The sequence below is a fragment of the Neovison vison genome, chromosome 8 (assembly GCF_020171115.1).
Source record: "Neovison vison isolate M4711 chromosome 8, ASM_NN_V1, whole genome shotgun sequence".
NCBI classification, from domain to species: Eukaryota; Metazoa; Chordata; class Mammalia; order Carnivora; family Mustelidae; genus Neogale; species Neogale vison.
In genome coordinates, this window is record NC_058098.1 from 132,023,529 (window position 1) to 132,167,707 (window position 144,179).

The 144,179-nt window shown below is 45.3% G+C and overlaps 1 protein-coding gene across 3 annotated transcripts; it reads left to right on the plus strand.

Moving 5' to 3' along the window:
- The first annotated feature begins 10,343 nt into the window (after nt 1–10,343).
- Nucleotides 10,344–115,475, plus strand: CYRIA (CYFIP related Rac1 interactor A). 3 transcript variants are annotated; one of them, XM_044262047.1, is made up of 14 exons: nt 10,344–10,391; nt 53,747–53,773; nt 55,694–55,828; nt 66,754–66,849; nt 86,005–86,084; nt 100,045–100,166; nt 101,509–101,614; nt 103,380–103,516; nt 103,987–104,064; nt 104,238–104,354; nt 104,445–104,524; nt 106,294–106,420; nt 110,024–110,094; nt 112,082–115,475. In XM_044262047.1, exons 5-14 carry the CDS (start codon nt 86,015–86,017, stop codon nt 112,143–112,145), a joined length of 972 nt encoding a protein of 323 aa, XP_044117982.1. In that variant the 5' UTR covers nt 10,344–10,391; nt 53,747–53,773; nt 55,694–55,828; nt 66,754–66,849; nt 86,005–86,014; the 3' UTR covers nt 112,146–115,475. The 3 variants fall into 3 exon arrangements, with proteins under 3 accessions (XP_044117982.1, XP_044117984.1, XP_044117983.1); XM_044262048.1 differs by lacking the exon at nt 10,344–10,391 and adding an exon at nt 17,315–17,600; XM_044262049.1 differs by lacking the exon at nt 66,754–66,849.
- Nucleotides 115,476–144,179: the final 28,704 nt, after the last annotated feature.

Below are 144,179 nucleotides of genomic sequence, written 5' to 3' on the forward strand. Positions count from 1 at the left end.
CCGTATGATGGCCTTTATGAAAATTTTCAAACTGTAATATCAGATATTAAGTTCACATCCTTATTTAGAAAATTGTTCAGAATATGTGAATGCAAATATTCCCTATGACTTCACAATAGTGGTTATCTCTAGATGGGAAAGATTGGGATTAGGGCTAGAAGATGTGTCAGTCGGTTAGATAAGACAATGCCATCAAAACAAACTCCAAATTCTCAGTCTCAGCAGCTTAAACAACAGGGTGTATCTATGTCTCACCCATATGTCCATCAGCCATGGGTGGTACAGGTGGGTGGGCTTCTCCATGTTACCCTTTCTCCAGGACGTATGATGATGAACATCGCATTTTGGAACAGGAAGGGTAAAAGTTTTTGGAGTCTCACCTTGTCAGTTGAGTGTTCCAACCCAGAAGGGACTAGTATCAGCCCACAGACCATTGGACAGAATGGGTGACAAGAAGTCAGGGAAGTATGGTCCCCCCAGCATCCAGAAAGGGAGAAAAAACAGGATTTTCTTAGCATTAGAAGTTTCTACTACCCATGGGAACATTTAATCATTAATCTTTAATATCCTATTATTAATCATTAATGTGCTAGTATAAATCATTAATATCCTATTATTTAATAGAAAAAACGAAGCACAAATAACAAGATGTTATTCTAGGTGATGGGATCATGGGTATTTGTTATACTATCCTTTGTACACATACTCCCCAGAAAGGGATAAGCACGTCTCAATCATCACTCGGTAGTGTGAATTTACGTGTGCTTGGATCAGGACTAAAGATAGAAGAAAGGAGATGGGTGCATGCTGAAATCAAACTTTCCCACACACTTTCAACAACTAGTATCAGCTTTTGAGAGTATCCAATGTGTCTCTGCAATGACCACTACCTCCGTCTCTCCTTCACGGTGATGTCTGTCCAACCAAAGCATTCATAATGTTCCAGGTACATCAGCATCGCAGTGCACTTGTGGTTATTTCTAACTTCTCCTTTTTCTTTCCTTGAATCAGTCCTTCTCGGTCTTTCACAACTTTTCCTGGCAGCTCTTCTCACAGCCTGGGTTGAACACCTGTCCCTAAATTCCTTAAATGCTTCTCATATATTTTTATGTCTGTTTCGCACCTGGGCGGTGAATTCACAAGAGCGTCCTTCCTGGTATCCCTAGCACCTGTCGGCATAGCTGGCATATAGTAAATGCTAAGTAAATTCTTAAATATGTGAGAATATAAAATGTGTCCTGTACTTCAGTGATACTTGGTAAGAGACAGATAAGGGTCAAGGAAAACCTGACCACCTGCGGGAAATTAGCATGAAATTACCATACATGACACTTTGGCAATAAACAGAGACAAAAGAGTCTGCTCTGTTTCTGCTGCCAAATGAAAAAATCATTTTTGTTGTTGGTGTTTATCTTTTCACAGTCTTTTCACATCTGTCATTTTATTTGATTCCCTCTACATTTCTCTAGGGAAGGAAGGGCAAGCAATTATTATCTATGGTGAACAAATGAAAACATTGAAGCAAGATGAGTTCACTGACCTGCCCCAAATCATAGAACAAATCCAGAAGATCTGTTCCTAGAACCCAGGATTAAGGATAACAAGCTCTTCCCACCAGATCACGATGCCTGTTGGCTTGGCAGTTTCCAGTTCTCGTCTCCAGCACTCACCTGGGTCCCTCCCTCCATAGGCTCGCCCATCTTCAGGACGACACCGAGTGCAGTCCAATAAAATAGTTTCAGGATTTACAAGAAACTATGGAGGTAACTGGATAATTCATGTGCAAAAGATTAGTGCCCTAAATATGTGACAGGCTGAAAATTTTAGGGCTCAAATCAGTAGGGGGTGTGTGAAGATTTGTTCAGCATCAAGGAGAGAAAAAAAAATACAGTGGCCTATCTGGGTTTTCCCTTTGTGGTTTTAGGACCCCTGGGTGGCTCAGGTCATTGAACATCTACCTTGGGCTCAGGTCATGATCCCAGGATCCTGGGACTGAGTTCAGCATCGAGCTCCCTGCCCAGCAGGGAGTCGGCTTTTCCCTCTGCCTGCTTGTACACACTCTCTCTCTCTCTCTCTCTGACAAATAAATAAATAAAATCTTTAAAAAAATTAACATGGAACCAGCACATCGTGTTTTAAATCTACCCCCCCCCCAAAAAAAAAAACCAGCTTCTGCCATTTACTTACCATTTGACCTTGGGATATCACCTTCCCTTTCTGGGCCTCAGTTTTTCTATCTGTCAAATGAACAAACCGAATTAGGTAATTTCCAGGACCCCTTCTGCGCTGAGATTCTTTTAAGACCTTCAAGAGTCTAAATATGTGTAATAAAAGATAATGTTCTTTTTATTTCTAAAAAAAACATATTTAATAGATTCATGGAAGTCTTGGGTATAGAGGAAATGTAGAAATCAGAAAACCAATTGCATTTATGTACAAGCACAAAAATCATCATATTTTCTAAAATCTCATGTTTCCTCCCCATTAACAGATGGGAAGCAGTTTGAGGAAGTTTATTGGATGAAGCAGCCGCCATCTGAACAGTCACGCGACATGAGTGACGTTAATGAGACAGGTGAAATATTCAAGAGTCCAGGACTCTCCCCAAGAAATCACGGCATCTCTACCAGGCCCCTGTTGGGCAGGCTCATGAACTAGTCTTCAGCTCTAAGAATAGACTCTATAAATACTATTTCTTATAATGATGACGATTATTATTTATAGCTTGCCCCAGCCTCCCAGGCAAGTGTCCCAGGAAGAACAAAAAGACGCTTAGTGTAATTAAAACAAAGAAAATGTAGAGGTGTTGGCATGTAAGGAAAGGGATCATTTCAACATCAAAAGTGGAGAACCATTGGTTGGGTTTGCTTAATAATCACTAACGTGGATTTTATTATAAGATCACACAGCTAGCAAAGCACATTGTAGAAGGGTTTTTGTTCTTTTTAATTAGGAAAAAAAAAGCACTCTAAAAAAGGATTCTTCTGTGAAAAAGATCCTGTATGGGTTCTTTCAAGCTTGGTTGTACTTTATTTTTCCAGAACTAACTTGAAAGCACAGTTTTTCCAGAATCTGGATCTGGAGGGATTCAGTTTAACGCAGAGAAACTCAGTGGATATTTGTCAAGTGGATCTTAGATGTCAAGAACTGAAAGCACAGATGTGTGTGTGTGTGTGTGTGTATGTGTGTAAAATATGTATCTAACTATACCTATCAGGTATATTTGTACTTATATGTTTATATATATGTATAAATATATAAAATATGTATATGTATGCATACATATGAGATATACATATACATACACACATGTGTATACACACACACACACATGCACACAATTTCTAAATTTCTGGGGCTCAAGAAGTGTGGCACAGAACTAAAACACTGAGATAAAGTGCATGTGAGTCGGTGGGCCCGGGCAGGCTGAAGATCAGGATTCAGAAAAGATTTTGTTACAAGATGACGTTCTCCAACCTGGAAGGATAGCTTGGAGTTTGTCCATTTCATAACAGAGAGTGGGCATTCCCGGGAGAGGAAACAGCAGGCGGAGAGAGAGGAGTGACATAATATTTTGAGTCGAGGAGTAGAAAGAAGTACACAGGAAGAACAAGCAAGGGCAGACTATAAACAGCCACGTGAGCTCTACAGAGACGTGACACCATGTCCTGGGGCTGCGCCCATCACATGGTTCTCTTCGAGGGGGCGCTGGGGCTTCCAGTAGACAGTAGTGCGGTGGATTGAATGTGAAGGCCGAGAACCCATCAGAAAGCTGTCCAGGTGACTCAAGTGAGAGCTGATAAGGGGTTGATCTGGGTAGTGGCTAAAGGGAGAATGAAAAAAAATTAAAAAACAAAAACAAAGCAGCAGGAGGTCGAAATATATCAAGCATCACTATTATAAGGTATCTTTCAAGTGATTGAAGAGTCAAAGGCAAACACAACAGGCTGAAAACCATTAACATGGCCATCTTTTTGATGTCACATACGAAACCCTCGTACATTACTAGCAGCTCTTGTAAAGAAGTTCAGTACAGTAATCATTGTGCTTGGTGAGAATTTTTACATCACCTTAGCACTGAGCTGTGTTTTCAGCTCCCCACACTGGACTCAAAGTCTGGTAGCAAGAGAGAGAATCCTAGATTGCGTCCAAATTAACTTGTCGGCTTACTCACTGATGGACTTCCTGAAAAGCAAAAAAAATAAAAATAAAAAACAAAACAACAACAACAAAAACAAAAAAAAAAACATTTTAAAGACAAGGAAGATCACGATGTCCAAGGAATTCAATGCTTGGTTCTCAACTGTGATTCATGACACCTATGTTTTATTTTCTTGGCTGCGGCTAGAACTCAACTGATTACTTGTACCCGCTACCTCAAGCCTTCATTTCCCTGGCTATAAAATGGGTAGAGCCAGAAGTGAGCCCCACTCACCTGTTTATGCTGCAGAGTAATGACTAGGCAATGCCTATAAAATGCTCCCAGGCTTTGCTCAAAGGTCCCCATATATGTGTCATTACTTTGTTGATGGTGATTTTGGAGTTGATGTGGGCTTTGTGGGTGGTGAGACAGAGTCCCCTAGAGGGACTGACTCATTTTGTCTAAGCTGCCCAAAATGGATGCAATCGGCAATTTCTGGATTCACCTGGCCAGCTAAATATTGAGATCAGCTGACCATGAAAAAGTATCAGAGGGTTTGGACTTGGAAGAGACTGGAAGAAGTAGTACCTCGAAGCCTTGAAAATTAGAGACAGAAGGAGAGAGAAGAAGAATGAAGGCAGAAATAACTTAAGGGTGGAAATAGTGAAGATCATTTTTTTAACTTAGTAGCTAAGTTAACATTAAGAACTGTGCTATAGGGACGCCTGGGTGGCTCAGTTGGTTAAGTCGCTGCCTTTGGCTCAGGTCATGATCCCAGGGTCCTGGGATCGAGTCCCACATCGGGCTCCTTGCTCAGCAGGGAGTCTGCTTCTCCTTCTGCCTCTGCCTGCCTCTCTGCCTGCTTGTGCTCTCTCTTTCTCCAGCAAATAAATAAATAAAATTTTTAAAAAAAGAACTGTGCTATATACTAATTAATTATCTTCCTGTATGTTATCTCTTTCATGTTTCTGTCTGGCACATAGTGGCATCAATAAATGTCAGTCTCATAAGTATCCTTGTATGGTACATCCTATTATCCCTGTTTTATGTACGTGATGACCAAGGAAGCAGGAAGTCAAGAAACCTGCCCCAAATCATACTGCTCTGTGAGTGAGAGAGAGGAGCCTAGATTTAAATCTTGACCTCACTGCAAAGTTCCTGCACGGTTCCCATGACTCTCCTGCCTCCCGTCATCCACTTTCCTTCCCTCTCACCACTGAGGATCTCATCACCAGCATCCCCCTTTCGGATCCTGGGTTATGTCATCTTTCTCCATTGTTGGCCATCATCTGACACTATTTTTCCAGTTCCTAGAAATGTGTTGCTCCCTCTTCTCTTTGGGAGGAGATGGGTAGATTCTGTTATGTATCATTTTTTACCCATCTTGGAAGCCAGTATCTGTATTATCCAGATTTGTCATATATGAGAATCTATTCCTTATATAATGCTCTTTACTTTCAAAGGCAGGGCTTTTCTCAAATAACTGCAAAGAATCAAATTAGGCCCATGACATTCATATGGGAGAAGAACCAGAGACATTTGCCGCTTTATTAATATGTTTATAAATTGCTGGGGAAATCACTAAAGAAACACAAGACGGGATTGAACGGCTCACTCATTCAACTGGCATTCACTGAGGACTGGGTTTTCATGTACTGGGTCTTCTTCAAAGCACTGGAAAGATACAAAAAACAATAAACACACATGCTGGTTTCAAAGAGTTCATTGCCTAAGCAGGAGGCACCTATAATCGATGTTCATTATTTGCAGATTTCATGTTTGTGACTTGGCCCACTCACTAAAATGTATTTGTAACCTCAAAATCAATACTCTGGGTGATTTTCCAATGTGTCATTTTCTACTGTGCACCAAGCAGTGAGAAACTCAAGTCGCCAACACATATGTTCCTAGCGGAGGTCGACTGAGGCGAAATTGTCTTCTCATTTCAGAGGTCATACTGTGACCACGTGCCCTTTCCACGGTCCGCTTAGGGCTGGGCTTTTCCTATTTGTGTGCTTTCTGTTAGTGATTGCACGTTTAAAATTGCCCCCATGCACAATGCTCCAAAGTGTGCAAAGGGGTGGTGTGTCTTACAGAGAAAATGCACATTAGACAAGCTTCATTCAAGCACGACACTACACTACCGTGTTGTTGGCTGTGAGTTCAATGCTGATGAATCAAGCCATACAAGGTGCACATTAAATAAGGTGTTTTCAACAGAAACACACACAAGACACAGCCTGGTGAGTGTGATGGTAAGGTATGAACGCAAATCTACAGAGGCACACCAGAAAGAAGAATGGACTTCACCCAGAAGAGATGAAGGAGGAGTTATAGAGGGGCTGCTTATGAGTTGGGATTTTAAAAAAATGTATAAAATAAGTAGAAACTCAATGAATGAACCAGGATGGAAGGTTATTCAAGGCAGATTGGAGCCACGCGCAAAGCAAGGGAAATCTGGAAGAGCCTGACATGCTCCGGGATTGAAAAAGTGATTAAAATCAGATCCTTCAAACCACAGGCTCCAAATCATCCACATGCAGAATTTGCAGGCATGACCAAGTTTCTCTACACAGTTTGGACTGTGATTTTTTGCGACAAGGAACTGTACAGAATGTCAGCTGTGAAAATTGGCTCAATATTCATAATCAAATCTATTATGCTCCCTCTGACGCTGGGGCCATGTTTCCGTAGAAACCCCTCGTTACATAAAGGAACCCTGGCCTGTAATTGGCAAGAACATCCACCACCTTCGGAAGCCATTATAGCAAAGCAGGAGGGAAAGCAAGCCCTGTGTAATTCCTGCTGGAGGAAAGTAAACCAGGAGGACAAAGATCAAGATTCCTGGGGCGCCTGGGTGGTTCAGTCAGATGAACATCTGACTCTTGATGGCAGCTCGGGTCATGATCTCAGGGTCGTGGGATAGAGCATGGGGCTTTGCGCTCAGTGGGAAGTCTGCTTGGGATTCTCTCTCTCCCTCTGCCCTTTCCCCCCATTCAGGCTCTCTAACCAAACAAACAGCTAAATAAATTACTGAATAACTAAATAAATGAAATCTATAAAATAAAATAAAGATTCCTTCCTGTAGAATGGCAAGCAGAAAGCCCTGGAGGATTTCCTGACATGGGATCATTCTGCCATCACTTCACCTCCTCATCCATGAATCAGCCCACTAACCAACTCAGCCGCAATTGCCTCTGATTGTATGGCCAGCATTAATCAAGATACCAGGAGGCAATGGACACACACACACACACGCACACACACACGCATGCACACACAATTACTCGTCCCACCACAGCTGCAAAGCAGTTATGTTTGCCTTCACATCAACCTCCTGAGGTAGGGTTTATGACCTCCATTTTATAGAAGAGAAAACCCAAACTCCGAGGTAACTTAAGTGCACACAGCCCGTGAGTGGCACAACCAGGATTTAGGCTCGGCTTTGATTTCAAACCGAGTGGAAGTTTCAGCCATGTCTCAGAGAAGTTTCCTTGTCCTCAGGAAACTCGTGTACATGGTGACTCAGAGGGGTAAGTGGCTCAGACAGTTAATTTCATGAGATTTCAGAGTCAAGAAGCATGAGCCCAGATGCCACCCCTGGCCGCAAACATCATGAGCCTCAGAACTAGTGGGCCTTGATAGTATTGTTCTCTGCACTAGGGATGCCTTAGAGAATGCGTTTTCAAATGTGACAGAGTAGAACCTGGTCCTGGGGGGCAGCCCACACACCCCCTCACCCCCCAGTGATGATATTTTTCACCTGACCATCCTCATTGCTGCCCTTTCTTTCTCCACCCAATCCCCAGGTACACTTGACCTTTCAGATTCTGTAGTTGACACTCTGATCGAGACGACCCTGTTGCCTGAAGCTGCCATGGTCAAGGGCAGCCTTCTTGGGCCGGTACCCTGGTTCTTCATTCTCAGCCACTTCGTGCTGTCCCCCGGGCCCTGCAGCCATACCGACCCCCTTCCCACTGGGACCTCTCTTTTGTCCCTCTACCTGGAGTGTCCTTGACCCCATTTCTTGCCAATTAAAGACTAACTCATCCCTCAGGGTTCAGCTTAAAAGAATCTGCTTTCCATTTCCCCCAATCTCTATGAATTCCTTCTTGGCCTGGGCCCATACAGCAAATGCCCCTATTTTCTCCTGCTTTCTTTTCTGCTTTGTCATAAACCAGGATTGGCAATCTGTCTGAATCCTCGTCAGGGCCAAGGACCTGTGTCTTTATGCCATCATTTAGCACAATGCCTGGCCCTGCGTCAAAGCTCGAGAAATCTCTTTTAAAAAAATAAATACACGAAGAAGATGCCCTTGAAACTAGAGCAGTTCAATTTAAAGTTAATTTAATTAAGACATTAAGGTTCATTTTAGCAAACTTATACTGTGAATGAAAATTTAATCTCAACCTCCCTGCCCCTTCAATGACAGTTTAATTTCACTATAATCTTTATTATAGTAACCTCTAGACCTGTTATTAGTATTACTAATGAAGTTGAAAGACCATTTCGTCTGATTATTGTGTCTTAGGAAACACTTAATTATTAAATTCCACACTGATAATTAGAAACCCTGTTATTTCATAATGGGCTAGGCAATGCTCTACAGGTATCCGTCAATTACAGAAACAGAAGCCATCTTTTAAGTGTGTGGAAGTGAAGTCTCATACATCAAATAGTCTCTTATCACCAACCTAAGCTGTATTATTATTAGGGACAGACCACGTAAAGTAAGGAGTATTCCTGTGGTCTGAAATGATAGTGTTTTATGGGGTGCATGGCATCTGTGGCTGCCTCATCTTTGTCCTGTCCAGAGCCCGGCCAGGTCCAAGGTGGAGAGAATAAGCCAGAAGTTTGGGTGTGTGTATGTATGGGCAGGCACTAAGAAGGGTCTTCTAATAGAGACACCCCAAGTTAAAATGGATTTTCTTTGCAGAGATTGACAACCGGGCCTGGGCCAGACATGAGGGGTCTTGACTCCCAAATGAAGAAGGGGCAAGTGTTCGTTCTAAGGGCACTTCCAACCAGGAGACTAACTAGACTCCTAGTTATTATTAGTCATTCTAACTAGACTGTGCCCTCCTGGGCCTTCCCTGAATTCTTACCAAAACCCAGCACTGGAGCCATGCTAGGCAGCTTTTCAGAGTCTGAAGGAGGCAGGGATGACATCACCTGAAGCATGGGAAACTCAGAAAGGAGATGGCATTGACCAAAGTCTCCTGAAGCTCTCCACACTCTGGGACCTGGGACGCCTTATGCTCCCAGCCCACACACCCCCTGAAACTGACCTGGTTCCCTACACAGGGCGAGGCCCATTGTATGGGCTTTCAGCAATGTTTCATGATGCTCTGGCTGACTGGGAAAGGAAGTAGGAGAAGGCGGCCCCCCAGCCCCCCAAGAAGAGCTCTGACTCACAACCTGTTTGGCACCCTGCACCTCTCGGGTTTCCTGAATCTCTCTCTAATGCAGAAAGCCTTCATGGCAGATGCTTTAAAACAATGATCACGACAGTGACACTCCCTAATCTCCTACACTTCCCTGGCATCACAGAATTTTTTAAAGTGTTTTTGCAGGCTTACTCTTTAGAGTAGTTAACGTTATTTGGATTGGAGCATTTGAAAGACTTTTTTGGTGGTCCCATCAGATCCCTGCAGCCCCCAAAACTAGGAATCTGTTCAAAGTATGAACACGGAAGGACAGGGAGGAAGGCGGCTTCAGAACCCAGAGTAACGTGAGAGGGTGGAAGAGGTTAGGGCGGTTTGGCTGGGAGCACGAACACTAAATTGAGGGTGGCCTGCGCGTCTTGGGGTGGATTGCAAGGCCCTTCTCCGGTTTCCTTGGAGGGCATAATGGGTATGAAGGAATTCCGTGTGTAGAAGCAGCAAGGGCTGGTCCCGGCTTGCTCGCGGAGGCCAATGCCAAGTGGCCAAGGCCGAAAGGAGGCCGGGGCTACCGTGTGCGCAGGCGGCCAGCACCACAGCACCACTCCCGGGGGCGCGGAAGGGGTCGCCGCGCGCGTGTGGGGCTAGGCGGGTGCAGGCGCGGGTGGGGAGCCCCGGGGGCCGGGGCGGGCCGGGGCGGGGCGGGGCGGCCGCAGCGGGCCGGGCTGGGGGCGGGCCGGGGCGGGGCGGGCCGGGGCGGGGCTCCGGGGCCGTCTCGCAGGCTGCGGCGGCCGCAGGAGAGGCGTCCACAGCGGCGGCAGCTGGGGCAGCGGCGGACGCGCGGCCGAGCAGGGCGGCGGCGACCCCGGGTGAGCGCAGCGCGGACGCGGCGGGGGCGCGGCGGGGAGCGCGGGTGGGGATCGGCAGGGAACGGGGCTCGGGAGGCGCCGCGGAGAGCCCTGCCATCCTTCCCCCAGCTCCCGATGCCCCGGCAGCCTTCAAGGGAGGGAGGGACGGAGAGAGGAGGACCCAGTCCTTCAGTCCTTCTTCTGCGATCGCCGTCCAGATGTCCGTCTGTGCGCCGGTTGCCCCGATCCCCAGGACTGCTTCCCGATTGTGTTACAGGTCACCCCCGTCACTCCTCAGCCACTCGGTCCGCCCCCCCCACCCCCGGTTTCTCCGCCCCCAGCCAGGTATCTTCAGCTCCAAAGCCATTCTTCCAGGACACCCCAACCTTCTGCTTCCCCCTTCCCACCACCAGAGGCCCAGGCTTCCCGCCTCTCTCTACAGCGCCAGAGCAAGGATAACCGCCACCCCTCTGCCCCCAGTGCCTCCACACCTGGACCCTTCTGCGGCCACCTGCCCTAGATGTTCTTAGCCAGTCAGCGCACTGCTGTGTCTAGGACCCGGGCCTCCCGGCCCTATCACCTTCCTCCTCCTGAGAATCCCAGTCTGGCAAAAGGGACTTTACAGATCTTTCGCTTTGGGAACAATTTGACCCACTTCCCAAAAGGCTGGTCCCAGGCCAGCCGTGCTATTTGGTGGAGACACCTGTCTTGCCTGCCAGCCAAAAGACTAAGAAGCCTCTGTCAAAATGGGCCAGTGGGTTCCCGGATCCTTCTTCAAGCTGTCCTGACTTGCTGGCCAGTGTTCCCAGGGACCAGAACGAAAGCCTTTGTCATTTAAGACCTCCGGGGGTATTTGCTGAGTCCACCCCCAGATCCTAGGAATTCCCCCAGCCACTGTGTTGGGTGTGTGGAGTCGTGCAGTGACAGGCCACCCTCCAGGGCCTGGTCTCCTCACCCATGTCCTTGTTTCCCTGCTTGTGCCCCAGGGACTCCAGGGGCAGGTGTTTGGGACCTCGGTCGCCCCCACAGCTCTGTGGCCCTCCTGCTTTGCTCTGTTGGAAACTTTTCGCGTCTTTCACTATCACCGTCCCTCTGGATAGGGCCTGGGCCATCTGCATTGCATTGAGTCCCCAGGGCACAGCAAGCTGGGCTGGGACCGGGAAAGGCTGGGCCCTGTGCTGCAATGGAGGGCCAGCAGGAGGAGAGTGGCTGCTAGCCAGGTCAGGCTGCGTATCTGCGCCTGGGGACTCGGGCCTTGGGGTGGGTCTGGGCTTTCACTGAGCCCCGAGTGGGGTCCCAGGCTCGCTTGGCTGTGATGAGAGGAGGCAGAGCAGGGGCTGTTTTTCCTGCGTGCTTCTGACTGTCTTGTGTTGCTATGGTGACAGTTTCGCCTCTCTTCCTCCTTCTGACTCTTCTGGGAGCTGGTTTTTATTGGTCTGTTGTCCTGTCTTTTATGACTCTAATTTCTCCTTTCTACTTGCTCTGAAATAAACAGTCATAAACATGGGCACTGGGCCCAGGCTGGGGGCTGGCAGAACTTCACCTCCTTCTGGCCCCGGGCTCCTGCGAGGGGAGAGAGGTGGGGATGGACCTGCCCACACTGCCTCCTGCCTCCAGCTCTGGGAAGCGGGCAGCGCCTCCGTCTCAGGCACACCGTGCCTCCCATCCTGCCTCCGTGCTAATAATAGACTCCACGTGCAGTGAAGGAGCTCACTGATGTTCATGACAGCCCTGTGGGCTCGGGGCTGTCCCCACTTCGCAGATGACAAAACCAAGCTCAGAGTGAGCCATTTCCCTCAGGTCTGGATTTAGCCTGTAGTCAGAGCTCCGTTTTTGTTCAACGAATGGAACAGTGATGGAGCTGACCCCAAAGGCCTATGTCCCTGCCTCCCACCCTGTAGGCTTCCTGGTCTTGCTCCTCCCGGGACAACAGGGCCCCCTAAACCCCATGTTCTGGGGGTGCCACTGACTCCCACAGTGGCAAGCTGCCAGGGAACTGCCTGTCAGGTCTTTGGTGCACCCTTGACCCCAACTGTTGGAGACCCAAGTTGAGAGGAGAATGAAGCCACTTGTCACTTCCTGTTTTTTTACTCAGCACCAAGAAGCATTCAGTTTGCTTTTGCTCTCAGGGCCTAGATGCAACTGGTAAGTCAGGGGCACTGAGAGCCAAGTTAACCCCCACCCCCAGCCCAGCCAGCCCAGAGTGAGGAGTTCAGAGTTGGCCAGGGCTATAGGTCACCGACTGTCAGCTGTCAGTGACACTCTCCAGAGAAGCTGCCCCTCTCTTCCCTTTTATTTTCACTTTTTTGCATACTTTCTTCTTTCCCACCGCCCTGCCCCCACCCCCACCCCCACCCCAGCTTTGCCTATCTACGCTCCAGGCTTAGTAACATGAAAAGACTAGGGAATCAGCAGCTTCATTGTCAAATGTTGGCCCTGGAGAAGTCAATTCAGTCCTATGGGCCTCAGTTTACAGTCTTTAAAACGGGTTTGACAGCATCTGTTCCAATAGCCGTGTTTGCTTGTTCCTGAAGGATGGCAAGGAGTAGCCTGTAGGGGGTGTTTTGAAGGGTTGAAGCCCTGAAGCACCTATAATGCTCTCATCCCGTTGGGAAATCTCAGTGTTGAAGAAGAGACCCTGAACTGTTGCCTGGAGATGGAAAGCTGGTCTAGGAATCATTAAGCCGTGATATCTCAGGGTTGGGAGGCATCGGCCGAAGTCATCTTGTCCAGCCTTGATGTTGAATTCACTTCTTTCATCCACTTGACCTTCAATGAGCATCTACTCTGAACCAAATAAAGTTTTGGGAACTGCACGTTTAAAACCCTGTCCATTATTCCCCTTCTCAAAGATTGAAGTCAGACATAGAAAGAGATCCTTATGATACGTCGGAGGGGTGGTGCAATGAAGGAAAAGTCAAGGAGAGGTGGGGCCTCAGACAACTTGACTAGGTCACCCATTAATGTTGAATCAGGCATCTTGTGCTTGGTGGCTACAATTTAGTTGTCTTACCACTGTCCACTTGGGGAGCCCGAGTCCACCCTGTGTGGCGATGGGGTGATTGTTCCAGAGCCCCTCCCTTGGCTCGTGAGCAGGAGCAGCAGAGGCCCACGGCCGGGAGCCAGCCCTGCCTTTCTGAGTTTCGACTCATCAACCCATGGAATCCTCTGGTTCCTACTTCATCCTGCTTATAATCCTTTCTCAGAGGCTGCATGATTTAGCTGACAGTGCAGAACGGTGATGGGAAAGAAGTAGATTTTGGAGTCAGCTATGAATCCAGACTCTGCTGCCGCTGTGTCCCAGAGGTGGGATCCTGCAGGACTGTCTAACCCCTCCGAGCCTCAGTTTTCGTATCTGTAAAATGGTAATACTGATACTTGCCTTCTAGGAAGGAAATGATCTCATGTCTTTATGGCATCTGGCATGGTGCCTACCTCACAGTAGACTTGCCTTTATTTACTCTCATTGATTAAAAAAGAGTTCTCAGTTACTCTGGGCCTCTGGGTCCTCTTAGAATGGAGGTAGGGAGCTCTTTGGACTAATTCTGGCCTTCGGAGATCTATTCATTATCTGGAAAGGTTAAAAATTGCCCATATTCCAGTTCCTCAACTGCTGGTCAGTCTGCGAGATATCTCTCGACAGATAAACTATGCTCCAAACACGGTGAGTTTATGCAAATCACCAACTTTGTTTTCTCAAAGAGAAATGAATTTTGAAATGGCCAAAATAACACTCTGAGTTCAAGAATTTGTTACTATCCATGAGAATACTGTAATTTGCTTCTTTGCCTTTGATTTTATCAAATCCAAAAATTCATTGTCCAGACCAGTGTCAGGGAACTTATCGCCTGTATGTTCTAGGCCATTTATGGTTTCAGATCTTACTTGCAAGGTTTTAATCTACTTCATGTTCATTTTCATGGACGATGCAAAGTCATGGTCTGGTTTCATTCTTTTGCATGTGACTGTCCAGTTTTCCCAACACCATTTGTTGAAGAGACTGCCCTTTCCCCATTGTGTACTCTTGGCTCCTTTGTCAGAGAACACTTGAAAATGAATGTTTCATATGTTTTATACTGGGGTGTTTAGCTTCTTTTTTTTGAAGTTACCATGTTACATTATAACATTTACCATGTTGCATTGTAACATGTACCATGTTACACTGTAACGTGAACCATGTTACATTTTTCTCAAATCATCACCAGAACTCTGTGACGTTAGTATTCGTGTCCCCTTTTCTATAGTTAAAGAAAGCAGGAAAGGCAAGGTAACTGGCAGAGTCTATCAGCTAGTAAGGGACAGGGCCAGAATTTAAAACTGGGGCCTGCTTGCACTTTCCGCCATAGTATACAGTCTTGTCATTTCCTTGGCTGGTGTGTCAGTGACCTAAAATAATTGTGTTTGGAGAAGGAGAGCAGATTTCAACGGGAGTGGAACTGGTCAGTAACTTAGACTCGTAGTAAATATTTAGAGACCTTTAATAAGGACTTTGCTCTCAGCGTAGCATTAACGAAGCTTTGTGTGGTTGGCTGAGGCCTCCTCATTCCTAGAAGTGATGAATGGAGGAGTCTGAAATGTCTGAGTTAAGAGAAAATGTTCGATGATGCTAGAAGTAGTTTCCTTTGCTCAAGAATGGATTGCTGGTTTGTCATTGAAATAAATTGAACTGATTTTATAACTGAACATACGAATGGAAAGCATGACAGGTACGTCCCAGGAATATATAGGGACCAAAGCAACAAGGTCAGGAAATGTGGGTGGGTGGCTTTTAAAAGGGAGGGTGGTTTGAATGCAGGCATCATAACCCATGTCTAGGAAGATGGAGGTACTGAAAAGCGATTGAAAAATTGCTCACTCCTGGCCTTTGTCAGGTAATTTAGAAGCCTGATTTCCCTGGTTAGGAAGCCATTGTCCCAATGAATCCAAGTGCTGAAAATGGGTGCCCTGTTCGCCCAGCAATGGGCTTCCTGGGTCCAGCTTAGTGCTGCAGACAGATGTGTTTCTATTTGCAATTATCTCAGGGCCCGAGTCTGGTGTCTGCTTATTTAATGACTTCACTTTCTAATAAAAATTCTGTATGGTGTGGATAATTAGATCTTTAAAATGAAACTGGGGAAATGGTCTGCCCCCAAAGAATTGCAGTTTTACGGTGGATCAAGCGTTAAAATGAGATCATTCATTCATTTAACAAATAGGGATGGGGTAGGCTCTTGCCCTGTGCTGTGCTAGGTAGGGTACAGTGATCAAGAGGGCATCGTCCCTGCCCGCAGCTGGCTGTCATTTCGGGCGAGGCAGAGGAGAAGCCGCGTACCTAAGTGGATCCTTGTCGTTTGTCCTACAGAATGCCGTGTGCCAGAAAAAGAGGGAAATGTAATCATTTTGACTCTTGCTGCAACACAGTGAGAGTTATTATTGTGTTATTTGTGGAGCTCCTGAATTAGACCTGACACGTTGCAGGGAGAGGGCGAAAACGCATGGCTGGGGCAGCTGATGACCCGGGCGTGGCTCTCAGCCCTGCTCCTCGCTGCCTGGGTCAGTTTCTCTGTCAGTGAAACGGGAAGGTTGGATTTGAGGGCTTAAAAGTGTCCTTCTGCATCAAGCCTGATGATTCTAATACGCCCGGGACCCCCTTTTCCTGAGTGACAGGGGAAGGGGCAAACCTGGCAGCCTTAGTCAGGGGGGCCGCCAAGGCCAAGCTGGGGATGGGGAGAGTCAAGGGCATTTGCAAATAATTTTCTCAAAGAGCAGAGAAACCTTGCTCTCCTTCCCAGAAAAGGAATCTGCCATTCGGATTGAGCATCAGATAAATGAGTGGAAGTCAAGGCCAATGACAACAGGGAGAGACAGAAGGAATGCAGGAGCTCTAGCTCAGCAGAGGCGGGGAGGAGTCACCAGCTTACTCCCACTTCCCGGGGTCTCTGCTGACATGGAGATGGGGGGCTTGGCTTCACAGATGTCTTGGCTACCACAAATGCTTTAAGTTAATGTCCTTTAAAAAAATTAATTCGGTTTGATAATCCCTGGGCTTTAGAATAAATGAAAATGCACAATCATTTTAGGATTGTGAGGAACAATGATGAACCCACAACTCTCTCAGCAATGCATCAAGTCCCATCTTTCCCACTGACAACCAAACACAGGCCCTTCCAGAAGCAACCACGGGACTGGGTCCCAGTTTCCTAGACTAGGGTGGCAGTGTACTGGGGCTGGGAGGCGAGCAACTTCTCATCTGTCTGAGGCTCGTGGTCCTCTCGGTCCAACATGGGCCCTCGCACCTTCCGAGGCATGGAAATTATTGTCCACAGCAATTATGAGCATTTCGGATCACTTTTAGCCATCTTCTGAAGAACTTTTGAAACGGATATCCCCATTCTGGATGGGGAAACAGAAATTCAGGGGTGTTAAGAAGGAGCTTTGCATAAAGTCACCTCGTTAAGGAAGGTTGTGGGCTGATGCCCGAAGCCACATCTGTGTGCCTGCAAAGCCTGGTCTCTCTCTGTCACCCACACGAGAGATGCATGTGTGAGGAGGGCGCAATGAATAAGCGTGGGTCTTGGCTAAAATCCTCATCTCAAAGAGCTAGATGTGCTTCCTTACCTTGAAATTGAAAAGATGAAGAAGGAGGAGGGGGGAAGGGGGAGGAGGAGGAGGAGAAGAAGAAAATAGAACTGTATTTTCAGGCTTCCCTGGGACCGTATCTCTGCATCAGACTGGTGTCCTTGGATGGTGTCCTTTGCTCAGCCCACTTCATCAGAGAACGCCATCCAGCAGGAATGAGCTGAGCCTCTGGTGTGTGCGGCATATGGCCTTGCTGAGCTGTGGAACCCACCCAGCTGAGGCAGGCTGTGCAGAACTTATTTTTCAGACCTCTCCCTGCGACAGCTGGAGGTCACGGGAACACGAGAGAACTGTGGGCTCAGTTGCAGAATGACGGACTTGCCTGTCCTCAAAACTGGAACGACACCTTTGGTCTACTTCCTCTATTGTACAAAAACCGAAGTTAAGAGAAAGAGACAGATAGATTGGGAAGCCAGCATCAAGGCTTTTCCAAGGCTAGCACAAGAATTCAGCTTCACAGAAGCTACAACGGGACTAAGCTCTTTGAGAGGTCTGGAGGTGATGCGTGCATCTAGAAGTTCTGGGAGAATATCCTAGGGCTACAGAGAGAGCAAGCAAACCTGGGTTGAAATCCTGGCTCTTCCCCTCGGCAAATTCCTCAGGCTTGCTAAGGTTAGTAATTTATGAGCTGAAGTTAATGATACTTGTGTCTCAGGAATATTGTAAAGGACAAATTAATTAAACCTACGTCAGTCTCCCCTTTTGTGCCTGCTCGTCGAAGAAAATTTTTGAGAATTTTTTGCTACTTCCTTTAGGCTCCTCTTTATTCGTTGTTTGGGGTAGAAAATGACTTGGGGCTTCTCTTTGCCTTTAGAGATACATTCCTGAATTGCCCCCCCCCCCGACAAATCCCGCAAATCTACTCCTCTGGGTTGATGCTTCTAGCTGGGAGCCTTCATTTTATACTTGAATTGAAGCTGGCTGTAGTGTTTGCTGGAGTATAGTATAAGGGCTGTACTGACTCTGTAAGTCACCCTAAGTCTTTTTCTTACTGTGTGTGTGTGTGCGTGTGTGTGTGTGTTTTCTTTCTGGAGTGTTGAGGTTTCAAATCTGGGCCCTTGAGTGCCTTAGACAGAAAAATGAGTTTATAAGCTGTTTTCTGACATTCCCCTTTTTGCAAGTCCAAAATCCAAAATCATCTGAAAAGTAAAGTTTTATCTCTCCTAGCTCATTGGGAAGCAAAAGCTGGCCTGATCGTACCTTAGACTATGGATAGTTTTTATTTATACGGCTCTAGGTGGGTAAGCTTTCATTAGATGGATGAGTGCCTCCCACCCTACCCAGGGTATACATAATACATGCTCTATATTATTGTTTTAAAATCTGAAAGATTCTGAATTTAGAAGTACATGTAGGGAAGAGATTTCAAAGAAGGGTTCGTGGGCTTCTTTTTCAAAAGCCCACAAGAACACACAGCATCCCTTGGGTTGGGGGCTTGGGAAGATATGAGTGGACCCTTGAGCATCCTACTTTTGGTACCAGCTGGTATGGGGACTTGGTTCATTCATTCCTCATCAGAAGCCTTAACACATATTGTGTCCGGGATAGGTATTACATGCTATATTCATACAATAAAGGAAGCTAAAGAAAAGAAAGTGTTGAGAAAATCATAAGGAAGAGGAAATATATTTATAGTTCTGTACTGCAATTGTTTAAAAAAAAAAAAATCCAAGTATAAGGGACCCGCATGGTTCCAACCTGTGTTATTCAAGGATCCACTGTAATAGGGAAAAAATATTAAACGGCCATCCTTGGCACGGACCCAAAACAACAGCAGCAACATCAACAACAAAACCTTTTAAAGCAGCAGTTCCAAAGTTTCATGGAGACAAAGTGATTTCTTAGAAAATTCCCTAGCACTAAAAATAAGCTGGGAATTTTTGGTCTGGTGTGGCTTATAGTCCAATGTCATCATTGGCCTGTGGAGGAAGGTAGAAGGGAATTTTTAAATCTTACTCATCGTTTTAGCCACGTGAGGAGGAACCAGGTCCTGAAGAGTGAGCCGGGGGAAGTGAAAGCGGCCAGCCGAGCGTGAGAAGGTCTTGCTTCTTATCTCGGGTCTGCTCTTGACTTGGCCGTTCAGCTTGGGCTGTTGCTTCCTTTCTCCGGGCCCTCGGAACTTGGTTTCTAAGTCAATTAAGTCTTTCTCCCTCTCTGAGAGACTGGGAGTGAGCAGCTGGTTTGCTGGTCATGTTCTGGTAGCTCCCATCCGGTCTCCATGCGGACCAGAAAGGGAGGCCAAGAGACTTCCCCACACTCTGCATCAGTTTCCTCAGGCTGTTCCTTCTCACAGCACTGACCTTCTGATTCCTCGGGACTGGTTTGTGTGGGATCCCCTGGGGCTCTAGGCCCTGCACCGTTGCCCAGCAAGGACTCAGTGACACTCCCGAAAGCATTGCAGGTGACCAGGTCCCTGCTGGAGGTGGCCTTCCCCACAGCTTCTCTCTTGCCTGGGGTAGTGGTTGAGGCCAAGGCTCAGTCAGCTTCCTGAGAAGTCAGGAAGGAGCATGGAAGTTCCCTCTTGTAGACCTTGGGACCAGGAAGCTCTGCCCAGGGTAATGGAAGAGTGTACCTTCACGAGCTAAACACGGCTTATAGAAACTGTAGGAAAAGGGCTTTGGGGATGAATTTCATTCTCTCTCTCTCTCTCTCTCTCTCCTTTATTTCTTTGCCTTTTAAGTTCACACTTCAGGTATCATCATTCTGGTTTTTGCTAGGGTGAACATTTCACCTGTCCTCCCGGATCTAACTGTGGACGTTAGATCGGGCCTAACTTCCAGTAGATCGGCCTTTCCCTGAGCACCTGCCCTGGTCAGCTCACCTCCCGGTAACTCATGTTAGGAACCAGGGGCCTGACTGTGGACAGGGGTTTTCCACAGTGGAGAAGTGACCTCCAATTTTAGGATCCTGTTGCCTTTCTGTTCTCAGAGACTGTGAGAGCCACTGGGGAGCAGGAAAGAGCATAGACACCAGGGCACGCTCAGGTGGGGGTATTTCTGGAATGGCTGGTGCTTTCAAGTTAGAGAGGCCTGGACTCGCGTGTGTGTGTGTGTGTGTGTGTGTGTGCGTGTGCATGCACTTCCAATGCATGTGTTAGGGAGTCCTTTCAGATTCTGGGAGGCGCTGCCAAGACCTGAGCCCTGCTAGGTGTATTCTGAACAAGGCCCACCTCGACCTGAGCCCTGGTTTCTGTGTAGCTCACTGGGGGACCACTGAAGCGCTTCCCCAGGGCTAAGGAACCTTTTATGTTTCAAGGCCCAGTGACCCCTGAGCTCTGCAATTCTGGGCTTCCCTGGCAGGAAGCCACCTCATTATGTTTCTTAGGGAGAAATAGCTCATCCTTTTGCTTGGGAAACACAGACCTCTCTGAAATCTTATTCCAGACATCCTTGAAAATACTCAAATCCTTTGAACTTATTACTTTGAAAATAAAATAAATGAAAGAAAACCCGAATATAAGGTTTCAAAAGTAAAGGGCGAGGAAATTACTCAGTTTTGTTTAACAGCCAGTTGGGGGACATAGGAAAAGATGATGAAGGAGATAGTCAAGAGAAGGAAAAAGAGAAACCCAGAAGGAAAACTGTGGCAGCTGCCTCTATCCCAGGAACCGTGGGTACTCGGGTCCTCTCATGCAAGCTAAGTGGAGTTGGGAGCCTGGAGGGGAGAGGGCAGAAGGAACCGAAGTAGGGAGCGAGGGATCCTGGCTCAGTTTAGCTTCCTAAGCTTCCAAGGAGCCCAAAGACCTAGCAGGATATGGAAGGAGCAGGGCCTGGGGAGTCCCCGGGGAACTGAGGTCTGCCACTGACTCACTAACTTTCTGCACTCATCTTCCCTCTCTAGATCCCGGCCACTGACTAATAAGTGAGTTTCACTAGATGAAGAGTAAAGCAATTCCTGGGGTCAAAGAGGGAATCCTGGCCCCCGACTCTGAGCCCAAGGCTCTACGGGAAAGGGAGAAGGAAAGCCTGGCTCTGGTCTGCAGTGGTAGCCTCCCTCCCCAGAGGGTCCATCCACATGCGGGCTTTCCTCCCTCGTGCCTGGGAGCAAGCCTGTAAGCTCGTGCTCGAGTGAATGAAGTGTTATGTGCACGTTTCCTATTTTGACTTCCTTTTAAAGCACTGTGTCAAGATGCTATCTCCTCCTCCCTTTTTGACGTCATTCACTCGCTAACCTGCTAGCGAGGTTGTGGGTTGTACAAATTTATCTGCTCAACCTCAAGTTCAGGAAATACTCTGAGTAGCTCATAGAACAGAAATAGCGATGGTGTTTTTGATATTTTATGGTATATGCGCATGAATTATTTTTATGACCCAGGACCAGCAGGGCCCCTCATTTTTCAAAGCCCACTCAAATGTTCAGTTATATTAGTACCAACGAGTTACGCTCTTCCGTGCACATGGAGCACCTATTAATTCTATTTTACTAGGCTGCCTAGGTGCATTTCTCACCCTATAGACAACCTTGCAAGGCAGATCTGTTGATTTCTCTTTTGAAGATAAGGGCAAGGATGTCAAGAGAATTTTACAAACTTGCTTTGAGACATAGGACTGAAAATGGGGCCCAAGGATTTTGAGCCCAAGGATTTTGACTCCAAACTGCCCGGCTCTCAAAATCCCACACTTACCCACACCACATAGTTCACTGCTTCCAGGCCACAATCTTATTTTTTTAGGAAAATACGATCTTTTTTTTTTTTTCCCCCTGCCATGACTCTCCTTAAGCCTCAGAAAATACAATCTGAGTTGGAGTGCGCTGCCTTTTTCCAGAATGGAGTCCCATGGCTCTTCCTGCTGTAATGTAAACTTCATGCAGTCACTGGATTTCCATCTAACAAACTTTTGCTATGTACTTCCAAAGTAGCAGACTCTCCTCTAGAAGCTTTTCTGTGTCATTTAGTAGGAAAAGATGTGGCCTTTATCTTATCAGAGGGCGAAATTCAGACTCAGATGCCATGATGTACACAAAGGCAAATAGCATATAAAAAGGGGATGGTTCACTTTGTGAATGAACAATTTAGAATGTAGTTCTAGAGCGCGCTTTGGATTTTGCTTCTGGCCTGGGACCGAGGCATCCCTTGTGAAACTGCGAGATCAAGTTCAGCTGACCCACCCTGCTCACACCCGAATTGTGCCCGGCTTCCTCAGTCTCCGTCGGCTGCGGTTGGAACCTCGTTTGGTGGTTGTGGAGAAAGGCAGGGTTCCTCTTGTCTTTCCCCATCTTGCGTTAGCCTGCACCGTCGCTAGCTCATTTCAGTTAGTCTGAACTCCTATTTCAGTTTCATTGCTCATCATAGTCTTGCCAACATTAAGCATTAGTGTCATGTTACAGAGGAGAAAGCGGTAACATGATTTACCCAAGATCACATGTGGGCTCGGCCTTCTTTTTCCAAAATGATTTTTAAAAAATTTTTATTTAAATTCAATTAGCTGACATACAGTACATCATTAGTCTCAGATGTTTGATAATTTATCAGTTGCAGATGACCCCCAGTGCCCATCTCATCACGTGCCTTCCTTAAGGCCCATCCCCCAGCTCCCCCATCCCCCCCCACCCCCTCTCCAGCAACCTTCAGTTTGTTTCCCAGAGTCAAGAGTCTTTCATAGTTTGTCTCCCTCTGTGATTTCTTCCCATTCAGTTTTCTCTCCCTCACCCTGTGATCCTCTGCGCTGTTTCTTACACCTTGAGTGGCCTCGATCTCATCTGAGATGCATTTTACTTACCCAAAAGATCCTTTGAGGGCACCTGGGTGGCTCTGTCGGTTAAGCATCTGTCTTCAGCTCAGGTGGTGATCCCAGGGTTCTGGGATTGAATCCCATATAAGACTCCCTGCTCAGCAGGGTGCCTGCTCTTCCCTCTCCCCTTGCCCCTCCTCTGCTTGTGCTCTCTCGCACTCACTCTCTCTCTCTCTCTCAAATAAATAAATAAAATCTTAAAAAAAAAAAAAAAAGGATTCGTTGAGTTTTGGTTCTGGTGCTACCCTCTCCTGGATATATCCCCCAACTCTTGCCATCCGTCCATCCATCCGCTCATCCATCCATCCATCCATCCATCCATCCATCCATCCACTTACTCAACAAATATTTATCGGGCATTCACAGTGAGCTGGGCATTTCTCCTCGGTGTCAACTTCTGGAGATTCAGCAGTGAATCAGGCCAAAAAGCTCCTTGCCCCCATGAAACTCTATTCCACTGGGGAAAGATGCACCATAAACATGCAAACAAGTAAAATGTGTGTTATGTCAGATGTCCCGTGTCCCATGCATAAGACTGAAGCAGAGAAGGTGGGCAGAGTGAGGCGGAGTGGGGGGAGGGTTGCTACGTGACGTTGGGTGGTCACAGACGTCCCCGCGAAAGGTGAGGTTGAAGGAAGGTCTGCGGGAAGTGAGAGAATGAGCCGTGCACCCGGCTAGGGAAGACATGGTCCAGAAAGAGGGTAGGTAGGCAGGCTGGGTGTACCCAGCCCGTTGAAGGACCAACTGGGGGACCAGGGCTTGTGGTTGAGTAGACAGGTGGGCAGGGTAAACAGAAGTGTTGGGATGACAGTCTAGGGCTGGCCTGTGATTTTCTTTCCTTTTTTTCCCCTAAGATTCTATTTATTTACTTGATAGAGAGAGACACAGTGAGAGAGGGAACACAAGCAGGGGGGAGTGGGGGAGGGAGAAGCCGGCTTCCCGCTGTGCAGGGAGCCCAGTACGGGGCCTGGTCCCAGGACCCTGGATCATGACCTGAGCAGAAGGCAGACGCTTAACAACTGAGCCACCCAGGCGCCCTGGCCTGTGATTTCAGTCGCCCCCTGCTGTTCCCTCCGACTGAAAGCCTTCACTGTATTTTTAGGGTCCCCTTTTCCACCGCTCTGCGCGCCTACTGGTCTGTGCAGCCTGGAGGGAAGGCCTCTTACATCCTTGGTTTTCACATCCCCAGTCCCCGGCTCAGGCCGAGGGGAGAGGAAGAGTACAGCGTTTTTAAGTCTGCTCCTTTTCTTCTGCTTCTTTTTGGAAGGCCAAGTGTTCTCATTAAAGACTATTTGTGATTCTTTTGATAAAAAATAGTTATTTTGAAGGAATGCCACTTCTAAACTCCAATTAGCCACTTCCTTCTTGGACAGCCATCAAAGGGATGGACTCCCTAGGGAGAGAACAAGGTGCCAGGAAAAAGCTGGAAGCGAAAGTTGCAGAGAGGAGCGTGTTCCCTAGAGTCCGGAGGAAGAGGGCCTCACCCGAAATCCCCAGGGACGGGGCAGGACGGCCCGGTTCTCTGCTGGGTACTGGTGTTTTCAGAAAGTGACCACAGGCTAGAACGAGGAGGCTCTCGAGAAACCCTCAAAGCATGTCAGGAGACCAGCAAGGACTTTCCACTCACTGCTTCTCAGAGGATAGCTGGGGAGGGGGGACCCCCAGGGACCTGGAAAGCCTTGTCTCTGGAGACCTTTCTGGAAAGAAAAGAATACTTTCCCTGCTCGGGACTTTCCCCTCACAGAGCGGAACTCTGGTCTCTGAGAGGCTTGGGCTGCTTCTGAGGTGGGGCAGGAGCATGTGAAATGCAGATGGGCTAAGACAAGAGGGCCCGGCAGAAGCATGTGGCCTTCGGTGACTCGTCACTTGCGAGACCGCCCGTGGCTATCAGCTCCCACCTTCTTTTCTGCTTCCAGTCAGAATCGTGCACCCTCAGGATAAAGGGGACATAGTGCAATGGCCCAACTCAGAGACCTTGATGGGTAGCTCAGTAGGGTCGAAGCCAGGGGGTCTGGGGAAGTGAGGACTGAAGCCAGACACCCTGAAGTTGGTGGGAAGCTGTTAAGGCATCTCAACAAGGCAGTGGTGACACGGGACTTTCAACCAGAGGGACTTGTGTGTCAAAGTGTGGATGACATTCTTCCAAAACTGTGGAGCTTTCATTGGTGAGAGTTGGGGAGGAGAGTAATTCCTTCACAGCTGGCATGTCAGATGGTGGGTTTGTTTAAAAGGAATAAAGTAGGAAAATGAAAAGTTTGTCTTGTCATTACTCAACAGGTTTTTGTTTGTTTGGTTGGTTGGGTTTATTTTTTAGAATAAACCATGTACAGGCACCTTGCTGGGGGATTGTCTGTCTAGACCCCCGTGCCCTCACGGAGTCTCCGTTCTGCAGGGGTTTCTAGAAGCACTGTTCTCCAGGGCACTTGAGATAAGATCTCTTGAATGCTCTGGCTTCTAATGCATGTTGCAAATCTTTAAAAGTGGGGGAATACACATTCACGGTACCTGACACGTGAAGAACAGAGAGCGAGTTTTCTAGGCACCAATGACCTTTTTAAAACAAGTCACGGCCTCACCTGGCCCTTCTCTCCTCCCCGTCGGTGGACTTGGCTTTCTCTCCTTGCAGCCCTCCCTCTCAGGGATCAGATGAACACAACAAACTTTGAAAACAAGTCAAAAGCTCTCTACAGTCCGCGAGGTGTTACTCACCTGCCTGAGAGGGACCTCCGTCAACAACGTAGCAGCTGTGAGAGGTTTGGACAAAACCTAACGTTTGTTCGCAACCCAGTCGTTAGAAACTTTGCTTCTCTGGTGTCTCGGACCGCCTGTATGGGCTTTCCTCCAGCTTCCACAATGGCTTTTCCTGACTTCATGCTAGTGCCTGATTTCTGCAGTTTGGTGCAAAATTTTAAAAACATTCACGTGTATATGTGTACCTGAGGGCTATGGGGCTGATTGTATTTTTGGTGGCTATTACACTAAAGAAAGAAGGCGGCCAGGATGCTCGCTCAGGATCTGAAAAGCCTGGGCTGCCTTATGAAAATAGCATCTGTGGGTAGAGAGCGGGGAGGGGGTGTCAGAAGTCAGCCTCGCTTGGGTCAGGGTAGGAAACCCATAGTGTGAATGAAAAGCAGCATCGCAGGGTGCCAACTCTCTCAGAACCCCAAATATAGCTTTTGAAAGCTGAGCTTTCTGGTGAAAAGATCCGCTGTTGCCGAATGCCTTCCATATATGTCAGTAAGCTGAGACAGAGAGTGTAAAGCCTGCCTGAAATCTGTCTAAATCAGTAATGAAGGTCACTCACCCACTCCTGGAGGAAGGAGCTTTTTTTTTTTTGAAAAGTGAAAATACGAGAGAAAGAAGAGAATAAAGAAGAGACCGAGAACAATCGGTTTGGATTTAAAACAATAGGAATAAGAAAATTGGAATTAGTCACCCCAAACAGATCCGGTGAGCCTCTGTCCTGAATCACGACCTCCCTGACAAGGTTTTAAGGTCAGGGCTTCTTTACGGTCTTATTTCCTGCTAAAGTGACACACTGTTCCCAGCGCTGGCTTCAGGCATGTGCCGGGCATCCTGGGGATACGTGACACGGAGCTGTTTCGGAGTTGCTGCGGGGCGACTCTGCAAACTTGGGAAGCCTTGCTGTGGCCAGAGAACAGCCATTGTCCCTGAGATGTTTCACTGAGACCATGTGGAGCCCCTCTAGCCGTGGGGCAGGAGAGCTGAGGCCAGTCCCCCGACCCCCTGCCCGCTCAGTGCAACGCAGATGGAGGTTCAACCCTCTGGCTCTGTGTTTGTCTTTGGCTGTGTCATCCCTGATCTCAGGAAATGGCCCAGAGACCAGGGAAACCTGTGTGGTTTGCTACCGTTTCAATCAGTCTGCACTTTGCAAGGAAATTTTTACACTGAAGATGTGTCATTCCTGTTTTTAATCACACTGGGCTATGATCATGATTTTGTTTCTAGTATCTTTATCTCTTTGCTATTTGATTCTGGGCCATCACTTTTTTTGTTTGTTTGTTTGTTTTGTTTTCTTTTAATTTAATTTAATTTTTTTCAGTGTTCCAAAATTCATTTTTTATGCACCACACCCAGTGTTCCACACGATATGTGCCCTCCTTAATCCACCACCAGGTTCACCCAATCTCCCACCCCTCTCCCCTCCAAAACCCTGTTTGTTTCTCAGAGTCCACAGTCTCTCGTGCTTCATCTCTCCCTCTGATTTCCCCCAACTCACTCCTCCTCTCCATCTCCCAATGTCCTCCGTGTTATTCCTTATGCTCCACAAGTAAGTGAAACCATATAATAACTCTCTCTGCTTGACTTATTTCACGCAGCATAATTTCCTCCAGTCCTGTCCATGTTGCTACGGAAGTTGGATATTCATCTTTTTTGATGGAGGCATAATACTTCATTGTATATATGGAACACATCTTCCTTATCCATTTGTCTGTTGAAGGGCATCTTGGTTCTTTCCACAGTTTGGTGACTTGTGGCCATAGCTACTAAGAACACTGGGATACAGATGGCACTTCTTTTCACTACATCTGTATCTTTGGGGTAAATACCCAGTAGTGCAATTGCAGGGTCATAGGGTAGCTTTATTTTTAATTTCTTAAGGAATCTCTACACTGTTTTCCAAAGTGGCTGCACCAACTTGCATTCCCACCCACAGGATAAGAGGGTTCCCCTTTCTCCACATCCTGTCCAACACACGTTGTTTACTGTCTTGTTAATTTTGGCCATTCGAACTGGTGTATGGTGGTATCTCAATGTGGTTTTGATTTGAATCTCCCTGAGGGCTAATGATGATGAACACTTTTTCATGTGTCTGTTAGCCATTTGTATGTCTTCTTTGGAGAAGTGTCTGTTCATGTCTTCTGTCCATTTTTGACGTGATTAGCTGTTTTATGTGTTGAGTTTGAGGAGTTATTTATAGATCTTGGATATCAGTCCTTTGTCAGTAGTGTCATTTGCGAATATCTTCTCCCATTCCGTAGGTTACCTCTTTGTTTTGTTGACTGTTTCCTTTGCTGTGCAGAAGCTTTTGATCTTGATGAAGTCCCAAAAGTTTGTTTTTACTTTTGTCTCCTTTACCTTTGGAGACATATCTTGAAAGAAGTTACTGTGGCCGATGTCGAAAAGGTTATGCCTATGTTCTCCTGAAGGATTATGATAGATCCCTGCCTCATGTTGAGGTCTTTCATCCATTTCAAGTTTATTTTTGTGTGTAAGAGAATGGTCGAGTTTCATTCTTCTACATGTAGCTATCCAATTTTCCCAGCACCATTTATTGAAGAGACTGTCTTTATTCCAGTGTTAATTTTTTTTTCCTGCTTTGTCAAAGATTATTTGACCATAGAGTTGAGGGTCCATATCTGGGCTCTCTACTCTGTTGCACTGGTCTATGTGTCTGTTTTTGTGCTAGTACCATGCGGTTTTGGTGATCACAGCTTTGTAGCAAAGGTTGAAATCAGGCAACGTGATGCCCCCAGTTTTGTTTTTCTCTTTCAACATTTCCCTAGCAATTCAGGGTCTCTTCTGGTTCTATACAAACTTTAGGATTGTTTGTTCCAGCTCTTTAAAAAATGTCCATGGAATTTTGATTGGGATTCCATTGAAAGTATAGATTGCTGTAGGCAGTATAGACATTTTAACAATGTTTATTCTTCTGATCTACGAGCATGGAATTGTCTTCCATCTTTTTGTGTCTTCTTCAGTTTCTTTCCTGAGTGTTCAGTGGTTCCTCGAGTACAGATCCTTTACCTCTTTGGTTAGGTTTATTCCCAGGTATCTTGGTGATATAGTAAATGGAATCAAATGGAATCAAATCTCTAATTTCCCTTTCTATATTTTCATTATTAGAGTATAAGAAAGCAACTGATTTCTGTACATTGATTTTGTATCCTGCCACATTCCTGAATTGCTGTATAAGTTCTAGAAGTTTGGGGGTGGGGTCTTTGGGGTTTTCCATATAAAGTATCACGTCATCTGCAAAGAGATGACGTGATACTTTATAAAACTGCAGAGAGAGAGTTTGACTTGATATTTTACAAAACTGCAAAGAGAGAGGGTTTGACTTCTTTGCCAATTTGGATACCTTTTATTTCTTTTTCTTGTCTGATTGCTATTGCTAGGACTTCTAGTACTATGTTGAACAAGAGTGGTGAGAGTGGGCATCCTTGTTGTGTTCCTGATCTCAAAGGGAAGGCTGTCAGCTTTCACCATCCAATTGAGGATGATATTCACTGTGGGTTTTTCGTAGATAGATTTTATGAAGTTGAGGAATGTTCCCTCTATCCCTATACTTTGAATCGTTTTAATCAGGAATGGATGCTGTATCTTGTCAAATGCTTTTTCTGCATCAATTGAGAGGACCATGTGTTTCTTCTCTTTTCTCTTATTGATTTGTTCTATCACATTGATTGATTTGTGAATATTGAGCCATAATTGTAACCCATGGATGAATCCCACCTGATAATGGTGGATAATCTTTTTAATGTACTGTTGGATCCTATTAGCTAGGATCTTGTTGAGAATCTTGGCATCCATATTCATGAGGGATAGTGGTCTGAAATTCTCCTTATTGGTGGGGTCTTTGTCTGGTTTGGGAATCAAGGTAATGCTGGCTTCATAAAAAGAGTTTGGAAGTTTTCCTTCCATTTCTATTTTTTCAAACACCTTGAGGAGAATAGGTGTTATTTCTTCTTTGAAAGTTTGGTAGAATTCTCCAAGGAATCCATCAGGTCCTGGGAGACCTTCTTGGGAGGTTTTTGATCACTGCTTCAATCACCTTACTAGATATTGGTCTACTCAGGTTGTCAATTTCTTCCTGATTCAGTTTTTGGAAGTTTATAGGTTTCCAGGAATGCATCCATTTCATCTAGGTTGCTTAACTTATTGGCATATAACTGTTGATAATAATTTCTGATTATTGTTTCTATTCCCTTGGTGTTAGTCGTGATCTCTCCCTTTTCATTCATAATTTTATTAATTTGGGTCCTTTCTTTTTTCCTTTGGATTAGTTTGGCCAATGGTTTATCAGTCTTATTGATTCTTTCAAAAAACCAGCTTCTAGTTTCGTTGATGTGCTCTACTGTATCTCCAGTTTCTATCTATCTGCTCTAATCTTGGTTATTTCCCTTCTTGTGTGGGGTTGGCTTAATTTCTTGTTGATTCTCCAGTTCTTTAAGGTATAAAGAGAGCTGGTGAATTCTGGATTTTTCAGTTTTATTTGAGGGAGGCTTGGATGACTATTACTTCCCCCTTAGGGGACCGCCTTTGCCATATCCCATAAGTTTTGGACTGAAGTGTCTTCATTCTCATTGGTTTCCATGAATTGTTTAAGTTCTTCCTTGATTTCCTGGTTGATCCAAAAGTTCTTAAGCAGGGTGGTGTTTAGCTTCCAAGTGTTTTTAACCACTCTTAGGTCTTAAGGACTTCATCCATAAAATGGACATAAACTCATTTTTTTGCTGTCCTCAACCTACTACCTGTGAGTATGAAATTACTTTATATGTGATAATGTGGTGTATTCATCAGCTTTGCTGTGGTAAGAAATAGCCCCACATTTCAGTGGTTGTAGCAACAAACATCTTTCTTATGTCCCATTTTGGGGGCTGTATATTGCCTTCTGTGATATCACTCTACATTTCCTATTCTGGGACTTTGGCTGAAGGGACAGGTGACTTCTGGGAGTGTGCTGTGCTCATGACAGAAGGAAGAGAGTGAGCAAAGTGACAGAAACTTGAAATGCTTCCTGAAACTTCTGCTTTGTTATACCTACATTCCACTTGCTAAAAAGGACAAATGGCCAGGTCCTCTATCAATGGAGATCCCCTTCCATGGGCAGGGAGATCGGACATGCAAGCCACATGGCAGCCAGAAGGGCAATATAATCTTTTTATGGTTGATAAGACAATGTAGCTTAACCCATACCTCATAAACCTGTGGGACAAGATGGGCTTGTTAGGTTCTTAGTAAAATCATAATGACCTGCTAGTTTATGTTGATATTTTAGTTAACTGAAATATGCTGACTTAGCCAACATTTGATTGCACTAGAAGATCGATGCTCTTGGATGGAGGAGATTTGATGTCGTTTACCCCCAATATGCTGGGGGTAAAACTTTGCACCAAGCCTGGAAAACAGTAGATAACAGAATATACTAGGTGTTCTGAATAACTGTATGAGATCACAGCTGCTCTAATTCTCTGGGAACTCAAAAGCCAAATATAATTAAGGTTTCCACACTCTATTTAAGAGGAGAAAACTTGGCAAAGCATAGACTTCAACTGCATACTAGATAAATAAGGTTATCAGTATATTTCTTAAATTCTGAAGCCTTTTTCTTCTTTTATGTTGGAACTCATGTCATTGCATCAAAGAACTCTGGTACAAACATAACTCAAGGTCCCCAGCCCTGTCGATGATCTCTGTCCTCATCAGGGGCAACAATAACAGTGCGATTGACCATCGATGCGTCTTTCTCTGGGGCTTTCCAGAGCTCATATTATTCTCTCTAACTTTTGTTGTTGTTCCTAACCTGCCTCCCTGGTAGTTTCTTACATTTAGAGAAAAGAAAATCAAGCTGCCAGGATACGAGGGCAGGGCCAAAGGCGGGCAGTGGGCATGGGCCCTGCTCTACTCCCCAGCTGTGTGGTCTTGGGCTAGTTACTTAGACTCTCTGTGTCTCATTGTTCCTGTCTGTAAAGTATGGATCATAATAGCATCTTCCTCCTAGGCTGTTGTGAGGAGATGACGGGATGATACATGGGAAGGGTTTGGAGCCCTGTTTAGCATCAGTAGTGCTCAGGATACCCACAATCCATCCCATCCAGCCTCGGCACTGAAGGGAGAGCCAGAGAATAAGTAAAGTCTTGGATTGCGGCTGGGAGATGGGACCCCACGGACTGAGGGACTGAGATGAGTAGTAAGGAAGGGAGGGCCCTGCAGCCAACGTGGCCATGCTCCTGTCTGGAACAGTCTCGTAACAAGGTGCGGAGACTGGAAAACTCCTCAGAAACAGGGACTTGGTCCCCATTGTCCCTTGAGCCTCTCAGACAGGGGGCCTATGAGACTTCCTGTTAGGGCAGGACTTCTAGTCAGTCAGACTGTGGGCCTAATATTCTGTGATGGTGACTCAGGCAAGAGATTTCCAAAGCAACGCTCCGCTGAGACACAACGGACTGCGCAGGGATGTTGTTCGTCTTTGTCTTGGGCCTCAAGTGATGGCCTGGGTCAAGCAGTCGCCACCTGTCTGTCAAAGGCGTGGGACCTCTGCATGTGACGTGTGGGCGACTCTGGAAGCATGCTCAGAGCTGGTTTGAGGTGAGAGCGTTCCAGAAGAAGGGCAGGCTGCTCCCCTCCACCCAGACGCCCCATACAACGGGGGGCACCTCCCATGCATGTAAGATCCTCTAGGGGGTCCTTGCAAGCCCTCACCAGCTCTTTTCTTCTAAGACCTTGAGTGGACAAGGATCTGAGAGGCCAGTGTGTACCATACTGTGAACTTGAAAACCACGACATGTCATTCTGCTCGTTCGTCTGTCATTGAGAGTCACCTTTCTTCTAACGGCATTGAATTTAAATAACTCCATCCAGAGCACCCAGAAATTTCAAAATCCATTTCAACCTCTAACTCTCTTGTCGCCAGGATTAACAGGTATTATTAGCAAAAGGAAACAGCTCATTTGGAATGCTGTGTTTTTGTGATAATGGAAAATGTAGGCCTTATTTACATTTTAATCATTTTCCCCTTCCGCTGGCATTAGGTGGGCGGGACGTTTTGCTCTGAGATGTGTCATTCGGGGGTCCATGGACACTGCTTTCCAGGTTGAGTCCCATCTCCGTTGTCTCCCTGACTGGGCACAAGCTCTAGAAATGGCACCTTATTATTTAAGCCCATTTTATCAAAGAGGGAACTGCAGCTCACGGGCTCATGTGAGCACTTGGCTCAGGTTTTGAAAGCTGATCAGTGGAGGGGCCATAACTTGAACCTGAAAGCAGATGCAGCCCGGAGTATGCGGGTATCCCAACCCTGGCCCCGCACAGGATTGGGATAGAGGTCAGTTGCATGAGGTTCACATCGAACTTTTTGAGGGTTCTTTGGCCCTCGCTGCTCGGGCCAAAGTGAGTTAGGATTTGTGTTCATGAAAACCTTTCTACTTTGGCTCGAAGTGTGTATGTGAGGGTGGTTTTGGTGGTTGGGAGAAACAGCTGTTTGCACAGGGGATCCACTCTACGACCATGCAGGGGTATGGGAGAGCAGAGAGGTCATCGTAATCAGCCTGGGCTCCCTGGAGTGTGAGTTCTTCCCATCCACATCCTGTCATCAGTTTCTACCTAGACTGTTTTCTGTTCCACTCACGTGTACTGGCAACAGGACTGCAATGAACCTGCTGGTTCATTCATTAATGTATTCCCTACGTTTGTTGACAAATACTTATCGATCCCTTGGCACTAAACAAAACAGAGCCCCAAGTTTTATCTTTCGTGCATAGGCGCACAGACACGCATGCACTAGGCTAGGCCATGGAGAGCACCATGGGAAGAAATGGAACTGGGTATTGCTGGGAAAGAGTGAAAGAGGTTCGTGTCTCTACAGGTGGTTCAGAGGAGGCGGTCTGATGAGCAGGCTCCTGAAAGAAGCGGGAGATGAGTCCTGGCCCCGTCTGCAGAGAGAGGTGGACTGTACAAGGCAAAAGGAATAGAAAGTGAAAGTGCGTTTTGCTAGTTCAAAGACAGGAGAAAAGTGTCAGCAGGGTGTGTAGGGGTTAAGTGAAGCCAGAGGGGTGAGGGGAGAGCTGGAAGTTGGGCAGGACCTGAAGGGCTGTGCAGAACTGGTCTCTAACAGGGCGACTGGAAAGCGGACAGGGACCGAGCAGCCATGGCCCACGAATGCTCTAAACTGGGTGTCATCCGATTTAAAAGAGTATTTTAGTAATTCTGCCCAAGTGTCTGGAACAGGTGAGGAAGCTGAGGGGCTTATCTGTAATCGGTTAGCTCACAAATGACAAAACCAACATTGGACAAGGTCTTTTGAATTTCGGAACATATCCCAGACCTGCCTCAAATTTAGACATTTGTTCAATAATATTGACTTTTGAACAACATGAGGTTAGAAGCTTCCATCCTGTGAGTAATCACAAATCCCTGTATGACTTTTGACTCCCCCTAAACTTAACTAGGAATAGCTTACTGTTGGCCGGGGGCCTTCCCGATAATATAAACAGTCAACACGTATTTTGTACCTGATGCTTTATATACTACATTCTTGCAATAAGCTAGAGAAAAGAAAATGTTATTGAGAAAACCATAAGGAAGAAGAAACACACGTACAATACTGTCGTGTAAAAAGAAATCCACATATAAGTAGATTTGCATAGTTCAAACCAGTGTTATTCAAAGATCAACCACATTTAGGATTTGAATATAGTTATTCATTTCTCTGCTTCGTATCAACTATGATGATGTAAGAAAGCTCAATGTCTCCTCCCTGAACCACATTAACACAGATCATGACCGTAACACATCTTTTCAGAAGGGAGATCATGTCAGATGTGGTTTCATAGCTTCAGCAAATTAACACATCCCCTGGTACCTGGTAAGGGTTAGTGTGTTTCCAGAGAAACAGAACCAATAGGAAATACACATGTGTATCCAAGAAGTCCAGGATCCATAGTCGGCAAGCTGGAGACTTAGCAAAGCTGCTGGTGTTGTTCTATCCAAATCCGAAGGCCCAAGAACCAGGCAAGCCGATGGCTTTTCCAGAAGGAAGGCGGAGACCTGTGCGCTTGCTCAAAGACAGCTAGATAGAGAGCATAAGCTCTCCCATACTCTGCCCTCTGTCCTGTTAACGCCTTTAAGGGATTAGATAAGGCCCATCCACATGTGACAGGACATCTGTTTCACTCAACCTACTGATTCAAATATATCGTATGTTAATTAATTGAATTTAAATAAAATAAAATATTTTTTAATGTGAATTTCAGGCAGAGACATCCTCAAAGACACGCGCAGAATAATGTTTAACCAGTATTTGGGCACGTTATGTCCCAGCAAGTTGACCTGGGGTATTCACCATCACAGGGACCATTTTTATAAATACAAATATACTTAAAGAAAATTGAAAGTTGCAATGAGGCAGGCCTGAGCTCCTTCCCGGGACCATGCCCCCAACCCTCTCCCCTTGTATGGACCAGCTTCTCTGGATTCTAAGACTGCTCTTATCCAATTCAAGGCCCTTTGTTTTCAGAGCAACGTTCCAATTTCATTTGAAACGTTGAACGAACAGTCAGAATTCTCAGAGATCACCTGGACTAAGGATTGTCTGACATGGTCTATCTCATCGTCACATGGAAAATGGTGCCATGTGTGCAGCCCACAGAGGACATGCTGAAGCTTCTTGTGGCCAAGGCAAGGGGCCAGGATGGGGGAAGGGGGCTCTGGCCACCTTGAACCCACTAACTGACTCCCCCAGGTCTGGGCATACAGCAGCAGATCTTTGCTGCATGATTGAAAAAAAGTCTATTTAGTCTAAGCCGTCTGTTTTACAGATGGGAAGATTGAGGCCCAGAGAGGGAAGAGCAGGAGCAGAGCACCCTGTTGATTGCCCTGCATGGCTCCAGATTTCTGAATCATTTATTAATCATTTGGCACACATTGCCAGAGACAGATACTGTGTGTGTGTGTGTGTGTGTGTGTGTTATACTCGCATGGTTATCAGTGGTCTAGGGACAGAGTCTTTGTCATGTTCTCTTTCTTTTCCTTTATCCTCCAAATCATCAAGCATAATGGTTTGGACTTTTCTATGTGTTAAAGTATAAATGAACAACCATCCAGCCGTAACCTTGAAACTAAACTGTGGTGTCCTTCTACATCAGGTGTCCCTTCTGCCAGAAAGCATCCCCTGATGTCCCCAGCCGTAAATAATCTCTGCTTTGACCCTCCAGAGCATTCTTTTCGTGACATCTGAGTGCTTTTATGACTTTCTCCCTTATATTGGAGTCACAGGTGAATGCATTCCATTGTCCTTCTGAATGATACAGCCAGTGCTCGCTTCGGCAGCACATATACTGAATGATACAGCCACTCTGAAGGGAGAGCTCCATGGGGTTCATGAAACAGAGTGGCATTGACTTAATAGACTTTTGATTTGGATTCAGCGTATTTCGAGAAGGGCCGATTGCTCCTCAGACCCTGCCCGCAGCCTGCTGTCACAGAGGCTCATGTTGACCTCAGCAGCCCTACAAGGTGGCTGGGCAGGTAAGCTTCATCTTACAGGCCAAGGAAACTGAGATTTGAAGAGCGAAGGTACCTATCCAAGACAGATTTAGGGTTTTAGTTGAGACCAAAACTTCTGGCCCCAAGTCCCCCTTTGCACCAGCCCAGGGTGCATCCTTGTTGGTGGAATCAATATACAAGCCAAGAAGAAGGCAGCCGATTAACTCAGAGGCAAATAAATGCCGTAAGCCATGTGTGATTTTTGTTACTGGTCATAGAAGTACCCTCGTGCTGGGGAAATATGAAAAGAATGTTTGCACTCATGGATGCGTTCTGCTTACCTCCCTCTGTCCCCTGGAACATGTCCGCAGGTTCTACTGAAATGTGACTTTCAGTTGCAAGAATGTCTTGCCCCCCACCCTGGTTTCTACCACAATGAAAATGGGAATTCATACCTTTTCATTTGGATGTTCATCATTGTCCTTGATAAGTCTTGTCTTTTTAGGAAGTAAATCCAATCAGCTTCTGGTCCCTGGGAGACCTGGTGGCCACCACTCCCTGTGTGTATGTGCCTGTGTGTGTGTGTGTGTGTGTGTGTGTGCTTGCTGGTGGCATGGCAGTGAACACCCTGCTTCAGTTTTCTGCGCCCTTTCTCATCTCCCATAGCAATAATCTGCCCCTTCTATGGTAGAGACCCTCCAAAAGTAGAAGGAAGCATGCCCAGTGAGGCTGGAGTGGTCTTCTATTATTTAGCCCAGTTAATTCCTGATTCTAATCAGAGCCCAAAGCCCCTAATCATGCTTCTGAGTTTGGTAATGGCAGATCTCTTCACTAACAGCTGCAAAGGAAGCATGCATAGAGGAGTCTTTGGATAGAGACCAGTAGTTAAGCCCCAGGACCCGCACAGCAGATGCCTCTTGAAGAACGCGATCAGCTCCAGCTCCCTGGGGGGACGCGGCAGGGAGCACCCTGAGAAGAAATGGTCCTCCGAGGCTGAAATCAATGCGATCAGCCTCCGAAGGGCCATGCAGATCCTCACCATAACCTATGAGGGTGTCCTTTTTCTGGATGCAAGCACTGAGGCTGGTGATTCAACCTGTCCACTAAAGAGGGTGGTCCTAGAGCAGAGCCTTTCTGGTTCCCGTCATAACCTCTCTGTGGGGCAGGTGGACATGACAGCGAAGTGGAGTGTCCCACCTCCCCCAAGGCCTGTGCTCTGCTTTGGGTCAGATCCCAGCAACAGAGCAGAGAGGGCTGAGATGCTGGCGTAGAGTCAACAAGCGGGATGTATGTGGGCATCCTTTATCACTTCGGTCCTGCAGGTAAGACGAGCTCGATTTTAGGCATCGACAGTGCTGGACCCTGGCCATGGGGCTGGGCCCTGGGGGCAAGGGAAGGCTAATGCATTTTATGCCTCAAAGAAAGTCTGGTGGAGAGTCGTTTCTCAGAATATGTTCTTATATCATGGAACCGGTCCTGGCAGGACACATCCAGAAGGCGTTTACTCATGCCTTCTTTGATCAGATAAATACTTTGAAGACACTGTGTCTGGGTGGGCACTGAGGGAATGACAGGGAGCAAGACTGCCACGGGCCTGGTCCTGAAAACACACACAGGATATTGAATTTAGGTGAATATAGACAGAACCGGATACTCCTTTTGTAATATCCTGGGGGGGAAATGTGGAAAATGTGGAAGGTAAATAAAATTACAGAGAGGATGTTGAGATACAATGATTTACCAACTTCGGGTTGTTTTGTTTCATTTTGACTGTATCAATTTTTCATAAAACAAAAACATAATTATTCACTGAAGTCCCTTGGACCTTTCCTTGGTTGGTCTGGACAAGTTGCGAATGGTTCAGGTCTGCTCCTTCTGTGGTTTTATATAATTCCAGCAGGCTTTCGGGACAGTGCTATGTCTTAAGACAGTGGAGAAGGGTGTATCCCTAGGTCCTTGCTTCTTACATTTCCCCTGCCTATAGATGCCTTTCTCTGTGGCTGGATGCTGTGTATTTTTTAAGCTACAGTTAAGAGCTCGACTAAAGCTATCCATTCAAGCATTGGACAACTGTTTACTGAAAGCCTGCTTTGTGGATGTGTAGTTCTAGGCTCTGGGGAAAGGCTTACATCAGTGAGGGGAAAAAGTAGATAATAAAGTAATAATAATAATAAATCAGGGGAAGGTAATAAAGTGATATTTATTACCTTCTAGTATATTAGAAGGTCAAAAAAGCAACGGAAAAAAATGGAGCGCAGTGTAAAGGGAATACGTTTTGATCTATGCTGGATATTTTAAAGGTAAGGCCAGGAGGATTTTTGGAAGGATTGCATGTGGGGCGTGAAATAAGAGAGGAGGCTGGGATGACTCAACGTTCTGTCCTAGGACACTGGACGGATGGAATTGTCATTAGCTGAGATGAGAAGGACTGGGGGCTGGGGAGCTGCACAGAGAGAGGAGACGGGGAGTTCAGTCGGGCTGTGACACATTTGAGGTAGGCGTCCAAGTGTAGACTTTGAGGAGGCTGTGGTTATTGTAAATAAGGGAGAGGTCAAAGCTAGAATTATGGATTTGAGATTCATCAAAATAGAGATGATACTTAAAACCATGAACCCAGATAAGGTCACCAAAAGTGTGAGTCCTGATAGAGAAGAAAGAGCTTGAAGGCCTGAATCCCAGGAGATGCCAAGGTGAAGTTTGGGAAGAAAGCCAAGGAACCAGCCAAAGAGAGTAAGAAGGAGCAGACGTTAACTAGGGCGAGCAATGGGAGACTATGATCTAGGGGTCAGGTAACTAAGACTTTTTGGAACAAAGACTCCTCTGTGTCACCACTGATGACGGTCTAGTGACGATGAAGGTTGAGAACTCATCATTGGATTTAGGCTCCTGGAAGTCATGGGTGTGGCCCACTGGGTCCCCGCCCACCCAGCGTGTGCCCTTCACATGTTGTGTGCTCCTTTCATGATATTCTACACGGCAGCGACGTGATCTGTTCAAGCAGCCAGGCCCCCACAAAATAGCTTATGTCAGCAAGCCTGGAGCCATCCCCACTAATTACTGAGGTAACGTTAGTGACTTCGCTGGTGTACCAGGACCTATCTGGGTGGTATGAATGTTTTTAAGTCACATGCACACTCCTCTGCCCTCAGTTATCCTACCATCTAAGAGAGAAAACCAAGGTGTCTGGGCTCTGTTACAGCACCAGGAAGCAATTGAGGTAGGATAAAATTATGGAAGTTCAGAGGCTGCCGAAGTTTCCCCTGGGGATCAAGGTTGAGTCCATGGCTGAAGTGGCCTTTGAATGTGGCCTTGAAGGATGGACAGGATTCGGAAATGAGAAGGCAGAGAAGAGAGAGCTATTTCAGACAGAGGGAGCGCTGGAGCAAGGGAGACAGCTGGAAAGGGGGCACTGAGCTGGAGGGAAGGGTGTGGGAAGGAGAGAGACAAGTGGGAGACAGGGCCTGGAATTTTGGCCAGGACCTGATGAAGAGAGTCTTAGAAATTAGATTCTGGGCTTTATTTCTTGGTCAACGGGGAAATCATTAAAGGCTTTGGAGCCACAGAGTGATGTGGGAATAGTTGTGCTGCTTCGGGAAGAGTCATCTGGCTGTGTGTGCAGAACCGTCCAGAAGAAAGAAAGAGAAGAAGGACCTAAATTAGGGCAGTGGCAGTGGGAGGAGGGAGGAGAGGTAGGAGGAGGGGTGACGTGCGACTCCGCGGAGGCAGAACCCGCAGGACGTTAACACTCAGGAGTGCGGAGCGCCTGGCCTGTAGCTGGGGCTCTGGGCCCTCCCTAAAAACCACAGGAGCCTTTTGAAGTGCAGTGACCTAGGCAGTCCCTGGTCACTGGTACTTGTCACCTCCGCCCCCCCAGTCCTGCTCTGAACCAGGCGTACTTGAGTTTCACCTCGCTAATGACATAAAGCATGCTTATTTCTGGAACTCTGTGATTCACACAGTTTCTGCACTGAAGAAACAAAGGAGCTCTGCATTCCTGGACTTTAGGGAGGTCATTTTGGAGATGAAAGAGATGAATGCCAGCAAGGGCCCATCCAGGCCACCTCCCGCCCTCAGGCTCTGATTTTTCTGTTGCGTCTGGGCTGATCAGCCGTCCACGGCATTTCCTGAATTGTTGGGTGAAGCAGTAGTCAGAGCCCTGGGGAGGGGGAAATGCAAGGTGTCACCCTGCCTGGCAGTGCCATAGGAAATGCCAAGTGACCCAGATGGGGCCCCGGCAGCCTGCCTGCTGATTTACCCAGGCAAATCCACCCCAGGAGCACAGCCTTTGTACCAGAGGACAGAAACCCTCCCGCTGCTCTGCCGGTCTCCCAGCCTCAGCTCGAGTGGGCTCACACTCGAGCAGGTAATGGCACCCAGGGGGATGCTCACCGATTTCCTTGAGGTTGGAACCCCGGGCTGTGGGGGAAGGGGCTGGCCTGCTGCCAACACCGGCATCCCAATTCATGTGGCAGAGAAGGGGGACGAGCCTTTGTGGCAAGGCTGGCTTCCTCCTGACTCTGCCCATAAAAGGAGAAAAGTGCTGCTATCTGGTCGGCATTGGGTAGGATTGCTGATGATAAATTTTTTAAAAGTGTGGATTTTCCCCCCTTTTCTGCAAAGCGGGGGTGGGGGGGGCGGGGGAGAAGGGGGCGGGGAGAGAAAGGGAGAGAGGGAGAGAGAGAGAGAGAGAGAGAGAGAGAGATTGCTTTCACACAGTTTCTAGGCTGTATGTGCTAACAGATGGATCCAGACTCATCTTTTATCTAGTGTTACAGAAGATAAAACTGAAACTGGATGATATGCTGCCTCTTCAATTTACAAGAGGGGGAAAAAAATAAAAAAGCTTTTTAAGGGAAGCCCTTATGGTAGAAAAGAATGGTCCAAAATATTGTCTGGCTTTACTCAAAAGACAAAGTACAGTGGGACCATTTAAAAGTGATTTTCTCCCTCTGCCTCCCTGACTTCCCCCAAGTATATGATCTCTGTGTCAGAAGTAGGCAAAGCTTGAAGGCTATCATGAATTACGTATCAAGAGACATTATTACCCAAGAGTCTTGAACAAATGCCCCATGGTTTAAATTTTACGGATATTTTTTCCCCCTCTCGGTGGCAGCAATTTCAGTCTCTGCCTTCTTCCTTAGATGGAAGAGGAAAGTGTTTTAGAGAAGGCAGGAGGAGACGAGACGTTATGCTAATAAAGGTAATTGTGCAATGATTGGAAACCGCTCTGTTCTCTTGGAAGGAAGCTTTTGTCCCGCACCCACTGGCCCTGCGCTCCAGGTACTGGGCCTGCTCCGGCTTTGTCTTATCTGATTTGAGCAGGAGTCAGACACCCCCAGAGTCAGGAATGACTGAGAGGGACAACACGTGAACTGGGCATCCGTATACCCACCCCTTAGGACAGATATCCTCTGAATATCAGGTGTGCTTTCCCGACTTCTCTCAGAGTCAAGAAGGGCTTTCTGAAACGAATTCTTTGATCTGAAATTGGAGCCATCGACTGGGTCAGGAGGAAAGGCAGGTGTCCGCTATTTGCTTTCTTGCCTCCTGAGAGCCCTCGAAGGAATCAGAACATCAGCCCCGAACACAAGTGCTGAGGGTAGGGTGCATGCCCAGGCACAGTACTGGGTAGGACGTCCAGGTAAGGACGCCTCGGGCTGCAGGAGGGGGTGTTCTCTGCTCCGGGTCCCATAATCTCCCTCCCAATTCAGCCTCCTGGAGTGGGTATTTCACAGTGCCTAGCTCTCCTTGAGATAGCCTGGGAGAAGCTGGTTATGATTCTTTATATCGGCTTCTCATCTTTTTTTAATCTTTAATAATCCTTTTATTAACTGTCTCCTTTTATTCTTCTTATGCTTTGAGATATGGTGGGCACACCACGTTTTTAGGCATTTTAGAGATTAAATAATTGGAAGCTGGAGCGGAAATGCAATGGACTATGGTCCCTGTACAAACACATCCACACAGGCATACATGTGATCTAGAATACGAGCCTGATGGCATCGCCCTGCCATGGGAAAACAATAAAAGGGGAACCCTACGATCTAGCTCCCATTCGGAGGGGAGGGTCCTTTCTGAGGCTTTGCTGGTACTCTGTCTTCTAGCTCAGCCCCCGCCTCAAGCTTCCATTCAGGCTTCCCTCCCGCTGCACCCCATCATGTTTGCAGACCCCAGCCTTACCCCACCGCATGGAGTTCTTACTTCGTGAGCCATATCTCTTCTGTCCATACATATTGTCTCCTTGTAACCTGAGCCCGAGCACCACCCCCTTCCCACTCTCCTTCTCACATTCCTCATTTCCGTGGCTATGTCCTGCGTGGATTCTGGACTCAGTGCAGGTCCTCCTAGGAAGCCTTAATCCCCCAGATTCCCACCATGAGGCTCAGGCATCCATTACTGGCACGGTCACATCAGCCCATTCATTCCCATTGCAACAGCTGCCACATTGTATCTTCATTGTCATTTCATGTATGTATCTTTTCTCATAGCTCAGGAGCTGCTAGGGAACATCAGAATCTTCATCCTAGAGAAATTCAGGAAGATAGCAATCGGCTACAGGGTGGGTCATGGCGGGATTCTTCCTCCCTGTCACTGTCCCTCCGGATGTACCCCAAACAAGGAGTCAGCCCACCAGGCCGGGTTTGGTGACTATCCTGTGTACCATCAGGTGTGTGGCTGCTTTCAGGCCCCAAGATGAGGTCACCACTGCTGCCCCATTTATCACCACCCCGACCCAGGCCTTTGGTACTGTGCCCAGCTGAAACATTTGAGAAAGTTCATCTCCAGATCCGTGGTGTCTGATTTATCACTGAGTCAACAAAGTCACCGGGGGAGAAGCAGGTCATTAGGATAGAAGGAACACAGTATGCAGGCAGACAGACCTGAGTGAGAATCCCACTTCTGCCACGAATGGGTGATCTGTGTGATCTCAGGAAATTGACCTTAATGCTCGGAGCCTTTGTATCTGTCTCAGTGAAATGATGGAGAGGCGTTGTATGAAGCTGTTTGTTAACGACAAGAGATTATGTTGTAAAGTACTTGGTACTTAAAGGAGATTCAAAACTATTGAGTGTTAGTAGTATGAAAAACAGTACAGCTTCCAATGTAAGAAATCAGATTATTAAAAATATAGTAAAAGGATTTTACTGTCACTGATGAAGAAAGCCATCATGGCATTGCTTTAGAAATTACAACTTTAAATTAAAAAAAGAAAAGAATCTGTTCAAGGCAGGAGCATCAGAATAACAAAGAAAAAACTCCAGCTGTTTGGACTTCCACACGTTTCCTTATTTCTCTTAGCCTGGGTTGCCTTATCTCCATGCCGGGCTTAAGGAGACCCATGTTGCCAGGGTGTGGACGTGAGAAATGAGTGAGAGATGAGCGGTTGAAAAGGCCACGTGCAGCCAAGGACCGAGCTGGTTCTCAGTAAGTGGTTTTGAAATTTCTTTCGCTGAAGCTGTTCTACTCCCATCTGTGAATTCTGCCTGGATTGTAACCAGCTTATTCCTGAGCTCCAAGTAGCCTTGGAGTTTGGTAGAAGGACCTGAACAAGAGCCTCCTCTGGGCACTCAAAAATACTGCATCAGCCAGAGAGTCAGTAAGAAACTCAGCAGCGGGCCTGGGGCAGCCCGCCCCCCCTCCCCGGGCCTCCAGCTCCTCATCCACACGGTGCAGGAGGAGAGCAGACAGTCACCCAGGTGGCTTCCAGCTCTGGCATCCTTGGAGTCTAATTTATAGCTGAGTGAGTTGTCATTCACAGACCAGGAAGGGCCAAATTACCCTCATTACTCTGCTCGCAGCTCTGGTGCCTGAGAAGCCACTGGGTCCTGTCACATCTAGAATTAGCTCTGAACCCTTGGGCTTTTAATTAAAGGGCTTTGTGAGTCAGATGGTTTATGGTCAGATTCAGATCTTCAGGGAGACACGCAGGGAGGTCCTCTCTCCTGTCATCTCCTCCTTGAGAAATCGGCCGCTTCTCCCAGCACAGAGGCAAGGAACTGGGAGATGTGTGGGGGTCTTCCAGGAAGAGCTTGTGGCTCAGCCTGGCCCCGAGGCTGCAGGGGCTCGAGGCCCCAGAGGCTCAAGGACCACTGATGTGTGGCCCGCCCAGGCTTTTTTTCCCTCGGAGTTTCTGGGCTGTGCCCGCCAGGGCTGCTTCGGCTGTGGCTCCCCACGGTGGCCGCAGCGACAGGAGTGGATCTTACCCAGCGCTGTTTCCGCTTCGGGTGGCTTGTGCTAAGTGCATTTGCAATCCCATGTGGTCCAAGGGATAAAAGGACTGTCTTAAAAAAAAAAAGAGAGAAAAAAAAAAGTGGTTTCTGAATGTGTGGAAAGCAAGGCTGCCTGCTGTGTGTTTTTAACAATTGCCTCCCCAGGGGAGGGTTGAAAACCTCACCTTTCAAGATGTTTCAACTCAGATTAGAAAGTAACTTTAATAAAATTGCTCTTCTGACCACGGCTGCTGCGATTGCCAGACTGGTGATTATTTGTCTAACCCGAGTCTCCAGGGCTGGAACTGGACACCAGGTCCCTCACAGAGGAGGTGAAATTGTGTTGGTTACATCCTTCCACCTGGTGTGACCTTGGGGGGAGGGGATGCGCATGTGCACTGGCGTGCGGGCTTTCAGGAAGGAGCCCATCAGGATTTCAGACCCCTTCGCTTTTCCCACAATCTATTATTGGGCATGTACTGTGTGCCCAGCGCCGTATCTTGTCCTGGTCCTTTCTCTCTGTCGCCTGCGTCGCAGTGTTCTGCACCCACCTGCTATCTGGGTAGGATTCCTGTAAACTGATCCAAGTCCCCTCAATGTTTCTCCCACACGCCGATGTGTTGAGGGACCTTGAATGGGCCACCGTGTGGTCCCACAGGGAAGCATTAGCCTAGTGAGGACTTCGATCACCTCTTCAGGTAAGTACAGGACAGTTAGAGTGTGTGAAAATCTTCCATCAAGGTTTTTCAACTTAGGCGCTACTGACATTTGGGCCAAAATCAGTCTTTATTGTGGGAGACTCCCAGGGCTTTGCAGGATGTTCAGCAGCGTCCCTGGCTTCTACCCTGGGTGCCAGGAACACCACACACACGCTCCAGCTGGGACAGCCAAAAATGTCCACAGACATTGCCAAATACGTCCTCAGACTTTACATTTACCGAAACGCCCTTCTGTCTATTGTCCTAGTTTATGTAGTTAGGTGGAAGGATTTTTTTGCTCCCCTTTTATAGCTAAAGTAATTGAGGGCCAGGAAGGGAAGACTTGCCTATCAAACAGTGAGTCAGGGAAAGAGCTAAGGTTATAATTTAAGTTGCTGTCTTCCCAACCCAGTGTCCTTCTTGTGGATCCACTCAGTGGTGTGGTGGTGAATGTTTAGTCACTGATGCTCTGGGAAAAACAAAAGCAAAGCCAACCTGATTGGGAGTGGTTGCCAATGTCATGGTGTAAGTACCTCCACCATGGCCGGTTTCTTCTCAAAAAGACATCCCTGAACCGGAAGTTGGAAGAAGACGTGTATAATTGGCTCTGGGTGGCCGGTGCCAGCTGGTTCCAGGATGCCACTGGGCTCAGGTGTGCTTCTGCTCAGATAGCTTTGCTCTCTCCTGGACTGCTTCTACCCCTTCCCTCTTCCCCGTCCACAGATACACTTACACTGGAAGGTGCCATGGGGAAGTATTAGCCTGGTGAAGGCTTTGATTGCCCCTTTGGATAAGCACAGAACAGTTAGAGTGGAATTTTCTCCCTCCACTGTTAACATTTGGTTTCATAATCTTCCCACCTGAGGATCTGCAGAAGCAGGAAAGCTCCGGTCTTAGGATCACCTGGATTGAATCAACTCCTGAGCAGGAGCTACGTAAGGGCTGTTGGTCAGCATCCATCATATTGAGTGTGAGGTGCCTGGAAATATGGGGTAGTGATGGCCACAGGGCTATTGCACATACCCTTCTGGGGAGATGGGAATAGGGAGTAGGCTAGAGTTTTAGTCTGGATATGAACTTGAACTTCTGTAAGACCCAATCTCCACACCTGTAAAGGGAGAACTAGCTTATGTCGGGAGCCTCGGGTGTGTGCTCACCTACTCCATTGCTTGAAGGATTGCCTGGTTTTCATTACAGTATCAGTTCATCAGGCCTAAGAACTCAGCTGGTCTTGGCTTTTTCCACTTGGTCATGGTTTAGTGCCATACGCCCCTTCTCTCTGGTCCAGCCTGAGATCTTGGGGAGCTGGGACTGTGGGAAGAACCTTCACCTAGGATATTGAAAGACCTAGATTCTCATCCCAATTTTGGTCCCACCTCATTCCATAACCTTGGGAAGCAGTTCAGTGTGACTAGAATGTGGGCGGCCCTGCGGGAAGGGCGGGAGCATGATGTGGCATTTGGAGTTTCTCCTGAAGGCGGTGAGAAGAGCTGAAAGAGAAGACACATCGTCAGAAGTGTGCTTTAGAAGTTTCTTTCCACAGAGCACAGGGCCAGAGTCCAGGCAGGATGAAACTAGTTAGGGAGGGGTACAACAGTCCAGACAAAAAAGTGAGGGAGCCCCCCACAGACACTAATGCAGAGTGGCACAGACAGAAAATGCTATGGGAGTTCAGAGAAGGGAGAGGTCAGCAGAGTATCAGAGAGGACTTCCTGGAGGAGGTGAGGCGGCTGCTGACTTGGAAGGATGGAGCTGTATGGAGGTATAAGCCTAAGGCTGCAGAACAGGCAAGAAAACACAAAACTGCAGTAAAGCCCATTGGGCTTAAACTGAGACTTTGTGTAAAGGATGGCGATGTAAAGGACCCAGTGATGGAGAGACCTGAATGCAAGGCTTTGGAAAGTGGATTCTTGTTAGAAGGCCATGGGCCTCACAGGAAAGCATATTCTCTGGTCATCCTTCCACGGGGCTCGGATCAGAGGCGTTTTCCTGTCTGCAGCTCCCACTTGCTTTTTTGCCTTTGGCAAGGTATGGGGGTCTGGGACCCTGACCGGGGGTGCCCACACGCACCCCCTGCAGCCCTGTGCTGTTGAGGAGGGCACCGTCTCTCTGAGGCTTGAGGGCGAAGGCGGTGCTGAATGTTGATGCATGACTCCCGAGTCTCCGCGCAGTGGGGGGCCCAGGAAGGGACCAGCTGTGCCCGTGCGTGAGCGCAGTCCCCAGGGTTTGTCTGCCTAGGCCAGGGTGACCGTGGTCCCCCGTGATAAGCCGTCTCCCAGCTGACACAGGTCGCTTCTCAATCACTCCTCCCTGGGTTGACTGTGACCCTTTGCCCTTACTAAGAAGGATGGAAAGGCCCCGTTGTCCCGCATGCCAGATTCGTGACAGCGTGTCTGTCCCTGTCCACGAGGCGAAGGACAGCCAGCCTCACGGCGTCTGTGGTAACAGAGATGGGGTCTTCCCGTGGAGGGTCAGGAAACAAGAGTTTGCTGGGAAACAGCACGAGCTAGGGAGCACAACCTCTGAGCTCACGTGAGTAAACCGGGAAGGGAAAATGACTCACCCCGGCTGGAGCCATCGGAATCAGTAACAGGAGGACAGATTCCAGACACCCTCTGGCCCTCAGAGTGTCCCTGGTGGATTTGGATTCAGATCCAGCCATTGGGCAGGAGGGGAACCATTTGCCTGGTAGTTTAGCAGAGACCTGCCTTGGAAGGAAATCACTTTCTCAAATGGCCGTATGTGTCCTAGGTTAGGCTCTTATTCCAAGGCCTTCTTCATTATGCAGGTGGCAGGGAGTGACCTGCCCGCTGTCCTAGAGATGTGGGATCAAAGCAGAGATGGGAGCCCGGTTCAGGATCTTCTCAACCCACAGTGTTCTGCCTCCCTCTGGTTTCACGGCAGAGGCGCTATCTCTATCAAACACCCAACCGAAGCCACCTAGAAAGTGCCCTCTGTTGCTACAGGCCAGGAGCTGGTGGGGAGTTCATAGGTGGTTTGCGGCGCTCAGATGGCATCAGACGTAGGACACACGTGCGGCTTTAGGAGCCTGAGTGCCTGCGATGTTGGCACAGTATGCGGGAACCCATCCCCGCCGCAGGGACTTGGGCGGCAAATGACTCCAGCTGGACTGGCTTTCAGATTACGCTCAGTGCAATCTGGCCATGGCACCATTTCTTAGCTTCTTACTCCTGGGCAGCCCTGGCCTTGAACTTCAGAGCAATCCTTTACTCTCATCATCTAGGCCCACTTTGCCCACATAGTGAGGAGCAGTTGTATTTTCTAAAGTTCACATGAAATGGACAGACAGAGGCCAAGGTGCGAAGAAGTTACAGTTCACAGCTGATGGGCTCAAGACCCCAGGCACTTGCCACAGCTTCATCCCCCCACTAACACTTGGAAAAGTGTTAGATGTGCTAACTCACGGGCAGCATCCCAGGAAGCACCAGTGCGGGTAAAGCCCTTCATAGCCTGACACCCGTCTCTTTTCCTGCTGTCTCTGCTACCTCTTTCCCTCATCCCCAGCCACGCTGAGCCTTCAAGGAAGGCAAATTTTACAATCGATCCTTGTCATTTTTGCGGGACCCTGGGCTAGTTACAAGAGCTATAACTCCCCCTTGAAGATAAGTAAGACATGCCTTTCCTCTTAACCAGCTCCCTGTCCAGTGGCAAAGAGAAAACACGGGCATAAGTAGCTTTGATGCTTTAGAAGACACAGCTCATTTGATCTTCAAAGTGGCCCAGAGAAGCTGCTGGTATATATTGCTGAAAGATCTGCATTTAATAGACTTTCCATCTGCAGATCAGAGAGAAACAGTGACTAAGTAAAGGTCGCACAGCCCAACCAAGGCCACACTGGGAATAGACTTAGGTTTCCCTGACTGCCTATAAAACAGTCCTGCTACATCAAGGTGTCCTCTCGGCTTGTGTCACTGGGGATGGTTGGGCACAGCCTCTGCAGGCTGGACTGTCTGTCTCGGTCTTATTGCTGCCTGCCTGTGCAGACAAGGCGGCTGTCAGATGTTGATACCTCAAACCCATGAGGTTGTGGCCCTTTCCCTACAGAAAGGCAGCAATCCTATGGTTGCTGCCCAGGGAGGGAGGAGGGAAGCTGGAAATTCCCCTGTTGTCTGCGATTTAATTATACTGATGCTCAGGGTCATCAGGGAGAGGATGCTGGCCCCACTCCTTTTCAGAAGTGTCTCCCCTTGCCCACCCCAGAGGAGAACCTCCGGTTGACATGATCAATACTGTAAAACATGTTCTTCGCAAAGAGGAGGGAGCCACTGTGCTGCTGGTGTGCAGAGAATGAGATGTCAACTTCTTAAATAACTGGGCCAAGTTTCCTGACAGGTCCAGTCAATGACGCTGGTGTCCTCCTGTCCTCCTGCCCTCCCCATGGGGGCACTTACCTTAGCGCTATTGAGGTGTGACAGAGAAGACAGACAGATGTTAAGCCACGACCCTGGGAAATGGAACAGATGTGAGCTCAGTGCTCCTGAGCTCTGCTCGAGACCCAGGCTCATGTCCTGGTTCTGCCATTGCCTGCCACTGCCGATGGCTCTCCCACCCTATGCCAGATACACCAGCTGTGAGCTATAGTATGCGGTATTAGGGAGTTAGGGATTGAACTTGGGCTCAGAGGTGTTACCCACTCCCCCACCCCAGCTTACTGTCAACCTTGGCTACTCACTCTGCCTCTTGGAGTTACTCTCTAAGTCCTTATGTGAATGAGCACAGCCATTTCCAGGAGGACCACAGGATGGGGAGCACACGGCCTGGTGCACAGTCAGTGCACAGTGCAAATGAGTGCCATGTTTTGATCCCCTCGCCATCATCCACTCACTGACCTCTGACAGTCTAGAGTTGTCTGAGCCCAGACACTCTGGGCTATCACCATCTGGACTCTGGCCTGCTCCCAGGTTGTGTCCCCAGCACAAGAGGCTACATGCCAAGATGCAAGAAACCGGAACCAGTCCCGAGAGCTGTGTCCAGTCCTGGCTTCTCCGCCTACCTACTGGGTGGCAATAGACAAGTCCTTCCCCTTCTCTAGAACTCAGGGATCCTGTGAATGGCATTAACAGTCATATCAATAGTGGTAATGATAGTGCCAATGTCAGTAGTGGTTTTATTGGTGGTCGCCTCCCCCAAAAGTCCATGCCCTAACCCCCACAACCTGTGAATATGGCCTAATTTAGGAAGAAGGGTCTCACTTATTCCTCAAATATCATCACTTGCAGAAACTGCTTCAGGAAGCAGAGAGCAGGCGTTGCTGCCTGTTACTACAGGATGAGGCCTGCGGCCAGTGTCTCTGAGAGCAGCCCCTTCAGGCATGAGTAACCTTCCTCAGCCCCAAGAGTTTCTCTAGAGTCCTCAGAAATCACTGGACTACAAGTGCTGTGATGTTCCTTGATTAAATGAATGCACCCCGCTACGGCCTGATTCTTAAGTAGGGATTCCTCTCCCGGCCAGATTCCTGGCCAAAGGCTCCAGCTCAGCACCCCCCAGGTCAGGGTCAGCGCCTGCTGGTCTTGGAGGAAGGCTGTCTTGTCCTAGCAATGCTATCCCTGAGGAAGTGGGTCCACCTGGCAGTGGGCCTCAGTTTCTCCAGTGAGGCTGGGTGGCTGCTCCCACACTGCCCTAGGCTGCCCCAGAAAGGAGAGCCACTGAGCCCTCCCATCTGGGGGACGGACTGGTTATCAGAACAGCTGCACATTCAGGTTCTGGGTGTGAGGGCCCAAGGAACCCAATGGTCCTTTTAAAATATATTGCCGAAACTCGTCACGCCTTGCTTCTTGAATCATAGCGTGGCTCCTTTATAATCAAATTACATCAGCCTGTTTTATATGTAGGGCCTTTGAGTCCAGCAGATTTAGAAGGCATTCTGCTGAGCACAGGAGAGTGAGTGGCTGCAAAAGGGCATTTATATGGGTTGGAAAGCAGGGGGGGGGCACCCAGGAGAGTCCAGCACAACTAGGCATACAAACAAGCAGCCCCACAAACAAGGCCCTGTGGATTATGTGGGGGTTGACCAGATGTCTTGTGGGCCCAGGCCACTCCTGCTCTCTGTCTGTTGTCCCAGAGGCATCATTAATACCCCCTTTTCACTCTGAGAAGGATCTGGGTTTGGCTGATAAATCACGTGGTCACCCTAATTGCGTGTCATCTTATATGTGCACTCAGCAGAGATGCGGTGTGGATGATGTATTTGAAGAACTCAGCAGAGATGCGGTGTGGATGATGTATTTGAAGAAAAGCCTGTATCTATCTGTGTGCTCCAGTGGCCCCAAGGCTGGCTGTGTGCAAGCACGGCTGCACCCTGCGACTGAGGCAGGTCCCTGTCTCGTAACACACGTGCCTACGAGGTGAAATCATGGGCCAAAATGTCAAATAGAGAGTGGTTTAGATCCTTTCTCATAACTTGCTGGCTTTTTGACCTTGAGGAAATTACTTAGCTTATCTCAACTATCCACTGGGGATAATCGTAGAGACTCGTCGGTTGGTGTCATTGTGTGATGACCCATGTCAAGCAAGTGCTTATTTCTTGATACATGATAAGCTACCAACGTATGGCATTGCCACTATTGTTATTCTTGTTATTATTATTATTTCATGACCGTTATTATTGTGGCTTTAGTCCCTCCATCTGTGACATGGTGATGGGTGATCCTTGTCCCGGCCTGCTCCCGGGGTCTTCATGAGACTAAAATGAAGTAGCATCCCCAGAACCTAGTGTCCCTGGGAATGTGCATGCTGTCCCAGGTGAGGACTTTGGACAGAGTCTCCCTCGGGCTCCTGCCCGGTGGGGCCATCCCTCTTTGACATGGAAGATGGGTTCCCAAGACATCATTGCCCCTTCCACCCACCCCAAGGACGCTCCCCTTGCCGGCGCTCCTCCGCCCAGCCTACTTCCTCTTCCCGTGAACAACGCTGTATAAACACCAAGGCCGGAACATCACTTACTGTGGGGGGAGGGGGGCCACCCAAGAAGCGGCAGGGTCCAGATTCCCGGGTGGGCCTGTGGGGCACCTCTCAGTGTTCTCCGCCTGGGGAGCCTTCCTGTGCCTCTTGAATGAAGGTGTCCTCTGTTCCCAGGGTCCTTGCTTTATTCCCTGGCTCTTTCCATTAATTTCTTTTTCTGTATGCCTCGCCCTTTCTTTCTTTCTTCTTTTTCTTTGAATGTGACTGCTCGGAAAGGGAGGATTCCCTAGTGGTTGAGAGCAGGAAGTCCACCTGGACTGCCTGAGTTGAAATCTTGGCTCTACCTACCACCCAAAAGCTGAGTCCCTTGGAGGACCACGTCAGTGTCCTTATCTGTGAAAAGGGGCAAGACGGATACGTCTCTCATGTGGTTGTTGGGAGGTATCAGGGGTCACTAAGCCTAACAATGCCTGATGCCCAGGGGGTACCTGCTGAATGGGGGCTATTTGTATCATAAAATCCTGCCCACTCCTGTTTTTTCATGTGCCCGGGTGTTCTTGGTGCTGTGGGGCTGAGGCTGCAGGGAGGTGTCCTGGCCCGAGTCTAGGCTCTGCTGCTGGTTCAGGGGGACTCTCAGGAACAAGCCACCCATGCTGGGCCTTCTCCCAGGCTCTGCCTTCTCTTTGCTGTGCCGCTGCCCTGCCCTTTCACTTCTGGAGCCTTTCAAAAGTGGAAGAGACACAGCCGTTCTGAGCTCTCAGCACCTCCACTGAACAGGGCAGGGACACATAACGTGGAGGGCCACACGTCGTAGACAGGAGGTCAGGAGATGCCTATCATCGTCTGGGTTCTGTGGTGTGACCCTGGATTAGTCCTTTCATGTCTCTGGATTTCAGTGTCCCCAGTTTCAAAATGGGGGCAATGACCCTTCTAAAAAATGACCCAGAATGAGGGTGGTACAGAAGCGAGGGTCCCTGATGGTCTCAGATGGAGCAGGGACGTGGCCGCAACCCCGGCGACAGTCCACGTGGCCGGGGACAGAAGTCACTCAGCACTGGGGTTGTGTGAGGTTGTGCTGCTTGTGGGGACCCGAGACGGGCGTTGTTAAGTGTCCTTCCCTGCTGACCTCTGCGCTCTCTGAGGGACATCTGGCCTAAGGGTGACTCAAACAGGAAGCCATCGAGCCGTCACTTCAAAAGCTTGGACTCGTCTCAGAGATGGGCTTCCTTCGTGTTGCTCTCTGTTTCGATGGCGGGGGAGTAACTCACCGAGTTGAGGGCAGATCCTCCGAGCGAGCCCTTCCCTGAGAGGGCCTCTGTGACCACATCAGTCGGATGGAAGGAGGTGGGCTGTGCTGGGGGCTGGATAAGATCATAAGTGACCCCAATGCTGGTCCGTGGACCAGAGCCAGGATGGTGACATCGAAACTCTCCAGAAGCTTTGACCGCCACTCCAGGATGGAATTGTACTTTCTGTTAGCTTCTCCAGATGCACAATGAGTTTGGGAACTGCTAGCATGGGTGGGACTAGGCTTGCCTGTCAGAGGGCTCCTCGTTCCTGGTCCCCATCAGGAGGCTGGGGAGTGTTGACAGTATTAGCCCTGTGGAAGGATCAGGTTACGATTAGGGTTATCTATTCGTGTGGTTGTTAGCTCAACCAGGTGACCGTGTCCTTCGTGATGTATAGTGGGATTTGGGGGACTTTTGAGAGGACACCATGGATAGAGGAATATTCTGGAAGTACCAGAGAGTCACAGTCTGGCAATGACCTAACATTTTACCGGCCTGGCCCTCTTAGTTTTGTGGTGGAAGAAAATGGGATTCTGGCTGGACCTCAGGGGGAGAATCAAGTTCCTATCATATACACAGAAAATGGATTATAATCTTGAGAGTGTTTGGGAGAGAAAGCAGTGAGGGCGGGACAGTGACCCTGATACCTGATGACTTCAACTTCTTCTCTCTTGTTTTCAGGTCCTTCTGTGGTACACCCGGCAAAAGGTGAGAGATGCCATCTTACCCCTGGATCCTAGTTCAGAAATTCACCTTCTTCGCTGTCTACACCCACGTGCACAGGAAACAGCCTCATGTCAGGGCCAGGGCTCCCTTTTCCTCAGGCTGTGCTCTGTGCTGGGACTTTACAAACACAACCCCAAATCCAGAGGAGACAAACGTCTCTCCCCCTTTACCTCTGTGACCGGGGTTCCCGAAGGGCAGGGCCGGCCTCACAAAGGCAGGCTGAGGATTCACTTTCTCATCAGGCCAAGGACTTTTCAGAGTCCCTGTGTTTTCCATATCATTTCCTTCCTTCCTCTCCCCCACTTCACTTCCTGTTTTTTCTTCCTCTTTCTCCACCCCCTAGCCTGGCTCTCCAGCCCTGTCCCTTGTTGTCTGAGAACAGGAACAAAGCGCAGAGCGTAGATAATCATGATTTCCTGATGGGCCCTCTCTCACTGCTGGGAGCCAGGGACGGGCCCAGCTTCTCTGGGACACTGGAGCCTCTGCTGGAAGCACAGCAGGAAGCCTGGCCTTTAGAGCCCCCTGTATGAGAGAGACCCTAACAAGAGTAATCCTTCATGTCCTTGCAACAAGTCATAGTTTCCAAAGAACTTTCTCCAGCATTCAAGCTAAGACACTGGAAAAATAAGACAACTGCTAGTGTTTTGGCCAAGTAACTGAAGTCTAGTTCAGATGGACAAAACAGTGATGTGGGAGTTAGATAGGAGTTCATTTCTGCACTCTCCTCTCTTTTTTTTTTTTTTTTTTCCCAATTTATTTATTTTCAGAAAAACAGTATTCATTATTTTTTCACCACACCCAGTGCTCCATGCAAGCCGTGCCCTCTATAATACCCACCACCTGGTACCCCAACCTCCCACCCCCCCGCCACTTCAAACCCCTCAGACTGTTTTTCAGAGTGCATAGTCTCTCATGGTTCACCTCCCCTTCCAATTTACCCAAATTCCCTACTCCTCTCTAACGCCCCTTGTCCTCCATGCTATTGGTTATGCTCCACAAATGAGTGAAACCATATGATAATTGACTCTCCTCTCTTTATGCTTCTATAGATCATTCTGGTTCTCTGAAACTGAGTTCCCTAGGCTTTTGGAAAAATGGAGTTACCGGTATCTCATGGGGACTTTTGAGGACAGATCAGGAAAATGTATCTGTCAGATTCATATGGTAGGCCTGGCAGATCTTATTTGCTTAATAAATGTGAGATCCCCTCCTGGGTTTTGGTTTTCCGCACAGAGGAGTGACTGTTCAACTATATAGTAGCCAGAAAAATCACAGAATAAATGACACCCCTGGGAGGAGGGTCCATATCTGTTACTGTGTTTTCCTGAAACAAGGAGAAAGAGAGAAAGACAGAGAGACAGAGACAGCGACTGGCTGGGCACAAATCATTGAAAAGCAAAGCCCACCCACTACCGTGCTCCTGGGGCCCAATGTTCCACAATAATATTTTTCTGATGGGAAATAGAGCAATCCCAAACACAGCTCCCAGGGGCAAAACTATAAAAAAAAACAGCAATCTGGAAAAAGTCCCACCTCCCTTTTTGAAAATCTGTTTAAAAAAAAAAAAGACTTCCCAACCAGGGTCACTGACCACTTGTTTGAGAAGTCAGCCTGACCACGGAGCTACTTTTTAAAAAATTCCGAAGGCCAGCGACTCAGAGGCCTATTCCAGTTTGAATTCTCCAAGTGGCCGAGTCCTTGAATGAGGTTCTTTGCTTCTAAGCCTCAGTTTCCCAAACTACAAAACGAAGCATTGCACAAGTGGCGATTGCATCAGTTTCTTGCAGGCCTGGTCATCTGTAATTCTGATATTCTCTCTGCTCTCTTTAACACATGTATTCTTTCTAGAAGAGAACAGGAAATGGCCTCTCAAAGTAACATGACTTGCATTCCCTTTAACAGATTAACACTCACTTGACTACAGAGAAACGACAGGACTCTAGGGGGCCATAGCCCTGGTTTGGGAGCCCAGACTTGCCAGCTGCTTTGTCCCATCAGCCTGGACGGGTGAACCTGAATCACAAGAGAGAGCTCTAGGTAAGAAAAAAATGACTTGGGTTCCAGCACACAGCACAGGGATAAGCAGCACAGCTGGTGGAGAGAATGTGGGATAGGTGTGCTTCCAGAACACTGGCAAGCGTGAGGGGAGGTCATTTCACCAGATTCGTCATCTTTGATTAGAAGTTGTGCCTCCTCTAATAATATACCGAAAGTTGGCTGATTGAATTTAAATTAAAAAAAAAAAAAGTCATGCCTCCTAACACCGCATACACATAAAAGGAGGAAAAACAAAACAAGACAAACAAACAAAAAAAACCCAAAGATATAGTTTTGAAGTGGTTAAAGGTACCTGGGTTCTACACCTGCATTCTGAGTGGGAGCTGTTTTTATCCTGGTCTGGAGAATGTGAGGCATGAACTAGAATAGCTGAGAACCGTAGGCAGCAGAGAGCAGACTGGAACTGTAGTTCTAGGATACTGTCCCATGCAGAATTCACTGGGGAGGAAGAATGCTCCAGGATCCATTCTGTCTATTCCAGTCATAGATTTAGGTGAGCAGGAGATGGCCTTCATTAGCAAACCCAGGACAAGATTTGGGTCTCGGGCAAGAGGTCTGGCTTGCGTCACACTCGCTGTAACATCTCTTGAGGCATTTTCCATTTGTGCAGTTAGCATCCAAGACAACCGCACTGCTCCAGCGGCAGGTGGCCTTACCTCCAACACATGGGTTCTTTGCTCTTCCTCCCTCCCTCCTCTGTCACCCCCTCCCCGTTCACTATGGATACTTCTTATCCGCAAGAGCTGGGCCACACCTCCGTGAACTTCTTCATTGAACTTGGACTGGACATGAGCCTCCCAGATGACTAAAGATCTACTGAGGGGCTCAGCGCCCCGGGTGCTGGTGTTCTAGCACATTTCCTTAAGCTGGCCTACGGCACCCACCCTGGCAAGATCAGGAATCACAAAGGAGATGCCAATACCCTGAGGTGGCCTTGTACCTGTTCATCTCCATCCAGTGCTGGCCTTCCCTTCTGCTCTCCTCTGTCCTAATGCTCTTCCTCACATCTAGATGTCTTGAGTTCCCTTGAAAACTAAAAGCAGAAGCATTTCATACAGCTGAGCTCAGCAGAGAAGGTAAGACTGGATTTCTCGGGTGGTTTCCAGTCCCAGTTCCCAGGATCATTTTATCCTAGACTTGTTCCTGTTGCTCATTCTTTGAGGAGGATAGGATTATCTGGGGCTCCCTTTCCTTTCTTCCTCTTGTGGTTCCTTTTCCTAGGGTGGCCACCAGGCTACAGTATAAGTCAGAGGAAAGAGAAGAGCTTTTGGAATCAGACCTGATTTTAAACCTCAGTTGTGCTATTTATTAGTTCCGTGATTTTGCTGAAATCACCTTAAATTGGTGGGGTTCTGTCTCCCCACCAGTAAGATGGGGACCATATGCCCTATGTTGTACCCTTGTGATCAGAATCAAAGAAGATGATTTCTTCCTTAAAAAAAAAAAAAATTGGCTCCTTATCCTCCCCAATCTCATTTAGAACTACTTAAATATAGCTTTGGTCCCCCATCGGGTTCTATTAGAACATTGTGCCTTGTGTGTCTAGAAGTTTTAGGCACTCATTCACCCAGCCATCCATTACACGGGTGTTGGGAGCGTGAAGAACATGGCAGGTGACATTTTTGGTCTTAGGGCTATAGCACAGAACAAACTGTAGTTCCTGTTCTCATGGGGCTTGCATTCTCGTGGGATTGTGCGACGGTCCACAAGTAAACATATGTACAATATATCCGGCAGTGTTAAATGTTATGGAAAAAAATAAATCAGGAAAACGTAAGTAAATAAAGCCAAGCCAGAGAGATGGAAAGTGGGGAAAGCGGGAACAGGATCCAGGAAAGACGTCCTTGCTTAGGCATTATTGGAGTAGGACCCAAACAGAGTGAGGGAGTGAGGATTAAAGGAACAAAGGCCCTGAGGGGGGAATGTGCTTGGGCTTTAAGGGACGGCAAGCAGCCAGTAGGACTGGAGCAAGAGGCATGAGGGGACAGGGGAAGGAGGTGAAGGTAGAGAAAAGCAATCAGATCGCGTAGGGCCTCATATGCACCTGTAAGGTCTTGGGCTTTATGGTCTGGCTGGCCTTTCCAGAGATCCTTCTCCCTTTCCTTCCTCTTCCCCAGATCATCTCCCCATTCCTGAAGCATCCTGAAGTCGAAGAAGGGTCGGATGCTCTCGTCCCGTAGATTATAAGGCATCCAGTCAAAAACCCATATTGGGCATTCGGTACGCAGACTCCGGAACGAATGAATGAGATGCGGCCCTGCCCTAGGAGCCCATGATCCAGCCCCCCGGTCAGGCTGATTGCAAAAGCTGCACTGGCAAGTTAGGCCAAAGTGAGGCACTGTTCTAAATCGGTCCCCGTGGAACCAGTTTGCTAGAGTGGGCATTTCCCATCGGAACCTCCCACAGGTCACTTCTACCCGATTTCTTGGAATGCATTCACATAGTGTGTTACCAAGTCTTGCCTTCGGGGTAGAGAGGGGATCAGCTCGTTCAGCAAAGATCTGAGTGCTTATTCTGCGTGAGTGTCGGTGTAGACAGTGGCTACAGATGATGTCTAGATTCGCTCCCTGCCTTCAAGGGGTTGACGGTTTTCCTGGGAGACCTGCTAGGGACCAGATGACACTGTCTGTGTTGTAATAAGAGTGGGTATGGGGGAGCCTGAGGAGAGGCTGCTGACCCACACAGAGGGGACCGTCTCCACTCAGTCTCAGAGTGAAGAGCAGTCAGACGGGCGAGCCGCAGGTAGGGTGCGCAATCACAGGGAAGGGGCTGGGAGTTTCCAGGCAAAGGACAGGGATAGGCCAGGGCTGCCCGTTGGAGACGCTGCGCCTGTCAGTCATTGTGGCTGTGGAGCATGAGGTGAGGCAGGTCCGAGGGTCCCAGTCGGAAGGGGAGGATGGAAGTGTCGCCGGGGGCCTCGAACATCCACCTCGAGTCCACAGGAGGGCAGCTCAGACCTGTAAAGAGTCTTGAGGAAAAGGGTCTAATTTTATTGACCCTAAATTTATTCTGATCTATCAAAATCGGTTGGTTTTTAAAAGGTTTATTTTATACGCACTTCTTATAGTATCGTAAGATCAGAGTTTCCTCGGATGTTAAGTAGGTTCGTACGGATGGAGAGAATGAGGTAGTCGTCTGGGCGGATGCATACACGGCCCTTTCTGTCGTGCTCGTGAATGGTAAGTGTTGGCCGGGTCACGTGCAGCCTCAGTGCACACGTTGCGGGGGCATGGTTAGAGCACCAACCTTGTTTCTCACTGGAGAGTGGCTGGCAAAAGCCTGAGCTGTTCTAGCGGGAATGGTGGAATTTAGGTCTTGATACATTTTCCTCCAGCTGGAAAGTATATAGGTAATAACCATCTCTTAACCCTCTCCTAGTTGAAGGGGACAAAAAGAATGTTCTCTTTGGAAAGGACACAATCTCTGGCCAGGGAATGCTGGGGTCCCTAGCGTGGGCCAGACGCTGTGCTAGGCCTGGAAACTTCATCAAGACAAATGAAGCGTGCTCACCTCTCCAAGGAGGTCACATTTGTGACAATGACCGAGGATCCCGCAGTCACAGACACAGATCGTGGGCAGGAACCCCACGCCCGAACAAAGTACAGAGAGGGAAGAGCGCCGAGGAGGGTCCATTGGTTAAGCTTGTCTGACTTTGATTTCATCTCAGGTCATGATCTCGGGGTCATAGAACCAAGTCCTGTGTCAGGCTCTGTGCTCAGCAGGGAGTCTGCTTAAGAGTCTCTCTCTCCCTGTGCCCCCAACCCCAGATAAATAAATAAATAAATTTTGTTTTTGTTTTTGTTTTCTTTTTGTTTTTGGTTTTGTTAAAGTGCAGAAAGGGAGCATGTTCTCTGCCCAGGGAAGTCAGGGAAGGCTTCCAGGAGGAGCCCAGTGAGTTGGGCATTGAAGTGTGAGTAGGAGTTGGGAGCTGGGCAAGAGACACGCTCAGCGCGGAATGGCACCGTATAAATACAGGCCAGCGTTCGAACGTCCGTGGCGGGGATGGAGAGGAAATCGCCAGAGTGAACAACACGAAGATAATGCCTCCAGTCTGCTTTTGAGAACCCACTAGTAGCTGCCTCCTCAGGCTCCCACCTTGTTCCCAACAGTGACTAAAAATAATCAGATTGACTAATTTGAGTCGCTCTCTCTCCTCTGACCCCGTGGAGGTGTCAGTGAGCGGGCTAGGCTGAGAGGAACCACGGAAAGAAGTGGAAAGAGGAGGAGGAGGAATCCATCCCCGTCTTCCAGGAACACTGATGCAATGGCGTAGATGGTGTAGCTCCCACCGGCGCTCTCTGGAAGCAAACTTCAGCTTTCCAGACAACTAGGTCTGTTGCTTCCCCGTGAAAACTGCCAGAGAGGTTTAGAAATGCGTCGGTCTCTCTAGCTTCCACGTAGGGGGGAAACAATATGTATATATATGAAATGCGTGTGTGTGTGTGTGTGTATCCCGACACACGTATATATGTGTATACTCTCTGTCTATACAGGTATGTATGTACACACACACTCAGGTGTGTACTGCTTAGAACCTATGCTAGCCTAGCAGCCCAGCGCGGGAGCCCTCCAGCCACACGTGCGGCTGGGAGAGGAGTGGATGGGGTAGAAGTGGCCTTGGCGACCTGCACGCTCCCTGGGTGTGCTGCGGTCTGTGTGCTTCCCTGCACTGGGGGTTCACACGCACCCCAGGATGTCCACTGGCAGAAGAGGACACGGAGACTCGACCACGGAGCAGCTTGTCCAAGGCCCACGACGACTAGGCGGCCAGGAGTCAGGCTGTCTGGCAGTTGTCCCCTTGTTTGCATGCTGTGCTGCCCTTCTGACGGCACAGAGAGGAGCAGCAGAGAATCACCCTTGGACATGGCTCCCACCTGGAGCTCTGAAAGGCAGCACTGGGCAGAGCAGTGGCCTCTCACCACGGAGACCACTCCAGATCCCTGTGCTGTCAGCAAACTCTCTACAGCTTGCCCTGCAGGTGTCTGTCTACTTGCTTCCAGGGACAGGGAGCTCACTACTTGATAAAACAATAGGTTCTCATTGTGGGCACTAGGGACCCTTCCCTCCTTACAGAGCCATCTCTGAAACTAACCTTGTCCCATTTTCAGTCGGCTTACTCCCGGGGTGGTTGTGTTTTTTTGTTTTTTTTTTTTTCTGTAAGCAATGTCTGCACTCAGTGTAGGGCTCAAACTCATGACCTAAGATCAGGAGTAGCATACTATACTGACTAAGCCAGCCAGGCACTCCTTCATTGCTAGTAGGCTTAAACATCTCAACAGCAAGCAGCGTAGGGAGTGACGGTTTGCTCAGTTTGGAGTCTCCGGGAGACATGGGCAGCCCCATGGCGCACACCCCATCTCCGTTTCTCCTCCTGGAGAGCCAGGAGAATCAGCTGGGGCTTCCTCATCTCTTGCTTTTGGGGGCATCTGTGTGTTCTTCCTGATGGGTTAGGCTGAGTGGAAGCCAGAGCATATGGATTTCTTCTCTTCTCCCTCTAAGGAAATCCTCACCGTGAGCTTTCTCCGGCCCTCTTCACTCCACAACCCTGGCTTTTTCAGGGCAAGTAAGCATTTCCTCTGGATGCCCTTCACAGACAGAAGGTGAAATCTGAAAAGAAGGGGAAGAAAGAGAAAAGGAAGGACAAAAAGGACGGCTGTGGCATCAGGGTTAACTCGGGTTCTAGACCAGGCTGTGGTCCTAATTGACCATTTGACCTTGGACACCCCTTCCCTCCTCCATCGTCACTACGAGGCAGTTGGGCTTGATGGTTCAGAGTTTTTCATTTCTGAACTTGACCCCAGAGGGAGTCCTTGAATGGTGCTGGGTCTGCACTCAGCCCTGCAGGACCCCAGTGTGGGGTGGGGGGGTGGGGTTCAAGTCTGCCTCACCCCACCAGGAAGCACCTCTGGAAGGTGAGAAACGGGACCCCTCACCTGACAGGCCTCCATCCTCTGGGACCTCCGAACAGCGCAAGTGGTTCTCAGCCTAAAAGGGCTCGGCCTGCCGCCCCACCCCCACCCCGATGCCCTGAGCCCTGGCGCGGCCGCCACCCCTGTTCTGCTCCTTCTTACAGTTTTCCAGCTCCCTGCAGCCCCGTGCTCCTCCCCTCTGTTGGATGGTAGGAGAATCAGCTTGGGGTGCTTGGCTTAGCCCCGAGGGTGAGCCTGCCTTTCTCTGGCACTTGGAAACTGCCGGTCTGGCGGCCCAGGATGGGGACTTCATCTGATCTGCAATCTGGTGTTAGGCCCAGGCTGCAAATGGGAAGTAGTGATCTAAGAGAGATTTGTTACCGCAGAAAGCAGGCTCGGGACGTGTCTCCTCCACAGAGCTCACCCCCAGCACCCCACCTGGCTCTTCTCCAGACCGTGCGGTGTGTCCAGGGAGAAGGGGAACAGGGAAACCCAACATGCTGTCTTCCGTTGCCATCTCATGGGATTCCTGGAGCCTGGAAATGTGATGCCATCTGCAAAGGCACGTGTCCCGAGTTTGGGGGAATGACGTGGTACTGTGCCTTCGGCAAGGACCGCAGACGAGGTTTGGCTCAAGAACGTGGAGTCGCTTTAGGCTTCGGAGCTCAGACTGGAGCCACGCCGTCTGGGTCAGAAGCCTCTTGGCCCTCCCGCTAGCTGCTGAGTTCGGTCAGTGACCACATCTGGCCCCCAGCAGTTTCCTTGTCTGTAGAGTGAGAAAGTCGACGGCACCTGCCATTCGGGGTTGCCGTGCTGGTTCGAGGAGCTAGTCTAGGTGTCTGTTCCGAGTGGTGCCCGGCACATGGCAAGCACATGTTAGCTGGTTTTATTTTGATCTGAAGCCTTCATTGAATATTGTATTCAAAGTAAGTTTTGGGGATGCACTGTGGTTTCCAGCACTGAAGAGCTATTTATTAAGCGTCTTCTGAGTGCAGATCTGGTCCTAAAGGAAGGCATTTCGGAGCCGAAGTCAGCGACAGTGTTGAGCAGCGCAGCCTCAGACGTGGGGCACCGTGTGGCCATCAGAACATATGAGGAGACTGGATGCAGCAGGAGAGAGCCCGGAGCCCCAGGGCTGCTCAGGCCACCGGGGTGGTTCCGAGTGGGCGTGGTGGCCAGGAGGGGATGGAGGCAGGACATCGGGTGGTGAGGAGGAGAAGGATGGAGGGATGAGGGAGTCGTTGGGAACGGGACGTGGGGAACAGCTCCGGAGAGAGGGATGGCTTAGGAGCGCTTGTGGGTGTTGGTATGGGTGGGCCTGAGAGCACCCGGAGGGCTTCCCTCCACTTCGTCCAGCTCCATGTCGGGTGGGGGGAAGCAGAGGGCTCCGGATGTGCCGTGGAGGCCCCACCGCGCCGGCAGGACTGGAGCGGGCCCGCTGGGCCGCAGTGAGAGAGCACAGGCCCCTCTGTGTGCGCCAGGAGCCCCGGGCCGGGCCTCCTCTCCTTGAAGGGCCGACAAAGACTCGCTTGTTCTCCCCTGACATCAGAGCTCGCCCTCAGGACTTCTCTGTTCTTCTGGGGCAAGATCTCACACAGTGATAATAGCCTGAAAGGGAAGGGCGGGAGCCAGGGAAGATGGGCTCAGGCGTCGCCATGCCAACGTGCTCCCCGGCAGAGGGCAGGGAGGTGGCGCTGGCCACGTGCGCCTGTGCCCTCGCGGGTCCTGCCAGGACCAGTGCTGAGCTGCCGAGTGGCTGGTCTGAACCACCCGGGGGGAGTCACTGGGCGCAGTTCTGAGGTGCCAGCTGCGTGGGCAGTAATGGACCAAATATTGGGGGGCCAGCTTAAGTATCGCTGCATACACCGAGTTGATTTCTGTTTTTTGTTTTTTTCTTGAATAAGCATTTCATTAAAACGCCTGGGTTTTCTATTTTAACGAACGCTTAGAGTTTTGCCTTTGAAATTTCATAAAAACTTACTGTTTAGGGGCTCCTGGATGGCTCAGTCAGTTAAGCATCCAACTCTTGATTCTGGCTCAGGTAATGATCTCAGGATTGTGGGATTGATCCCTGCATCAGGCTCCGCGCTCAGAGGGGTCCCTGCTTGAGATTCTCTCTCTCCCTCTGCCCTTACCCCTGCTTGTGTGCTCTCTCTCTCTTTCTCTCTCAAATAAATAAATAAGTAAATAATTTTTTTAAGAATTAAAAAGAAAAGCTTACTCTTTAGAGGAATCTGTAAGATCAGCTGGTCTAGCTTCTGCCTGATCTTTTTTTTTTTAGGTGAATAGACTGAGGCTGGGGGAAGTAGGAGGCAGTGTGAACACAGTGGGGGGAATAAAAACCTTCCCACCTATCCAGTCCCAGGCTCCAGGATCGGGATCCTGTGTATAGAGCACTTAGGCCAAGACCTGGCCCACAGCGGGGCTCGGCAAACGCTGTCCCCGATGATGCTGTGAACTTCCATGTGTGCCAAGTGGGATCAATAAATGAAATGCTCATAAAACAAAATACATGTTAAACCAGTACAGGAGAAACTTCTGATTTTCTTCGTCCTACAACAACAGCTTGCTTTTGAGCTACAGGGTGAAAAGGGGATTTGACGCTGGAACTTCCAGTCCTTAGTCTAGGGCGGGACTTCTCCAGGGTATGGCTGAGGCCGCCGGCTGGCCGGGGAAGGTGAGCTGGTGTCTCCCCAGTCTCTCGCAGGTGCTGCCCACACTCCGCTGGGCACCACAGGACTGGAATCCTTTCATTTAGCGGGCTTCTCAGCCGGTCCCGACCCCAGGGCAGCCTCAGACTTCGTATTGGCATATACATGTGTCACCTTCAAGTGAGACTAAAATGCAACCGAAACCCTATCAAGCGCCTGCGGGGCGGCGAGCCCCAGAGCAGACGGAGAGCAGAGCTCTCAAGCGCTGTCATTTGCGGCCACGGACACCAGCCTGGGAACCCCAGCTGCAGGGTCAAGTTGAAATCAGGATAGCGCGTGGTTGAGTCATGGAGAGTGGGGCTAGCCTTGAGCGTAAATCTGGAGATAAACTCGGTGAGTTTGTTTGTTTGGTTTAACTGTGGTCTTGGTGGATCCATCCAAACAGGGAAGTCCCTCCGCGACGTTGCTGGGGTCTGTGTGTATTATAGATTTCCTGCAGAGCATCCTCTCTCTGTGAGAGCAACTTCGTCCGTCGGTGTAAAAACAGCCTCGCACTGGGGTACGGGACCGTCAGTAATGGAGGATCTCCCGCTGTCCTAATTTACACTTCCAGAGGGTTTTCCAGGTGTGCCAAAGTAAACTAGAGAAACTCATTTTGATGAGCTTGGGAGAGAATTTCAGCCTTCCCCTCCACCCCCTTCCATTTTTTTCTTTCTCTTGCATTCCAGCTGGAGTCAAGGTGATTCAGCCATAAGCCATGTTTCCCTTGGAGGAAAACGTGACTTGGGAAATTAGCGAGAGCAGATGGGGAGGCTGAGTACTTACCCAAAAGGTGGAATCTACTGATTTTATTTCCCTCAATTGCCATGGCTCCCCTGGTGGCAGTCTGGTTAAGATCAGTGCTTTGGAAATGACCTTGAATGGGAATTACGTGAATTATAGTATTAAGTAAGCATTGGGTCATACAGCTGCGAATCTGAACACTTGTTACTACGAAGAGGACAGGAATAAAGTTTAGAAAATATCCGGACTTTGAACTCCGTCCTGCTGAGTTGTTCTTTTTACAACTTCTGGCTTTGTACAAAGGCCCTACCCTGACCTGGTCTGGCAATTCTAACGTGGGCCGAGAATGCCTCTTAGTGGAGAGCCTGTTAACTGCAGGCTCTTGCTTTTGCCCAAAGAAAAGCTCCAAGAAAAGCACCGTGTGAGCAGGAAGACATCACTTTCACAATTCTTTAAACTAAACAAGGTACCTGCTTTTGAAGGGCATCGTGAGAATCAAATGAGATCATTTGTGAGCAAGCTTCAAACAGCATGGAACGCGGGAGTATCACTGACTGATCATTGACTGTGACCGTGGTCATCTGACCATGAGGATTTGGGGAAGCAGGGGATGGCCCAAGTGGTCTTTGGAGCCCCAGGATTTCAGTTTCAGAGCCCTCTGTGTGGGCGGTGACCCATGGTGACCAAAGCGGCCCCTCGTCTCCTGAGCTGGGACTCCTCTTGCCAACCCACCTGCCGGGGGGTGCATTCTCACTGGGCAAGAATTTTGAGTCAAGGAGGCTTCCATGGGGGCACCTGGGTGGCTCAGTCAGTGGGCGTCTGGCTGTCGATCTTGGCTCACGTCATGATCTCAGGGTCCTGAGGTCCAGCCCCATGTCAGGCTCCACGCAGAGCAGAGAGTCTGCTTACGATTCCCTCTCCCTCTGCCCCTCCCCCAGCTCTCTCTCTCTCTCTCCCTCTCTCTCTCTCTCAAAATAAATAAAAAACAAAGAGGCATCCACAAATGGGAATCACAGCGCTGAGACATATTATTTTGTCATTTCTGTCCCTGACCTTGGGCTTCTCCGAGCTGGGCCCCTGCAGCCTATTGGCAGGGCCCAAGCGGGGCCGGTCACAGGCTTCTCTTTGTGAGAACGAGTCGCAGGCTGTCTCAGAGCCTGCCGCCTGTCTTCAGTTCACTTGTGCATCCCTGAGGCTGTAGTTTGCCTTTCAGATGACTCAAATTTTCTTTCTTTCAATTTTCAAGCATAGCATGAGATCCCTGTCTGCTTCTCCCTATGCCAGAAACTAGTTATATCTTTATTAAACTAGGTGAAAGGGGGGAAAATATTACTTCTCTCCCTCCTTCCCTCCCTCCTTTCTTCCCTTCTTCCTTCCTTTCTCCTTTCCCTTCTTCTTTCCCCCCTCCCTCTCACTCTTTGTCCCTCTCCTGCCTGCCTATCCTCTTTCCTTCCCTCTTTATCTTTCTAAGTAAATGGCCGGGACTCAGGAGACCTTGGATACCAATTTTGGCATTCATGCCGTCACTTCTCCACTCATTTTTTTTTTTTCCATTTATTAGCCAACACGTATTCCCCGAGCGGCCTGCTGTGGATTCAAGGATAAGTCTTGGCTCCTGCCCTGGAGGTTTTCACCTTCTAGGAAGAGAGGCAGACAGGTAAGCAGAAATGACTAGAATGTGCAAGGATGGCGTGTGAGGGCTCCTGGGGTCTGATGAGAAGCAGAGGGCAGGGGACATGGCCCCCACCCAGGACAGGCCCCTGACCAGTGGAGGATGGAAGTCGACTTGGCAGAGAAGTACCTTGAGAACAGGAGCAAATGCTGGTAGCAAAACCAGTCCCACTACTTCATCATGAACAGAAGACTGGGGTCTGCCCAGGGGCTGCAAAGCTGAGCGTGTGACAGTTGTCACTCCCAAGATCCCTCACGCCCAATCTCGCCAAGAGTGTGTGATCTCAACCATGAGGGACCTGGGCTTGGCTTCCATCCAGCTCCTTGGTCTCACCAGTAGCGAGATGTCCCCTGAGAGCTTCTCCCTCCAGACTCCAATGCTTCCTTCTACATGAGAACTTTCCAGTTTCTTCCAATCCAGATAAGTCACCTCTCCTCCTGCTCCCCTTTTTCAGAACACAAACCATAGTCCTCCCTAGAACATCCCATCCTTTATGGTGGGCTTGAACATGGCTTCTTGCCCTCACTGAACTGTGCTTTGCAGCGACCCAGTATTACTGAGCATGGGTCTCTAAAATAAGCAAATGTTCATGTACTTCTTCCTTAGACCATTCACCAACTTTCTTTACTCTCTGAAGGACTCGGCTAGGTATTGAGGATATTAGGGTCCTCGGAAGGAAGAGGTCATTTAAACTCAGGAGCAAGTGGCGTGGGTGAGCAGTGGTGTTGGAAATCTTTGGCGATGGGGCATCAGCTTAATTACATCGAATATAAATTGATACGTAGTCCAACAGAACCCGTAGAGTATTGCCAACTAAACAAAATCTTTGGCTAAAATAGTACTTTCTAGAAATTTTGAAAAAGCTTATTACTTATTCCAACGAAATACTGCCATTTCTTGGGCAATGTAACTAGACTTCCAAAGCCTTGGGATCTGTGTTAAGATCACTGCTTTGTCATCATGTGGTGTTTTTGTTTTTTGTTTTTGGGTTTTGATTTTTTTTTTTTTTGAAAATTAAAAGCCAAAAGACAAAGCTTTGGTGTTTGCAAATTATCCCCAACATAGGGCCCTGATGTCACAATTGTACTATTATTACAGTTGCGACGAGAGCTGATTTGGGCTTCTCAGGCTGGGACATGGCAGATCTTCAGTTCCCTCTCAAATTCCAAAGGAAAGGGGTCGAATAAGAGAATGTTCTATTAGATCTTTGGAAACACAGGAGAGACGAAACCAGGCTGTCCGAGCATGGCTGCACAGAGCTACGTTGGGGCCACTTTGTTGTAGATATGAAAATCATTTGTAGTTTGCACACCCACGCGTTTCATGACATTTGCTGCCTCCAACATGCTCAAGGGCTTCAGACCATGGAGTCATATCGGTATCCGCCAGATTCCGGCATCATTGCTGTTTTTCACAGGCTAACTCTCTAGCACTCCCTGATGGCAGCAGTGGCCAATTCATGTACAGCATGGGACATTCGAAAGTGCTGGGGTTCTGTCGCCACTGTCCTTGCCAAAGAACATGAAACCCAAATGGCTTCGAGGAGCAAGACCAGGGCGGCTTTTGCAGAAAGTGCTGTCGGTGTGGAATGCTGTGAGCGACATGGAAAGTGCATCCCCCATTCTAATTAACTCAGCTTGTGATCTGACATTAGGTTGCCTGGACGCATATTTGGAAATTGTTGCACATTTTTACTGTATAAAATCCTAGGACGCTGGGACAGGGCCAGTCCTTGCGGGCAACAGATGATAAGGATGAGGCTCAGAGCCGGGAAATGACCTTCCCCAAGGCTCTGCAGCAAATGAGTGGCTAAAATGAGATTAGGATGCAGAGCCCATGGCTCTCTGTGCACTTGGTGGCATTACAGAGGCATTATGGTCAATGGCACGTCCTGTGTCCTTCAGGCCTTGGGTGACATGATAACCATCAGACCTATCCAAGGTGTCAGGCTGCATGTCTGCCCAGGAATGTCCTTACTCCCACTCTCTGGTTGCAAAGTTCCTGTATCATCAGTCCTCAGCTGAGTCTTCTGACCTTCTCTCCCTCCCTCCCCTCCCCTCCAAAATACTTTCTGTTTTACAGCTTCATACTGTTCCTCATTAGGACCTTGCTCACTGGCCAGCATTTCCCCATCCCTTACAGTGACCACTTCTCCCTCATTCTTATGCAAATGACCTGACAGCCTCTCTTCCTGAGGGATATGGAGGAAAAAACATAGCTTTTGTTGACAGAGACGCTCCCTGGGCTCATGGGAGTTCTGTTCATGAATGAATGACCATGTGTGGCATTCCTACTATGTGTCAGGCCCTAGTCTAGGAGTTGAAGGTACATATATCAATGGTAATAGAGATTTAAAGGAAAAATAAAGACAGTGACTAGGGTTGGGGGGAGGTTGGTGGTGAGGTGAGGTGAAATCCTATTTTGGACTGCGTGGTTAGGTTGGGCTTCACTGAAAAATTAACCCTGAAGAGAGGCCTAGAGAAAAACCATGTAGATGTATTAGAAGAAAGCATCTGGGGTAGAAGGACTAGCAAGTGCAAAGGTCCTGTGGCAGAAAGGCATGTGGTAAGTTCAAAAATGAAAAGGTGAGGAGGCGGAGGTGGCTGAAGCAGAGTGAAAGAGAGGAGGTTGCAGGAGATGAACCACGTTGAGATACCATCACAGAGGTACTTGTGGACTGTGATAAGGATCTTTAACCTTACTCCAAGTAAAATAGGACACTGCTAAAAGGATTTAAGCAGAGTGACACGATGCAACTTTAAAACATCATTACAGCTGCTAGATAGGCAATTAACCAAGTGATTGCGAGCAAGCAAGAGCAGAGCTGGGAAATCTGTTTAAGGGGCGACTCTGATACTCTGGGCAAGAGGTGATGGCTTGTGGCTTGGTCTAGCGCGCTGGTGATGATGGGTGTGAGACGCAATTGGATTCAAGGTACATCTTCAAAGTATAGCTGATGGGATTTGTTAACTTGGTTATGGGGTATGAGAGAAGGAGAGACGTCTAGGATAACACCAGCCTTTTCGGACTGAGCGTCTGGACTGAGCTGGGGAAGACTGGAGCAGGGCCGATGTAATGTTGGGTGTATTCAGTTTCAGCTGTTTATTAGAGTCAAGTCGTCAATTAGATACAAGTCGGGAGTTCAAACAAGAGGATCAAAGCGACAGATACAAATTTGAAAGTCGTCCGCCTCCATCTCTAAGATGGTATGGAAAACCTTCACGGATATCCATCACTGTGCAGAAAGTGGAATTCTTCATCATGGCCCAGAGGACAGAACTAGAGAGGACAGAACTAAGAACAGTGGTTGGAACAATAAAAAGAACAAGAGTAATAGTGAGTTATGGCCGCTACCGTTCATGCATCTGGCTGCTTAGCTATGGTTGTCTCATTATTTCCAACAGCCACCCTTGAAGAGGTTGGAATAATCTCTGTTTTACTCATATCGAAACTCTGACTCAGGAAGGTTATAAATGTTGTTAAGCAACATTGATTAAGACCACCCAGCTCATACGCTGGCCAAGCTGGGATTCAGCCCAACTCCGTGTTGCCATTGCCTTGCAGAGCAGCAGTCAGGAAGCAGATCACAGCTCAGCTGAAGGAGTTTAAGGACGGCTGCCTCTGCCGACAGGGTGTATGATGTAAAGCAAGCGGGGGGGGGGGCGGTGCAATTCAGAGATGAGACACAAGACAGAGTCATGCTTCTGCTCTAAATGCCAGCTACAGTTTAAAGCAACAACATTACCAGGAGGTGCTTGTTGATTTCCTTTCCTAGTCCCAGAGGTCAAAGGACAACACCCACCCTCCCGGAGGCAGGTGTGCATTGCACACTGGCCATCGGCAGGCTTCCCGCCCTGCTGTCCTCTAGGGTAGGCCAGGCCACAGGCAAATGAGTGCTGCAGACTCCCATCTAGGAGAGTAGAGTGGACTCTATCTAGGAGACTAGGATCTGACTTTCCAAGGTCTGAAACTAACACAGGGTACCGTAGAGGTCTGAACTAGGCTCTCCAGACCCCCCCCCCCCCCAAGCTCCTGCCTGTTGCACTGCAAGACTTAGAAGGGAAAGGGGAGAAGAGGTTGGGATCTTGAGAGCACCATCAGCCAAGCATCACTGGCATGCAGTTCCCGAGATGGCCAGCAGAGGGGGCCACGCGCCCGGGCTTCTCCAGCCCACTGCCCGAAGCCATGTTGAATGAGCGAATGTCTGCTGCAGACTGTGAGATCTAAATGTCGCCTTGGCAGGAAATCCTCGAGGAGCACTGCGGGGTTGTGCAAACAGCCTTACAATGTCCGCTTGTGTGTGTGCACTCGGCTTCGCCTGCGTCGCCCACAATGCTCTGTTTTTTTTGGATAATGGGGCTCTGTGGACCCATACGCCTTGTCATGCAAAGGGAGGGACCTGTATTTGTCATAAATGGGCTCTTGTGTGATTAATAGCCAGGCCGGGAGCGCGCAGCAGCCGTGCAGCACCCGGCTTCAAGTCCTCATGGAGGCGGTGATCTGAGTGGGCTTTCTTCTTGCCCAGAAACAGCAGCGCAGTATTTATTGCTCAAAGGGAAATGACTTGTTTGCATTGTGGCTGCAGTTTCTGCTCTGCACGACAGGAGGTGCAGGAACCGAGTATCTCTTGTCAGGGGCTGGCTGCCGGCCGGATACCCCTCCAGCTACCTAATCCACCTAATCGGCATTACCTTCATTTCCTCAATAGCAACCTGGCAAAGGAAGTGTTATGGTTTGCATTTTACAGATGAGGAAAACTCCCATTCAGAAGAGTAGAAGGACTTGCCCAAGGTGTCCAGAACACATGGCATTCCCACCAAATGACTCTCTCCTTTCCAGTGTGGTCCATGATCCACACAGGTGAAGATGCCTGCCTTGTCCTATACACTTGTGCCTATACACTGAATCGGTGATTGTAAAGTAGGTGAGGAATTTCCATTCCCAGGCTTCGGTGTGTTTATAGTACCTCCTGGAATTACATGCAATAATAATAATAATAATAAAGTGGGTCAGTGGATGTGTGCATTTCCCCAAGAAGGCTGACGTCCATCAGATTCTTGAAGTCATCTGCGATGGTAAAACAAAAGAGGCAGGTACCCAAAGATATTTCTATTTTGGGAAATGCTTCTTTTTCTCTGACCTCTTCCCTGCACCCATGACTATTTTCTCTGTTGAGTGGATTCCCAGCTGACATCTGAGTGCTGTTCCTATGCCGTGACTGCTCATCTCATTCTTCCGATCTGTGTCAGCAGACCTAAGGGAAGGGGCTGTGTGCTGTGCGGGACCTGCATTTGGTGCCCCGTGGGGAGGGGGAGGGAGGATGGATTGAAACGGGTGACATTCTGAGAATGAAGAAGACCTAGCGCTTGAAAGAACTCACAGCAAGGAGGGTGGCTTATTTAGCCTGGGAGTCAGGTAGGAGGTTTCTGGGAGGACATGCTATTTGATTTGGATCTTGAAAGACAGACAGAACATCTGCAGGCAGAAAAGAGGGGAAGGGCATTCCAGGCAAAGGGAATAACATAAGCAAAGGGGAGGGAAAAAAAAAAAAAACAACAAGAAGGAGTCCAGCGCTGTTGGCACTGTCCATATTCTGGTGCCACTAAAGGACATAGCGTTCAAAGAGCTGAACTTGAAAGGGAGCTCTGGCTCAGATGGTATGGCCCTCAGTAGCATGTTTTAAAAAATTGTACTTCTCTTAATTTGACAGCTTGGAAAGCATGGATGCTAAAATGCACCTTCCTTCCCCCCAGCTAACCCCACGTCCCGCGCAGCCACGGAGACTGCCGCAGGAAGCTCCTGGCTCGGATGCCGCGTCTCCCGTGCTCAGCAAACCCTCCCTCCTCACCTCTCCCGTCCCTGCCTAGGCTGATGGTCCTCGTCACCTGCTTGGGGGTTCAAGCCAGGGATTTATTTGGAAATGTTTGTTTAGGGACACCTGGGTGGCTCCGTTGAACACCTGTCTTCGGCTCAGGTCATGATCCCGGGTCCTGGGATCGAGCCCCGCAGAGCGTTCCTTCCTCAGTGGGGAGCCTGCTTCTCTCTCCGCCGGCTGCTCCCTGTGCTTGCGAGCGCGCCCTCGCTTTCTCTCTCTCTTTCTGATGAATAAGTAGATTTTAAAAAATCATTTAAAAATGTTGATTTGGTCTGCTAGGGACAATACTTTGAAATCAAGCCGATGGCTGGCTTCGGAAACTGGAAACCAAAGCAGAACCACTCCTGTCTGTGAGGTTTCAAGGGAGGTTTTCAGGCCCTTCGGTGCCCTTCATGCTTGAGATGGAATGCGGCCTGACAACTCCCTTGGCTTCAAATTCTTCAGGTTTTTAGTACGCCAAATGGCTGTTGTTGGTCTTTTTGACACTTACCTAATTTCTTACTTTCCAGGTGCGCCCCCCCCCAAATAAATTTGATCTGGGAAGTCATACCCCTCATGCTTTGACAAGCCAATTCCAAATCTCCTTTGGTATACAGATGGGCCCCAGTTTAAGAAACCTCGACATCTGAAGATCTAGACTTACACATGAAGTCATCCCACAGCCCTGGGGTGGGTGGGATTCTCCAGGCAGCTTTCACTTCCCAAAAGAATTTCCAATAGCGCCCCCCCCCCCCCCGTCCTTATCAACCTGCCAGGACATATTTCACACGCTGACAGGGAACTGTGGAGGCAGAGAAACTTCAAGCACAAATGTTGTGCGACACAGCTGCCCATGGAGTGAAAACCAGGCAGAGACAAGAAGAAAATCCTTTTTTTTTTTTTTTAAATGTTATATTATAAGGTAACAGACACGGAAGAGATTTAACCCACCAGCCTCCATTTTGCACATGGCATTTCCTGTGACAGGCTCGGAGACAAGTCCGTGATCTGAGGTGCTCGGGGTATCTGGTGCTGCATCACTGGGGGTGAGGGGGTGGGGTGGGGATGGTGACTGGAGGGATAAGGAGATACTGTGGCAAGCAGGAGGCATGGAGAGGGACGGGTCTCGGGGAGATGTGAAAGTGACATGGACAGTCTAGGACAGAGAACGGATCTGGGGAGTGGAGAGCGTAGCGGGCCCAGAAATCTCAGGTGACACTCGGGTTTCCGGCTCATACCATTGGTTGAATGACGATGCCTTGCACTGATTTAAGGGAAGGGAGAGATATTTGCGGCAGATATTAAAACCCAAACCCAAATCGCGGTGCTTTCAGGAAATTCACTTAAATTTGCAGGCCTGGAGGTGAGGAGGAAGGGCGGGTTTGGGGCGAGGGTCTGAGAAGTCGTCGCAAGTCTTCCAGGCAAAAATTGGGAGTCCGGAGGGTGTCCCCTGGGAGGGCAGGAAGGGTGTGAAGGGAGACGGGTGGAGACGGACATCTGAAGGTTAGATGGAGGAGGTGGAAGCTTAAGAAGGACACTGAGGGACGGGAGAGGAGCAGAGACCGGGGAGGCGGGTTTGACCCAGAGCGCGTCCAGCAGGACCTCTCGGCAGCTCGTCCCTGAGAGGAAGGGGGGCTGGTTGCTTGTTGAGCTGCTTACCCAAGAGGGAATTCTGGAAAAAGGAGATTTATAATCCAAGAGGACGGACAGTGTTTAAATCACTGAGGGTCTGGACAGCCCAAATTTTAAGTAACTTCTTAGTGTTTCTTTTGGTTTCTAAACTGAAGCCATCCCAGAGAAGTCGAATAAATTAACCACCAGACAAAAGGCATTTCCAAGACTAGCCGTTGCTGGTTCCACCAGGGGTCACTTTCCCTTTGGAATTAGGCAGACCTGGCCTGGGTGGCTGAGACTGTCGGCCCTCGTCCTCGGGCAGGGGCAGGTTCACCAGCCCATTTGCTCATCACCGTGCTGTGTTCTTGATTTCACAAGTAGATGGGAACAAATTCACTAACGACTTCCCAGCGGTGGGCTGGTCCAGAGTAAAGCCCAGTCGGATTGTTTCCATCTTTTTTTTTTTTTTAAAGATTTTTATTTATTTGTTAGAGAGAGAGAGATACAGAGCGCAAGCACAGGCAGACAGAGTGGCAGGCTAGAGGCAGAGGGAGAAGCAGGCTCCCTGCCGAGCAAGGAGCCTGATGTGGGACTTGATCCCAGGACGCTGGGTTCATGACCTGAGCCGAAGGCAGCCGCTTAACCAACTGAGCCACCCAGGCGCCCCGGATTGTTTCCATCTTCACAAACATCTGAAATCGAGGGACATTTTGACTTTCACTCCTTAAAAAAGAATCGGATTTTGCCCTCGTTTCTTGGAGGCTTTTTGCTGCTTTAATATTGATGTTTATGGGGAAATTAGCTATGATGAGGTTAATAGTTTATTTTAGAAAACTGAGCTCAGATATTGAAAGGGCTATTTTAAACCTGCACTTTATCATTTTGTTCCATAATGGTCTCTCTCTCTCTCTCTCTCTATATATATATATATATATATATATATATAATTTTTTTTGAGAATTCACACAGATTGTCTTATGACTGGACTCTAGCAGTTTGAATTCCACGGGGAATGCCAAGCCCTTTTGAGGGACACCATGGTATTAATGATCGATGAGAATATTCAAAGCATATTCCCATTTGAGTGCCATTACTTGTAGTGTTAAAACGTTTTGAAAACACATTTTAGCCATTAACTCATTTTTATTGTCAGATGAAAGTGCTTTAATAGACTCACTCTACTTCAGTTTTCCTCCTTCATCTCAGAATGAACTAATCTGTTGGGTTCTTGGCAACCCATTCGGCAACACAACAGACAACCTTACGACTCCGGTACACAAGTGGCAGATGGAGAAGGAAAGTCCAGCCCAGCCCACTTATCTGAAATCGCTAACCTGGTTTAGCAAATTCCAGCTCCCGGAATTTATAAGCTGAGCTATTTCATTCCATTGGTGCCTATTCCCCTCTCTCCCCAGCACAACAGGTGCTTATTTTGTTTAAGCAATGTATCTTTATTTTAGTCAAGAGGTATTTTTTTCAGATTGAAAGGTAGATTGTCTTACCAGCCCTCCTAAATTCACAGATAGTCCCAGAAACACTTATAAAGTTGGAGATGGCCTGCTCTTCTCCATTCTGCTGGGCAAATCTTGGAGCACTGTTGTAGTTAGAAGGTCAGACTTTGGATAAAGGCTGACAGCAGGATCCAGGGAGAGGCACTGGCCCGAGAGCAGAGACCAGGCTCTCCCTGGAGCTCTGTTCCCGAGTCCGGGCAAGTAACTGACCGGGTTAGCAGTTCCGAGATTTTTGAATTTCATAAACCCAGTAAAATTTCCAAATAAACTTTGGGGATTTAGGATGTAACGCTCACCGTTGCTTTTTAAAATAAATTAAAACACTGCTACATAAAAATGTTTGAATAGCTTTAGTTTTCGGCATGGCTCATGACATAGCCTTTATTTTTCTTATTTTGCTTTAGACTAATTGATGCTTTGGAACCCCTGGGCAGAGCAGTTAAGGATGGCTTACTACGTTTTAGTGTTAACTGTGGGCCAGGAACTGTGCTAAGTGCGGGGGATACAGTAAGGTATAAAACAGCCCGCCCAAGACCTGACCTTGAGAGAGGCAAGGAGAAAGCGTGCAGTCAGGGTCCAGGCTGATAAGCACTGTGACGTAGTAGCACAGCGTGACGGGTGAGCAGAGAGGTAGAGCTCACTCGGGTGAGGGGATTTTGTTTTAGCAGAGTGGGGTCAAAGAGTAGGGAGGAGTCAGTGTGCTCCTTCTGCACGCCCTGGTTTCCAAACTCATACTTCAGAGGGAATTCCAGGGAGGCACTTGCCAAAACTAGTGCTTAAAGGTCACGTGAAATTGGATTCCAGACCCTGCTCTGCCACTGTGGGCTTGAGCAAGTTTCTAAATCCCTAAGATTCTTTCTTTATCTCTGAAATTGAGAGAATAACTGTTCCTCCCTCATATGGTTGTTGTGAAAATCAAGATGTGCTAATACATGAGAAGCTCTCATCACTATGACCTGCAAAGCATTAAAAAATATTAGTTGTCATTATAATTGGAAGCAAAAGGAGATGCATGTGCAAGGGCCCTGAGGCAATCAAGAGCAGGGCTCCTTTAGAGAAGCACAGGGTCTGGGGGGGAATGTAGGTTCCCTGGAGAGGGAGGAAGACAGGGAACAGAGGCGATGAGCAGAGGCCAGAGGCCTGGTTCTTCTGTGCCCAGTGCATGTATCTGGTTGTGTTATATCCTGCAGGCACTGGGGAGCCGTGGAAAAGAAAGTAACATAATCAGATTTGTGCTTAGAGAGAGTGCGCTGCCAATCGTATGGAGATGAATGGCGGGGTAACAAGATGAGTCAGGAAGATCAGTTTGGGGGCTGTTTGCAGGATGCAGACAAGTTCTGTTGAGTGTCCGAATTAGCATAATCAAGGTCTAGCCCCAGAGAAGTGTGCACAAGTGTGTGAACCGTCCACGGGGATGTCCTTGTTAGGTCGCCAATTAGCACGTTCTGATGAGACCTTACGAACTTGCTGCAGAAACCCTCCACTGACAACAGTACGTCACACTGTACTTCTTACATCTTAAAGAACCAATTAGGTGTCCCAGTTACTTTCTGTGTTGGCAGATGGAGAGGCAGGATATCTCCGTTCTGGTCCCTTCTTTGGCCCTAATGTATTTTGGGTCCTTGAGCAAGTGCTTTTTTGTAAAAATAGGAGCTAGAAAAAGATGATCCCAGTTCTATTATAGAATGTACTGTGATGACATTTGGGTGATCAGAAAGTCCAGAATCTATTCAGAGACTTAGGGAAGGACACTTACTATACCTGACCCATGAGTTCTGGTCCGTAAAATGGGTTCAATAATACCTTTTCTACATTTGACACGCGCTGGTTGTTGAGGGTGATTGTGGCCAGACACCTCTTTGACAAAGATGTGATATTATATAAATATATGTCATTGCTGTATTTGTGACTGGTCGGTGGCTTATATGCTATGTTGCAGAAAAATGTTAGGATAAACCAGGCTTCTTATCCTGCAAAATACTGAGTTATAGATAAAGAACCAAAGTCTTTGATTTCTTAAAATCTTTGTACCAGGAGCAGGGATGCCAAGTATTATAGATTCTGGAAGACATGGTCTCATTCCATATGTTAACAAAAGCCATCCCTTCTGATAGAGGCATTGGGTATTCATTGTCTTAAACCTTAAGGAAAATATATTAGAAGGTAAAACCCTGTGGGGTTACTGTTTTATCTATTCTTTTCTTCACGTACTGTTCTTTATTGATAAAGGTGGTCTTGACTTTGGAATTCTCCTTTCAAATAGCCATAGCCCCTAAAGAAATCTTCTGAGCGCTTATTCTCTAATCAAGGACATTGGCATTGAAATTCTGGTGGATGCAGGAAAAGGTCAACATTCCCAGTCATGCCCGCACCCTGGGCCTGGGTCCTTGTTATTCTCACTTAGAGTAAACAGATTAATTTCCTCACAAACTATGACCAAGTTTTTAAAGACAAAGTTCGGATTTGTTTTATTCGGTTTTGCAATGGGAATATAGCTAATGCTATTACTCAATTGTTCCTTCCAAACAGTGCAGAGTTCCAAATTTTATATACATATAAATATACATATACATATCTATATATGTATATAGATATTTATATTTGTGTGTGTGTCCTTTAATTTTCTCCTCTCTTTTGGAACGGGAAATGTTAGCAGAGAACTGTTTTTTAAGAGTCTCTGTGTTCTACTGAGCAGGTTTAGAGCTAACTCCGTGGAAGTGGTCTTACGCCCGGAGCCAAGAAAGTAGTCATAGAAAATACCATGTGCACATCCCAAATTGTCACCCCTGGGAGATGAGGGCCTCCCTTGGCAGGGACGTGCGGGGGCTGTCTCTACAGGCACTATTAACACTCCTACAGTGACTAGAGAAACGCCCTCCTTCTAGACTCCTTGGAGAAAAAAAATGCGAAAGGACCCATTTCAAAATTATATAGCAGTAAAAGAACCTTGAGGGATAATCCCTCTGTGTTTGGAAGACTTGACGAGTTACCCAGCTTGTGCCCTTTGCTCTCCTCTCGTCCCTAAATCCCTCCTCTCCCCCGCAAACCCGGCTGGGAGGGCTGCGCTTGGCCGGTCCAGAAGTGTCGGGTGCTTCACGCTGTCGGGGCAGCTCATTTTTTATCCAGTCAGCTTTTCTGGAAGACCCCACCGCCGTGGTTTTCACCTCCCTCCCTATCTCTGGCATTGAGCAGTGCTCATGTGGAGAGGCCACTTTGGAATGGAACAGAAACGGTGGCTCCTCTTCCATGAAAAGAGAGCGCATGCGTGTGGTAACAGGCCACCTTGCGTGCAGTTTCCCCGCTCATGGACTCCCAAAGTCCCCAGACCACCCAGGGGCTAGAGCTCCAGGTCTCCTCCTGTGGGGAAAAGAGCATAGACTTATGCTCACAGTCTCTCAACGGCAAATGTGACTCTATCTTGTATTTCCCTCCAGTGCTCAGAAAGATGCTCTAACCACACGAACCTCTTTTCTCTCCAGTAAACATGAAGATAGTTACAGCAAGCTCAAGGGCTGCCGTGAGTTTTGAGTGGACTGAAATGTGTGGAAGCTCAAGTGTAGCGCCAGGCACACAGTAGGCACTCAATAAAAGGTGATGTTCTGGTCCCTCTTGTATATGGTATCATAATAATAGGCTCTAATCCCCCTGATTGGCTCTCAGTATGTGCCAAGTATATTCTGTGACTTTCACATTCATTTAACACTTCTGAGCACTTATCATTTATCAGAAATGTGTTATATGTTTCCTGGGTAGATCACATTCTTAAGCCTGTTGCCATCTCCCTAAATAGAATATGCCTCCCTGAGTGCTGAGGCCATGACTTCTGCCCCTGCATACCCCACCCCTGTGCCCTGGGTAGTCGGGCTGTTCAACTAGTAATTGACTGGTTCCTTCCAGTAATTATCACAGGTTGTTTGTTTGTTTGTTTGTTTTATTTCACAAGCAAAGGTGGAGGACCGGAGAGAAACTTTCCACCAAACTACTATCAGATTCCCTTGTCTTGGGATAGGAGCTTGCTTTTGCTTTTGCCTTTTATTTAGATAGGTCACTGTCATCAAGAGAATCAGTGCTGAAGAAGGCCAACACTGGCAGGAACCAAGTCTCCTGGGACCGAGTGGGCAATAATCATAACTTCCTCTTCTTTAGATTGCTGCAAGTCTGTACGTTAGTCCTTTGGCACTTCATTCCTTTTCAGTGGAGATGTTTCATGAGTCACTTTGGTGGGGTTTTCTTCATTAAATATTTGTGTTTTCCTTGGACTTTATGCTATGTTTATGAAATGGCACATAATCATTTGGTTAAAATTTGAAGTTTTCAATCATGATTCTAACGTTTACTAAAAGAGTGACCGAGTTGTTCCTGTTTTCAAAAGCATTTGTATATGCTTGGAATTCTTGTGCTGGAAATGGCTGATAATGTACACAACGTTATCTGAAGACGTCAGCCTCTGCTTATTACAAACTTGCATAAATACTGTTCTTCTGAAAATCTGGGGTTTTTCTTTAAATAAGGATTTATATTTTTTCAATCAGCTTCTATATTTAATTTTCATAATCCTCAGTTTTCTAAACCTTAGAAAATATATCTTTCTCCTAAGTATATTTTGAAGATAAAATAAGAAAAATATATCTAAAATACATTGTTTGGCCCATAGAAAAATATCTTGCCATGTCAACTATGAATGCTTTTAGATACTTATTAACCTGATGATAATGAAAGTGATTTGCATAAAGAAACATGGACCTTAAGAGACCAACCATGAAAGATCTAGAGAAAAGGAACTTATATTGTGAATCAGGGAATATTATACTTCTTTGATTCCCTGAATATCTTAAACTGAGTTGTAATGCTGAATCATTGTAGCAATATTTGCATGGCATTCTACAGTATGCACAATCATTTCACACCTGTTTCATTTAGTCCTTGTGAGATGTTATTATTTGACTATTTTGTAAGATGAGGAACCCAAGACTCACAACTGAAATGATTCGCTCTAGAATAATGGTAGAATTGGATGGTGCTTTCCATTTGTGCAGCTCTTTCAAGATTTTCTGGGTGATCTCCTTCATCTACTACTCATGGTGTCCATCTTTTGAGAATACCAGTGGGCCATATTGTTATTTTGACCTACTCTGTGCTTTAAATTCTCAAGACCATGTCTTAATCTTTTTTGGTGGACCCTAGCTTATAATGGTGTGGGAAAACAGGTCCAGCCAATAGCTAAAGTCAACATGCCAAGAACCCAGTAGAACTTTGCTTTGGTAAAGAAGGGGTAGTCCTGGAAAATCCAGCCATGGAAGAAGACGGGTGCCTCTAAGAGCAAAGGGCCATTCAGAGTGGTAACTGATGGCAAGAGAATTACGTTCCAACACTATTCTCCAAAAGCAAGAGACCTCCCAAGTCAAAGAGTCAGAGAGTGTCTTTGCAAGGCTCACCCTTTCCTAAGTTCTTATCCAACTGATATACCTTTCCTTTCTCTTCATTTGATAGCCAAGACCTTGTCCTCTTCCCTTGCTGCACCCCTACCGGACTCTTCCCGCAGAAATAAATTCAGATCTCACAACCCTGCCATGCACACTGTAGCTAGAGCAAGTCCCAGGAAAGCCTCACTTTAAAACAATCTCTGAAGATGCCAAAGGAGGTGTGTGTGTGTGTGTGTGTGTGTGTGTGTGTGTGTAAAGTAAACCTATAGCTCACAATACAGACAACACACTTTTGAGTAAGAAGCATGCTCTATACATTATGACTTGATCTCTTTTATGCCTGGAGTCCCACTTACCATCCTCCTTTGTCACTTCTATTTCTAGTAAAGTATTTTAGTACTTCAGCTTCTACATTTTTGGCTATACTTCCATCCTTCACATTGGTTCTCCTCCCCCTTGTGCATTACTGGGGAGGCCGTTCCTATTCCTGGAAATTTACTTATAGAAACTGCCAAGAATCATCATCAGAATCATCATCTCCATTTTAAGGGACTCAGGTTAAAGTCCTCCTAGGAGAAGCAGAGCACTTGCTGGGTTTCTGTATTCATTCTGATAGAAGCTCCGGCACCACAGGGGAGAATGGCAAGTAACTGGCGTTCCTTGGGACAGACCCAAATGCAACATGGAAACCAGAGTTCCTGATTTCTCAAGCACAGCCCCAAACTGCCTGCCAAACAGCTCTGCCCCACCCCCCCCATTCAGCTGTGAAACCACTTCTGTGCCCCCGGGAGCTCAGAGCCTTGGCTCCTCCTCAGATACGAACGACTTCTCTGTGTACTCTTAGGCACAGGAGATTTCTCTTTGTCTCAGCTACTTCTTAGCTATGATCAATTTTTCCTTTTTTTCTTTTTTTTTTTTTTAAGATTTTATTTATTTGTCAGAGACAGAGGGAGAGAGAGAGAGCGAGCACAGGCAGACAGAGAGGCAGGCAGAAGCAGAGGGAGAAGCAGGCTCCCTGCCAAGCGAGGAGCCCAATGTGGGACTCGATCCCAGGACTCTGGGATCATGACCTGAGCCGAAGGCAGCTGCTTAACCAACTGAGCCACACAGGCATCCCCCTTTTTTTCTTTTTAATAAAAAAAAAGTAAAACTCTACTTCTTCAGCATAACCCATTTGTTTTTACTTTCTGGACACCATATCTTGAAAAGGACCATTTTTTCTCCTTCACTTTGGCAAGCAGAAGCACAGGTCCAAATTGAACACTCATCTCCAGTGAACGTGAAGACCATACGGCCCAGATGTCCTATAATTCATGTGCTCCTTGCCTCTCTACCTTCTTCTTCCAACTCTGTTTTTACTTTTCTCTTCTCCCACTCTTGCTATGGATCTGCATTCTCTAATAGCATATAATAATGTATCTTATGTTCTTGTATTGAACAAGATAAAATATTTTTTAAGAATCTTTGTATGAATGAATGAAAGTATCTCACTAGGAATGTGTTGCATAAAGATGTATTTTCTATGCACTGAAGAGCTATTTTCAAAGATTGCAGAGTCACTGCCAGCAGGATATGGCTGGAGCGGTGGTGGAAACCCCATGGTTGAAGGTCCCTTCCAAGTGGATCCCGGGTCACCTCACTGACCGTCTGTGTAATGTTAACTCACTTTGCAGACCTGAAACCAGAATATTTTTCCATGAGTTCTTGATGACCTTAAAGAGGAACAAGAAGCATCAAACCTTTCTGTACTTATTCAAAGAGTGTGTCTGGAAATGCAGATTCCATGGGACTGGACTTGACCCCTAAGGCTACATAATATCCCACAGTCATCATTCCAGACAGTTCCTTTTGGGAGTATGAAACATCTAGAATAAGGGGAGTTCCTTAATTGACCACAGTTGATGTTAGAATCATGTTGCAAAATGTTTGACCATATCAGCCAGCTAGCTGAAGTGACCTTTTGAACAGACAGAATTCTGTAGCCGGCTGATATTTGAGTGTGTTCCTTTCAGTCTGTTACCAATTTTAAAGGCTTGACATATTTCCCGCCCAGGTAGTCTGACAGTAAAATCACACACAAGACAGAATTTTAGGAGGGAACTAAATCCAATCAGGTCTCTTGCGACACATTAATAGCGCTAAACCAGGAAAAATTAAGAATATTTAACTTCCATTAAGGCATTTTATGTGAAAGTTGGGACCACTACTAAACAGTAGAATCATCTTCCTACCAGGAATGTCTCTGGGTCTGAATTGGAATTGTTCATTCATCTGGATACAGATTCTTTCCAAGAGGCTCAGGAGGGTTTGTGAATGTTGCCCCGTGGCAGGAATGGACTACACCAGTTCTGAGCTTTCATTTGGCAAAATCTACCTCATACAGAGCTGTGCTCGAAAATTATCTTAAATAGAAATGTGCAAAAGGCATGGAAAATGACAGAAAGAATAGGGAAGATTCTTTTGGAAGAGGGAAGCATGGTGTCTGCTTCCCAGTGCACAAGGGTGGGTGTGTATGTGTATGCACACACGTGAGTGCGCATACCCAGATGCCTCAAGATGGCAGAGGTCTAAGACATATCTTGGCCAACCATCTGCCCAACACATCATTCATGTCTATATTTTTACAGGCTGCTAGAATACTTAAACACCATGAGTTACAGGAAGCTCACTATTTTACAAGGCAAATCCTTCACTATTCAGACAACTGGATTTTTTTTTTTTTCATGACACTGAATGAAGGTCTTCTTTGGTTATTTCTTCAGTGACCCTGGTTCTCTTTCCTACAGCTGCATACAACCTATTAACCCATCTTCCACAGGATAACCCTAAGTGTCCAGAGGCTGTTATAATCATGATAACGAGGATGCTGGCAATTGTCGTCATCATTATCCGTACTAGTAGTACTTCACCCTTCTTGACTACTTCCTATAAATGATGTGCAGAGCATCTCCTAACTGGATCTCATTAAGTCTCAGGACTTGATGAAATAGATACATTTCAAAAATTCATTTTACAGATGAGAAGACTGAGATTTAGAGAGATTAAGAGACTTGTCCTGGCTAACAGAGGTAGCAGGACACAGAACTAGGATAGAAATCGGGCTTCCCAAGCTCCTTTTTAGCTTATTAGTGGCCTATTCCATGGATGATGTGTGCAAGTGTTTTCTCAGCGGAGGGTGATGAGGACTCGAATATCGCCTTCTGCGTCCAAGGGAACTTCTGGCTACATACTGTCTCACACAAAGCACTCTCTGCTCCTCCCATCTGTCTTACAGTGCTGTATTTTTAGGAATTCCTGTATCAGCATAAACACTGTCTGAAGCCCCATGCATAGAAAACTGCAGCCCTGTGGTTTTCTTTTACTGGTCCAGTGATTTTTCAAGTTGATTCTTTACAAACTGAGGGGTCTGTGTCAGGAGTTAGAGAAATGCCTTCCAAAGAGCACAGCGCCCAGCATCAGATGGCAGCTCCACGAAGGTGTGCCGAATGAATGAGTGGACCAGTGGCCTCCTGAAAAAGATAATTTAATGTCTGAAGCTGAGAGCAGTAGAAATTTTCCCAATAACCTAAATATAACTATGTTTTCCCTATTCTTTTTTTTTTTTAAGTTGGGATTGCCAATATATATCAAATCTGTATTTCTCTGTTGGTTTGATCCACTTATGCAATTACACTGTGATTTTATTGAAAATAAGTTTTTGGATTAATAGCAACACTTTTTCATGTTTGCACTTCATGAAGTAGCCAATCTTGTTACCACTGAAATGTCAAATTGTGAGTTTCTTTTTTTTTTTTAAGATTTTATTTATTTTTCAGGGAGAGAGAGGAAAGCTGAGTGGGGATAAGAATAGGAAGGGTGGAGAATCAGACTCCCCACCAAGCAAGAGACCCAATGCAGACTTGATCCAAGGACTCTGGGATCATGGCCTGATCCTAGAGGCAGACACCCAACCAACTGAGCCACCCAGGCATCCCAAAAAATGAGAGTTTCTGACTTGCCAGAAAGTTGAACTTCTGGGAAGTCTGGCTTTCTGTACAGACCATAAGGGGTCCCTAGGGCTCTCAATCTGTTTTCTAAACTCTTTTCCTCAGAAATTTTAAGAAACTTTCCTTCCTGGGCAGATATTTTAATAATGCCCTCTTTGTGCTTGTCCTTTAACATGGTATGTTCCCACATCGGTGAAAAGGAAACAAAGCAATGCTAAAGTATTAATTGTAAAGATTCAGGGAACTGATGAAGGGGAGAAGTAAACAATGTAGAATATACCTAAGCTTTGCCTCCTATAACTAAAATACCTGGTTTTTAAAATAGCATGTTCTTTGGTTAACTGTCATTACAGGGAATGATATGTAAAACACAAGTGTTTTTTTCTAGAGACAGCTTGGGACATTGTTCTCACTGTCATACTTTATATGGCTTAGGCCAGATAACCCTAATTTTTAGAGAGCCAGAACCTCAGAAATGTTTATCTGTCCCTGATTCAGGAAGAAGTTGCTAAGTTATTAGTCATCGCCTGGTATGGAGATCCTTTGTATCTGGTCTTCAGATGCAACTATTGGGGGTCCTGTGTGATTTATGCAAGGTAATAAAATAGGTCCAACCCTTTAAAAAGTCTGTGTTTTTTTTTTTCTTAGAAGAAGGACAAGAAGGAGAAGAAGAAAAAGAACTCTATTTTTTTTTTTAAGAACTCTATTTTTCATCCTGCTAATGATATTTGGTTTTGTGTTGCTTCTCCTAGGTTTGCTGGGATGGGAAACCTGCTCAAAGTCCTTACCAGGGAAATTGAAAATTATCCACACTTTTTCCTGGACTTTGAAAGTAAGTTCCAAAAATTAAAAGATAATGATGAGAACTTGTTTGCTTTCTTTATAGTTTATTGATAGAGAAGTTATAACATAAAGATTTTATGTGATACTTCAATCCAAATGTCACTATGCATTTCTTTCTGGGTCTTCAAAGATTATTTCATTTCTTTCTTTTCCCGTTATTTTTTTTTAATCTCATAGAAAATCTTTTTAATGTATCCATGGTTTTCTTTGATTATAGAACAAGTTATTTTCATCAGCTAGCATCTATCATCATTATGTATTTTTTCTAATAAATCTTATGAAACACTATATCATATTCTAAAGAAAAATAGCACATGTAGTAACTTACAGAGATTAATATAAAACAAATATCACTAGATGTGAAAAAATTATCAAAACTAGAAAATAGGCATATAGATTATTTATTTCTGAGTCATTGCTCTCTGTTGTTTATGTTATTTGATTATATAAAACTATATAAAACTTTTGAGATATACTCCTTTTGTCTGAAGGTTATGTTTCTTTTATCAAAAATTTTATTTTTTTCTAATGTGAAATGGCTGTGAATTATGACTGAAGAAACACTGTCTTTTTTTCCTTATCTTGTTTATTTTTTTGATTGAATATATTTCCAGATGAGTGACACATTCATGTTTTATCAACTAAGCTTATGTTTCCACCTTCACTATTATGGTCCCCTTTTTCTAAATTGCAATTCCACAATAGCAAGTACATTAAATGTCCTTTTTGTCAGTATTCACCATTTGTTGCTAACTTTAACCTGTATTAAGCTTTAATTTTTCAAATATTTATGTATACTAAAAAATAAGTTAGAATTTCCTTACACTTGCAAGATTAAACTTGCAAACAGAGATTTTCTAGGGAAATGCTAGAAGACCCTTCAAAGATACAGTTAAGCAAAAGGTGACTGCTCCCTAGAGATATCTTTTCAGAATCTTCGGTAAGTGTAAGAGAGCTGCATGAAAAGGAAAAGTGACCCCGAAGCTCACGTGTCCTAAACATATATTTCAGATTTTAGATTATATTCAATGAAGGATATTTCACTTCTAACTTAGCTCATTTTCTGCTGCTGCCATTTGGTTGGATTTGGTTGGGTTGGGTTGGATGGGTTGGGTTTGGTAAGTGCCATAGTTGGGATCTATACCAGATTGATACGACACATTGAAAGGAATGTTTTGTTTGTGTGTTTGCTTTTTCCTGGTGTAACTTTAGCAAACACATATCTTCATTGCTGTTGCTCTTGTTGTTAATGAAGATTTATTAATAACTTTAAAGAATTTTACGAGATAAATGGCCTATTATCTCATCCCCCTAATCTTACTATCTGCATGTTTAGTTGATTCCTTCAACTTGTCACGTGCATGTTACACTGTTGCGTCCAGGATGTACAAGGTCCAAAATAGTGGTAAACAGAAAATACTCCATTCACCCAAAATGTGGGGGGAAGGGCATATAAACCCCTAGAGGAGTTAAATGCCTGCACTTTTCCTGAAGTTCTAAATGCCACATGCACCTGTACATCCTGTTCACAAATGCCTACTACGTTCAGTGGCCCCCATTTTTCTATTTAGCTGTTCTTGCATTTGTAGTTTTCTTGCTTTTACAAAGAGTAATACTGAGTTCTTTGTCAAGTCTAATTTGAAAAGTCTTCCAAGTGAGAAAATCACAGTCTATAGGAATTTAAAGCAGTGGTTTTCAAAGGGTGCTCTCTAGAGGACCAACCTTCTGGGGTTATCCCCCTGGGGGTCCCTGGCCCACTGCTGTTGCAGAGGATCTGTTGCTGTTTCTCTCTCCTAAGACCAAGCACTCTGGTCTCCTCGGTCTTGTACTTTGGATAGTTTCTTAATTTTTTTGTCTGTTTGTTTTTAAAAAGGTCATTGTGGCTAAAAAGGACATTTAAATATCTTGAAATTTTTTTTAAATATCTTGAATTTTGATGATGTTCTTTATGGTACCAAAACTCTACTTGTAGATCTGCCATAGTATCTTCAACAAGGTTCCTTGTGGACTGGATTCTTGTGCCTTGTGGCTTATTAGGACTAGAGCAGTAGTATGTAAGGAAAACAAGCAAACAAACAAAAAAACCTAGAAATTTACTAAAAAATGTATGGGAACTCTTTATTTCCCTGTCAATCCCGAGGAGAAAATTAACATTATTTCCCTGAGACTAAGAAAAGATAAATAGCTGGGCTGATGTCACGTAGGGAATGAGTAAGGACCTGAGATGGAGCACAGGTCTCTGTCTCTCCTCCTCAAGAGCCCATCACAAGCAGCCTCTAAGAAGTACAACAGCCATCATCCTGTTCCTGAGTAGAGAGCTTCTCCATCATCTATGAACTAAAATATCTCATGGAAAAAATAAGTTTTTCTTGATCCTGAAAATCCTCTTTCCTAAAGGTGGTTTTCAAAAAAGAATGGCGATGGGCCAGAGGATAGCAAAGGTGGGCTGTGGCCATGATTTCTCTGTAAACTGTAGATATCCGCTCAGCACAACAGTGTTATGTGCAATATGGTTACGAACATCCACGTAAGCCAGGCAACATCAGAGAGACAGAGCTAAATAAGGACCGTCACTGGAATCTCAGGCTGGTGTGCAGGATAATATAGGCACATTTTTCAAAACAAGATAAAAATAAGGGGCTTAAGACCACTCTGTAGTCTGGGGAGTAAAGAGGAAGAAAGAGTATGCATTTAGTTTTGGCTAATGGAAGACAACAGAAGGAATTGGAGAAGTCTTCTAGCAAAAGGTGGCCTTTGGAGTGGGCATTAAAGAATGGGTGATTTTTCTACAAGCATATAGGGACAGGAGTTTTCCAACAGTGGAAGTAGGTAGGGGTAGGAATAGGAAGGCGTGTTTGAAGAAAGGCAAGAGGCCCAGTTTAGACAGAGCAGCTCATGCTTACGAAAAGGAAGTATGGGCAGAAATGGAGGGCTGGCTCGGGTTAGACCACAGCAGTTGCAGAAGCTCAGGGCTAAGTGGTACATAATTGGGGTTCGCCTTCAAAAAGAATAGCTGAACTCCCTGAGGGAAAACTTGAGAGCAGATAAGGGATTGGCAGATGGGAACTTTAGGTATGCTCGTGCTTATCAGGAGGCTGATGAGTCAGAGGATCAGGAAAAGAGACTAGATTGTAGAGGAAAGAGAACATCTTACTAAACCAGGACTCATGATGGCAGAGTCCGGGCCCCACTCAGGTTTGCAACCCAGCATTTTCTCCCCATGTTGAACATGGAGAACGGATCACCCAATAAGCTTTAGTAACAGATGCTGGCCATGTGAAGGAATGGAGTAGAACAGGCTAGACTGAGGCAGCCAGAAGAGCACAGACAGTAAAGAAGGAGGAACTGTTAATGGATTCACGTGCTGCAAAATACTCCAGATGGATAAGGCTTGAAAAGGGAATGGCAGCATGGGCTGTGAGCTACCCAGCTACTGTAGCCACTGGCAGAACAGATTCAAGACATATTCCTTTGCCTGTAGAGGCTGGACTGCAAAGAGTTAATGAGAAAGCCACGGAGGGAGGAAGGAAGGCCAAACAGCATGTAGCAACAGCTTAAATGAATTTGGCACCTCTACTCTGAGTGTTGAGTCTTCTTTTTGAAGTCAGTGATGGAATATAATTGAACTGGGTCAAATAGATATAATTAAGCTGGGTCAAAATATAAGACAAAATTAGACACATCTGTCCTAAGGTTTTTCAGTTGTGTAGATTTAATTTAAATTCTTGTCTGACCTTTGCAGTGAGTTCCACACTCTGTGCTCGCATTTCTACACAGCTATTTAACATCTCTTTTATTGTTGTTGGTTTTTTTTTTTTTTAATCCCACTACTTTTTTTTTTCTTTTTCTGTCTCTGCCTCCTTGACATATTTTCATTTCCTTTTTGAAGGCTGGGAGACAGAGAGGGGAATAAAATGCAACCTAATCTTGCCTGAGCTATGGCTTTGGGGACCATGTACAGGAAGATATATGCCTGAAGGTCTGTTGACGATTGTTCAATTGAATCTACTCATTATGACACCCAAAGTAAGCAGTGGGCATTAGCCATCCAGCAAAACAATTCCAGGGATTCTCAGACTGAAATGATCATTAGAAACATCTGCTGGATATAGATTTTCCATAGTTGTCTGAGCCTCTCCCAAAATTTTGATTCAGTGGCCTAGTTCCAGGAATCTGCTTTTGCCCACATTTCCCAGGTGGCTCTGATGGTCAGGAAGTTTGGGAACCATATTTAACTAAGGCATTCAAGTCAAGCATTAACACACCCTAGGGTCTGGGACAGCGGAGCTGACCAGGCAACCTTTTGAGTTCCCAGATCCAGGGCTGAGGTCTCCGGAATTGGTCACAGAAGACTTCTTTTAGGTTTTGTTTCCCTATTTTTCCCCTGCCAGGCAGGTGATATAGAGGTAGCCATAACTTAGAACTTGAACTCTATGGAGTGGCATGCTTCTTCAGCCTCTCACCCAGTATCCACTCTGGAGTAGAAGGTGTCTGAGACAGGCACAAGTCCCAGTAGGTGACAATCTATGCAAGGTTACCTTGCTTCGAAGACACTCTGTCTCACCAAACAACTGCATCTATCAAAATATTCCTTTGGGATCTGAGTAGCTATGTCTCCAAAGATGAACAAAAATCCTCTTAGCACAGGAAAAAAACATTCATTGTCATTAGTCAAGAGGGAAATGCAAAGCAAAACCACCACAAGAGAGCACTTCGCACACAAGAAAAATTATAATAAAACGTGTTGGTGAGGATGCAAAGACATTGGAACTCTCTTACACTGTGGGAATGTAAAATGGTGCAGATGCTTTGGAAATAGTTTGGGAGTTCCTCAAATGTGAAACATAAAGTCACCCTATGACCCAATGATTCCGCTCCTAGGTACATCCCAAGAGAAATGAAGACATAGGTCCACACATAAATTCGGACATCAAGTTTCACAGTAGCATTATTCATAATAGCCAAAAAGTGGGAACCACCCAAATGCCCATCAAGTCATGAATGGACACATAATGGAACAGCCATTCACTTGAACATTACGGAGTGATAGAAAGTAAAATACTGATGGAGGGATACCTTGAAATCATTCTGCTAAGTGAAAAAAAGTCAATCACAAAAAAGTGCATATTGTATAATCCCATTTATGGTAAACGTCTAGATTAGGCAGATCTACAGAGATAAAAAGTTCATTAGTGATGGTCTGGGTCTAGGGGTGCTAGGAAGAAATGGGGAGCAATAGCTAACGGGTACAAATTTTTTGAGGGATAAAAGAATGTTTTAAAATTGGTGATGGTGATGACTGTACATGGCGATATACTACGAACACTTGGGATCGGTGAATTGTGTGGCGTGTGAACTGTATCACAATAAAGCTGCTACTGAAAAAAAAAAGTGCTTCTTTTAGAAAATCCGATTTCTTGCTTCTGGAAGGGAAGAAGCCATTCCATCTACTCAAAATAGATAATTTTTCTTCTTTTCCATTTTTTAAAATTTATTTTTATTGAGGCATAATTTACATGTGCTGAATTAGACAGGCTGAAATACAGTCAATTTTGACCAATGCCACACTCTCTGACAAGATATTTCACTCCAAAGAGTTCCAGCATGCCTTGCCTCTTCTCTGTCAGTCCCCTGCCCTTAACCAACACCCAGAAACTACTACTGATCAGATCTGATTTGTATCTCTAAGATAAATTTTGCTAATCTTTAAAGTCTTGAACTTCATATAAATGGAGTTATACAGTGTATGCTTTTTTGGTACCTTTTTCTGATTTAACAAAATGTTTTTTGGATCTAACCATGTTATCACATGTATCAGAGTTTCCTCCCTTTTCTGCTAAATACTCTTGTGAGACAGTTTTGCATCCCTTCTCCTGTTGATGATCACCTTGGGCAACTTCCAGTTTTTTGCTACAATAAAGACCTATTGTCTTTATTTAAGAATGTGTGAACATTCTTGTAGAATATCTGCATGCATCTTTTCTCTCGTGTACAGATGGAAGATAGACTTGTTGAGTAATTATATGCAGCTTTTCAAGAAACTGTCAAATTGTTTCCCAAATGGGATGTACTATTTTTCATTTTTACCAGAAGTCTAGAGTGCTCAGGTGTAACATGTCTTCTCCAAAACTTAACATTGTCCATCTTTTTCCTTTCAGCTGTTCTAGTGACTGTGGGATGATTTTTCCTTGTGGCTTAATTTGCATTTCCATCATAACTCAGACTGTTGGACACTGTTGCATGTGCTTATTGAATATTCACTTGACGTTTTTAGAATATATTTATCTTTTATCCATTTTGAGTTTGGTTGTTTTTCATTGTATTACTAAGTTGTAGGAGCTAGTGTGTTCTGGATACCTGTCATTTGTGAGATAATAGCTTGCAAATGTTTTTACTCACTCAGTGCTTTGCCTCTTTTTTTCTTATTTTTGCATGAACAGAACTTTTCAATTTTGATGAAGTGTGATTTATGACTGCTTTCCTTCTGTGCTAAGTGCATGCTATCTCCTCTATAAGAAATCATGGCCCATTTCAAGATCCTAAAGACATTCTGCTGTTTCCTTCTGGAAGTTCTAGAAATTTAATCATTACATCAGGCCAGTGACCAATACTGAACTAATTTTTATTTATTTTATGAGCAAGGTGTTGGGTTTATTTTTTCATGTATTATCAACTTGTTCTAGCACAGGTAGATTGCTTGAGTGCCATTATCAGAAATCAGCTCCCTGTGATCTGTTTGGGCCTTCCATTCTCCCCCATGGATTTCTTGAGTCTTTTCACCAAGGATTACCAAACTGTAACAAATAACAAATCTTAAAGTCAAGAAGAGTAAGTCCTTCAAATCTGTTGCTCTTTTTCAAGATTGTCTCGACTACTCCAGTTTCTTTACTTGTCTAAGTACGTTTTATAATCAGCCTTCAATTGCTACAAAAGCACCTTTCTGGGATATTGCTTATAATGATATAAAATCTGATGATCAATTTGAGGAGAATTGACATCTAACAATATTGATTCTTCTTACTTATGGGTATACTATATCTGTCCATTTATTTAGATATTTTTTTTATTTCACTTAGCAATGTTGTATAATTTTTAGAGGTCTTGCATAATATTTTGTTAAGTGTATCATTAAGAATTTTATGGTTTGACCATACCAGATTTTTATGCTTGCTGTTTGTATGACGTATGTTTTTGCATCCTGTGTCTTTATCTTTACAGCATAATTCTTATAAACTGTATGTAGTTGGCCCCAACTCTTCCATCCAAGCTGATAATATCTACCTTTTAATTGGAGTCATTAGCCCATTGATATTCAATTAATGTTTGTATCTGAGCCTACTTTTATACTGATTTCTACTTGTTGTATTTTTCTCTCTTAATATCTTTATGCCTTTTGATTAAATAGAATAATTTTGATATTCTCTTTGATCTTTTCTGTTGGCTTTTTAGTTCTGCCCCTCCATGCTTGTTGCAAGATACATCTCAGACTTATTAGAATCAGTCTTCCACATGTAGTCTTCATTTCATGAAGAATTCAAGACTCTTGTCACAGATCGCTCCACCCTTGTGCTCTTTTCTGTTTTGCTTTTATATCAGATAGAAACTCCCTAGTGCAATCTGTGGTGGCCTTTTCCTTTCCTTTAAACTCTCAATGTGTGTGTGTGTGTGTGTGTGTGTGCAATTTAAATAGATCTTTTCTATTTACGGACACAGTGGCTGGCTCTGGTGTTCCCCATTCCTTCTTACACAACTAGATGTCTTTGGTATCATTTCATTTTCGCATGAAGAACTTCCCTGCAGAGAGGCCTTGCATGGCATAGAGCTGACATGAAGTATCCGTTTAGGAATTTTGATTTTTTTGTACTGATGCTAATTCAGTAATTATACACAGGGCTTCCGCTGCATTGTAGCATCAAGCAGGAACAACAGGAATGGGGGCAGAGAGGCATGGAGATGACACAGAGCACATCAATACGGAAGGGCATTAGGAGAACCATGTCCTTTTCTTCAGGGATTACAGAACTGTATTGGGGAGAGACACAAGCACATTGAATAGACAATAGGACAAACAGTGCAGAAGCCTACAAGAGAAGGGAGAGCGAGGGGCAGGCTAGCCAGGAGAGAAAGTACAGCTTCTAGGGCTGGGAGCAAGAAATGTTTCTTGGCAGATAGGAACTGAGAAATAATCTTATAAGACAAATCCACCTGTGAGCATGATAGAAATACCAAGAACAGTAAGAGTGATCAGGGGGCAGGGGTGGGGGCTAGTTTGGAAGGAAATTCTAAAGCCTCCAAGCCACCCATTATATTCACAGAAAGACTCTGGATATTGTGACCTATTAAGATGACAGTCTCCTACCTCTTGAAACGAGGAGTGTCAGATGAAACCTTTGCCTGGGATGATCTTGGTAGAGCAGGCTACCTCCTGCACTGCTGAGCATCCTTCTTCTTTTTTTTTTTTAATTAAGTTTTTAATTTTAATCCCAGTATAGTTCGCATACAGTGTTATGTCAGTTTTAGGTGTACAGTATAGTGATACTACTGAGCTTTTCTTTCATCCTGCCCTTCCCTGGTACCCTCACTTCCACTAAGGTTTTTCAGAGACGGCTAGATAATCTTGGGAGAGGAGAGGGGGAAATAAAAGCTGTTTTCTGGTCACTTTACAAATAAAACAAACAAGCAAAAAGCAACAGAACAGACCTGTGAGGCGATTAATTTATGCCAATACAGAGATTCAGTCCAGTGATTAGTTAAATTTCCAGCACTCTCTTTTTAAGTGCTTTTGATCCACATCAACATCTTATTAAGAGCCTCCAGGCCATAGTCCCTACAAGACTATACAGGGAGGGGACAGGGTTCTTGTGCATGTCCCTCCCTCTGCCATGAAGTAATCTGAGAGCCCGAGAGATGAATGGAGGGGGCCTTGAAGTCTCATATTCATTGAGTGGCAGGGGGGCAGTAGGACCCAGTCTCAAAACTCTGCATCCTTGAAGTTCCCTCCTCTTCCTGTGATGTCACAGGGATCCCACTGGGGGGGTTGAAAAAATGAGCCTTCCAGCAACCTCAGCCCTCCCTGCTTTTTGCAGGCCCCCATTCACTCTTCCATAGGAAAGGGATGACTAATATTCCTGTGCAAATAAATATGTCAACCCAGTCACACTTAACATTTTCCAATGGACCTTTGCAATTTTATGTGGTTTCTTCAAGCAGCTGGTATTCTGCTATAAATCACCACCACTTTATATCCCCAAATGTTAATCATAGATAATTGGTTATGTTTCTTAATCTATCCTGAAGGGGGAAGGGGCGGAGGGGGAAGGAAGTGGTGGGGGAGAAGAGCAAGAGGTTTAATTTACAGCTGTGTCGAATCCCTTTGCTGAAACTGTCTTCAGCGTTTCTAAACACCGCTGGGTACAGGGAGAGCAGCATATCCTATGGATGAAAGTCCACAGCTTCCTTCAAAGCCAAAGACATCTCCACATAAATGGTGTCCTCTGCTCACATTATCTTCTGTTAATTTGTTTGATTCTGTCAGATTTTCCAGTACAGTTCTGAGTAGGTTGTGAAGAGAAGGTATGCATGTTCCCCCATGCTTGTGAAGACAGAGGATGTCCTTGACTGATTTATAAAGATAAGAACCCTTTGATTTGACAGCCCTGCTCTGGTTTGAGCCCTGCTGCCATGCCCCAAGGTATGTTCACCAAAGATGTTCCTTCCTGACAAACAAAAACACTGGGCCACCTTCCTCTCCATCCTCCCCGTGGAATGTGAGGCATTCTGCTTTCAGTAAACATCACAGGCCTCCACAGCAAAGCCTCCAACTGACCTGGTGACACCGAATCCTGACAGTTAATATCTACAGTCGCAAGCAAATTGAGCCAAAGGAGGGTAAATAGACCCCCTGTAAACATAATGAATATCGCCTCACTATCTTCATTGATAAGAGGGTTATTTTTCCATTAAAAATTCTAGGCACTTGGAATTCAGAAAGTTCTTAACAATGTATTCAAGGTCACAGTGCAGATGATACATTTTCATACTTTGTGCAATAGCAAGTCCAGAACAGAGGTTTAAATCATTGCCTGGGGAATGGCCTGGATAAGCTTGTTCCAGGGCTCCTGGGAGGATTGGTTTCTGAAATTGCGCGTGTAAATCACAGGGTGGGTTGTTTTTTTTTTTTTTTTTTTTTTTTTTTTTTTTTTTTTTTGTGTGTGTGTGTGTGTGTGTGTGTGTGTGTTTAAACAGCTTCATTGTTAGATAAGAGCAGCCCAGCTTGGTATAACCATTCCTCTCAATGGAGATGGAATAATGGACAATGATTAGAATTTTGGAATGTGATTCTTAGAAGAAACATCACTGAGGGATTCACTGGCTACAACTGAAAATAAGGACTGGTGTCCATCAGTAATATTACTGGTGGGCATGTGTATGTGTGTGCACCTTTGAGTAAGGGTCAATCTTTGTGTTAAAAGTAGGAAAACAAAACCCATAAATCTGGATTTCCTGTTCACTTTAGAAGGTTAGATAGGTTAGATATCAGCATACCTTTTCAATCACTAATTTTTCAAGATGTTTCTCTTTGACATCTGAAGACACAATACATTTTTAAAACATGGCTACCTACTGAATCTGAATACAGAGAGAACCAGACATAAAGACCCCAAATCCTCTCAAAGGGATATTCCAGAAAGCAAATGGTAGCAGCCTTAGGGTTAGGATAGTCAACATAGGCATAGTTTTTCACTCAACAAATATCCTAACAGTGTGTTGACCCTACTGAAGAGATATTGAAGTTGTAGATGAAGGATGGATGATTTAAAAACACAAGTGTTAATGAAAGGATGAATAGCCAATTTGGTTGTAGATGAATATATATATATAGAAAAACAATAACAGTGAAAAGAGGTTACCAGTATAGAGACCATTTGGAAGAAGAGACAGAGGAGAGGATCCGGAAGTAATAGGACCTTTGTTTCTTTCACTGCCTCCAAACACCCACCTCCTCTACCACCTGGTAAGTGTCCTCATATGTTCATTGAGTCATGACATATTTATTGAGTGTCTCCAATAGGTAGTACATATGGAGGCAATGAGGATAAAATATAGACTGTGTCTCCAAAACCCTTCCAATTCAAACACAAGCAGAAAAATCATAAGACGTAGGGTGAGAAGTAAATCATTTGTTCAGGTATTCTATTCAGCAACTCTTTCTTGAGTATATACTATGTGCCAGGCCCTGGAGATTTAAGATCACATGAAACAAATAAAGACAGAGTCCTGCAGCCTCATGGGTCAGATTCTCATTAATTAGCCTTGGCTGTCTGATCACATGGCTCGGGGAAATCAGAGTAGGATGAATCACAAACTTCCATAGGGACATGAGCCTATGCCAAATTAGGGTTACACAGTCTTTTTTCTATTTGGGGAAAAAAAAAAACAAATAGATTAGAGCTTCTCCCAGTCAGCACTCTTCACCTTAGAAGTTGACCTCCCTTGTGACTTGAGTCCTCAGAAGGCAGGGGCCATGCTGCCAGCACCAAGGGCTTACTCATTAGCTGGATGAAGAAGTGATTTCACCTCCATGAGAGGGGAAGAAAAAAAAATAGGACATCCAAGAAGACTAACAAATTATGGAAGAAAGTGAGCAACACATTTCTAAGTTGGGATGAAGAAGGAAAGATGGATTGGATTTCTCCAATCCCACCCCACCTCTGTGAAGTGGGGCTATAGGAAAAACGCTTTTAATAAGACACCAGGACATTTGCCAAAAGAAACATTTTCCCAGAGAGGAAGGCTGGGACTGAGGGGTCCTGTTTCACAGACCATTGCAGTGCTGCGAGAGGGTCACCCTAGGATGGAGGGGCTTCCCCACAGCCCCAATTCTGCCACCCTGAGAGAAGTGACACCACCCCATGCCACTCATCCAGCTCCTTTGGTCACATCAGGGTTGGGGCTAAGTCATAGCAGAAGGTGTCACCTCTCCTGGGATAGAGAGCAAAGTTTGCCAATAGCATGTTCAGGCCACTCTATTGGAGATGGTCTTCTTTTTGAAGCACTTAAGAAAAAGCTTCTGCTTTTAGAAACTGATTGAAAGTTTTCTCCTTTTGTGTTAATCACTAGAAGAACAGGTTTTTGTGTTTGTCTGGTCCTCGTCTTCCAGCCACTTTAATTCTATTTTGTCTAAAACTTCACCAAGTGGGGACTCGTTCAGATGGAACCCTGGTGATGGCCAAGATCAGAAGTCTCCCTTTCCTGGTCCCCAAGTGTCTTCTTCTTTTCATACTATTTTATAATTACATTCAAGGAGGCTTACCCCCCAGAATCTTGGTTACAGACTATTTTTCTTTTCCTCCTTTTCAAATTTCTCCCTAGGAAATTGGCTTTTTTAGCTTGTGATTTTTCAGTGCATTCATCAGAGGGGAAAAAGGATTTGAGGAAATGAGCTTTTCCTTTTTCTTTGTTTTCTAGGAACTTCGTGTTGCATTTTTGTCACACGTTCTCTTCCCAGACTTTCTTCTTTCTCAGAAATTTCCCTGGATTTCTGTTCACTAAAATGCTGTCTTCAGTTACAGGCTTCCTAACTTACTAAGTTTTAAAGGTTTCTATTTAAGACACCCATATCACTTTGGGGAAAGTTTCGGAAACAGGAAAGGATAGGCTCTAAAGTGATTGATATTGTGTGTAACACTATACCTGAGAATATTCTAGAAACAGTGGGAGGATAGAAGAGGATAAAGGAGTAATCTATCCTCCCAGGCTAGGTTCCGTACCATAACGCGGTGGGTCTCTGTCATGTTCCTCATAATGTTCTCATGAATGTTTTACCTGACATAACTCTAGCTCCCTTTTCATGAATGGGGTCTGCTGAGAGAATTCACTATCTTAGGACTTGGATTTTTAAAATGAATTTTTAGGAGGTGGCATCTATCCCCCTTCTCCATTAGCAGTACCTTTGTTTGGGATGGAGATTAATTCCCTAATAGCCCAAGCAAGTAACCTATTTTGTAAGTATTCGGAGATAATACCCAATCTTTACCACTCACCAGCTTCCACAAAATACTCGTGGGGACAAGAATATATATTGGCTACAGGAATGCAATGTAAAAGTTGGAATTCAGAGCCGAGAGGAGGCTTCTATGGCTGTTAGAATATGTTCTTTATTTATGTAAACCTGAATGTGTCACTTACTCTTGTGGGAATTGTTTATAATCAAGATCAAAGTTGAATAGTACAAGTGTCTTTAAAATGAACCTCCTGTTGGGGGTGCCTAGCTGGCACAGTCAGTAGAGCGTGCAAGTCCTGATCTTTGGGTCATCAGTTCAAGCCCCCACATTGGGTGTAGAGCTTACTGGAAATAAACAAACAAATAAATAAATCAAATGAACCTCATGTACTTCTTTAGTTTACATTCAATTATAAATCTCAATGCTTTCTCCCTGTCTTTGTGTTCCAGAAAGATACATCTCTGTCATGGCTCTGAAGGATTATCTAATATCTTAAGCTTATTTGTTTCTATGGTAATGGGGGGGGAGTGTTTTTCTCACCTACACTCAGATTCACAGATTTTTAGCCATAACAGATCTATTCAGTAGCTTCTCCTATTAAACATGGCCCCCAGAACACAACATCGATTCCTTCCATCACCCAGTTAATCACTTGGCACATAATTGGAGTGCAAAAAGTATGTTCTACACAAATAAATAAAGTGCTCTCAGTGATTCCAGTGTGCTCCGTGTAACATGTACAGAGTCAGATGACTGTCTTGAACTGAGTCATGGACAGAAGTTGTGTTAGTTTCCTTTCCTAGCAGCTTATTACGTTAAAGCATAAAGACCAAACCTGCAGGAATCAAATAGGACTCTGTAGCAGGTAGAGCTGAATGCTGATCTTCATTCCAAGCTGTTTGTAAACATCAGCTTTCTGTGTCTTTTGGTTTCCCTTCTGCTCAGATGCCCAGCCCACAGAAGGAGAGAGAGAAATATGGAACCAGATCAGCGCGGTCCTCCAGGATTCGGAGAGCATCCTCGCAGACCTGCAGGCTTACAAGGGCGCGGGGCCAGAGATCCGAGATGTATGCCAATGATAACACTGGGCGGACAACACCCCTGGACGAGAGGGGAAACCCACACACACACCCAGCAAGATTAAGCAATAACCCTAGTATTTCCTAGTGTACTAGGAAGAACAAGGAGGGTAATATGGTTCTCACAAAGTATGAATGGTCCTTTTAACTCTGGTACATTCATCTGAGCACACGGCGCCGTAGACCGTGTAAAATATTAGCCATTCTCTTCTCAGCCATACGTGCGGTAGCGCAGGACTGACGCTTAGACACTGGTTGGTCCGCATACAACCTCAGGTAAGGGAAACGTACATTCAAGGTCTCTGTACAAAAGTTGAAATAGAAGTCACGAGAAAAGAAAAAAAAGAAGAAGAACGATAAGTCATGAGGTCTGGATTTGCACGAATTTCTCAGCATTTGTAATAATTTTAGCAGGTCCCACAGTATCACAAAGGGCAGGGTCCTTGTAAGCAAGGTCGCTTCAAGTAGCCTACAGGCCTGGCATCTTGAAATGACTTTGAGCTTTAAAAAAGAAATTCCCGAAAAAACAACCACCCAAACAACAAAGGAGGTTGTCAGTGTGGCTTTTAAGACTCGGTTATGCCTTAAAGGCAAAAAACTTCACACTCCTTGTATTTGAAATCAGTTTCGTGGCTGTATCAACCCATACACGCATGCGCGCACATGCGCACAGCTACACGCGTGCGCACACGTACACCTACACGCACGTACGCGCATGTACACGTACACCTACATGCATGTACGCGCACGTACACACACACGCTACTGCTGCCGCTTTCGTCTTGAAAAAATCCCACTGGCGTAATCCATAAGCTGCTGAAACTCAGACAAAACAGCATTTCTAAGGACGTGACAGCCTCTTAAGTGGTGGTCTTTCTACTTAGGGGTCGCCATTAATTTAGATAATTTAGGTAACATCCCAGAACGGAAGACACGTAATGCATATTATAGAGAAAGGAAGATGTCTACAGGATCCGCACTTCTTAATGAGCACTGGCTTTACTTTAGTAAAATCAACATGTGATGGAGGAAAGCTGAATGGTTTCCAATTAGATTTGCAATTTTTTTGCATTTAAAATCAGAGAAACAAGTAAGATGACACAGGATCTAATTGTAGGGTCATTTGCATTATGTTTAAGGGCTAAAATCTCCATTCTAATTGAACATCTTGCAGGACAATCGGTGAAACTGATGTCAGTTTACTAGCACAGTAGTGAAGTGCATCAGGCATTGTACTTTTTTAAACTAAAATCCCTTCTCAATCTTAAGGCATTTTGATGTGGAGCTTATTCCCGCTTTTTAAACAGACAATTTTATCATGTTTTTGTAGGCGATTCAGAATCCCAATGACATTCAGCTTCAAGAAAAGGCTTGGAATGCAGTATGTCCTCTGGTTGTGAGGCTAAAGAGATTTTATGAATTTTCCATAAGGCTAGGTGAGTATGTGTTTATAGGTTGCATCCTGCGTGTGAAGTTCTGTTATGGAGTTTGCTTAGGGAGCAGGAAGAGCGAGCTCAGTGAGCTGGGGAGTGGCCCACATCCGTCCCCAGTGTCTTAGGAGAGGCCTTCCATGGACAGAAACACCTGTCATTTTCATTTCCTTAAATCATCTCAGAGATCCTTACCCTGCAGTTACGTGCACATTGAGCGTATCTCTGCTGGTGGATGTCCTCTGGTCTTGTTCTCAGCTAACAGTTTTGTTATAGGCTGATCACATTCCTAAATGGCAGAGAAGTTGAAACAAACAAGTTACCTGCTAATCCCAAAAACTTGATTTGCTGGAGTCTTGTGATAAATTTAATATAGTAAAATATGGGGAAAACAAACAATATTCTGCCCTTAAGCTTTAAAAACAACGTGTACAGGTACAGGATGGCTTTGCAGAAGCAAGAGCTAAGTCAGGTGTGGTTAACAATAGGCTCGATGTGACCACCTGAATGATCTAACCACACCCCCAAGAATTAAGCTGTCTGTGGTTTCATTATTTAATACAGCTTGAACGAGCAAAGGGATAGTCATGTTTACTTTTGCTGTAAGTAAATATCACATTTTAAGAGTTAAACAGAGAAATTGAAATACTTTGGGGAAATAATAGTAATGGCATTGAGAGAACTTGAAATGAAGACCCAAAGGGAATAGTTGAATGAACTAAAAGAGTCTTTCAAGAAAAGAGAGATTCTGGAGACTCTCGGTCAGTGTCTTCTTGTTTCTTCCCTCTCTGTTTCTTCAAAGTATATATCTAGACCCACTGAACTGAAATTCTAATGAACCAGATTTTTAACAGGACAAAGACCCACCTGTCAGAGCAGACCAAAGTATATATCTAGTTCACTGAACTGAAATTCTAATGAACCAAATTTTTAATAGGACAAAGACCCACCCTGTCAGGGCTACCTCAGAAGGCAGTACGTCCCCATAAATGAAAAAGGCAAGAGATGTTCTTGTAAAGATGCTATGAAAGACAATTCAGGACCGCAGATCAGGATCCAGCAAACTTATCTGTAAAAAGCAGATTATAAATATTTTAGGCTTATGGGCCACCTTGTCTTGGTTGCAGCTACCCAACTCTCCCAACTAATGTAGCACATTAGTAGCCACAGTCAGTACATTAAGGAATGGAAATAAAGTGGGGTTATGTGTTAATAAAACTTTATTTGTAACAGTTGACTGTGGGCCATGTTTGGCCTGTGCACCATTGTTTGCCAACCCCTGCTATAGAGGATTGGCTAAATGAGTCGGTATTATTAGAAATATGGTGAAGGGAAAATAGGAGGGAATGTTTAGGAATAGACAAGAGGGAGTAATGAGACTGTTTCAAGGACAGTAATGGAGGTCAATATGGCAATGGCTTGGCAGAAAAGCACTGCACGTTCTTGAGCACAGGATCCGAAAATGTGTCTGGTTCCAATAAGTGGTAGCAGTCAGCACTATGGAACATTGAGAGTTGCTGAGCTCTGAGAGACAGGGGGGAAACTGTGTGGCCCTAGGGGGTCTTCCTCAGGTGGGGGGCCACCTTCTCAGGCCTGATGGCCTCCTTCTCCTTTCTGCACATGTCCTACTGTACACAGCTATGGGAAAAGACGTGGGAAAGAAAGATCCAAGAAGGTTGTCTCTGAGAATGTCAATGGGGCCTAAGAACTGTGCTTCTAGAAGGATCTCTGTGGGCCACCTCAGATATATATTTATCACTTTGACTTTCAGAGAAAGCTCTTCAGAGTTTGTTAGAATCTCTGACCTGTCCACCCTACACGCCAACCCAGCACCTGGAACGGGAGCAGGCCCTGGCGAAGGAGTTCGCAGAAATTCTTCATTTTACCCTGCGATTTGATGAGCTGAAGGTTAGACCACACGCATTAAGACAGTCTAACAAACTTGTCCTGAGGGCCTACTGTGTCAGCACTCTGCTAATGCCATGGGGCGGGCGATAGATGAGTAGGATGTAACTCCGTCCCTTCAGAGACATCAAACATGGTGAGAATTTGCATTCCTATAGTCCACATGACTTAGGATCACAGTTTGTGTGTGTAAATTCAAAATCCACCAAATACAAGAAGAGGAGACCTTTTCAAAGTATCTGTATCCTGATTGAGAGCAAGTATTCTTTCCCTGAGATCTAGCTGACAGGAAAAGCAGGGCCTGTATTAAAACAGCGAGGCTCTGGGTATTCATTTTTAAGCAGAAGTTGCTCTGATTGTTGTATAATCAAGAGATGTCCTGGTGTATTTCCCAAGTCTAGTGTCTGGGCCCCTATGCCTGTCCTCTCTGTGACACAGAGAGATGACCTTCTTTGCTCTCTTCTGAATTTCAGATGAGGAACCCAGCCATTCAGAATGACTTCAGCTACTACAGAAGGACGATAAGTCGCAACCGCATCAACAACATGCATGTGAGCTCCTGGGTCTCCTGGTCTGTGCACCCACTCCCCACACCATCCTTTGGCTGCTGCCTCAGGCAGGGCCCAAGGAAAAAACAACCCTGTCTCTGATTTCCCTTCCAGCGGACACTGTTTGGGGTTTGTCGACCCTGTCTTTATCAGTTGCTTTTTCTTATTTTCATCAGCTAGACATTGAGAATGAAGTCAATAATGAGATGGCCAATCGAATGTCCCTCTTCTATGCAGAAGCCACACCAATGCTGAAAACCCTTAGCAATGCCACCATGCACTTTGTCTCCGAAGTAAGTGAAGCTGAGCCCTGAGGTGCTTTTTCCCCAGCTGCGCAGAAAGGCTGCTCACAGGGTTAACACACTTCTGTATCTCCCATTCAGAACAAAACCCTGCCGATAGAGAACACGACAGACTGCCTCAGCACGATGACAAGTGTCTGTAAAGTCATGCTGGAGACACCGTAAGTGAGATCAGAGTGGAGTCTAAGGTCTGGAGGTCGCCTGGAGAGAGCTTGTTAACATGATGTTGATGATGTTGATGGTGATGATGATGATGATGTTAATCTCGATGTTGATGATGATGATGATGTTGATGGTGATGATCTTGATGGTGATGATGATGATGATGTTGATCTTAATATTGATGATGATGGTGGTGGTGGTGATGATCTTGATGGTGATGATGATGATGGTGATGATCTTGATGTTGATGATGATGTCGATGATGATGATCTTGATGGTGATGATTATGATGATGATGATGTTGATCTTGATCTTGATGTCGATGATGATGATGATGGTGGTGGTGGTGGTGTTAACATTTGGGTCAGCATATTGACATTAACAGGTATGTTATTTGAATTAATTTTATAAAGAACTCTGGGTGATAAATGTAATCAGCCCCATCGTATAGTTGAAGAAACTGAGGTCCAAATTGGTTAGCTGACTTCCCAAATTTCTCATAGCTTATTAGATGGCAGAACCAGGACTCACACCAAAGGTGCGGTAGAAGATGGGGAAGGGCCAAATGAAGGGCTGGCTTAAATGACTGGGTATTATTATTATTATTATTATTATAAGTATATTGGAGAAGGGATTTGGCAGAAAATTTAGAACAAAAGAGTACAAAGGGTAGTATTGTTGCAAGAATGATAATGTATTATCAGACTTCTCTCCCTCTTTCCTTCTCATTTTCTCCCTTCCCTTCCCTTCCCTCTCTGCCTCTCACTCTGTCTCCCTCTCTCAGCAGATCCTTTGTGCTTAATTAAACTAGTTGCTGGATTTTAGAAGTGGCAGAGGTGGTTAATGATAAGGCAGTGTGGTAATGAGGAAGTCCACACCCACAAGCCAGGGTTCCTGGAACACCTCTCCATACCCTGTAATCTCTTTAGCTACTTCTCTGCCTGTAGACAGGTGGGATGGCCTGCCCAGGCCTTAGTTTCCTTCCCTGATGGGGTTCCTGTAAGGTCCTCTATGCGGCAGAGAGCTGGGGAGGGCCAGAGACCTCAAAAGTGCCATATGAAATGTGACACTCTGTTCAAATGTAAGATGGTGTTCATTTCAAATATTTCACTTATAACCAAGTTAAGATTTATTCCGAGACAGAAATAGTAATCATCTTCATTGTGGGCCGAATTCATAATGAAATAGTTGTTAAGAAAGCCTCTAGAATTATCTTGAATGATCTGAATCGTCAGGGACCCTGTCAAGGTAAGTGAACAAAATTCCAGCTCCACAAATACTCCCAGCCCCAGTGAATGGTACATAATTTCTTTTACGTATCTCTGCCCATCCAATTCAATCTGCAGCCTGTGTCTTAACAAAGGAAGTTCCTCTGACTGGAGGCACGATAGCCGCTCTGTAGAAATGAGCCCGATTCTTTTTCTCCATAATGAAGCCATTATTCTCGATAATCTTGGACAGCCAGAGGGACCTGCTATAAAATATTCAGGATTGATGGGTGGGGGAGTGATGTGTGTGATGAGCTGTGCCGCTGAAGGGCAGAAGAGAAGAGAATTTACTGCCCTCTAATTTACCTTATTTTCCCACTGAATTGCTGGTTGGATAGATTCAAGGAGAATTATCGTCATGGGCTTCTTTAAGAGCATATTAACCTGGTTGTTGCAGGTCCAGGATTGTTCTCAAGAGATGATTGGAGGAGCCTAAAGTGGCCAGAAATGGACGTGCTCCGGCAAGGAAGTAACACGGCGCCATGTCTTCTGTCTTGCAGGGAATATAGGAGTAGGTTCACCAGCGACGAGACGCTGATGTTCTGCATGAGGGTCATGGTGGGGGTTATCATTCTATACGACCACGTCCACCCCGTGGGAGCTTTCTGCAAGACATCCAAGATCGATGTAAGAACAGTGACGAACTCTGCTTTCCAAATAAGAGCTCTCACGAATGATGCCAGACAGACCTCTCTCTCTCTCTCTCTCTCTCTCTCTCCTCCATCCACCACTTGGAGACAGGAATCTGTCCAGGAGGCAAGACCCCCGATTGGCAGCTATCCTCATAGCAAGATGTCCAGTCTTTTCCATGTTCTTACAGCAAAACATGCAATCAACAATCCTGGCAGGAGCTCAGAGACACTCACCCTGACAGCAGGCAGGGGAGCAGAGCAGATGTGAATAGTCACTTAGTTGCAAACTGCCCCTTCCCTCTGCACCCAATGTGCCATGCAAATATATCAATATTAATGTGTTTTATGTGTCTTAAAGCAAACAGTGTTGGGAGAGACTGGATTACAAGACACCATAGTCAAATTTCAAGCAACGTTCCAACTTCCTCTCCTACCACTCCCCACTGGTGGCTCTCTCCGATGGTCATGCCTTTTCTTGTCATTGGGATATGCTTGAGCCCCATTCCCTGCCCAGAAGACCCTCCCTTCTTTCTGATGGGTGGATTCCTTTAAACCAATCCACAAATGTCACCTCACTTAGGAACACATTTCCCTACCCTCTGTGATCAGGACCTCTCTCCTCCTCTGGCCCCCACACCACTTAACCATTTTGGATTTTCAGATTCCCTCACAGACTTCAAGTGTGTCTGTCAGGGCCGAGACCATGATCTGTACACCCACCGTCTGCTCTACTGCCTAACATCGTACTTGACATAGAGCATGACACTCAATACATACTCCATAGCGTTTTTGCTGAATGAATGCACATAACCAGAAGACACCTGGTTTTGGTATACAAGTGACTTGGTGATAGCATAAAGCACATCTCCTCCTAGCTCCCATGTGCAGCTTCACCCCAAGAGCATACCCCAGACATTAATATACAGCCTTCTAGGGGCAGAATAGGAAGGCCCCTTTGGGATTAACCCCTTCCGACCATGTTCAGTTTGGGAGGCACACTCTGTTCTCACTCATCTGCACAGAACGTCTCTGATACTTTAGTACAATGCAGACAGAAAGTCCTCATGCCCAGAGGGACCACAAGGCTGAAGACCATAAGGAAATTTACCAATTAAAGTAAACTTAGATGACTTATTTTGCAGGTCTGGCTTCCTAGCACAGCTAGTCATCGTTCTTCATAGTCTTTGTTAAAAAAAATTTTTTTAATATCACTTTATTATTTTTTTGTTTGCTGGGTGGAAAAATATTTAGTATAGAAGAATTAGGAAAACCTAAGAATTCAAAATAGAGAAATGAAACGTGTCTTCTATAGTAACCTTACCATAGGCAATGACCATGGTCAACATGGCAGCATATGTACCTCCCTTCCTTTTATGCAGATATTTGTGTATATGCAAGTGTGTGTGTACATAACAGATCACCCCCCTGCTGAAATTACTATTTTAAAATTTGCATCACAGTATTTTACAGAATTTTTTTCATACCATTGAACATTTTTACTATATTCTTTGTGAGGCTTGAACATGTTCATACTTTGGATCAAATGTAAATAACTCTATTAATAATTCCATGGACATCATTTGAATGTGGATTGAGTTTATCACTTGGAACCCACAGGACATTCTCACTGACCAGAGACACTTGTCAACTTACCTACAATTCAAAATACACTGGGGACAACTATGGCTTGTATCCCTAACCTTTTAAAAGCTTGTCCTTGCTGATCATTTACTGAGTCTTTCTGTTGAGGTCACAGTCATTATATAATGTTACATCTAACCACCCAGAGTCTTCATGAAATCTTGTTTGTTCCTTGGTCTCACTAGGAAAAACTTGTTCATACTGAACTGTGCATGTTTCTCTGAGAAAGTTTCAGGCTTACCCAATACAACACATACTCAATTGGGCCATGCTCTTCGACACCATAAAGGGGCTCTTTCAGATACTAATCTGCTTCTAAGCCAGCAGTTACACACACTGGATTTATACACCTTTTGAGTATCATCAACTGTGGAAAAAAAACCACAAATATTTATTTGTGAAGCACTGAGATGCGTGTCATTCATTCCATGCACTTACAAAGAATGTATCCTGGAAACCCAGATGGTGGAGGAGCTTATTCTGTTTAGAGAAGAGACAGAGGGCGATGTTTGAGGTGGATCTTGGAGAAGGGCTAGGATTCCCCCAAGTGGACAGAGGGGAGGAGGAAGGCTCCTGGAAGAGTGAATAATCAGAGCCAAGTCACTGAGGCCCAGAAGGGTTGGGTCATTGACAGAAGAGATGCCATTCTTGGGTGCCAGAAGGCCAGGCTCTTTGTGTTCCTGATAGAATATGGATACTTACTGGAGAAGCTTGAGGGTCTCTTCTTCCACTAGACCATGAACTCTACTGGGAAAGGGACCAAATCTCTATATCCCTCTGTTGGGAGCCCATTCTTGGAAGTGAGCAGCCTCAGGATGGCACACACTGGGCATGTTTTAGTCTGCTATCTTGTGACAGACATCTCTGAGGGACCATGACATTCTTTCTTGATGAGCCTATACTGTGACACCCAAATGATTCTCAACCCTGTGCTTCTGGCTGCCTCCTTCAATCTACCAGAGTCTATCAGACCATAAGATAAAACTTCCTACATACCAGAAGTAGTCCCACAGACAGTATTTGAAGGAGACCGTCATATACAGTCTGCCCAGGTTCAATACAGCACATGAACATCTGAGTTTAAAATGAGCGATTATATTTTTTGCAGGAAGATAATTCCCTGTCCAAAAAAAAAAAATTCTAGGATATGCATAATATAATGTGATCCATGTAAACTTAGTTTTTATACACTCCTCAAAGTATGAATAAATTATATTCCAAGGATGCAAAAAACTAAGAAACTTGCCCAGGTTCATGCAGGTACTAAATAAACATGGATGGAGGAAACTCAAGCCATTCACCCCCAAGTGGCTTGTATTTTTTTTTTAAGATTTTACTTATTTATTTGACAGAGAGAGAGAGAGCACAAGTAGGCAGAGCAGCAGGCAGAGGGGGACGATGGAGCAGGCTCTCCGCTGAGCAGGGACCCCAATGCAGGGCTCAATCACAGGCTCCCGGGATCATGACCCTGAGCAGACACCCAACTGACTGAGCTACCCAGGTGCCCCTCATATTCTTAACCTCTGTCCTTCACCAGTCCCCTCTGGCTGAGGGAGCCCAAATAACCCAAGCATTAAAATCTCAAGGTCCTCTGATGAATGCCAGTGTGCTGTTAGGAGCACAAAGAGGTTGTGTTTACTTCTACTTGTTGAAGGTAATGAGGTCATCATCTGGTTTGGATGATCTTTAGCTGTATCCGAAGGAAGGAAGGATGGAAAGAAGGAAGGATAAAGAAAGGGAAATGTTAAGTGTTTGACAGTAAAGTGTTACACAACTTGGAGAACTGCTCCGAGGAGCAACTCCCTGAGGGAGTAGGAAGGTCTGTGGGTCGTTTCTGTTTTGATTTCTCTGGGCAGAAACAACGCGATCTGATTAGAGAACATCGGTAGCGTGAACGGACGCTACCACAGACACAGTTGCTAGGCTATTCACAAAATGTTGTGTTTTCTCTTCGCAGATGAAAGGCTGCATAAAGGTTTTAAAGGAACAGGCCCCAGACAGCGTGGAGGGGCTGCTGAATGCCCTCAGGTAAGCCTCAGCCCGCAACCCTTTGGAGCACCTTCAAATTCAGATGTTCTTAGGGACCAGGTGCTGGAGCACCAGGCTTGACCCCCGGCATGTCTTCACAAGTTTAATCTTGCCAACAACCAGTTGAAGACAGCACCATTTTTCTCAGACAGAAGAAACAGATGTAGGGAATCGAATAACTTCCCCAAAGTCACACAGCAGATGACAGAGCTAGAGCCTAACCCTGGGTCTTGGTCACCCCACAGGCCGGGAGCCTCACTCCACATTGTGCCATCTTGTGGTGAGTGGAGACTCAGCAGAAGATGCTTCCTGAGTCTTCCTTTCCCCTTCCCCTGGCTGTATCTGGGAACGGTGGGTGGCTTTTGGAAACCCTGACACTCAGGCTTCAACCTGACCCAACGAATTAGAGTCTCGAGGGTGGGGACACAGGCATCCACTTTGTGTTCATTCAAAAGCTCCCTGGGGGACCTGCTCAACCCTGTCTTGATGCCCAAGTATTTGGCCGCTGTGGTTCATCTCGGCTTCTCCCTGTTAACAGCTGATGCCCCAGCGGCCTCTCGTCCAAGGATACTTGCGCTTAATTCACTCCAGAGAAGGCATTCTTATTTTTTAGCCATGACACATGGACAGGAATTTGTTGACTCATCCTACCTCGTGAATTATTCCAGTGCTGGATTGCAACCTGGAAGGTTTCAGGTCCTCGCTGTCTCATTCATCTTTGATTTCCCCGAGTCCCACTCTCTGTTGTGCGTGTAGGAAGGGCTCAGTTAGCACAAGTGGAATGGACCAGCAGTCTTCTGTGTACAACACTCGTGTCTTGTGCCCCACTCCCAAGTGCATTGTCTCATCTCATTGTCATAGCTCACGGGGGGGAGGTGATCTGTCACCCTCATTTAGTAAATGAAGAAACAGCACATTTAATGAATAAAACTGAGGTCAGTGCTGTTTTGTGGAGTTGCTAGGTCATCGTCCTTCAGAACAGATGGAGCCTCCCAGACTCTGTGCATGAACCAAGCTTTTCTCCATTGGTGCCCATTTCATGGCACGTTGGCTTCCCATACACAGTAAGGCATTAATGCCTGAATTTTTTTTTTTTAACTTTCCAACTCTGTTCAGTCGAGCAAGGCTTCGTGAAGAGCAGAGCACCGACCTAGCAGTGAGTCCCAAATGAGTGCAGTATCTGCGATGTCTTGTCTGTGATGAAGGGCTTTGGAGGCAGACAGACTTGCGTCCAAATCAGAAGCTACAGATCGCTCACAAATCACACATGGACAGATTTGTGGTCTGAAATGGGTGATTTCTCCTCTCTGATTCTTAGTTTTCTCACCTGTAAAATGGAGACAGGACCCTCTCCTGCAGAGTTAGTGTGGGTGAAGTGAGAACGTACACAAAGTGCCTGGGACTTGGCAGGGTTTGATGACATGTTAACTCCCCTCCCTTCCCTTTCCGGACCCCATGCCTGTGCCAGGTAAATGTGACGTTGCAGACTGCCCCCCCCCCCTTTTTGGCGTGTTTACCTGCATTCGGGCCCCCTTGTGGTGGCAATGAGCATAAGCATTCCCAGGAAAGTAGAAAACCATCAGCATTGAGGTTTGGAGGAATGTTGGGATGAGGAGCCACATTCTGAAATTTGTAACTCAGCAAGGGGATCCGAGATGGCTGAAATGTCACACACCTTCACACCAAGTCTCTTTCCCCAGAAAATGAGACGGCTACTGTCTCCTCCGTGTATTTATTTGATTAGATAAAAGGTCTAATGGTTGAATAACCACAATCCCAAAATTCCTCTGGGAAGAAGAATCAAATATTAAATCCTTCTGAAAATACACTGGGCATCAAAATCTGGTTCTTTGTGTAAGGAAAGAGCCCAAGTTTGATTTTTAAATAGCCATCGTGTCTCTCAAGGTAAAGATGGGCTGAGAGTCATCATGAAGCTTTGGCAGATGACTGTTCACACGCCAACCCCTGTCGCTTTCTCTCCATCCAGGTTCACTACCAAGCACTTGAATGATGAATCAACTTCCAAACAGATTCGAGCAATGCTTCAGTAGAGCTCTGCTCGGAGGAGAGAAGAGGATCTATGTACTGACCTCAGAAGATGTACATGTTTACATAATTTAATACAGATTGATGTTAATACTTGTGTATTTACATAACCGTTTCATTCTTGTCACTGAAATATATGGACTTTAATTTGTATCTTGACTGACTCGACCCAGCAGAGCATAAATTGACTTGAGAGCCTTACCTTTGATGTCTAAAACAAAGCCCTCTTCTCCAAAGCCAAAATTTGGCGATGTTGATCTTTGCTACTGCAGTCCTTTAACTACCCCTATAACAATCCGAAATTCCCAATAGTTTGTGGTAGTGTTTTAATTCTAGATGTGTAATCTCTCTGGGAAGTTTACTTATAGAAACACGAACTATTTGATTTCCTGTGTCGGCTTGGCTACAAGAAACACAACCATTATCCTGACAGAGCGAGAGAGGAATCCAAGAAAAGAAAAATGCATGTGAAGACTCAAACTCAAGTGTCTGGAATTCAGCACGCCCCCCACCCCACCTCTTTCCTCAGACTGCAAACCATATGTGCAGCTTTTTTGTTTGCACGTATTTTATTTATCAACCTATTCTCCTTCTCTCTGGATTTATGTTCCTCTAACATTCCCTTTCAATTCTGCAAGAGGAAAATCACCTGCACTTGAATCCATTCACTAGGAAGAAGTGGGTATAGATAGATGTGCTGTCATAGATGAGCTGGGAAGGTGGTTGTCGTGGAAGTGGGGGACCGGCTGGGAGGAAGGAGACACAGGCAACAGGACAGTCCTCTCTCCACTTCAAGCCTCTGGCTTTGGGTGATTTTACTGGCACTCCAGGTGTCTGTGGGGTGCTGGAAGCCCAGCCCCCCTCCTAAAATGGGCCCTGCCCTTTGTAGATTGATCATGTGGTGACAGAGGCCTCAACAGAGGTCTCAGGTTTTTCACTGATTTCCAGAAGACTAGGGAATTCAGAGCAAGGACACCCTACATTTTCCAGTCCCCTAGTATTTAAAAGGTAGCTCCTCCTTGACCACATAGCTAGCTTGTTGCAATGTGTACAACTTTGGTCCGGGTACCTGGATTTAGTCCTAACCTTATTGATCCACTGTGTGATCTTTGGAAATTCACTCAAGGTCTTTGTGTATCACTTACTTCATCTATAAAATGGACAGTTAGAACAGACGATCTCCAAGAGCCCTGCAAGGCAACCAGCCAATAGAATGGCAGACTCTTACATGCTTCCTTATGAAAGACGGTCCAGGAAGCATCATGCCATCTTGTCTTGATGATTGAAAATAAGACAGGGCCTAAAGTCATTCTGTATGTGGATCAGAGCTTATAATGGATCTTGGAAATCTCTTATTCCAACCTCCAGTGGAGAAACCAGATGAGGGTGAAATCAAATAGGATAGACCCCAGGTAGGACTAGAGCCCAGGATCCCTCACTCCTAACTCCCCCTCTTCACCATGTGGCCTATGCATACATACTATGGAATGAGATTGGACACTTTAAAGTCAACCTTCAGTCTGGCTGATATTATTACTTGCCTATTTCTGATAGAAGGAAAGAGTTGCCGAGTGATTGATAATCCCAGAAACTGGGCCTGGGTACATTGGGGTTTCATGCACCATATCCCAAGGAAGGAGCTGTCAGACATAATTGATCTCCAGACTTTAGGATCCAGCTGGCATTCTCTCGAGTCCTCCAAAAAGGGGGAAACATACTTTTGTTTTGTTTTATTTTTAACAACAACAGCAACAAGAATTCCAATCAAGTGGCAGAACAGATTCTCTGGTTTACATCTAAATGCCAGTCAACAGAGAGAGGAAAAAAAAAAAGACTATTTTCCTTAGAACTTTTCAAGCTGAGTAAATATAGCTCCTTGGATAGGGGGTTTTCTCATCAGGACAGAAATGCGCTTTGATGGCCTTCATGATCTTTTCAAATCTGGGGATCTTAACACCTTAGAGGAAGCCAGGAAATAGGGTACCAACGAGGTAAATAGTCAAATTCATTGACTATTTAGCTTAAGAAATGCTCTATTTGGCAGCCGTACGTCATCTTTGGGCAACAATTTTGGGCAGCAACATCAAGACAAGAATCATAGAGGCTCTCGATGTTTATCATCATTGGGTCCCTTTGTTCCCTTTATTGGGTGAGGAGCTTAAGTCTTGGAGAGAGGAAGAGGAGACAGAGGAAACAGTTGAGCACATTTATAATTTTTAGTAAGATTTTATCAAATGGGACCAAATATACAGGAGGGGCTGCTGGCCTGCCCCAATACAGCCAGGCCACCTTGTTTCAAAGCTAGGATTCATCTGTACATGGATTTTCAAGAGCCCAGGGCCAGAACTGTTGCCTCTGGTGATCAGGAGGATAAGTTAATTGAACGTCTGTGATCACTAACAGGTAATGGACCTTGGATCCACTCCTGAGCTACTGTGGGAGACAAGTTCCTTTAACAGCCTGTCCTCCAGGCACCAGGAGTCTGTGAACAATCATGGTTTTTTTTTTTTTTGTTGTTGTTGTTTTTTTCCTGTGTGTGCTGCATGCACATGTGTTTAAGACCTGTGGGTGGTTTAGGGGAAAGTGCTAGCCACAGTATCCATGGCGATGTTAACTATATTTCATATTTGATGTTTCATAGTTTTCAAATAAACACTGTTTTCCATTACTCAGCTATTTATTTGGGGGCAGACAACAGGTGAAAATCACATTGCTCAGATGTACTGCTATTTTGACACCATGACATTATTCTCAGAAGTTTTTCATGCATCACCAAGAACTGCTAATGAAAGCAAGTGGAGATGAGTGTTTTGAATTGTGGTAGCCCATTAGGGCTGGAGAATTTATTAACAACCAGAAAGAAAGTCTTGATAGTAATCTCTTAATTGTTAGTTAATCTCGTGCTTCATCATTTGCTTCTAGTCATCATCATTATATCAAGACATTAATGGTAAACTGAGGTTTTTGATGCATCATCACACTTAAGTTTTTAAAAAGTCAGAATCATGCTTCCTCAAAAGAAAAATGAAGCCTACCCAGTCTTTGAATCCAATTGTGCAAGTAGAATTCAGAGAATTCTCATTCAATCTTGTATCCATCCAGCTACAAATTTTTCTATGCATTAATAATAAACAGTGGAATTTTATCTTAAAGACATTTTGGAACCTAACTTCTCCATTACATCTATAAAGGCTGTTGCATACCCAAACCTGTTTTAAAGTTGTCATATGTTGTTTGCTAAAGTCATTGTAATTTTTTTTGCCTGCTTTGCCTCTTTTTGTACAGAAGTTTTGAGTGTGAAATGAAAATTAAAGTTTGGTACCTATATTTAAAAATATACCTCTATTTTACATGATGTTCCATGTGATGAGCCCATGATCATAGATATTTGCTAAACATCAATATATTTGCTAAACACCTGCTCTGGGGACCAGCAAATCACACCATCTGCCTTTCACCTTTCTTTACCTACGACATAAAATATGAAAAATGTTCTGCTCTTGGTACCAGCTATATTTAATTCATTTCAGCAAAGATCTTTCACTATTTAAAAAGGTATAGAATAAAAAGAGGTAGATTAATATCTAGAGAAGCATGAGACCTAATTGCCCAAGGATGCTAAGGAACACTGTTAAATGCCCACGCATACTATCTTTTGAGAGTAGGAGCCCTTTATGGATTCAACAATATCAGCCATTGCCTTATTCTATATATGTATATTTTTCAGGCAACTTAATCTCTAAAGCAATTCTTTTAAAAATTGAATATTGAAACCCCTTAGAGCATCCTTGGACATCTTAAGTTTTCCACTTGAGACCTAACTGTGTGTGCTATCAATGGTTCACAGTCTCCAAAAGAGACCTTCTCTATACAAAAGACAAAGGTACAATAATTAGGAATATTTGGGACTCAAAGAGAAATGAGTAGGAATGGCAAATTTTCTGTAAATTGACACACTGATGAATTATAAATGGACTCAAGTTGGAGGGAGAGAGAAGAAAAGGGGCCAAGAGACAAAGAGAAAGACACTAAGTAAATGAGTAACCCAGGTGAGTATTTACTACTTTCATGTGTCATGGGCATTTTGGTTCCTATGATATTGTCATTAATGCACCCCTTCTTCTTCCTTGCCTACCTGAAGTTTACCTAGACATCAAGATCATACTCTACCTCTTCCAGAAGCTTTTCGTAACCACCCCCAATTCATGCTAATCCTCTCTGGTTTTGGTCTCTAAAGCATTTAATTTATTTGATGCTAGATGTAGGGCACTGAACAGCACTTTATATGTTTATTTCTTATACTAGATGTTTAGTTCCTAAGGGAAAAGAATATATCCCAACAGGATCAAGCTCAATGTAAGCCAGTAGCCAATAAAAGTTGCCTGTAAAGGGGAAACTTCAGGGTTCTGACACCTGAATGTGCTGAAATGAAACACAGAGAATTAATTTCTATAGCTCACAACTATCCACAGTAGCAAAGTCTCTGCTCCCGTGGCTGGTCAACTTTATTCCTAAAGGAAATATTTACCTACGTGCCAGGATATTTTTAACCTCTGTGGACACAGCTTACACCTTGCAGCTGATATACCAGGAGTCCAGTTGAGAAATCAGTCTGTTGTCTTAATCAAAAGTCAGAGTCAATTAGTTCTAGCAAGGACAGGCATTCTATCAGATGAAGTCTAGCTTGGTCTGGGACAAGGCTGCTACTCCATCAGAGGACTGAGTTTAGGCAAAGGCAAAAGGGCATCAGAAGCAGAGGGTTTTCAATAACTAGACAAATCCATTCAGCACCTTGGATAGCAATCTAGGCGTGTTATCCTAACAGTCCTTAGCCATTTATCGTGGAATCTGTCCTATTACTTGGTTTCACTTTGTCCCTAAAACTCTGATTATGATCAACTCAACTCAAAATGGATAAAAGACCTCAACGTGAGACAGGAATCCATCAGAATCTTAGAGGAGAACATAGGCAGTAATCTCTTTGATATCAGCCACAGCAACTTCTTTCAAGATACGTCTCCAAAGGCAAAGGAAACAAAAGCGAAAATAAACTTCTGGGACTTCATCAAAATCAAAAGCTTCTGCACAGCAAAGGAAACAGTCAAAAAAACAAAGAGGCAACCCACGGAATGGGAGAAGATATTTGCAAATGACAGTACAGACAAAAGGTTGATATCCAGGATCTATAATGAACTCCTCAAACTCAACCCACACGAAACAGACAAACACATCAAAAAATGGGCAGAAGATATGAACAGACACTTCTCCAATCAAGAAATACAAATGGCTATCAGACACATGAAAAAATGCTCATCATCATTAGCCCTCAGGGAGATTCAAATTAAAACCACATTGAGATATCACCTTACACCAGTTAGAATGGCCAAAATTAACAAAACAGGAAACAACATGTGTTGGAGAGGATGTGGAGAAAGGGGAACCCTCTTACACTGTTGGTGGGAATGCAAGTTGGTGCAGCCTCTTTGGAGAACAGTGTAGAGATTCCTCAAGAAATTAAAAATAGAGCTTCCCTATGACCCTGCAATTGCACTCCTGGGTATTTACCCCAAAGACACAGATGTCGTGAAAAGAAGGGCCATCTGTACCCCAATGTTTATAGCAGCAATGGCCACAGTTGCTAAACTATGGAAAGAACCAAGATGTCCTTCAACGGATGAATGGAAAAGGAAGATGTGGTCCATATACACTATGGAGTATTATGCCTCCATCAGAAAGGATGAATACCTAACTTTTGTAGCAACATGGACGGGACTGGAAGAGATTATGCTGAGTGAAATAAGTCAAGCAGAGAGAGTCAATTATCATATGGTTTCACTTATTTGTGGAGCATAACAAATAGCATGGAGGACAAGGGGCGTTAGAGAGGAGTAGGGAATTTGGGTAAATGGGAAGGGGAGGTGAACCATGAGAGACTATGGACTCTGAAAAACAGTCTGAGGGGTTTGAAGTGGTGGGGGGGTGGGAGGTTGGGGTACCAGGTGGTGGGCATTATAGAGGGCACGGCTTGCATGGAGCACTGGGTGTGGTGAAAAAATAATGAATACTGTTTTTCTGAAAATAAATAAATTGGAAAAAAAAAGTCAGTTTCTCATGCTTCAAGGCAGTCATGTTTTTGAATATGTAGAGCTATGTGAGCCTAAAATTCTCCTGTTAGTGCATAACTAAAACCTGTTTCTAAAGTTAAATATTAATATTAATATGCAAAAACTTAACAGCTTTTTGTTTTGTTTCTCCAATGTGTCAATCTGATTTTTCTTTTAATGACTTATTTTTCAAGAAAACATTAAACATTTTTTCCAATAAAAAAAAACTCTGATTATGAAAGATAATATGTTCATTACAAAAAATAAGTTGCTAGGTACCTGGGAATGCATTTTTCCTTGTCCTGAGACTTCGAATATCACATAAGATGGGCAAAAAATAGTTTTGGATCTTGAGTCCACAGTCTCTCATTTCATCTCCTCCAATTTCCCCCAATTCACTTTTCCTTTCCTTCTTCTAATGTCTTCCATGTTATTCCTTATGCTCCCCAAGTAAGTGAAATCATATGATAATTGGCTTTGTCTGCTTGACTTATTTCACTCAGCATAATCTCTTCCAGTCCCGTCCTTGTTATACAAAAGTTGGGTATTCATTCTTTCTGATGGAGGCATAATATTATATGAACCATATCTTCTTTATCCATTCATCTGTTGAGGGCCATTTTGGCTCTTTCCACAGTATGGTGACTGTGGCCATTGCTGCTATGAACATTTGGGTACATATGACCTTTCTTTTTCTCTATCTTTGGGATAAATACCCAGTAGTGTAACCGAAGGGTCATAGGGTAGCTCTATTTTTACTTTCTTAAGGCATCTCCACACTGTTTTCCAAAATGGCTGCACCAACTTGCATTCCCACCAAGAATGTAAGTGGGGGGATGGGTGAGCCTTGTGGTGGCTATTAAAGGAGGGCATTTATTACATGGAGCACTGGGTGTGATGCATAAACAATGAATCTTAGAACACTTAAATAATAAAATTAAATTTAAAAAAAAGAAAAGAAAATAGTTTTGGAAAGGCACAAGTATCACCTTGGGTATTCATATTCATAGTTTTAGATTCAAGCCAAACTCATAGGAATGACTCTTCTTCCTTCTTTACCCTAATTCCTTCAGCTGATCATTAAGTCCTAACAAATGCCTTTTCTTTTTTTTTTTCTTTTTTTTTTTTTTAAAGATTTTATTTATTTATTTGACAGAGAGAGATCACAAGTAGGCAGAGAGGCAGGCAGAGAGAGAGAGGGGGAAGCAGGCTCCCTGCCGAGCAGAGAGCCGGATGCGGGACTCGATCCCAGGACCCTGAGATCATGACCTGAGCCGAAGGCAGCGGCTTAACCCACTGAGCCACCCAGGCGCCCACAAATACCTTTTCTAAAAAGTCTCAAAATCAACTTCTCCCAGTTCGTTTTGCTTTATTTCCTTTATGCTTCACCATCTTTTCCTTAGGAGATCATCCAGTTTTTACTCTCCCCCCTGCCCATTTTCTATGCAACCAACACTCATCTTCCTGTGATATATATCTGAGCATGTCTGTGTCTTATGATTGCCTTTAGCAAGTTTCCTGAAAATTGTTCCCAGAGATGTTAATTTTTGATCTATTTTTTTTAAAAAAAAAGCTTTTTTTTTCCAGTTTTCAAGTACTTGTGAAACAAGGTCAAACACAATATTTTCTTACTTATTTTTTTACTACCAGATTTTTTTATTCATTGTAAATATCCATAGGAAGGTAGAGTGTATTCTGCATGAGAATCAGCTTATTGATTTCTACATACACACACACACACACACACACACACACACACGTTTGTTGGAATTTTATTAAGATTTCATTGAATCTACACATCAATTTGAAAAGAATGGACATCTTAAAAATATTGAACCTTCTGATCTGTAAATACTGTGGATCTCCCCCATTTGTTTAGACCTCTTTGATTTTGCATAAACTAACTGTGAGTAAAGGTAGCTTTACTTTTTCTTTCTCAATATGAATCCCTTTTATTTCTTCTCCTTGCCCTATAAGACTAACCAATCTCCAGCAAAATGTTGAATAAAAGTGGTAAGAATAAATATTCCTACCTAGTTCCTGGCCTTAAAGGGAAACATCTAGTCTTTCATCATTGTGAGTGTTGTTAGTAGTAGGCTATATGTATATGTCCTTTACCAGAATGAGAATCTCTCTTTTTCTTGCTGAGAACGTTTACCAAGAATACATATTGGACAAAAACTCTATTTCAAAGGGATATGTGCACCCTATGTTCATACCAGCATTATTTACAATAGCCAAATTATGGAAGCAGTTCATGTCCATTAATTGATGAATGGATAAATAAGATGTGGTATATATGTATATATACAATGGAATAGTATTCAGCCATAAAATGATTAAATCTTGCCATTTTCAATGACCTAGATGGAGCTAGAAAATGCAATGCTAAGCAAAACAAGTCAGTCCAAGAAAGACAAATACCATATGATTCCAGACTTATGTGCAATTTAAGAAATAAAACAAGCAAGGGCAAAGAGAGAGAAACCAAGAAACAGACTCTTAACTATAGAGAACAAACTGGTGGTTACAAGAGGGGAGGCTGATAGGGGGATGGGTGAAATAGATGGGGCTTAAGGAGTGCACCTGTAGTGGTGAGCCCCAGATGATGTGTGGAATTGTTGAATTACACCACACATCTGGTGTACACCAGAAACTAATATAACACTGTATGTTAATTATACTGGAAATTAAATCAACCATCAATAAATCACACAATAAAAGCCCTAGACTCTTAAAAATATAACATGTACAATATACAATATATAGTAAATTCAGTTGATATGCAAAGAATCAGAGAACTTTTATCAGTACAACAGAGACACATCCATAAATATCAGAGATGATAAAATTAGCAAAAACTTTTTTTAAAGATTGTATTTATTTATCTGACAGAGAGATACCGCGAGAGAGGGAACACAAGCAGGGGGAGTGAGAACCTGATGTGGGATTCAATCCCAGGACCCTGAGCCCAAGGCAGACACTTCATGACTGAGCCACCAAGGTGCCCAGCAGACAAAAACTTTAAAAAACTATTATTAATATGTTTAAGGAGTTAAAAAAGAATACATGTTGGATTTTGACAAATGCTTTCCCTGAATCTATTAAGATAATCACATCTTTTTTTTTTTTTTTTACTTCTTAGACTATTAATATGGAATCCTATTTAAGAATTTTTTGAATGTTAAACCAAATTTGCATTGCTGAGGTAAACTCTACTTACTCAAGATTTTTTGTCCTTTTTACACATTTTTGTATTTGGCTTTTTAAAAATTTGTTGAGAATTTTTGCACCTATGTTCATGAGGGCTCTTAGCTTTCAATTTACTTTTCTTGTAATGGTTTTGCCTGTCTTTAGTATCAGAATAATTCTGGCCTCATAGAATGTAATAAGAAAGTCTTTTCTCCTCTTCAATTTTTGGAAGAATTTGGACAGAATTTGCCCTTCACTAAACTCCTCGACCTACCTAATTCTTTCCCAAGCTTCTTGTGTTAGTTTAAAATCACTTTCTTTTGAAGCCCCATCTCCAATCCTTAGATTTTTTTTCATCTTTTCTAGGTGTATGTTGCCATAACCCACCATATTTCCTCTTTCATAATACATATTATACTTATAATTGCTTTTTACCATTATTTTTTGGCCAGCTCTAAGACAAAGCCCTTTTCCATCTTGCTCACCATTCTATCACAATTGCCTAGTAATACATAGTTCAGAGTAGACCTAGACAACTTCCTTGTGAAGTAAGTTAATTTTTTAACCAAATGCCCATTTAAGTATCTAATAAGATTATAATTTTTCCTGTGAGATAAAATGTTATCAAGTGTAATATTGACAAATTGCTTAATATTGTACCATCCTTAAATCCTGGAGTAAATTCTACATAGTCATAAGATATACTTTTTTGTATAGTAGTATCAGATATACATGCATTCTCTTTGGTTTAGTTTTATTTAGCATACTTTTCTCTATTTTCATAGTGATATTAGCCTTGCATGTGTACATGTGTAAGTATGCAGGTACAAGAGACTTATTATAGAATTTATGCTAGCTTCTTTAAAGAATCAGATTTACTTATTTTTTCTATCAACTCTAGAATTAAAAAAACATGTAACGACTTAACATGTTGTTTGAAGGCCTCAAACAAATTACTTAAGAGACTATTTCAATTGATATTTAGAGGGAGGCATTCTCAGTCAGTATTACCAATTTCTTCCATATTTGGGAGACTTGTTCGTGCACTATTTACATTTCTTTTGATTTTAGTAGTTTATGTTTTCACAGAAACTGATATATTTTATTGGTATTTAAAATTACTTAACAAAAACTTTTATAAATTGTTCATTGTTTCACTATTTTCTCTTTATCTGTAGTTACATGCACTTCCTTGGAACTCGTATTTTTGAGTCTGTGTTTCTTCCTTTTTTACCTTGATTAGACAGACACGTGCTTTATTGTTTCATGTGTTTGTGCATGTATGCATGTGTCTGTGTGCTATAAGAACTAGCTATCAAGTCGCTGTGCATGGTCTTAAAAAGGGAGGTGAATGGAATGGAATGAATCATTTTATTCAAACAGCAGCCCGGGTTTCCATTCAGGTCCCATGACTTACTAAATGTGTAATCTTGGGCAACTTTGTATCTCAGTTTTACCATCTGCAAAATGATGCTAATTATTAAAAAGCAACCGAAGGCCTTGCATATGGTAACAGATCATTAATTGTTAATTATAACTATTAATGTCTACTGCAGTAATTTTTATCTTCATTATTTCCTGTTTTCATAGGGAAACTTTTTTCATTTACTAAATGATTAATTTCTATTTTATAATGTCTCATGTGGAATACTTAGTGGATTTTTGTTTGTGCATGGAAAAACTCAGAAAATGGATTTTTCTATGGCAACACCTTAGTTGCATCTCGTTGTCATTTTTACTAAGCTGTTTTATACTCTAGATATAATTTGTAATCATTTAAGTGTTATTTAGGAGTGATCTGAAATATTCAAGTAGTTGAGGATTTAGTACTCTAATTTTATCATTAATATTAGTATTATTGTATCATGATCAGAATGTGTAACCTCTGCTACTGCTACCATTTTGGAATTCATCAACGGTGTCTCTGTAGCCTAATCTTGGTTCAAACCTCCACCTGCCCCCCAAAATACAGCCCGATATAAGGACTCAGTCACAGGTAGTCACTAAGGAGATAAACCAGGCAGGAGGAGCAAGGGAACAAAGAAGGAAACAGGAAAAGAGGAGCACTTAACAGCTGACACCTAGTTGAACAAAGTGTATTATGTGGCAACCGGGGTCCAGTCCTCTCAAAACCCTCTAAGAAACTGCACAGGAAATTCCTACGTGTTCTCTCACCACAGGGCTGGAAGCTGGAGCATTCATCCACAGTTTCCCTGACTCTGTTAGTTGAGTTTTTCCCTGGGCTGTGCCTGTACATGAGTTGAGCAAGCTTCCCTGACTTCAGAGAAAGTGAAAAACAAAAACATGAGGAGAGAGCAAGGTCAGACCCTGAGCGGACCACTGGCAACGTGCATGAGAACTGCCCACTTACCACAGTCAGCTGCCTCTGACATCATGGGGTTGACCTACAGGGTCAGATGTGGGGACCCATACTGTATATTACTCACAAAATCATCTCCATTTGTAAAGTGTGCTAACAATAGGAGTATATTTTGAGGTATGATTTCCAGTCTTGGCTTCTAAATTTGCATAGAAGACGTTCAGTACTTCACAAGGCAGACAGTACTATTTAGGGATACATGAGAGTATCAAGATCCCAAAAGAAATAGAGATACAGCTCTTTATCATTTTCTCACTTAACAAATGGTAAATAATTGCTCACATGTATTTGATGAAGATTTTGTTTATGTTAAACTGGAAGAGTAAATAATTACTTGAAGAGTAAAAATTAAATATTAAAGAGTAAAATTAAATATTTACTTGAAGAGTAAATAACTCTAGTATTCATTAAGAATAGATAGACTAGATACATTCTAAAATCATTAGTGTTAGTAATTTCCTGAAAATGTATTTTTTTCTCATTATTATAAATAGTAACACAGACTTATAGCATGATGTTTAATTAGGTAAAAATAACAAACCCATAAGAAGTCATATTTATAATATTTAAAAGGAGAGGAAAACTTGATTGCCTCTCCTTAACTAAGAGACTTGTGATTTTTTTCTATGGCTTCAATATAAGTTGTTATTGCACCCTGTAATCCTTCTGAAAAATCATTCCCAAAGGATTTTGGCTAGTCCTGTAATATGATAAAGTCAGCATAAAATTAATTGTGGCAAGTAAAGAACCGATACTTACAAAAACAGAAAGAAGAGCTAAGTAGGGTATATAAAGAACAGCTAAAAATATTTAGGACAGATGATGGATTAACACTGCTACTGGTAATTGGGGATCTTATGTAACATAAGATTTTACAGATGGTAGGAATTACAGATATGAAAGGTCTCACTCTGACAGACTTCGCCAGTGTTTTTAATAAATGTCCCATTCTAGCGTTAGACTGAGTTGGGTTGTTAGAGAAGCAGCCATGCATGGCATATTGACTTAAACTACCTGTTATTAACTCATCTTGTAGCCTCAAGATAGCTAGACTGTACCTATAAAATTATAATTTCCCTTACCCAATTTTTTCAGAGGGTTGTCAGATTAGCATCTCTGAATTCCTGAGGTGATAAGGGAAGATCACTGACCCAGGGATAAAGGGAGGAAATTCTGCATGACAACTTTTTTTTCTCTTCTCTGAACTCATGATGGGTTTTTTGGTCCATTTCTCAGCTACCAAATTACTTATGCTGAGTATAAGACCATGTGCTAATTGCCAAAAATATGATTATGGAAGACAGATAATTCACATTCTGATGAGGGGAAGCATAAGCAACATGATTCTATTTGATTATTACTATAGTAGAAATAAATAGAAAATCATGTCATCAGAACATGGAAAGTCTAGTGTAGCCTGTAGCCTAGTCAGCTTGGGGGGACATCAAAGAGGTCATCCTGATGACAGCAGCTAGCTGAGCTTTGAGGACTAGAGGGAGAGACCTCCAAAGGGACAAGGACAAGAGGGTGACTGTATCAGACAGAAGTAACAGCCTATGGACAGAGAGCATGACGCAACCAGGGACTTCATACGGCTGGAGAATACAGCTTTTCTCTTCTGGGGTATAAATGTTGAGAGTCCAATGGGAGGTGAGGCTGGACAAGAAGGCAGAAACATAGGAGGGCAATAGGAAGATATGGAAAGATTTTTTTTTCAATTTATTTATTTTCAGAAAAACAGTATTCATTATTTTTTCACCACACCCAGTGCTCCATGCAAGCTGTGCCCTCTATAATACCCACCACCTGGTACCCCAACCTCCCACCCCCCCGCCACTTCAAACCCCTCAGATTGTTTTTCAGAGTCCATAGTCTCTCATGGTTCATCTCCCCTTCCAATTTACCCAAAAGCACATACCCTCCCCAATGTCCATAACCCTACCCCCCTTCTCCCAACCCCCCTCCCCCCAGCAACCGACACTTTGTTTCGTGAGATTAAGAGTCACTTATGGTTTGTCTCCCTCCCTATCCCATCTTGTTTCATGGATTCTTCTCCTACCCACTTAAGCCCCCATGTTGCATCACCACTTCCTCATATCAGGGAGATCATATGATAGTTGTCTTTCTCCGCTTGACTTATTTCGCTAAGCATGATACGCTCTAGTTCCATCCATGTTGTCGCAAATGGCAAGATTTCGTTTCTTTTGATGGCTGCGTAGTATTCCGATATGGAAAGATTTTACACTGAGACGTGACCTGGCTGACTTTATGCCTTGCAGAGATTGTTTTGATGGCTCTATGGGAGGAAGACTTGAAAACTATGGACTGAAAAGAGGGAACTGGAGACAGACCAGCAATTAGTAATGAGGATACAAATAAGTATGGATGCTAACATATAGCACTTACCAGGAGGTAAGCCCAGAAGGTGAATTACATGTCTTAACCTTTCTGGGGGATCCCTACTATTTTAAAGCCCCCTATTTACAGAAAAGAAAACTGAGGCACAAAGATATTAAGTAAATGCTCCAAGTTCTCAGAGCTGTAATTGTGGGTAGAGAACTCTAAACCGGAAGCTGAGCTCCAGAACTCACGTTCTCAATCTCTGTGTTTCACTTTGCAAGGTGGGTTCTCAGGGGAGCTCCACACGAGTAGGCCATGTGTTAACCGCTGAGACTGGCTTCCTCCGGTTACTCTTCACAACAACAGCTGCTGGTAGGTAACAGTTTTAAACATGTTTGCCCCCCCCCAAAAAAAAATCCCTTTGCTTTAACAAAGCTTTCCTGGAATGCCAGCAGGTGAAACACAGACAAGCTGAGCTGGCTGAAGTGGTAGGATGAATAGGTCTAGATGCCTACTTTCTCACTGCCCAGTATCCTCGAACATGGAAGACCAAAGATATTGAACTTCACATTTTAGAAACTACTGGTCCAGAAGTTATGGAAGCTTCCCAGGAACTCTGAGGTTCTAAACCCCTATAGACAAGAAGATAGATAATGTGAAGATGACATTATGAGAGCCATAGCCTCAGGGCCCATTTCATACACCCAGGGGTATAAACTGAGGCTGGAAACAGAGGTCATGCATTGAATGTCTGTACAACTCATATGTACAAAGGCTTAAAGGTTACATTGTCCCCCAGTAAGCCAGGCTCGGTGACAAATCACTTGCTGTCAATGCAAGTGAGGGACTGGATCACAACACTGCTCTCCAAGATACCAGTTCTCCATGGGTCCCATCACGCATCTCCTGGGAAGTTTTTAACAGCTGTTAAGGCCCTAAGAAACCTCAAAGTTGAATCTCAGGGTTTGGGGGCTCCACAGCCTATGGACTGCTATGTCACAGAGTAAGGGAAATGACAGCTTCAGGAAGTGGTAATGAGCTATGAATGGAGTATCTGGGAATGGAATATCTCAGAAGGATGTGCAACTATCACCTCAAGGGACAGATTTGTGTAGAAGGACAAGGGAATCTTTACCAAGTGCATCTGGCCACACTGTCTGGTTTACATGGCATACATCCCAGTGCTGGAAACTTGCCTCCTGTTGGGGTCCTGAGGCTGACCGACTTTCCTACAGAAGCCAGGGCAAATGCATTCCTCTCAGCAAGCCCTGGGCTGGGGCTTGAATTGGTTAATGAAGTTTCTAAACTCACTTAGCAATCTGTGAAGGATGATTGCCAATGCCGTATGTAGTGGGACAGACAGGCATCTGATCGCCCTCATTCTTTTACCCCTGGCTCAACTTAACAAGTCTTTGGCATCAACACTGGTCAATTCATCCAAACATGTCAGATAATGTCTATAAGGCCCCCATTACAGCAATACCCTTGTAGAAGATATATTTTATCCTTGATAAAAGGCAAGTGCTTCTGGCAGCGGGTGTTTCCTCCTCTGAGTGTCCAGTGTGTGATGGAGGAGATAATCATCTGTGCATGCAGAAATCTGTACTGAGTTCCAACCATTGTCCTGGATCCTTCTAGCTCTGACACTTGATACTACACATGTCCTATCAGACCATACCGAGGTCACTGAATGAACAGATGAACAAAACAAAGACAGAATGTTATTTTTTTTTTTTACTCATATTCAGGGTTTCATTTGTAAACTACAGGGCATACCATATTTATTTAACTTAATCTATCAGAATGACACTTACTTCATTAAATTAAGAAATTTTAATTAACTAATGAAGATTTCATTGTCTACTCTTTTATGTTCATATTAGGGTAGGTCATTTTGATGACAACTTTTATAGCTATAATTAAATATTTCTAATAGATTTAGTTAAATTTGCAAATAATAAGGCATATTTCATCTTTATTTTATTATTCATGACATATCCAATTTAGCTGTGTGGCAGCTGCCCAATTTCTGGTGTCTTCTCTTCTTTGTTTTCACAAGTGTATGCTTTACTTAAGAGAAAAGCATCAGGTCCTGATAACATCAAGGTTTTAAGGTCCATGCAATCCAGAGATGGGCCCACGAATGAAGGAAGTGTCTTTTTCTCTGCTGTAATATGTGGAGTAAGGCAACCTTATGTGACCAGCGCACATATTTATCTCATGGATTAATCAGCGTAAATCCAGAAAGTGGAAGATTGGCATGTGTTCCCTGGGTTCTAGGCCATTCTGAAATGTCCTTTTACAACATTCTTAGAACAGTCATTCTATTGATGTCTGCACACCCCAGGACTGGGGAGCTTATACCTCTAAAGTGATATTAGTCAATTACCTTTTTAACATTTAATATGTTCTTTATATTCAGCTGAAATAGAGGATTGTAGTTCCTTTAATGGCAGCTTTGCCTCACCAACCCTTACCAATGCTCAGAAACCAAAAGTGACACAAAACCATGAACATCAGAGTCTGGGAGACAGAACGAGTAGAGCGGATTGACTCTTCCCCTGCTGACCCATACGTGGATAGTCTCTCTTCTGAGACAAACCGGCACCCCTATTTCTAACTCATTGATTTCCAGACCTTCAGATAGGATACTTGGTGTGGACCAAATGGAAGGATATAAGGAATCCTAAATTTTCAGAGCTTGAAGTGTTGCCCAATGCAAGTTCCTCATCATTTAGGCAAGAAGGCAAGTTGACCAGGGGGAAGTGACTTGCCCAAGGACTGAGGGGTTTTTTGTTTGTTTCTTTTTTGTTTGTTTGTTTTGTTTTGTTTTGTTTTTTACCAGAATCTCTGGTCAAGATACTACTGTATCTCGTCAACTTGTTATTACTGTGATTCTAAGCCATTTCGATCTGGACAAAAGACACTTCAGCCCTGGTTACAGGCTGAAGATATTGAGGCCATAGGTCATACTTTACATATGGGAGTCTGTGCCCTGTGGGGACCTTGAGTTTTCCTAAGCATCTGTGGGACATTTGTCAGGCTCCACAGATCCCATGACCCTGATCTGGGGCCATGCTTTCCCTCTTGATCTAAAAACCTGCCTCTCTCTTTCACCTACCCTGCTCTGTTGTCATGGTCTCCTCACACCGAGGCATCTGTCCAGCTCCAACAAAAGCCCTTCCCTTCCAAGGAGTAGTTGCTGACTCCTGCATCCCAGTCCTCTGAGGACCACAGCTCTGGCCATTTATGTTGCTCATTTTCTTACTCTTCCAAGGTGCCTGCCTTCCCGAGAGATTCCTTTTGATTCACTTTTCATGTGGTTTTCTCTCCAGCAGAATCGTGATCTTGTGGAGGGTAGAGGTGAGGCTTGCAATTCTCTGTACTTTCTCCCTCTACAAAATCCACTGCTTCTGCTGGCTCATTGTTCCCAAGTAAGCTCTGAGAGCCACGGCTGGATGCAGGAGTTAGCACGTGATCTGGAATATTTAGTAGTAGCAATGAATTTGGCCCAATCTATTGTTATATTCCACCCTCTTTGGTCTAACATCCATAAAATCCGCCCTCATTCATGTTCCTGGGTTTCTGCTGATATAGAGGCACAAATTAAAGCCGTTTTGGCTTAAACTATCTCCATCTGGGCTTTAGTATGTGTCTGTATGGCTGGAGCCTCTGGGGTTTGGACTCTGGGTGTCCATCCAGTGGCAACAGGAGTGGTTGTGGTGGATTTCTGAGGAAAATGGTTGTCCACTGTTAAGGCACAGGATAGGAATAACCTACTCCAGGTAGGGTTATGATAAGCCTTTCAGGTAAAGGAAGGGTAGTCTAGAAGATGCTTAATCAGTGACAAAGGAACGGCAGGGTCACTGGGAAGCTCAGGATTGCCAGTTGCTTCTGGGTTTAACCAGATACTCTCACTCCAAATTTTAGTAGCCTAATATTTCCCCCCAAAAATGTCCTAACTTCCACATAAGACACTTGGTAAGACTCTAAATTCAGTTGTCTCTGTCATTCAGCAACTTGCACAATAAATTTTTGGTTGTTTTTCATGCATCAGCCCTGTGGCTATAAGAAATAACAGCACATTTTAGGGTCTTCTTTTTTTATTTTTTTAAAAGATTTTGTTTATTTATTTGAGAGAGAAAGCAAGAGAGAGAGAGAGTGGACAAGCAGCAGGAAGAGCAGAGGGAGAAGGAGAAACAGACTCCCCACTGAGCAGGGAGCCTAATATAGGACTTGATCCCAGAATCTTGGGATCGCGACCTGTGTGGAAGGCAGACACTTAACCAATGGAGCCACCCAGGCCCATTAGAATCTTCCTGAGCCTCAGTACACTTGAGCTGATAGTGAAAGGACTAAAGATCGTCATTTTCTTTGTGCAATTGCTCAGTTGCGCTTCGAAGAATGCTCCTGCACCACAGTTCCTGTAGTCACCATCACTACAACAATCATCCCATGCAGAAGCCACTGGGGCCCCCGAGGTGTGTCTCCAGTTGGCACTTGACCGTGTCCAACCACAAGTGATAGCTTGACTCACCAGGATGTCCCTGCATGCCTGCCATGGACTTCTAGCATCTCATGTCCCATTAGCAAAAATAAAAACAAAAATAAAAACCTAGCACGACACTGAAGTTTGAAGCCAAATCAGTCCTTAGATCCCATCTTTGTGGTCTGTCTCCTGAGACTCCCTCCCACAATGATTCTGTATTAGCTGGGTACAGTCAAGAGACAGAATGCATACACTTATTTGAACAGAGAAAAGTTCAACACAAGGAATCACTAACTAACAACAGTTATAGTTCACCTATAATGGAATAATGAGCAATCCTAAAGAACTCCCTAAGATTGACGGAGAAAGTCTTGGGGGAAATAAAGAGGGAAATAAAGGACTTTCTTAAAGAATAGGCTTCACCTCCTTGGAGAAGGTGGCTTTTTGTATTTGGTGGGCAGCAGGGAGGCTTGGTGGGTTGACACAGGTCAGAGCTGTGGTCAGGCTTGGTGGGTTGACACAGGTCAGAAGCAGAGACACCAGGCTGAGGGTAGCAGGCACAGAACTGTGGAACAAATGCGGCAAACAGGAAACAGCCCTCCTAGGTTGAGGGAGGCCAGGTCGGAGGGGCAGGGCCCCACAGCCAGAACTGGTAAGAAGGAAATGCCCCTCTGGGGCGCTCATGGACGCAGGATGGAAGGCGAGGAGCCCCAGGCATGCCTGGCAGGCCGGAAGACTACGGTGATGCCGGCAAGCAGGCAAGGCTGGGAAGCTGGCCTCTGGAGAGTCTGTGAATCTCCCCACGGAGGCGGTGCTGAAAGTCAAAGGGAAGTCATCCACAGAGCTGCCCCCACACCCTGATAGAGGGGAGCACCAGCAGAGGTCCCTGAATGAGACTCTGACAGCAGAATGGTGGAAGAAGGAAGCAGCTCACCAGACCAGAGAGGCCCCCTTCTTCTTGACCTGTCCCTTCAGCGCCCTCTACTGGAAAAGCTAAACATTGCGTGAACTGACAAAGGGGAAATATTTACAGGGTCCTTCATTATCACGAGCAAGCAATGAAAGGTGAGAGCTAAGAGGCAATATTTGACACAGAAGCGTCAATTATTATGATAATAGTTAACATTTTATACAGTCTTTATATTTGGCCAAATCCCCTTTCTGTTTATCGCCTTATTTCACTCCCCCCCTTATTAATTTCATTTGAGGGATGACGAAATTGAGGTTCAAAGGTGTTGACCATCCAGAGTCCCACAGTTAGTCAACAGTAAAATTGAAGTTCAAATGAGATTTTTTTGGATGGCCACTTGAATTTTTCCTACCGAGTCCACTGCCTTCCTCTAGGAGGAACTAGAAAGTGGAGAAAATTGATTGATCACTAAATCATTATTTATTGAACCCCTACCACACACTAGGCACTGAGTCACATACTAGGTACACAGAAGAGGTAAAAGACACGTGGCCTATCGTCTCATGGCACTTACAGTCCAGAACAGTGTAAGCAAACTTTATCCTAAAAGGTAAATATAAATAAGAGTATTTTAGGTTTTGCAGGCTCAGGAAGCAAAATCAAGGATATCATATAGACTCTTATGTAGCCATTGACAATGTAAAAATCATTTTTACTCATGCTTTAATTAGTTGTTTATTATAGTGATAGATAGTTTGTTGATCTTTGGTCTTTGGAAAGGGATAGATAAAAAGAATAAATGCTTGTGTGAGTCCAAAGAGTAAGAAGGAAAGGAAAATAAATGGCTCCATGGGAGAACAAAGGAGATGTAGGGAGAGATTAAAACAGAGCATCAGGGAGTTTGTATCTGAGGAAGGACATGGGGATGGAGGCCCAAAGAGTGAGTTATTAACTGAGCAGAGTGGAGGTAGGAAATTCTGGGCAGAGGCAAGAGTCCTTGGGAGGGGGAGAGCCTGGTGCATTCAAGAAGTAGTCAAACCACAACACACACATACACAGAGACACACACACACATACAGAGAGGTGGAACTGTAACTCAAAGAGGAAAAAGACGAGAATATGGAGATGAAAGAGGAAGCTGACCAGGTCATCAGATAGATCATCAGGAGCTTATGAAGAGGGGAGCCAGGAGGCAGTCATGCCTGTGAACAATCCGAAGTCAAAGGGAAGGAGGAAGAGGGAGGAGAGAGCAGATGCAAGGGCAGAGCCTGATTCAGCAACCGCAGGGACCTCCCAACCTCACAGCCTTGTCCATGAAATGCTGTTATGCGTGTCAGCCTTCAGGGAAGTCCCGCCTCTCAAACTCCCAACCCGCAGCAGCACACATTCCTTTCAGGTCTGTCCTTTGATGCATTCATAGAGAATTCAAACCATCTTTCCATTTCATAATTCAGTCTCTTTCTCCAGGCCTGACCAAAAGGGCAGGAAAGCAGCCTGGCCATCTGTCCCCACTGCACAGAAGCTGAGCAGTCAGGACACAGGAGCAGAGGTGAGGAGTCAGCAGACCTGGATCTCCATCCCGGCTCAGCCCGGATGTCACATTTCACATCGTGTCAGGGATCTGGTCTAAGTGATCACAGAGAACTGACCACGTCACAGTCAAGAGCACAGACTCTGTCTGAGTCTGATTCAGCTCCCTCATCTTTAGGATGGGCACAATTCTGGTTATCCACCTGGTAGATTGGCCTTGAGTAGTAGGTGGGTGTGTGATGGCTTACAATAGTGCATACACTCAGAAAATACTTGTGCCATTAGCTGCTCCTTCACTGGATCCTCCCATCACTGTGCAATACGGGTAGGAAAGCTATCATCATTATCCCATATCACAGACTATGGCCTTGAGACCCGAGAAAGTTGAGTCTGTTACCCAGGGTCATGTGGTAGAGCTGTTTTCCAGGCTTTTGCATTCTCAGCTCCATAGCTCAGCCTAGTTACCTTGGGCAAATCATTGCAGCCTTGTGGGTCTTGGTTTACCTAATAGTGAGATGATAGTCAGTTATCTCTAAGTTTTCTTCCTGACCTGACCATCCACACATCTACCATCCAATCTGGGGACTTATCCCAATTGGAACTGGCAGGTTCTGCTCGCCTGCTCTCAGTGGTATGGGGCCTGGCCGGGTTGTACCTGGCCTTCTCGAAGCAGGGAGGCTTCCCCAGGCCCGCATCAGCTGCCGGCCCCGGCTCCATCCTCTGCAAGTTCCCTTGTCACATAAAATTCTCCTTCTGACACTGTTTCCCTTTAGAAAGAAAGTAAATCATAACTTTTCACTTAAGCATTTCTGCTTCTAGTCAGACCTGCTTTAGCCTGAAGTTGAAAAAGAGTACATTTGGTTGGATCACATTTCAACTCAGTCTAATAGATATTTGCTTAAGGGGGAAAAAGGTTGAAGAAAAAAGGGAAATGTCAAAACGGAATAATAAAATGGTCTATAAACAGAAGCAGGTTTTCTGCGATACGTTACCCCGATAAACCCGATAATAGTTCCCAAATGCACTGTCCTGGTTTGATGCCAGGCTGGGCGGTGGGGGGTGGGGGGGGCGTGCTCTGGGTTATTTTTAATTTTACTGTAGCCAAACCATGACCTCATCCCGGAGGAATTCTCTCCCACCGAAGAGCTGTATCGAGTTATTTGTCGGCTGAAATTCATTTGAATGTGGACTCATCGGAAACATATGTGGCCACAGAAGCAGCCAAGAGGGAAATCTGAGGAAAAAATAGGATTTTCAAGGAAACCCTTCCCTTTGTTTTAATGAAACAGGCTGGTCCTTGTGGGGCCTCAGAGCTTCGACAGCGTCGGCCCTGAGCCTGCTATTCCCCCTGACCACTTGGTGCCCTCAGGAGCTGGACCAAAACCCCTACCCCCCAGTAAGTGCAGCCCTCACTCGCCACCCATAGGGACAGGCTCTGGGCAGCCACTCTGTGAGCTGGACTTGGGCCTCTGAGTTTAGGCACCTTGGCCAATGCCCACACCTAATGATGGTCATGAATAATAATGATGCCCACTCTTTACCCAACACCTTCTACAGGCATCGTTCTAAAGCACATGGCATGATTGTCTCACATACTCACAATAAATGTATGATTCATCCCCATTTCATGGATTAAAAAACTGAGGCTTGGGGAGGTCAACTCCCTCACAGCACCTGGTTATTTTGTGACTTAATCACATTTCAATACAAGCCTCTTTTATCTTAAGCCTCAGGTCTAGCCACCATGCTTCTAGGAGAGATCTGGAGATGAAAGATGCCTTCGGAAAGGAAGAAGATGCAAGGCTTCATAAAAGAGGTGGCATTGAGTAAGGGGGGAGCATAGGTAGCATTTAAACAGAGGGAGATACATGCCAGACAGAATAAATTTCAAGAAGAAGGGGAGCATCAGGGAAACAGAACTGAATCCCAGAAGAAGGAAAGGAACTTGCTGGATGACTCCCCCAGGAAAACAGTGGGAAATTTGATGGGAAATATCTCATGAGCCTGCATCACGGGGAGCACCTGGTTTTCAGATGCCTAGGCAGGCTTGACCTAGAAGGAGATGGAGAGCCATTGACATGAGCTGTCATCTGGGAAGGGGAAACAGAGGAAACTGGGGAGAGAGGTCACACAAGACACTTGATGGGGCAGAGCTCATGAGATGGGAAAGGAGGAAGGGAAGAGTAATCTAGAGCATTTAGGATGTTATACAAGAGGGGAGGAGGGAACAATCCAGGAGGAATCCCACGTCTCTGGGAAGAGAGATGGGGATGGGGGTGGAGGGTGAACGGGATCATTCACAGAAATAGGCAAGAGTTTGTGGGTAAAATGGGAGAATCTTGCTTTGGAACATGTTCAGCTTAAATGATGTTGTTTGTCTCCCCGGCTCCCACATGAAAGGACCCCACCACGTTCCTCTCCGTTTCTCCCAGGCTCCTAGCACAAGCCTCAGCATGTAGAATGTACTCAGTGAAAAACACTGAACTGACAGATTGGTACAATCACCCCATGTTCCCCTTGTTCCCCACCCTATGTTCCCACCCCACATTCCCCACAGCCTAACAGATTTCACCCACCAACAGAGCTGGGTTTGGCCACACTCAGGCTATAGATTATGCATGCATAGAAGCACCACGTCAGCAGCTAAAACCAGTTTCTAAATCCAGAAAGAACCCGAAGAGCAGCTTTCTGAGATCGTTACATGGCCGCCTTTCAGTGGGGCAAGATCTGACATTAGCAAAGGACCCTGCCTTTTGCCAGGCTCTTTATAGAGTAGGATCCGTCTACCAATAAGCCACTATGGCCAAGATTTCAAAGAACCAGAAAGAAAAGCCTCCTCTGAGCAGATGGGAGATGGAATCAGCGGCTTTGGTTTTCAGTCAAGCTCTTTCCTGTACAAAGCAATCTTGTAGGAAATCGATTATTCTATTGCTGTCTCAGAAATGGAGACTCTGATATTGAAGAGAAAAGACAAAAGAACAAATGGTCTAGGCATCTGAAGGTATCATAATTTTTTTTTCTAGTGCCTTCTAAACAATCGTCATAAATAGAGCATGTATCACAGAAGGCTTATAAAATAGAAGATAATGTACTCCATGATGTCTTGGTTGACAGAGTCTTCTCATTCCATGGGATTCTCCTGCCTGTGTCCCATATGTGTTGTTTATATTATTCAGTTCCTCCTTTCTCTAGGGCTATTCTTACCCATATAACCCTACACAAGAACAAGGGTTTATAGGGACAGACCTGTTCTGGTGGAGTCTGTCTTTAACTTCTGAGAAGGAATGCTCCCAGTGGGGTCTCTTTTTTGAGGAGACATCATTTTAATCCACCTGACGTGGCATTTTCAAACGTTAGCCAGGTATGACAAAACAGTACAATAAACCTCAAGGTACTCATCACTCAAGTTCAACAACTACCAACATTTTCCCATTCTTGCTTCATCCGGGACTCCCATCCATTTTTACTCTGTATGTTTCCACCCAAACTGTGATCGGTTTGTGCCAAGCAGCGTGCTACAGCAAAATCTCAGCAGAACCACAGGGGTTCAGCTGCTGCTAGATTATGAGAGCTTGGCACTAAATGACGTATTCATCTCTGCTCTCCAGGGCTTGAGCAGGACCTAGCGTGTCGTTGGCACTCAAAGAATGGCCTGGTGACCTCTTAAACTAGATATGTAAGATTTCAAAAACCTCCTTTGATCTCTCCAGCCTCATATTTCTCATCTGCAAAGCAGGAATGAGAAAAATCTGCCAACAGAGTGAGGATGGGCATGAAATCAGGATATGTATGTGAAGCGCATGGTCAGCTCAGTAGGGCTGCTTCCTCCGCCTACTCAGTACCCCCTCAGCTGCAGGAGCCTCGACCAGCCCAAGTCATGGGAATCAAAAGGGGCAGGTCGAAAGGGAAAGGAAATGAAAGGCAAAATAAAGGTGAATGAGGAAGAAGGAAAAAGGAAGCAAGACAAAGTGAAAATAAAATGCAGTATGGAGTTAATAAAAGGGGCACAAGAAGGGAGAGTGAGTCTTCACTCAGCACACGGACGCCCAGCATCGTGACATGGCTACTTGTCATGGAATGGTGTCTGCCAGAAGATGTTCTCTCTGTCTCCAGCTGAAAGAAAGCCAAAGGGCTTGGCACTGTTTGCTCCCAGGCAGTGTCCCTTTTCTCCACCATCTCCCATCCCAGCCATCTGGGGTCCTTCTGTCCCTTCCTCATGGTCCGTGCAGGGCCTGCTCCCTAGAGAGTATCTGGATAAGGCATCACAACTGGGATGTGAAGGACAGTGAGCCCTGAAGTGTTCAGGGAGAAGGGCATGGATTCCCTTCCATCTGGTCTCTATGGGGTCCGGACACAGACCATGAGAACATGGTGGGATGGGAACTGTAGTGGAGCTTAGCCAAGCGAGAGGTGACCACAGACAGCAAAGAGTGGCTGGTGTACTCACAATCAGAGAAGACTTCTCGTGATGGGGGCAGGAGGGCGGGTAGTGAGAGTTATGTGGTGTCTTAAGTGGTGAGTAAATGTTTACCCAGTAAAGAGAGCAGGAAGAGGATCTGCTTTCAAAAGAGGTAAAATTCCTATATTTGATCACATCCCCACTTGCAGATAAAGATGGCAGAACCCCTACCCCATGGTCCTCACAATCTTTGCCTCACTGTCCACTCTAGCCTTAGACAACCCAAGGACTTCTCCCCATTCTACAGATTTAACATTTGAGCTTCTAGAGGCTGTCTCGTGGCCTTAACAGATGGCAGCTTCCAACGTTCCCGCTCACTGATGGTCTATGACACCCCCCATACCACCACCACCCAATGCAGCTTTTGGAATCTTTACGAGATACTTTGGCCTTGAGTAGAATCTACTGTGACCTTGTCACCCATTCCTCTGGACTGCCAGCTCCTCCACGGTGGGAATCATTCATCTCTAGATCCCCTGCCACCAACACAGGGTCAAGCAAAGGGTTGCTGTAAACAAATGTTTGTTGAATTTAAAGTAACTGAACCTTAACTTAAGGACACAGAATGAAAGTGCAGCCATAACCAGCTGGTCTGTGTTCTGCTGGCAAACCCTCACATGTGAAGAACACCCAACTATGTGGTCTGGCTTGTGCATATTTCGTCCAGATGTTTGGCTTCAGGTAGAAGCAGACTAGGAAATCCTTAATGAGCAGACTAGTGTTTCTTACCATGTTGAACGTCCAGACCGCCCTGCTATCTCCTAGGCTGGGGAAGCTGGGAATTTCACATTCTTAAATGGACTGCACAGTCAATCAGGCTCCATAAGGACGCAAGCATAAGGGAAGAGGAGAGAGAGCAGAGACGGCGCACAGCCCCCATGCAGGAGTGCCTGTTGTGTTGGAGGAGGGGGCAAGGAGCTGCGGGGCCAGAGCAGGTAAGGGTGAGGACAGCAGCCAGAAAACTAAGTAGGACTGGGTTGGACAGAGGAAGATCCGGCAACTTTATATGTCATAGTAAGAATTTGGTTTTCCACTTTGAGTGAAATGGTGAGTCATTGTTGAGTTTTGAGCGAGGAGTAACTTCTTAGAAATTGCATTTTCAAGAGAACCTTTTGACTTCTTTGTTGAGACTAGCCTGCAAGGTGAGCGGGAGAAAAGAAGGAATTTCAGAGGATTTAGGGGGTCACTGCAGTTATCCAGATAAGAGGCGGCGATGGGGACCAGGCTGGGCTTGGTGGGATGCTGGAAAATGGTCAGATCCCAGAATGCATTCTGCCTTCTGCTTCCAGATTGTCTGTTCTCTGACTTCAAGCAAGTGCCCATTCAAGAATGCTTGAAACTGAACGTTCATTCAATGAATGAATGAATTAACAATCTGGAGGATCTTGATGCTGGTTCTGAAAGACATACTCCCAGACATCTCGCTTTGACCTTAGCTTACCATTTTGAGGGACAGAGAAGCCATAAGAACAGAAGCTGAGTGATTCCCTCATCTGAGGTGTGGAACAAGAACACCTATTTTTGAGAAAAGAGGAAAGGGGAGACAAGAAGATGAGGAGGAAAAGAAGACAGAGAGGAAGAGGAAAGAGAGAGCTGGTAGATTTTATATTTTGGTGCTTTTTCCAATTCATATAAAAGGAATTAGCAAAGGGATCCAGAATGGGAATTCTGACCCCCTGGATGGAATTAAGAGAGAATTAAGTTCCTCCCTGTAAGGAACACAGATAGGAGGGTGAAATCTGGAAGTCTGGCTGATGGGCACAGAAACCGCCAGAAGGTGGCTCCAATGTGGTCAGGCTCCATCTGGAGGAACTGGGTAGGCATGGGGTTCTCACAGGTAGGGGCATTAGAAGGAACTCTCAGGAAAGCCCACACAGGTTAGCTCAGCATCTTCTGGGCTCCTCAGTCTGTCCCCTCTGCCTCCCTCCCTCTGGTATGGTGTAAACCAGTCTCTCTCCTCCCTCACTCAGCCCACTTCATGGGTATGGGTACTTATCCAGTAGAGAGCACAGCAGAGCTCTGTCCACACTGTCTGCTTTGAACCTCACAGCAGCCCAGTGAGGCAGGAATTGGTACCTTCACTTCACAAAAGACCCTCAAATTCCTGAGTTTGAAAGTGACACAGACAGGACCCTGCAGAAAGTTAGACACAACCCGCCAGTCACACCAGAGCCTTGGAAATAGCTGGACCTTCAAGCTGGGCCAGCAGACTCATCTGGAGGAGGCACTGATCAGGGGGCTTGGATTGTTGGGTGCGAGTATGGCATCATGGAAATATCCAAGTGCCAAACCCCTCAGCCACCGGGGTACCCCTGCCAAGGAGTTATCCCTTGCCACAACAATCTTGTAGAAAGCAGGTGCTGGGCTCTTTCTCTTGCCTCCCTTGCTGAAGAATATGAGTGGATTCATTTTAATGAGCCATCTGGAGGACCATAAGACTTCTGGAACAATGGCTCATAATCTTGGCTATAGAATAAGAATAACTTGGGCAACCTGAAAAAAAAAAATAAGATGCTGGACTTTTCTGAGCCTCAGTAAAATGATGACTACAATGCCTTTCTCTCCAGGGTTCTTGAAATAACTGAAATGTTAATTAGTATGCAAAGTGCCTAGTATGGGACTTGGCATACAGTTTACAATCAATAAGAGGTATCCATTATTACATTATTAATTTGAACATACGTCTATCCTTCACTTTGCACCAAGGTAATTAAATGGTAGAAGGATGCTGATCATGATAATTATAATAACGATGATAAGAACAACCACCTATTAAGTACAGGTGTGCTGGACATTGTATAAATATAACGCCTCCTGTCTACCTGGCCCTTCGTAATTATCTAAGCAGCTTTATCTTCATCAAGAAACAAAACAAATTTCCTAGAGTATGTATTATAAATACAAAGTAGATGAAGTATGTATTATAAATGAAGCATCAAGGGGGTCTAATGATTTATATGAGAGCATAGTGAAAGTAAACTTGATGTTAGTAATATGAAGTAAATTGAATCCTGCTCTAGATCCTCTAATTCAAAGTAGTCTTAGAGAAAATGCCTTGTGATATATTTCCATCCCCTTTATATCAACATTTTAAACATTTATGATCACTTAATTTTTTTAAAACAAGATTCACCTCGTCCTGCTTTCACCCAACTTTTCCATTTTTAGAGTAAGATTTGATGTTGAAGACCCTGTTGGGGCTCTCAGCGAGTCTGGGTTTTGGGTCTTCCCCCTATGCTCCAGGAAGTTCCATTATTGACTCCAGACTCCGGGAAATCCCCAGAGCTCAGGCCCTTCGCATATCTGTGGTAGGGAGAGACAAAGAGCCTGCTTCCAAGGCGAGGCTCTGTTTACACGTCCTTGATCAGGGATAATGATTTGTTTACAGGAGACATTCTGTCTTCATTAAACTCATTTCTGGACAATCAATAGAGGGACAATGATGACAGGGCACATGTGTATTTGAAGTTCACACATCCTGCCTTGCTCAAGAAGGACCAAGGCTCAGCCAAGACTTCCTGATACTGACACTGAGGAGCAAGACATCAAGTGTTCTTGAATCAAGGAGAGATGACCCTTCCCCAAAGGACCATGAATATAGGCTCAATAAATGATGGTGCTAATTAGTCTTTGATTCCTGGTACCCTTAGGCCCTGCCTATTACATCACGTATAGGGTACAGGCTGATTGTCCACCCCCATTTAAGAAATATTTGAAGCTGTTTAATAAACAAGCCAGTGGCATTTGTGCAATTAGCTCAGGTGCGTATCTCTTTGCCAACACAACAAAGAAACTGGAAGAGATTGTCTGGAAACTGGAAGAGATTGTCCACCAACCTTAACTGCCTGATATGCTTTATAAACATCAAGCCTTATGCCTTAATCTGAGATTTGGATCAGAACAAAATAATTTATACCTGTCTTTCTTTTTAAAATGTGGAATATTTTTAATTAGCTAAATACAACATTTTTAAAAAGTCTCTTATTTATTCAGATACTGTTCAGTGCAAAGTTACAAAAAATAAGTATAATGTGGTTCATTTATGAATAATAACTAGTTCTCACTTCTTTCCTTCACTCTACTTTCCTTTTTCAAGTTCAAGTACCATTTGGCTTTCTCATTTGCCTTGGGTCTCTTTATCACCTGCCTTGTGCATAGGCTCAACCCTTGTTCTGATGCCAGTCTGCAAAACACCGTTGTGGTGGTGGTGGTGTTTGTTGTTTAAAAAGAAACCCAGAAACTTCCCTCAACCCCACCTGGCTATAGTCTCCAGGTAACTCACAGTCTAGAAGACCTCAAAGATTGGTAGCAGTGACTGCAACGGGCAGTCTTTTTTGGCTGAGCAACCCTCTTAACTTTGGACCAAAGGGGTTACCCCACCGGAAACTTCTAATATGCCTCTTTAGATTTGGAAATTAATGAAGGCCTGGCCCATGTCTTGGAAGCCAAGACTAAGAGACCTCTGTGCCCAATAAAAACTAGACAGGAACTATGCCAACTTGGGCTTCATATCTAAAGGAAGGTACCGTGAATATTCAATCTAAACCCCAGGCCTAACTCTAGATCCTACAACTGCAGTGGATAATGAAGCTGGCATCAAGCAACAAGGGCCAAGAAGCAAAGACATTTATTGCTTCTGGAAACTGGAAATGACCCTCTGGCTTGAAGAATGGTGGCAAAGGTCATGGGAGTAGTAAGACACAGAGTCAGGATTTAACTTCATTCTGACACCAAACCAGAGTCCTTTTCCCTTGCCATGATCTATGGTCAAAAGGCACAGAGGTGTTGGGTGTGAGGTGAGTGGGGTTCTTGCTGAGCTGGTTTCCAGAGGTCGGAGCTTCTCTGAAGTCATACTAAAATATCACTGCTGTGTCCACAGAAAGCGTCAGAAAGTGGCGTCAATCTGCCAGGTCAACAACCTTTTTAGCGCTCCACTCTTGACCAGCAGAGGCCACAGGAATAAGCACCTCCTTGTTACAAGACCTGGATCCTAGTTCTGGCTCCACTACCAACCAAGTGACCTTGAGCAAGACATCTCAACCATCTGAGTCCCAGCACTTTGTTTACAAATTAGTGGTATTAATTTGCACTGTACGTATTTTTCAGTGCTGATGTATTTATAAGATAGTATCTGGAGAGGTCAATGCTGAACCAAAGAGGCTTCACGGTACACGTACGTGGGATCTTTGTACTCTTTCCATTTCTGTCAAGAGTTCTGTGTGGGCAAAGGCATATCATCTTCCCTCCCTTGGCTCCAATCTTTTCGACCGTATAATGAAAAGGGTGATTCAAGTGTCTTTTGGTCCTCATTTAGCTTTGATAGCTTATGACCATCAGTTTCTGCCAAGACCCAGCAGCCTATTCACCCCACGGAGATGTGAGCAACCCAGCAAAGAAGAGATTGGACAAGTTCCCTGGAGACCTGTCAGTGCGTCAAGAAGGAAAGTCCAGGGTCAGGTCAGGTTCATTGGGATACCCCATTGTGCTGACTCAGGTGTGAGATAGGGCACCACGTTGGTCTACCTGATCAGCCAGTGTCATGTAAACCCCCCAGAGACCACAGACTTTGCTTGGGGATCAGAGAGAAGAAATAGGACAACTAACTCCAACATACCATAACCAGAGTTTGGGGAAGATGAGTGTCTTTTAAATAGTATTGGCAGCAAAAATATGAGATGTCCAATTAACTGCAAGCCAGAGTCATCCTTGAGACAGCCAAAAATCCCCACCAGAGAGAATAATACTGGGAAAAAAAAAAAACCCACCAGTTTTAGGGATAAGTGGACCCATATCTGAGCACCAGCTCCCCCTACACTAGCTGTGTGACCTTGGGTGAAACTTAGCCTGGCTGCCTTGCACTTCCCCATCTGCTGTGACAAGGTGTCTGGGGAGTGGAGCTCATTACTTGTTTGTTTATTTGTTTTTGCTAGTGAGGGGAACAGCAGAAAATCTCTGGTGGCCCAGGACACACTCTCTGCTCCGCTCCAAGAAGCTGCCTTTGATTAGGTAAAAATTTGGTAAATTGTTGCCCCCCACTGCTCTGGGAGGAGAAAGAACTTGAGACTTTTTCTGGCCTCAAGCAACAAAGCCAGGGCCTTCTGATACTCTTGGTTAGTAGAGTTGACTCACAGGAATGCAGGGGGCAAGGAACCTTCTGGAAAGAGGCTAGGCTTTTAACTCCTCTTTTGAGATGTTCTATTACTGGATCTTTGCTGGAAGAATGAGAAAAACTCCTATGTAGTTCACTGTCAGGAAGGTGGAAGGATCTGGATGAGCAAGGCTCAAAGCTAGGCGTCCTGTAAGCGAAAGGGGAGATCCAGGCTAAGGATGGGTAGACGTCCCTGCAGACCCAGCTTTGGTGGCCCAGGAGATGGCGTTTATTTGCAATGACTGAGTGTGTGAGTAGAAACTACATGAGCTGTAGCCTGGGGAACATGAGGCCTGGGCAGGACAGGGGACAGTAAGGACACCTTGGGAACAGTGGCTAGAGACACATTTGTGTGTCCAGAACCAATACAGACTACAATCCACTCTGATGTCTGCCACACTCCAGCTCTCTCTCCATCTGGCCTTTGTTAGCAGGACCAATCCCTTGAGTCTGACTAAGACCTAAAGATCTTTCAGAGGCTGGGGAA

Excerpts from the sequence above, each read along its gene's own strand:
- CYRIA (XM_044262047.1), top strand. The coding sequence starts at position 86,015 with ATGGGAAACCTGCTCAAAGTCCTTACCAGGGAAATTGAAAATTATCCA. Across the intron at positions 100,167-101,508 it reads CGGGGCCAGAGATCCGAGAT|GCGATTCAGAATCCCAATGA; the intron begins GTATGCCAATGA and ends ATGTTTTTGTAG. Across the intron at positions 103,517-103,986 it reads TGCGATTTGATGAGCTGAAG|ATGAGGAACCCAGCCATTCA; the intron begins GTTAGACCACAC and ends TCTGAATTTCAG.